The sequence below is a fragment of the Terrapene carolina genome, unplaced genomic scaffold, assembly GCF_002925995.2.
Source record: "Terrapene carolina triunguis isolate 2854851 unplaced genomic scaffold, T_m_triunguis-2.0 Scaffold84, whole genome shotgun sequence".
NCBI classification, from domain to species: Eukaryota; Metazoa; Chordata; order Testudines; family Emydidae; genus Terrapene; species Terrapene triunguis.
The window spans coordinates 41,955,641-42,098,919 of NW_020664435.1; the positions used below are offsets into that span (position 1 = coordinate 41,955,641).

At 41.4% G+C, this 143,279-nt stretch overlaps 1 protein-coding gene across 1 annotated transcript; it reads right to left on the minus strand.

Moving 5' to 3' along the window:
• Positions 1-19,899: 19,899 nt before the first annotated feature.
• On the minus strand, positions 19,900-116,705 carry LOC115271181 (rho GTPase-activating protein 21-like). Its single transcript, XM_029911010.1, has 4 exons — positions 116,201-116,705; positions 31,786-31,968; positions 24,694-24,718; positions 19,900-19,949 (listed from the first exon to the last, which is right to left on the minus strand). The coding sequence occupies exons 1-4, from the start codon at positions 116,273-116,275 to the stop codon at positions 19,900-19,902; spliced, it is 333 nt and encodes a 110-aa protein (XP_029766870.1). The 5' UTR covers positions 116,276-116,705.
• Between the last annotated feature and the right edge of the window lie 26,574 nt (positions 116,706-143,279).

A 143,279-nucleotide genomic window follows, 5' to 3' on the forward strand; every position in this document is an offset into this window, starting at 1 on the left:
TCAATCTGCAGGCACCCAGGTTGGAAGAAGGGACTATCACCACAGTCTGCCCCTGTAGATTTATGGTCCCAGATAAATTCCAGAGCATCTTCAATAAAATCTATATACAACTGAAGAGCCAAAGAGTGGAAGACCTAGTAAGATGCTACAGGCCTAATTCTTATTTGCACTAAAGCTGCTTTACACTGCTAGAGCAATGTAAAATGGATTTAATGTAAATAAGACTAGGTCACTTGGATCACTCATGAGCCATTGCCAGACAGACTGGCACCTTCAGACCCTTAGATCTCTTTAGTTCTCAGATACTGATGTCAGATGACGCAGGAAGGAAGGAAACAAGTGGCAATACTTGAAAACCTGATCAGAAGCTGGTAACTCCAAAACAAGGTTTTCTAAAATCCTAGGCTATGGCTATAGCTGAGACTAAAATCTCTTTTCTCTTCTGCCACTGCAGCAGGTAAATCCTGTACCGCAGAACTTTAAAATGGTCTGTGAATGACTGTCTCCGTTCAGATTGCATCCACATAAACTCAGAAGCCAGATCCACTCCATGTGAATAACTTTCAACAAGCTTCTCAGAGATCAAATAAATCCCAAATGCCCTCTCTCCAGACAGCAGCGGTCACATGCTCAGACAGCCTCTCCCCCCCCCCCCCCCCCCCCCCCCCCCCGCTCTTTACAGAATTCAGTATTTTCCCTGAGCCAGATATTAGAGTGCTGGAAGGAATCTGCATCACTACCTGTGATTCGCACTATAACAGGGTGGCACTTACCTCTTGTAAGTGCCCACTGGCAGAGTGCATGTGCCTCCACTCAGTCTCTGTAATTGTGCTAGGTCTTCTGTAACTCAGCCCTGCAGCCAAGTCACACGCAGTCTATATATGGAACACAAACAAAACAAACCCCTTCCGGGATAAAGAGTCCAGGCCTAGCTTGGTATCCCTCAGGTGGTACGGCTCTTCCTGTAGCCCTTCCTGGGCTCAGTCTTTAAACAGTCCTGGCCCTGGCATGGGTCCGTGCAGGGCCGTCCCTAGCTATTTTGTACACAGCTCTTCCCCCCGCCCCCCCGGCCTCTGCGGGAAGCGGGGGAGGGGATGGCCCCAGGCCTCCGTGGAGGAAGGGGGCTGGCCACTTCCTGCGGGAAGTGGAGTAAGCCGGCCCCAGCCCCAAATCTCCGGGTGCCCTACGCAGTTGTGTACTTTGCATATGGGTAAGGACGGCCCTCGGTCCGTGCCCCCAGGGCTCCCTCCCTGGAGACATCTTCGCCCTCTCTGGGCCCTTCTCTGACCCCAGTTCTCCAGCTGAGTCGCTAAACAGTGCAGGTCCCCTTCTGGGGGTGTACCAAAGTCCGCTAAAGTCCAATATCACTGACCCTCTTCAAGGTCTTCTTTGGGATCAGTTCAACTCCCTCCTCAAGAATTTAGCCCCTCCACTTGTGGCCGGTGGGGTCCCGGACCTGCCCACTACTCCTGGGTCCCAGCTGAGGGACCCTACAAATAGCAGCCACTCGCTGCATCCCTTTGACTACTCACGATACTGCTACAATTTCCTGGGCCACTTCCCCATGACCCCTTCACCCTCACCTTAGGGCTTCAGCTGCCAAGTTCCAGCAACCAGCCAGGAGCTCCTCCTTGATACCCCGGTCCCTGACAGCAACCAATCTGTTTGTGGTTCTGCAGTCCTTTCAGCCAGCCAGGAACACCATCCTCGCTCCTATGGCTCCAAGCAGAAACTGCCTCCCGTTCTGTATTGCAGCTCCTTTGTATGGGCCGCCTGGGCCTGGAAGGGCTGCTCCCCGCAGCCTCCCTCTGATTGGCTGCTTCCCATGCAGCCTCTCTAGGCCATTTGGAGGACAGGGTGTGGTAGCACCCTGAGGTCTGCAGCAGGGGACCTCTGAGCCTGGTACACCCCAGGCTCAGAAAGATGTGGCTGTGGAAAGATGCATCTGGAGCATCTGGCACCTTTATTGGTAAAAATCATCAAATGCCACCTTTGATGAGGCACCTTTGATTAGAGCATGTCTTAATGCCACATATTTTTAAACCTTCTCTTGACTCAGGCCTTGACAATTACCACCCCAGCAAACTCCCATTCTTGATCAAGATAATTGAGAAACTAGCTGAGTGGTAATCTCACTCTGTACCTACATTAATCAAGAAGTAACGAGGATAGCGGTCATCCTTAAGAGTGAAGGATGTAAGAAGAGAGGACAGGGGCTCCTAGCAAGAGGGCAAAAGCTTTGAAGCTTACTACCTAATGGTTAGAGTAATCAGAAACCCGATGGCTTTCAGAAAAGTGTAAAACTCTTCTTCATCTTAGCTTTTCTATATTCCCAACAGCAAAGAAGAGAGGATTTAGAATTAGAGAAAAAAGAAAAGAAGAAAAAAGAGAAAGGGGATAAGGAGAAGAAGGAGAGCAGAGAGAAGATAAAGCAATAAAATTAGGCCATGGAGCATTTGCGTGTTTGGTTTTTAACTCTTTGGGAGGTGATTGGAAACTACAGTGATTACTGCCTTTAGAAAACCTGGATAAATAGCAAGGGTAGATGACAATTCTCAAATAATAAAACAAACTCATTGTCTGCCTCTAGCGGACATTTAGAAACTAAAAGAAAAAAAAAATTAGTCAACTCCTTCCTCCAACTGAGATCATGGGAGGGTTTGTATGCTTCCACAATGCATGAACCAACTTTTTCCTGGAAAGAGGCATTAGCCAGCTTTTCCCCTAAGATGCCACAGAATTCAGCACTTCTGCCACAGAATCCACTATTTTTCAGCAGCCATGTGCCTAACATTTTGGTTTCTAGCTCCCTGCTGTGCTAGGACCTGCCTGCAGGTTTCCTTGGGGGGAGGGTGGGGAATGTATTGGGCTACTGTACATTCTATATGCATTATTCCATGGAGCTAGGCAGCAGGACACTAGGGAGTGGGAACTGAAGTTCAGCTTGTAATTAGGGAGTAGAAGACAAGTATATGCTGGCCACCTCAGCCACCTGGAGAAGAGTATAGCAGCCAAGGCCTGCATATAGAAGGTGCTGAAGCCACCTATAAGCTCCTCCCTTCCCTGGAATACATGAGGAGAAGGAGATTCTGGGCTGGACAGCCTCAGGAGTGGAACGGTGCTGCTTGAAGACCATAACAAAAAACATATCCTTTCGAACAGTCATGGTGAAAACACTGATCATGACATTTTATGTCAAAAAAAATATAGCTATATATTTTTGTAGACATGAAAATGAGGGATATTTTGCTGAAAAAGAATAAGTTAATATTGCCATTGAGAAAATTGGTCCCACTATGTCATGGAGTAGTCGGGGCTCTGGCTATGAAATGAGAATCTAATGACAATATTAAAACTGTAGGTTAAAATATAACAAGCAGATCAAATGTCAGAGACATTAGTGGCAGAAATTATGAAAAGAGCCGTGAAAATATATTCCATAAACTCAACCCTTGTAGGAGAGCTGCACTAAATAAACTGTATTCAACTGAAATTGTAAGGCAAACATAGACCAGGTTGTGTAAGCATAAACTTGATACCAAAAGGTACACTGGCTCCCAGTTTTCAAAAGCTACCACCAAATCTGCACCCGAGACAGAGGTCAGGATAAGGGTCCTCCGGCAATGAGACTCAAATGCAACAAGTTACTGGAACCTGTAAAATGTGCCCATATACTAAGTAGGAGACTCTCAATAGGTTATGCTGCAAAGAATAAAACTGTCCTGATGTTCTAAACTATCCACAATATGAAATCTTTTCCATAAAAACACAAAATAGTAGAGATTGTGATACTAAATCCAATGGCACAAGTAACTATTTCACAACTCATGCAGCTCTAACACAAGATTCAGTAAAAGACTACCCAAATCACAAGTCAAATAGGTTCTTTCAGACATTGAATTAAAGTAATAACAGACTGTGTTTGGGGGGCGTGAGGGGACATGAACATGGAAATATCAGTGGCTTTTTGTGTTTGGGGGAAAATAATTTAAATAAAGCCAATTACAAGGCACCACCAGAAAGTTCCCTTGAAGTGAAGACATGCTGAACAATGCATAACAAGACAGAGGATCACAGAACCTCAGAATCCAAACAAGACCAAAAGATCACACAGGGAAAAAAAAGTCTATATTCCACAAGAAACCCGAAGTTACTCTGTATTCTGCTTTAAGTAAGAATTTAGCAAGACTAAATATCAGGATACCACAGATGAACAAGGTATTTACAGCATTCTACAAGGCATGGAAGGGGAAAAAAGAGCCAATTGGCTAGGTAATGTTACCACTAAATAGCTCCTCTAAATGGGGTTCTCACAACCTCAGAGTGCGGCCACCACTCTTACTGGTGGCTGCTCTGACAATTTTTCCTAAAATGTTAATTTACTTTAGGAAAAACAAATAAATATGCACATATACATATCCCAATCATTGCAATTTATTTATGTGGAGTTTTTTTTTTTTTCCAGACTCCTCAACAAAAATAATGTACACTTGTCTCTATTCTTTACTGGACCTAAACAGAATAGAAACACAAATAAGATGCTTTGCACATTCTTGTCTTTTGTTCTAGTTTATTTTGCTTTTTGGGTTGCGTTTTATTTCATTTTATTTTTTTAAAACTTGCTGGCTAGTAAGTCTGCTGCTGTGAAAAGTGATGCTTGTATGTTAATATCACTTTTCACAGCCTCCCAGCTAACTACTAAGTCTGCTGTGAAAGTGATATTAAACACACAAATATCACTTTTCACAGCAGACTTGGGGTACAAATTAAACCCTGATGGGGAGGTGGATAGGGAGGCAGAGGGGCCAAGGATGATGGGGGGAATGGATGTGAGGCTAGGAAAGGCAACAGGGCCCATGAGGGTGGGAGGAGGTGGTGAACCCAGGGCTGGAGCCCACTACCATGCAGTCCCAGGGGCTGGAGCCTGCCGCTGAGTGGCTGAGCGACAGAGCCCAAAGCCCTGCGCCCAGGGGACGTGGTCCAGGGATGGAGCCTGAAGCTCCACAGCTGAAGCCTGCCACTCACCACCCCATGGCTGAAACCCAAACCCACCGCCCCTGGGAAGGTGGGGAACTCACTGGCTGCCTGCTCCTCCAGCATGTGTGTCTCCAGCGGGAGCAAGGCCCAAACCCTTGCTGGCGGCCACGGGGGAAGGGACACTGGTTCCCCCTCCCCGCATTCACCACCCAGAAGGCTGTGGCCTCAAGAAAAGCCCCTAGTGGCCTCATACAGCCATGGTGGCCACATTTGAGAAACACTGAGTACGGTTGCCAACCCTCCAGGATTGGCCTGGAGTCTCCAGGAATTAAAGATTAATCTTTCATTAAAGATTATGTCATGTGATGAAATCTCCAGGAATACATCCAACCAAAATTGGCAACCCTACTGAAAAGTTGATCATCATTTTTGTAAATATATTGCTATGTTTAATATACACAGTAGCTTCATACACAGGACACTTAGCAGGAATACACTGTTTTATTTATTGGAGACAGAAGAATGTTGTACATTTTCCAGGCTTACACTGGGAAATGCACACTTTTCAGTTCTCTTTAGTCTGCTATACTAAAACTGTTTGGACACAAACGAAAACTGCTTCCCATTAGTAACAAGCATGAGCTTTGCAGGAAGTGTATGCCTCAAAATACTGTATGTTTTCATTTTAAAACTACAATCCTAACAAAGCTAGAAATACAGAATTTCTTTTTTAAGAAATAGCTGGAGATACAATCCTAACTCACCATATCAAATGAAAGGGGATAAATGTTAAGTGTCTTTTTAAACTATAAAAATGTGAAAGGACTTAGAGTTATAAACCAAATTACAGGTTTGTATTTACACTGTCCATTTAGGCTGAACTAGGCAAGTAACTTCTTGCTAAGTAATTCAACTACAGGACTTGTGTTAAGTACTACTCACCCTTTCCAAGTGAACATTTTTAAGATATCAAAAGCACAAAAAAGAAAACCCTGAATTTCACAATTGACCCACTGCCTTGAAAGGTTTGCAAATATAATTCACGCCATGTAATGCAGCACACAGAATTTCTCAGTATATTAGATGCAAGGATTTTCTAGCATGGCCTCCATCTGCCCTCCCTAGCCCACAAATTAAGAACAATCTGTCCTGTAGCAAAGACTAACGCAAACTCTCTCACAATTTTTCAAACTGGCACGAGGTACCTGGAGTTGTCGGAGTGTACTGCCTCTACACATTCACACTTACACAACACCCCTCCCCAATTTTGTCAAGACCTCACATAAATAGTAAAAAGGAACAGAGGGCAGTTGGAGTCATTGTCCCTTACAAGTCTCCACAAAGAACACTCAAACCTGCAAGAGAGTGAGAGTATTTGTGAGTCACTGTTTTCTAGATGGTTCCAGCTACTCAGCATGAACCATATTTTTAATCATGTGGGTCATTTGAAAACTGTTCATTTGATACATTGAGGCTGAACAATTTATCATGGGTTATAAAAATACATAAGTAAAAAGGAACTGAGCTTGGCTGGACAAATGTGTGTACATTTTTCTTTTGAATATGACAATTATTTTTCCCCTACCACGTTTGCCTTTGCGTTGCTTTAATATGTAAAAATCCTCCAAACAATTCTATTTACTGTCCCAATGTTGAGTTTGGCCACAAATTATCACAAAAGCAGAGCAAGCAAACTTATTTGGTATAACAATACACTAGAAGGCTCCTGCCCCTTCGTGATTTGGGACAGTCAATTAAACCATGCAGAAATTGGCTTTTAAAGTTAGCCTTATTTAAATAGTTTGAATAAAATTGCTTGCAAGAGGTGAGTCAGCTGAGTGGAAAGTATTTTTCTGAACTTTTATAGAGCAGTAATTAAATCCAAAGATGAAAGCCTTGCACAGTGAAGACTGACAAACAATAGCTGCAATTTAAGATAACCTTAAAAGGCAATGTACAAACATACAGCAAGAGACCTTCATGGAAAGTACTGGTTACCAAATCCATTTTTTTTTTTAAACTGTTTGTCAAGGTTAATTTAGGTATCAGACATTTAAATTCCAGTTCCTTCACGTGCTGCCCTTCCTCATTTTTCATTAAAAAAGTGACATGCCTAACATAGGTAAATTGATACTGTTTCTCTTTCACACATACAATTATGCTATATCATCTAAAACAGACTTCCTGTATCACAGATCAAAGTTCTTTGCTCTTTTTGTTTGACGTTTAAAGTTTCTCAGTTATCCATAAACAAGATAATCAAAGTTTCAATACATCTTACATGTATGGCAATTGTTTTCCTTTATTTAACTCCTATTCCCAGAGTAAAAAAAAAATTACATATTTTTCAAAGTGTCACATGCACAGTTTTTGGACTCTGCATTTCACAGTAGTGAAACTGTAGTGCACATAAAAAGCTGGTAGTTTATAAAAAACATGCAGTCAAATAAAAAATCAGTTTCTTTAGAAAAATAATGCATTATGAGAAATAAAAATTAGCTTAAAGAGGGCAGTCACTGGTCTCAACCTTACTTACTCATAGTTAGATCTGCTCGTTGCACCATCATCATAATGGAGGTATCTTATACAACCCCTCATCTTCCCTGAGTTCAGACACCCTCTGCTGGAGTGTGGCAGCAGTGACACACCAGTTTAACCCTGGCTCCCGCTGAGCACACAACTTTTAGCTCTCTGCTCTCCATGGCAGAGCCTTAAAGTTAGATCGTCTTACAAACTACTGACAACTTAAAATGAATTGGATTTTCAGTCAGCATAATTGGATGGCCTCTCTTTTAGGGCGGTCTAAGGATCCTGTGTGCTGAATTTGCATTCCTTCTGGCTCAGTCAGGGCTCGCCTTCATGGCAGCATCAGCCCATGGATTAATTTGAGCATTTATCCAACCAAACTCTGGCCACACAAAAATCTCCAGCTCAAGTTAAATGGTGCTTTAAACTGGATCCAACTGGCCCATCTGGCCCATCGGATAGTTGATGCCTGAGTGCTGCTGACATTTGAGCAAATACGGCAGTGAGAACTCATGTGCCTTATGCTGCTAATACAAAACACTCTGCACTGCTCAAGTTTTGTTTTGCATTGTGACTACCCTCACTAAACTCCAGAGGAGTTAACTAAGTGTAGATAACAAGCTGACAGTGCATGAAGAGGAGCCCTTATGGAGGAAAAAAATCACTCAGTGATGCTCTCTCATTCTAATGACAGGGTTAAAATGCCACCAGCAATAAAATCCAAGAAAATGGATTGCTATTGCTCTCCCCCTCCCCCATAACATCAGGAGAGTTACTTTAAGATGCATTAAAAATGACCAGAGCTGGGAAAAGAAACCTAAGGAAACATAAGGAATAAAGTCTGTAACCAAGACTGGGACAGATATGAGAGAAAAACAGCTTATGTTGACAAGCTAGAGGATCCACTTAGTCGTTTCTAGGACAAGCTGTGAAGTTCTCTCGTAATTTTACACAAGTCTTGTAACAGACTAACTGGGAATCTTCAATCTCATAAGATTTGCTAGTGCCTTCCTTAATCACAGTGAGGCCACGGTTAAAGGAATAACCATGAGATTTCTGTATCTCCTGAATCAATCAGCCACCTTGGTTTGGATGAGGGCCAACTAAAATTAGGTTGGAAGTTTCTTTTGAACAATACTTCCTGAAACCCTACCTGGTCTAAGCACTTCATAGGATTATCTATGAGCTGATCAGCTGAGACTACCAGCAATCACTTCCTTCACCACCAGACAATGTCTCACATTGCTCAGTCACAACCCTGATAAAGATAATCTTTCTTGGTACACTGTTTGGGACAGGGCCATCTTTTGAGATGCCAGATGTAAGGCAGGAAGGCAATATCATCCGTACATTGTGCTATCGCAATCATCCGATTCACATAGTTGCCTTGTAATTAGTCTCTAAGAAGTTTATTTCTGGCCAAAGAAAAAGTATCACAGAGGTAAACTTCCTGCAAGAGAACAGAGGATTTTAAAGGTTTATAAGCAATATCTGGAATGACCTTCAATTGGGACCAGTTTGGCATAGGGCCAAATACATAGAGCCAACTTAAGTCCCACAGCTAAATCAGCCTTCCTGGGCTTTTATGCACAAAATCCTCTAACGGGGGGGGGGGGGGGGAGGGGGGAGGGAGAACACCTATGCAGTTTTACTTCCTCCCCAAGCATGCTGCCAAGCAGAACTGGGCTCTAAAAAAAAAAAATCTATGCAGCTTGCACCCCATATAATCTGGCATTGCAGAGAGCACTGGTTCCTGGGAAGCCTTTTATCCAATGAGTGGAGGGCTACAGAGTCCTCCAGTGATGCATGTTGTACAGTTATTGATCTCTTGATGTTTGCAATCATATACAAAATTGCTTACTTGGCAAATGAAGCGTAATCGTGAACTGTTTCAGTAAATGGAAAACCATGATTCCTATACTGCAGTCTGAGGACCAGCAGTGTCTATGGGAGCACTTGCTGGTGGTCTGCAGAGGGATATCGAGTGGGTATTCCTTATTTTTCAAGAACTAGATTACATTTAAAAAGCTAAAAATAGAAAAGTAATATTACAAAAGTCTTCAGTCTATCTAAGCAATTTCTGCAGTTGCCATAGGGATGTTATTTCATCATCAGTGGAAAAGGAAGATTATTCTTTATTTGCTCATTTATACATCAGTGATGTACTAGCACGCATGCCTATCACCACATCCAAGGACATTCATTTTAGTGCCTCATACCCAGCAATGTACACTTTTGGTAAGAACCTATTCCTCTTTTCAGTACGACAATCCAGATAGGTTGCAATCCAAGCATTTTGATCTGTGCGCACATTCTAATCCAGGCCACTGGAGGCTGGAAAAATGGGGAGAGCCCTGGACAGATACAAAAATTTGGATCTGACCTGCCATCTGCACTCCACCTCCGCACCCTCTAGAGCAGCAGTTCTCAACCAGGCATCTGTGAACCGATTTCAGGGGCCCCGTGGGGCAGAAGCCCATAGCCCCAAGCCCCAGCGCTACCTCTAAGGGATAGGTCCCTAAAATAGGAAAATAAGTGAGAAGACTTCATAGCTAAAAAAATATCATTTAAATGATTCTGAAGCAAAACATTTTATGCCAATTCTGTGACATACATTAAAGTGAATATATTCTAATACGAGTCAAGCCAGATTTGGAGTTTTGAATATTTTCCGTATGAAGTTTAAAAAATTAAGAACTTGATTTTGTTACATGTCTTCCCTCTGCTTCTGCTACTATTCTGCTAGATAGCATACCTAACAGACTCCCCGCCCCCGCCACTCCCTCCGAAAATCTTTTTCCCCATTAAAGTGGCAATTGGATGGCGTTGGTTTTGATTTTTCCACAAGAACTGCCTGTGTTCCACACTTTGAGCTCCTAAATACAGATATTCTCTCTAAACTGTAAATTTATTTTCCCTTGTTGGATAAAGTGTAAAAGTTACAATTATGAGAGAGGGTTTATCTACATAAACATTCAGTTTGTGGCAAGCACGGCGGGGTGGGAATCTACCCCACACTAGCCATTAGTGTGCATCAGCAGGGTCCACACGGAGTGTGCGACAGACCAGTGCAGGATAGATTTATACCCCAGTTTACCTCAAAAATGTTCTCATATCTTTGGTACTTGAAGCCCAAGGCCATCTCCTCTCAGAGTTTTAAATATAAACCCAATATTGAACATTCTATAATGTGCAGTTCAGTTTTGGGGCAAGAATAAAACTGGAAACCTACTTTTCTTTTTCTTCTATTCTAACAGAGCAGTTCTACAAAGGATGAGCGTGGGACCTAAAATCATTGTGGAGAAATAAATCATAAGGCTTTTAAACAAGACCTTTAATAAAAGCCAGACGATACAAAACTATGAATGACCACTGGTTGATGTTCCATAGCCCCTCACTTGACAAGTAGTGGCCACAGGATACAGAAGGCCCATCTCTGCTACAAACAATGATGACATTTTCTAAATGAATATCTTTAAAAAAAAACACAGAAGTATTAAGCACTGGAACCAGTGGAAGATGGCTTTGGCAATGTAGACTGAACACGCAGATAGGTAACCCTCTTCCAGAATTGCCAACCTAAAATGTTCAAGAATCACGAGTTAGATTAAAAAGCCAATCTCATGGTGTGTGGTCTTTTTAGACTGAAAATTAAATCTTAAATGCACACAAAAAAATCACTCAAAAATGCAGGCAACACATCTGGCTAATATTGTCTCAACTCCTGGGATAAGGTAGTGATCACTCTCTCTCCTTCCCCCTTTCCTAGACTCCAAGTTCCTTTCCATCCATCCAGAAGGGACACTCCCCCATTTACTAACTCCCACATAATGCATTCTTCCTCAGTGTTCTGTCCCCTACATTCACCACCATTGCCTTTTGTTCATGCACAGCATACAATGGGTTAACTTCTGAAAGCATTGTATCAATGCAAAACCACGAAGTGTGTGGGTGGAATTAAGTTCATTCAGAACAAGAGCTGTCACTGAAGTCAACTTTCTATATCTGCAGAAGAAAACAAAAGAAGTGATATAGAAGACTAATATTCTCAACAAGAAAGAACACTTGACTTTCTCTATCATACCAGAACCTACCCAAAGCCAAAACACAGGCTTAAAATACCAGCTCAGAATTTTTATAACTTAAATACTTTAAATGTAGACACCTAAATCAATAATTAGGTTCCTAAGTAAGTAGCTTGATTTTTAGGGTACTAAGCACCCACAGATCCCAAGGAAATCAAAGACATGAAGTCTTATAGTAGCTCGTCAGTTTGTGTTCCCTTACAAGAGAGGAAACTGAGCAGTTCACATATTACAGGTAGCATTCACTGTTCGGGAAAGATGAGAAATTGAAATGATGGTAGTTGCTATGGATACTGTTACACAAAAATAGGAGAGAAAATGGAATGAGCTAGAATATCATGAACTAGAATACCAAAATATCTTGTAGGAATTAGATTTCCAACCTCAATTTTTTGTGTGCCATAATATAGCACAATACATTGAAATAAGTTTGTTCAGTTCTCAGGCTAAAAGGGGAATTCAGTAGAAAGACCAATCACTATTTACTTATAATTTATTAACCAATCATCTCAAAATAGTTTCAAAATAGTATTATTTTAGATCAAAGAAAGAAAACCAAATACTGAATAGTTTTAGTGGAATACATCAAATGAAATATCTTAAGTATCCATGCATTAACACTTTACACTGTTCACTAGTCAACTACAGCTTATTAGCATTAGCCCAAGACAATACATCTGACCTTTTTTCCAAAATTAAAGTGAGAAAATCAAGATGCTCATTCTGTCCTCTTGGTAGAGATATCAGAACATGACCTGTTTTTCCCCAAACTTAATACATCCAGCAACTGCAACATAGTGGTATAGCTGACGTACATCTGTGTATGTGTGTATATGTGTATATATAAAAAAAATAATTCAAAAAGTGTTACAATCCTGTTTTAGAAACATTTGTGGATTAATGCAACCCAGGGGAGTAATTTTTGAGTACAATCAGACAATGAATATGCTGTAAACTGTCCAAGGAATTCTTGTGTGAATTAAACATGACATTTGTGCTCAAACACTTCTATTGTGAATGAACAAGGATAATATAAATATTTGCTAGTCATTCCTGTACACACAGCAGTTACTACACTAAATTATTTCAGTCTCAGTGTGAATTCAGGATAGAATCATTTTCATCATTTTCTAATGAACAGCATATGAAAAAAGGTAGTAAGAAACACTGAATATACAACTCCCAGACACTAGCAGAGCTGCCACTAAGAATATTAAATTGTATTTCTACTTCATACATACACACCCACACAACCCTACCATCACATAAAGTTGTGACTATTTGTGGACAGAAAATTAAATATCAAAACAAGTTTCTGAAATATATTCCCTCCCCCCCCCCCCGAGTGTAGACATACCCCAGCACTCCAGGGATATCAACAGAGTAGTGTTCCACTTGCTAAACTCCTTGTTTTACTGATTTTAACTATATCCATGGTAAACCCACAATAAAATTACTTAAGAGTGGATGGAACCATGGCTAATCAACATGGGATGGTAAACGCCAAATAATCAGCAAATCTCTCTTAAAGATATAAAAAGATGACAATGCTTATCTGAGGTTCTTATATTATGGATTAGCATTGTGATTTCCAAACTTTTGAAAGGTGACTCCATCCCACACTATTCAGGAAAATGAAAACTAATGCCTATTACTATCCAATCCCATGGCATGTTAAAGTCTTACACATCTTGATTCACAGTGTATCTTCCACCTTTTCCCTGCCCCATGCAACAGCGAACTCTTTTAGAGGGGTGCAGTCCAAAATGTGATGCTAACAGGCCAGATGCCAGCACATGCCAGAGTTTCAGGACAATTCACTTTTATGTGAATATCAAAGAAGTGTTAGTATACATTCAAACTAATTCACTCGTATGTGGATAAAGATCAAAGATGATGTTGATTGCATTGTTTTCATCTGTAGTTCGCTATTACAATAGTTCTACATTATGTGTACCCTGTAATTAATTAACCCTAGATCAAAAGTGTTTATTAGTACTAAAATGAGAATGTACTTGATGTGTAAACTTCATGAAGACTAATGAAGGATTGTTGTGTGCTATTACATTAAAATTTGTATCGTGTATATCTCTGTAATTACATTTACCCATCAAATGTGACTGGAGCCTTGGAAATGTAAATGAAGGTGGTGAATAACCTCAAAGCAAGGTTCAACAATATGAAATCACAGACTCAGTCTGCATTTCCTGTTTATCAAAACCCATGTGGGAGAAGACACTGCTCAGATTATTTTCTGGAGAAGCTATAAAATGGATTTCAAGGAATGATCCTGTACCTCTGAACTATTTGGACACTCAGACAGATCCACAAAGTTATTTTGCTTAATCCTGAGAGATTTATGGAGTATATTACTACATCTCTGCTATCATTTTGGACTTACACACTTAGACTCACCTATTAATGTATTTTACCTGCTTTAACCTCTTAATAACTCTCCCTTATTCTTAGCCAATAGATCTTTAGTTAGTTTACTAGAGAAATTGGCTGCCAGCATTGTCTTTGGTGTGTGATCGAGGGCATCCGTTGACCTGGGGTAAGTGACTGACCCTTTGGGGTTAGGAGTAACCCAGGGGTTCTCAAACTTCATTGCATCACGATCCCCTTATGACACAAAAATTACTACACGACCCCAGCAGAATTTCCCTATAATAATTCCTAGAGCATATCCTTTATACAAACATCCAATCTTCATTTAAAATTTGTCAGTGATGGAGCATCCACCTGATCCCTGACAAGTTATTACAATGGTTAATTACTCTCACTGTTAAAGACATGCACCTTATTTCCACTCTGAATTTCCCAGCCATTTGATTGTGTTATACCTTCCTCTGCTACACTGAAGAGTCCACTATCAAATATTTGTTCCCCATGTAGGTGCTTAGAGACTGATGCTTAAGTCACCCCTTAACCTCCTCTTTATTTATTAAACAGATTGAGCTCCCTGAAACTGTCACTATAAGGCATGTTTTCTAATCCTTTATTTATGCCCATTACTCTTCTCTGAACCCTCTCCAATTTATCAACATCCTTCGTGAACTACAGACACCAGAACTGGACACAATTTTCCAGCAGCAGTCACCCTGGTGCCAAATATAGAGGTAAAATAATCTTTCTACTCCTACTTGAGGTTCCCCTGTTTATGCATTCAAGGATTGCACTAGCCCTTCTAACCACAGCATCACACTGGGAGCTCATGATTAACTGATTATCCACCACGACCCCCAAATCTTTTTCAGTCACTGCTTCCCAAGATAGATTCCTGTGATCTCCTGGTGCCAAATGGCAGAGGGCACAGGGTGAGTATTGAGTTTTACAAGAATCTTCTGGGTCAGACATATGCATAATAGTTCACCAAAGGGTGGCATGTGAGGTCTCTCCAAGAGTCAGTAGTCAACTGGTTGTCAAAATCACTGAAATATATGTATGGCTAATATTTACGGAATTATATATCTATACTAAAAGTTATGTTCTTAAGCAAGAACATTTCTGGAGCAAGGCTGGTCACCAGGTGGTGACATACCACTCTCTGAAAGGAACATTTCCGAGGTGACAGACACCTATCTCCCTGTCTGGCCATTTATTTATTGTATCCTTCATAACGTAGGCCTGTTTGCATACGGAGCCACAGACAAGAGAAGAGAGTGCAAAATCTACAAGAGTGGTGAAACACAGCAGGGGCTGTCCTGTTTGTGACCAAAGAAAGGATTGTTAGGGTATATCTGGAGGATACAAAGAAACAAAGGATCCTTCACCTGGGAGGCAAGTGGACAGCATACTTGTCTCATGAAAAGACATCACAGCCAAACCTGAGTGAAAATCGTTGCAAGCTTGCAGAGGAGCTTGTTGGACCATTAATGTTGATTTTCAAAAAGTCTTGGAACACTGGGGAAGTTCCAGAAGACAAAGAAAGCTAATGTTGTGCCAGTATTTAAAAAGGGCAAATCAGGTGACCCGGGTAATTGTAGGCCTGTTAGTCTGACATCGATCCTGGGTAAGAAAATGGAACTTCTGATAAGGGACTTGAAGCAGGCGTCAACCGCTACATTTTGTTTAAAAAAATAAACCCCAAAACACACACATTGTATCTGCCCCAAATTTTCAGCACGATCTCTGAGCAAAGTTTGAATTTTCTGAGGATTTTCAAGGAAATCAGTTATTTCTGTTCTGTATTTGGAAAGAAGCAGGATGGAGTACTCATAATGAGGATGATGAATGAGGATGATGAACCACTGTGCACTCCATTACTGACTAAAGAGGACATTAAAACTACATTAATTATGGATACAAATTTTTATGTCAGCAGCCCTGCATAGCTTGCACTCAAGACTCCTTAGAATTGGCTCAGGAGATCTCTGATCCAGTGATAACTTTTTAAAAAAAAAGTTGGAATACCAGAATATTGGAAAAGTATTAATGTTGTGCCAATATTCAGAGAGAGAGAGAGAGAGAGAGAGAGGAGGATGACCTGAGTAATTATAAACATTAGTCTGACATCAATATGGTTTTATTGAAAGTCAGTCTTGTCCAACACACTTAATTTCACTTTTTGATGTGATTAGAGGTTTGGTTGATTAAAGGAACTACATAAATGTAATATACTTAATTTTGTAAGGCATTTGGCTTAATATCACACAATGTTCCGATTTAAAAAATTGGCGCTATAGAATATCATAGAAAACACATTAAATGGATTAAGAATGAATGTGGAATGAATAATTTTAAAAGAATAAAAGCTACCACAAAACAAATCTGTTGTCCTCCAGACAGCTCTATTAAGAAATAGATACTGGATAGATGTGAAAAAGCAATTGTCAATGGGGAAATCATCGTAGAATGAGGCTTTTGTAGTGGGGTTCCACAGGGATCAGTGTTAGCCCCAGCATTATTCAATGTTTTCATCAATGATCAAGAAGTAAATATAAAGTCACTGCTGACAAAATTTGCAGATGACACCAAATGAAGAGGACAGGTCGCTGATACAGCAATCTGGATCATTTGGTAAGCTGGGCCCATTCAAACAAAATGAATTTTAATACACCCAAATGCAAAGTTATAAATCTAGAAACAAAGTATGCAGGCCACACCTAGAAAATATGGGGGACGGGGGGGCATCCTGGAAAGCAGTGACCCTGAAAAGCATTAAGAAGTATACTGGACAAGCAACTAAGCATGAGGTCCCAGTGCAAAACTGTGGCAAAAACGGCTAATGCAATCCTTGGATGTATAAACAAAAGAGTAGAGAGGGCTGTAAACAAATGCCTTGCACTCTGAGATTTAAAGAGCTCAATCTGTCTAATTTATCAACAAGAAGACAGAGGTGATTTTATTACACTGTATAAATACCTTCACAGGAAGAAATACCAGGTACTTAACAGGCTCTAATCTAGTTGAGAAAGGCACAACAACTTTGACGCCAAGGCTGGAAATTAAAGTCCGACAAACTCATATTAGAAATAAGACACACATTTTTAGTAGTGAAGGCGATTAATGCTTGGAACAAACTTTTAAGGAAAGTGACAGTCTCCATCTCTTGATATCTTCAAATCAAGACTGGTTGCCTTTCTAGAAAACATGCTTTAGCCAAACATAAGTTACTGGGTGCTTTGGAGGGGGAAAATTCTATGTCCTGTGTTATACAGGTTCATATTAGATAATCTAATGGCCCTTTCTGTCTTTAAACATTCTTATGCACAATCATTAGCCAACAGACCGTATGGTTTATGTCGACCACTTCTGTTCTCTAGTGTGGTACATGGAAGGCTTTTTGAGATGAATACATCCACAGTAATGTTCCCTCCATTTGAAATAGAGGACTAATGTGGGGAATGGATTTGGCATTTCAGGGACATTTGTGTTGTAATCGGTAACATCTTTAAGAATGGAATGGTAATTTTGTGAAAGACCAAAGTTATCTGGAACCAAACAAAGAATTTCTTGAAGACCAGGGCCTGATCTCTGACACAGTAGCTGCCACTCTGTCTCATCCTATCTCTATCCTCAACAAAACATGTTGCTAACTAAACAATGACAATCACCAGATGTGTATTAGATCCCTAACCAAATTCTTTGACAGAATTACTGGCCTAATTGATGGGGGAAAGCAGAAGATGAGATGTACCTTGATTTTTAGTAAGGCTTCTGACACAGTCCCACATGACTTTCTCATAAGAAAATTAGGGAAATGTGGTCTAGTCTAGTTTAACTTATTAAAAGGTGGGTGCACAACTGGTTGAAAGATGGTACTTAAAGTCAGACTGAGAGGGCATATCTAGTGGGCAGTTCTGGGTCTGGTACAATTCAGTATTTTCATAAATGATTTTGATTTTGGAGAGGAGAATATGCTTATAATCTGCAGATGACACTAAAATGGGAGGGATTGCTAGCACGTTCGAGGACAGGATTAGAACTCAAAATTACCTTGACAAATTGGAGAATTGGTCTGAAATCAACAAGATGAAATTCAATAAACATAAGCACAAAATACTTCACTGAAGAGGATTTGGATCACAAATTGAATATGAGCAAACAACGTAAGTGTTTTGTGCAATTGCCTAATATTCTTGTGTGTATTAATAGAAATGTTGTATGTAAGACATAGGAAATAATTGTCCTGATCTATTAAGCACCGGTGAGGCCTCAGCTCTAGTATTATGTCCAATTCTGAGTGCCACACTTTAGGAAAGATGTGAACAAACTGGAGAATGTCCAAAGGAGAGCAACAAAAATGACAAACATCTTAGAAAACCTGACCTATGAGGAAAGATTTAAAAAATTGGACACATTTTGTGTTGAGAAAAGATGACGGGGAGGGCACACGATAAGTCTTCAAATATATGTTAAGGGGTGTTATAAAGAGGGCAGTTGTCCACTCAAGATAGGGCTAGAAGGAATGCAACCAGGGAGATTTGGCACATATTACAAAAAGCTATAGCAGTAGTTAAGCACAGCAGGAGGCTTCCAAGGGAGGTTGTGGAAGCCCCATCATTGGAGGTTTTTAAGAATCGGTTGGACAAACACCTCTCAGGGATGGTCGAGGTTTACTAGGTCCTGCTACAAAGCAGGGGGCTGGAGTTGACTTCCCAAAGTCCCTTCCAGCCCCAAATTTCTATTATTCTGAAGTTCCCAATACTTCATCTGTGTCAGGAAAGTGCTGTACAACCTCAACTCCTAGTAAAGTCAGTGGAAATTGAGGGTATTCACCTCCTCACTGAAGGTACTCAGCAACTCCTAGTCTTGCATGGTTAAATCCCTAAGTGCTAAACACCACCAAGACAAAATCTGAAGTTATTTTATTTACTTATAAAAAAAGATGATGGGACCTGACAATGGAGGAAAACTGAATAACTGGAGCACCTCCATTCAAAAAAAATATTCCAACAATCAATGTGGCAGTTTTTCACAGGCGCTGTGAAATAAGTGAAACAAAAGCTACTACAAGGGGTCCCTGGTATACATCTCCCCCTTATCTGTCGTTTCGCATATCCATCGCTCATCAATAGGGGAACGTGTTCCGATTTATGTCGGTCCTGATCTGCATATCCGTCGCCTCACTTTTTGCGTGACTTTTCTGTGGGTGCTTAGCACCCACCAGCAGCCAGCACCCCCTCTCCCCACCACAGAGCCTGTGGGCCATCAATCAACTCCTCCCACTCCCTCACAGTGCCTCCTGAACACTGGGGAACAGCTGTTTCATGGCATGCAAGAGGCGCTGGGCGGGGGGAAGAGGAGTTGATCCGTGGTCCACAGGGCCATCGGCAGACAGGAGGTGCTGGGGGTGTGCCGGCGGGTGCTAAGCACCCACAGAAAAGCCATGCAAAAGGTGAAGCTATGGATATGTAGATCTGGACCGACGTGACTCGGAACGTGTCCCCCTATTGATGAGCAATGGATAGGCGAAACAACAGATCAGGGGGAGACGTATACCAGGGACCCTTTGTATCCATTGCCCTTTTCAAGAACACAACCCCAACGTATACCAGGGACCCCCAATATAGGATTAGGTGAATCTTTGATCAAGTTAAGCTTCAAGTGAAAATGCTACCTGAATGCTTCAAAAAAGTTCATGGTTTATAATTAACCCTTTAAATTAAGAAAACTACGACTAAGTCAAATCTTCATGCAGAGAACATTTAACTCTAATCAATTTCAGTTTTAAAATCATTTCTCTCCAAATCAGTGCTAGAGTACAGTATCTACATAACCTCTGCTCTAAGTTTTTGTACTAACTTTTCCTATTCTCACCTCTCCCCCTCCCCCACCCCATCCCACCCACACCAAAAAAAAGTGTTCATTATGCTGCTCCCCTAATCCCTTTCAAGTCTTTGATGATATTCATAAAACCTAAAAACATCAATTCGGGAAAAAATATTTCATTTTATAAATTACTCTGCTAACTTATCTTGCCAAGCAATATAAACATGCTAAAGGAAAAATAAGCAAGCTGTTAAAGCAGTATCACTTATGAGACTGCAGTAATATATAAACAAAAAACCTTCCTTAAGCTTAAACCTATTTAATGAAGTTGCCACTAGATGGCTCCTTTGTATTACGTATTTCCCAATAACTCTGTTCCATAAAACAACAACAAATTTGAGTGATCCCCAGATGGGATACCCTACCACCACTCAAATATACATCAATTTGCATATACAAAAGCAACTTCTGGTAACTTCCCATGTTAAATTACCTGCTTTCTTCAGTAGGCCATTTATTAACGATTCCTTGTAAAGGACTATGTAAGCACACCTTAATTTTACTAAACTAACTGATTTCTACTTTAAGACATAACATGAAACTAATTCATTCATTCATTCAATTACAAATAGTATATGGGTATAGGCTTCCCGATTTGACCCCCTGCATGCTAGCTATTCTCCTATTTTGGGAACAGGTAACGTAAAATTGAAACAACTTCGGCACCACTGCAGAAGCCTTTTTCACTCTGGCAACTGCACCCACCTGCTTGTCTACACCCAGACTGCCTTGAGTTTTCCTGCAGCAAGACTTCAGAGCAGTGGGTGAAAGCAGGTCCAACATCTTAACCTCCTAGGACTATCTCATCCAAAAAAACAAATACAATAGAGGATGATCTCTACAATGTGCTATCCCTTTTGCTTTTCTTGAAGTCTAATATCATATACATATCAGTATAGAACATGCTGAAATAGTAATAACCCTTCTGCTGTTTGGACCAAGTATCCTGCCTTATACTGTTTAGGGTACTAAAAGATGTTCTAGCAACACTATGAACATGAACACTTGATCACATATTAAGATAAAAACAAGCAAGCCTGACTATTCACCTTAACTTTATCTTGAGTTAATACTGCCCCTCCTCTAATCTTTCCACATCTGCATTCTCTCCCCCTGACCACCACTTATATTTAAGGATATGATTTCATCAGAGGTCATGGATTCCATGACTTTAATGGGCCTCTGTAACTTCCTTGCCTTGAGCGGTCAGACCGCCCTGCAGTGGCAGGGCTCTAGGTTGTCAGCGTCCCTCCACCCTCACCCCAGGCAGCAAAGCTCTGCACTATCAGCGCATACACACACATCCCTACAAGCAGTGGGACTCAGGCTTCAGCCTCCCGCCCGGCAGTCAGTCCCACCATGGACAGGTGGTGGGCCTCCATGAATTTTTGTTTATTGCCTACAATCTGTCCGTGACTTTTGCCAAAAAATAACCGTGACCTCAAACTTAATCATATTTAATGCACCCACTCTGCCCCTACTGCTTCTGTGATCATCAAATCACCATTCATGACCTGCTATTATCACTTCCTTTCCTCACTTCTACTGACTAGTCAAATCCCTCCCCTTCAGTTTTGATTCCTTTGCCGCTCTCTCCCAAATGCCATCCCACCGATCTTGAACCTTCGTTTTGGTGCACCCCGAGTATTTGATTCCTCCTTTTCTGCACTGCTGAATGCTTCCTGAGAAGATTCCGTGAGTAAACAGGCTTCTTCCACTACACATCTTCTCTCTCCCTCTCCAGCTGTGTCATCTTTTCTCAAAAGCACAGTTTCCCTCCCACTCTTAATAAAAGCTATGCACATAATTTATGGATCTTCATCAACTCCTCCCCTTTGCCCCATACACCTAGACAGCCCAAATCTTGTCATTGCTTCCTCCACTAATTCTTTATACCAACCTTTTCTTTCAGTTCAAACAAACCTCTTGTCCATGCTTTTATTGTTCTCCTTCTTCATTACTGTATCCACCCACGCTGATTCCCACATCACCACCCTATAATCCACCCAAAGTGGATAGCTAAGAACATACACTTTTGCCAACTGATCTGATGTGAATAATGCCCCACAGTCCTTCGAATCTTGTCTTTCTTATTTCACTACTCTACCTCAACTACAATGCCAGCTCCGATATCCAATTCATCCAGTTGCCACACAAAACCATTTCCCTACTTTCTTCCACATTGTTCCTGGCTACACAGAACCTCGCTGAGCATCTCTATAAAGCCACTCCCCTATCCTAATTCAAGTCCCTTCTTAGGGGCCCATTTCATCCATGAAGTTGACAAGAAATTAGCCAATGAGACTTGTAGGTGTTTTTATTCCTCACACACACACACACACACACACACACACACAAATCTTCACTATGCAGTACACTGGTTCTTGTGAGCAGCCACGTTATCTTACTGATGCTACCCCTTTTCTTCTCTATCAACTCCATCTTACTACGCCCCTTGTTATACTCTCTCTAATATTGCATGTCATCTTCCCAGGGCAGGGTTCATGTCTGATGTGTATTGCAAGGCACCTAGTACATTTTAAGTTGCTGTAATAAATAATCTTATGACTTTAATGTAAACTGTTAACCAATTTATTATTTCAGAAAAGGAATCTTGTCCCACCTTGTACTCAGCCCATCGTATAATGTGGTACATTTTGGGACTGTTGCCTTCCCTCTGAACCATTAGGTATGGGCCATTGAGAAATATATCTCAGGGAGGCTATTCAAATGAACAAAATTTGAGGTAAATAAATATTGATCTAAGCCTCTCGCTGATTAGGTTATCCCTATGACCAAATGGGGGAGTGCTGCAGCACCTTGTCAGTTTAGGGTGGTGGTTCATTCGTTATTGTATATTCTGTACTTGTTCCATGCACAAGACTGACTCCTTTCAGCACCAAAGGCAAGGATGTTCCTTGCTGTGTGTGCCTGTGCCAAGGGAGTAATGGGGTGGTACTCTCCTCTGCAGGCTGCATGTCCAGTGTATCCTAGCACAGATGAGAACACAGTCTCCATATGGCTATTACTTCCTTTCTGGCACTGATTGGCAGGAAATAGGTGGTCAGAGACTGAGCACAGGCATGGCTCCACTCCATAACATGCTAGCCAATGCAGCTGAGCGGGGGCGGGGGGGGGGGGTGGAAAGAGGATGAAGGAAGTAATCTGCTCCACTAGTAGAGGAAAAAGAGAGCCAAGGAGATTCACAGTTCCTTCCCTAGTCTGCTCCTGAGGCACCACAGCAACACACCAAACACACAAAATACCAATTTGAGATAGTGTCCTTTTAACTCTCTTTAAACAAAGCGTGCTGTTCTCCAGAGATCTGTATTGGAATGTGCCAGTCTTCAGAGAGCTGCACATGTACAGTAAACTCAATGCTGACCCAAACTCTTGATGTTATGTTCAGTCACTTGCTTTGGGCCCAATCAAATCTTTTGCATTCCCAAAAATCCCTCTGTAATCAATGGGAGTTACAGGTGAGCAAGGAAAGCCGATTAGGCCCCCTTAATCTGCATGCCAAATTCTTCTCACAGATCAAAACCACTTATTTTAAGGAAGGAAAAAGAAAATATGAGAAATAAGGGGGAAGGGAATAGACAACAGTAAGTGCCAAAGGGAAAATTAAATTAAGCAGGAATGAGATGTTGCTCTGGTTTCTAAAATGTTAATATTTGCAATTAAATAAAGGGGGAGCAAAAAAATTACACACAGAAGGCTGGAAAAAATGGAAACCAGCAGGGGAAAAAAAAAAACAGAAAAAAGGTTTTTTCCTCTAATTTAAGTGCAGTGTAAAAATTTTTACATATACATTTATTTTCTTGAATCTCTCTAAACTATGTTCAACAGGTCTTATTTTAGAGGGAACGAAAAATGAGAATGGCAGAATACTGGAGCTGATGAGAAGACAAATTAATGCTGTTAAAATTCTGACGGGCATGTAGTTAGGTTCATAGGCAGCTATTTTTTCTAAAAGTTACATGCCACATTTGTGGGTAAGTTTTAGCTTATTTCAATCCCAGCCAATGTTATGCACTAGATTTATATCCTGACCTCTCCAAGTGCTGGCTTGCTTTCACCACAACAAACTGATCAGAAGCCAAAAAGAAGTTATTACTTGCCCACAATATATAGAGAAAATGGTTTGTATACAGAATCAGGCTCCAGTCCTGCATTGTGATTTGTGCAGGTGGACCACTGTACCTCTGTGGAGTGCTACTGAAGTCAACAGGACTGCACCTGTGTGGATCATAATGAAGGATCATGGCCTTAGCATTAAAAAACTAAGCCAGTTGGTTTCTCACAAAGTACTCATATGAGAGCTACAGTATTACAGTTATCCATGAAGTTTATACAGTACACTTCATAGCATAGCCACTATTACTTACATCAGGGGTTCTCAAACTGAGGGTCGTGACCCCTGAGGGGGTCGCGAGGTTATGTGGGGGGGGGGGTCATGAGGTCAGCCTCCACCCACAAACCCCACTTCTCCTCCAACATTTATAATAGAGGTAAATATAAAAATGTATAAGGAGGATCGCACTCAGAGGCTTGCTGTATGAAAGGGGTCACCAATGCAAAAGTTTGAGAACCACTGCCTTACATAATACACTGCTTTTCAAGTTAAAAAAAAGTTAGGGGTGATCGAATACATCGCCTCTTGTGCTTAATGGACTTCTGCTCCAATGCCGTGTGAAGACCAATAAAAACACTTGCACTGTCACACACTTAATTTTTAAGTCAGAGATCTTAAATAGCCATTACAACGCAGACCCATTATATTACTGATGAATGATAAATAAGGAATACTACAAAAAATGAAAATGCATACCTCCTCTATTTCCATTTTCTTCATCCTGTCAAACAAAAACAATACACAATTAAAATGTAAAATTTACCAAATGGAAGAAAACACGTACGGACAAGGTTTTCAAAAATGGGTGCCTCGTTAGGCTCGTAAACCCATACTTAGGCACCTAAATAAGTGGTCTGATGTTCATGGGAGAGGCTGGATGTTTAGTACTTTTTAAAATTAGGCATTAATTACTGAAAAGCTTGGCAAGGTGTATATTTAAACAAACAAATCTCATCTTGCTTCCTTGATATGTCACACAGCAGCAGTTCAATGGCATTATTTGATTCAAGAAAAATATAATAAAATGCAAAGCTGTACCGCATACGTGCAATTAATCTAAAATTGAACGGAGAGGTTCCACATTTTTTGTCTATCAATGACTCATAAAATTGGTTCACTTTATAAGTCTGAAGTATTTTCTAATGGCAAATCCTGCAAACTCCTCCTGAAATGTAAACATCAAGCTTTGTCTGTCTGTAATATGATCAGTAAGTTTCTACACTTAGAATAGCTTAGGTGACAAATTTGTTGATGATGCTCCTTCTCTGATAGTTGCATTGACTTTTCAATATTAACAACTAAAAACTGAGTTGTGTCAGTGAAGTATGCAGCTATAACTTGAAAATACTCAGGAAGGAGAAGCTGAATAAGCAGTTGCCGTTTTTACATAGTCAATTTTCTGTCCAGAACTCGTTATAAAGTCAATATGGAGATTCAGTAGCAACTCCACAGTTAAGGTCAACTTCCTATTCCATATTAAGGCTGATTTTATCTGCTCCCTGACTTCATCAAAATTCTACCAATTTGGAAACTGACATGGCCTTACAAAGTAGAACCTTTTCTGGAAAATGTAAGGCAAAAAGACATTAAGAAATACGAGGGGTCTCTTCCCAGCTGCCAAAAAAAAGAACCACCACCATTCCAACCCCTTCAAAAGTCTACTAAATTTTTTTTTTTTTTTTTTTTTTAAGCAGATTGGCTTAGGAATTTATTTGGCTTGGCTGACATGGCCTCATTCAGAATGAGGTGAACTAGTGAAGGCAAAGCTAAAAGTTATTTGGTATTCTTACCTGTGTAATCTGTTTAAGTGAAGCCCTAGTTCCAAATTTCCAGGCTGCTTCCATTAAAACCACAAAAAAAATCTACATCTTTCTCCTATTAATTTTGTTTTCCTGTAATGACAGCTTTTCATCCCAACCTTTAATCCAGGTTAATGATTTTTTTTGCCTAAAAGTTTATAATATGTGGTACAATATAAATCAGGGAAAGGTCCCTCTAACTACAACACGTCTCATTGTGATACAGCAATTCAGTATAGTCTGCATCACAATACATTGTCATTACAGCACAGAAGTTACCAATGAGTCTGCTGAAGCTTTAAAAACCTCAACACAAAAAATTAACTTTAAAAAGGATTGAGCTAGTAAGGATCACATGTCTCTCTCTAAAAAGCATATATACTGCACTATAACAATTGTATCAATCAGGTGAATTTTGAGGATAGCCAATTGTATACCTTTGCATTTTTGTACAATACTGACTGTTCAGTACTTCAGTAAAAACACTGTCCCAGAGAACAACAACTAGTGTTAAGAGTCATTATTACCGCACTTGCTTCCTGTAACAGTTCAACATGTTTTGAACTATGATCACCCAACAGGATTGCAGCATAGAATTACATAAATGGCAAACATCTGTATTTATCTAGTTTCTACCCAATTCATTGAACAAAAGGAAAAAAAATGTTTTCGACTTTAAAATATTTGGATTCTCATTTTCCAATGCTATAAAAGATATAAACTATAAAACTATGAGAGGGACCAGTTTAATATATGATATAGTAAACACAATACTGGAAGATTTCCAGTTCTTCACAAATTGATACCAATTTTACAATTGGTAATCTGTCATCTGGCATGCACAGCTCAGTCATAAAACAGATGCAAAAGAGTAATATTAAATGGATTTTGTATGATATCAAGGCAATGATCTCAATCCTTAAAAAAAATTTTTTTACATGGAGCGCTTGATAATGCAAGTGCTTCTGAATTTTAAAAGCATTTTTACATTCACCTCACATACATGCTGCAAAACTTTTTAGCATGTACTGTTTCAGTTGTATTACATCACTCATAACAATACAAACATGCAGAAAGTACTACACTTATAAAAGTAAGTTTCTGTTGCTACTTAGCACTAGTAACAATGAAACAGATAATGTTCACTATACTCTTCTCTGCTTCATCACGTTGCCCCTTGGCACCTTTACAATGATACCAGCCTTGCCTGCCCATTTGTCAGCTTCTTACATCTCCTCTCACATTGCCCCTTAGCACATGGAATGCCCTTGTTGAACTGATCCATAAGGCTATCATACACTTCAATATCCTTCCTCACGACCAGCCATTGTCATGATGCAAATAAGAAATCAGCCAATAAATAAAGGCTAGTTGGGAAGCAGATGAGGACAGTTGATGCCCAATCTCTCCAATAATATATTATGGAGAGAGAAGTATATAAAATTTTGTGTGGGATTGATCCCTCTCGCACTTGTTTTACAGGTCACCTGCCTTCTCAGATAAAAAGCTCTTTTGGAAAAGGACCATGTCTTTATGTGTATTTGTATAGCACTAATAAAATAGGACCCTGATCCTGACTGGGGCCTCTAGTATAACCTTTATTTTTATTTATATATATAAATAAAATGACAATACTACTTTATAAATACTACTGATCCATTACTGTTCAATAAAATGAAATGAAAATAGAGACAGTGTAGTGAATTGTAGTTAATAAATGTGGCTACTTATGACTGATAACAGTAGCCAAGATTGCTTCCCCACCTCCTCCTCCCCCACCACCACATTTTCAGCTAACTAGAAAGCTGTAACAGATCTTTGTGGGTGCAGACCTTTGCCAAAGCGACCTATGCGTTCATCACCTTTTCACTAAATTACCACTCTGTGTTCTCCTTGGAGCTACACTTCTCATTTATTGAAACCCAAACTAATATAGTTGCCAGCTTATTTCATATGTTCCACAGTCTGCAAGGGTTCACATTTGGTTTGCACATCTTTCTCCATTTATTGGCTATGTGCTAGGACAAAAGAGCCTTTGTCACAGTTATTACTAAGCAGTACTGTTTTTTTATACTGTAACTAAGAGACACTCTACTTGGTTGGCATTGACTATCAGCTTAATGCAGTGTTTCTCAACCTTGGAGCCATGACGCCCAGGGGGGCGCCTCGGTCAGCTTATGCCCCCTACCTTTTCAAGCCTTGGGGGAGCGGTCACGATTTTTTCTTCGTAAGTCCAGAGGAGGTCACCAGCACAAAAAGTTTGAGAAACACTGCCTTAATCTAACCACGGCCCTCTGTGCTCTCTGGCAAGCCCAACTCATATCTGGTGCCTAGTTTCCCCAATTCTGTTAAGACTTCACTTCAGTTTCTTCAGTGTTCAGATGTTTGAATTTGGTGCCCTGCAACTGCTGGATCGCAGCAGAGTGGGTCTAAACAAAATGGGCTTATCTGACTTGATGATAAACACCCAGCACACATTACTAGGTGCACTACTTAGGAAGTGCCTAACTCCCCAAATCTATTACCAATAGAAAATGTCACAATATCACCCTGCCTTTCAGTTCTCCTTACTGCACAACTTGGTTTTCCCCAACAGTTTATGAAAGCAGCTACTACAGAGTTGTCCAATCTTATCAGGCCATGCTGACTTGTTGGAAGGTTTGGGGATATCAGGACATGTCTAACTGCTTTGAGTTCTAGCAAGTCAATGTGAAACCCCTCCTCTCCCAGGAAACAGCAACTCCTGCACAAATCTAGAAGGGAAGTAGGTGCTCACCAGTTCAGGTTGCAACTAGTGATAATGGAAAGTTTGAGGAGCACCTACAGAAGGGAATAATTTAGGGAACTGGATCAGTGTAGCTACCAGGTTAGTGAAGTCTTTATTGCCAAGGGAACCCCAGTTTGCTTTCAGCACTCCCCCAAGGGTCTGAAGAAGGAATAAGGAACTGACAGGATTTAACAGAAACAGAGCAGGGAAACAGAGCGTGACAAGACATGCAGCCCCTAGTACCTCTCTATTTGCAGGTCAGGTAGGATCAAAATTTCCACTTCCAGCTTTTCAATCCTTTCTGTGGATGTTCGTGTTTTTGCCTCCTTCTTGTCTATGACTGCAATCAAAAGAATCAGCCTCTGGGACTGGGATTGTGAGCTCCTATGCAGGCTTAACACAAGTCCCAGGGTTTTGAACATGACCTGAGGCGATCTGGATACTGCTTGTTATTACTATTTATTTGTATTACGATGGCATCTAGGAGCTGCACTCATGGACAAGAACCCAACTGTGACAGACATAGTACAAACAGAACAAAGAAATGGTCCTGGCCCCGAGGGGCCTGGATGGTCTTTTGGAGGGACTGGGCTTGAATGACTCAGTTATCCAGGTATGGGATCATAAAGAAGCCTTCCAGTGTGAGAGCAGCTGAAATTACCACCTTGATCTCAGTGAGAGTTTAGGCAGGGGATGTTGATAAACTGGACTGGCAGAGGGATATTTTGGAAGTGAAAGTGACCCATTAAGAACCTTATAAATCTCTAGTGGGGTAGGGAGACACAGATGTCTATGAGAAGTCTTGGGTCTCCAGAAAAGACAAGATGTATGAGATTTTAAAGACTTATTCCTCTTCCTTCTGCCACTTCAACAAAACCAGAATAGAAGAGGAAACCATTATACTGTCTCCTACTCTGAGTCCTGAGCCATATCATTTAGGCTGTTGACAGCCAAAAGCCAGCATGAGAGATTCTTTCAGACCAATTTGTGGAGTTTGTCTGACTGAACTTCAGTCAACAACTGAATGGCCACCATGAATGAAGAAGATGAGCAGGCAGCCATAAGTATGTAAGTACCCCCTAATCCCATAATTTCCTGTTTAAAGCAAGTCATAATGGAATGGAGAAACCATTTCCATCATTTCAGAGACAGAAAAGGATTAACGAAGATGAGTGCCTAACAGCCCCCTTGCAGGAACATAGGGATCCTAGCATCTCAACTCAGGCCTCAAACTCCACTGAAATAATATTTAGAGTCTGAGATGTGAGATGCCAGAATGGCTCATTCCACTGGGGACACTCTCCTTTGACTCTCCGAAAAGCTGTCGGAAGCAAAGGCAGCAGGAGATGAAGACATACCACTATAGTGGGACAGATCTACTTTTATCCACTTCCCCTTCCTCTGGGATGTCCCTGGAAGCATATGTTTAAGAAGCCACAGAGAACCCAAAAGAGCCTCTGGAGAAGACTGGGGGGGCTGGATAAATGAAGAGAAGTGACCTGCTGAGGTTTCTTGTTGGAGCCTACAAGAAATGGTCTCTGTCAGGAGGAAACAACAAGGCTGCATAAACGTTGTTCAGCACGGCCAAAACTTCCTCACTCCCTTCTACCTCTGCTTCAAACTGGAATCCATCCAGAGAAATCTCTTGGCTGACCCCCTGCTGATCATTCTGTGCTGCAGAACAGGGAAACATGTTATGATCACCTGATTCCTGCTAGCTAGCAATTTCTGCTTCTGGCTGGCTTCAACAAGTCTGTCAGTGGAAGAGCTCAGGCACACAATGCAAGCCACAACAGACTGCTAAAGTGAGTTGGAGCAAGAGTGGCAAAGCTCTCCTGCCCAGTTTCTTCTACTCCATAAGGAGTCTGGTAGCCACCCAAGGCACGCTGATACAAAAGAAAGCTTCAGCCAGGAAAATCCAGCTACCTTTGTACAGGGAAGCAGGCAACAACTGGGGAGCAGAGCCAAACAGAGAACTGGGAGCCAAAACTTTTTTGTTCTTGACTGGCTCCTTGCGTGACAGACAGGGCCAGGAAGATCACCCAATGGTTGCATGCACTATGTGAAACCATATCCTTGGAAGATTACCAAAATTATTATTTTATGAATAAAGTAATGCTAACTAGATCACCAAAATTGTCTCACTGTTTTCTATCAACATAAACCATGCTCTTTTTTACCCATTGAATACAACTGAATACTTAGAACGTAGACAGTAATTCAGGTCATTTGAAACAGACCAACCTACTACATAGGTTCTTACTTCATAGTTGTCTTAAAGAAAGGAGGAAACTTATGATGAGCTTTTGTTTCTGTATACTGTAAAACTGACAGACTTTTTCCAGAATATGCAAATACATATCTTTTGTCTCTCCTGGCTAACTGGGAACAGAAAGGCTCTAGCCCTTTTCAGTAGATAACATATAAATACAAGAATCATGAAAACTGTCTTTGCAGCACACATTAACTTCAGATGTAAACAATGAAAGGTGGAGCAGATTTCCTACCTTGTATTGTTTACTTTTTTCCAGGTTGTTCTCTAAATGTGACATTGTGATACAGACACTTTTGATTAAACTGTATTTTTTTTTAAATCGGATCAGACAGATGTGTCAATAGTTTTAGGTCAAAAATTTGCCAAGCTTAGCAGCAATACATTCAAGTTTTACAGTAACAAAGTATTACTGCACTTATTCCTAGTTACCAAATAAAATGTTATTAAAACAGAAGCTTTTTTAAAATAAAAGTATATTTAAATTATCCTTTTCATATAATTATTTTCAGTTTCTGTCAAGTCAATTCAAAAAAAGTCTCAGGCCCACACTGATGGGCTGTAGTACTTTGCAAGGGAAAGAAGTAAAAACAGGAGGAAGACTTTCGTCTGTGACCTAAGCGAGAAGAGTAGTGCAACAATTTAATCTAAGGAGTATACACTTTGTGAGAATAAAGCAGATCAAGAAGTTTGTACTGAAGAAGACCGCAAATAAGCCTGACATTTATTAGTATGCATGAAGGTATTTCACCTCAGTGTAAGATTTACACTCACGGAAACAGGAAAGATTTCATTATCTTAAAAGGAGATTATTATTTTGACATGGATCATTTTTTCTAATTACTACACACTCCTAAGGAGTAAAAAAAAACCCATAAAGCATAATAATGCTGTGTTTCTGAAACATAGAGGTGTTTTGAAAAATATCCCTCATCATTCATTTCACTTACTTTAAAAGAAAAGTGAACAGCAGACTCGGGAGGGTAAACAATGAAGTGTCTTAAGGTAAAACCAAAACCCTGAGACGTCCTCCTTAACACAACTGTTTTTGGACCAGGCCAAGAGAATGTTTCTTCTTCCTCCGATGGCGATACAACTTCACTCTGCTCATTTCCATCTTTATGTTTTGACACCTAAAATAGATTAGAAAAAAGTGCTATATTAAAAAAATATAGAATTTGCAATTTTTTTTTAAGAGACAATCCATCTTCAAGAAAAAATGTACAAGTCAAAATACACACACAGGATCATTATATCATCAAGCTGTAAGTTTGCCTAATACACTAAGACTTGTTCCAGCAAAGATTAAATCTCAGGTTATATTCTGAATATAATTATTTTTAAATTGTAAGTGAAGCTGTATGTATCTCAGAAAGTCAACGTACAAAAATATATCAAGCGCTAGAGTTTAATAGTGTACTGAACTAATCTAGGGAGATCCATACAGATTGCAAATCTTGTCTGACTCAATTTACTCATGTACAAACACTAAGCTTCTTCCTGGGTGTCTGCTAGGATTCCATTTCAGATATTTACACAGCACAAACACATACCTATACTGTACATACACTATTCTGTCCTGGCCTGTAATTCACATAAGAATGGCCTAACTGGGTCAGACCAATGGTATCCTCTGAGAGTGGCCAGTGCCAGATGCTTCAGAGGCAATGAACTGAATAGGGCAATTTATTGAGTGATCCATCCCATCGTTCAGTCCCAGTTTCTAGCAATCAGAGGCTTAGGGAAACCCAAAGCATGCAGTTGTCCCCCTGACCATCTTGGTTAATAGTCTTTGAGGCACCTAACCTCCATGAACTTATCTAATTTTTTTTTTTTTTTTAAAACCAACCTATATTTTTGGCCTTCACAATGAGTTCCACAGGTTGGCTGTGCATTGTGTGAAGAAGTATTTCTTTTTATTTGTTTTAAACTACTGCCTATTAATTTCATTGGGTGACCCCTGGTTATTGGGTTATGTAAAGGAGTAAATAATACTTCCCTATTCACTCTCTCCACATCATTTGTGATTTTATAGACCCCTAATATCTCCCTCCCCCGGTCGTCTCTTTTCTAAGTTGACTAGTCCAAGTCTCTAATCTTTCCTTGTATGGAAGTTGTTCCATAACCCCAAATCATTTTTGGTGCCCTTCTCTGTACCTTTCCCAATTCTAATATATCTTTTTGAGATGGAGTGACTAGAACTGCATGCAGTATTCAAGGTGTGGCGTACCAAGGACTTATATAGCAGCAGCATATTTTCTGTCTTACTAACTATCCCTTTCCTAATGGTTCCTAACATTGTTAGCTTTGTGCACGTCCACTGCACATTGGGCATATGTTTTCCGAGAACCATCTGCAATAACTCCAAGATCTCTTCTTTGAGTGATAACAGCTAATTTAGACCCCACGATTTTATATGTATATTTGGAATTCTGTTTTCCAATGTGCATTATTCTGCATTTATCAATAATGAATTTCAACTGCCATTTTGTTCCTCGGTCACCCAATTTTGTGAGATCCCTTTGTCACTTTTCACAGTCAGCTTTGGGCTTAACTATGGCCTGGTCTACACTAACCCCCAATTCGAACTAAGGTACGCAACTTCAGCTACGTGAATAACGTAGCTGAAGTCGACGTACCTTAGTTCGAACTTACCGCGGTCCAGACGCGGCAGGCAGGCTCCCCCGTCGACTCCGCGTACTCCTCGCGCCGAGCAGGATTACCGGAGTCGACGGCGAGCACTTCTGGGTTCGATTTATCGCGTCCAGACAAGACGCAATAAATCAAACCCAGAAGTTCGATTGCCTGCCGCCGAACCAGCGTGTAAGTATAGACAAGCCCTATGTAATTTTATATTGTCTGCAAACTATGCCACCTCACTGATGCCTTTTTTCCAGACCATTTATGACTATGTTGAACAGCACTGGTTCCAGTACAGATCCTTGGGGAACCCCGCTATTTACCCCTCTGCACTGTGAAAACTGACCATTTATTCTTACCTTGTATCTCCCATCTTTTAACCAGTTACTGATTCATGAGAGGACCTACCCTCTTATCCCATGACTACTTGGCTTTGCTTAAAAACCTTTGATGAGGGACCTTGTCAAAGGCTTTCTGAAAGTCCAAGTGCAGTATATCCACTGGATCACCCTTGTCCACATGCTTGTTGATCCCCTCAAAGATTTCTAATAGATTGAGGCGGCATTATTTCCATTTACAAAAGCCATGTTGACTCTTACTCAGCATATTGTTTGCATCTTTCTGTCTGATAATTCTGTTCTTTACTATATAGTGTGCTCAGAACTGGTATTCTGAGAGCAGCAGCTGCTGAACCTGATCAATTTTTACTTTTTAACCTCTTTACTTCCCTCCAACAATCACCTTCCATCTGACAAAACTGACAAATGTAGTAAAGGCCCATCCATAACTGGTTCACGAGTTAAGTGTTCTGTCCTTCAAAAGGAACTATACAAGGTCTAGACAAAAAGCAAATCCAACTTCTACTTTACACAACGTTTAGAGCAATGTGACAACAGAAATGAGAAAGGCATTTCATTTGTTAGGCTTCTTGATATAGAGGTTTAATCCTTTGCTATTCAAGAAAATACTGACTCAACCTCTTTGTTTTTGAGTTCGTTCCTAGAGAGTGACTCACCCCCCAGATGTTTCAGTATGCCAATGTCACCCAAAATTATACAAGTAGCAAAGTCAAAATTCCATCTTGTTACACACCATTCCCCCAAGCATAAACAAAAGCATGTATTTAAGAATAACCCAAATATTTATGTAGATTTCATATAACTAGCACAAATTATAAAGTTTAAATAAATTGTATCTCTTATCCCTTCATCCAGCTGCGTATTCAGGCAGTGTGATTTTCCAAGCCAATGCCACTTCATGCTTATTTACCTCAAAGCTAAAGACAAAATAGGTTAAAAAAAAAAAAAAAAAGTAGTGTGTGAAAACCTGTGAGGCCCTCCAAATCGACTCCAGTGTTCTGTATCTGCTTTGGGTATTTGACCTGGTAATCACTCAGATGTTTTTTCAATTAGCATGAACAGTCCCACAGCTTTAGTTGAAAAAATGGTTACCTGCCTTTTGTAAAAAGATGTGTTGCTCATGTCCATTCCATTCTAGGTGTGCGCACACGTGCGGTCAGAGATTTTTGCCTTAGCGGTATCCATAGAATTAGCAGTGGTGCCCCCTCAAGTGCCGCACTCATGCGCCGATATATCAGGCACTGCCAACCCTACACCCTCTCAGTTCTTTCTTGCTGGCAACCCTGACAGAGGGGCATGAGGGCGAGTAATGGAATGGACATGAGCAACACATCTCAAAGAACAAGTTACGAAAGGTAGGTAACCGTTTTTTCTTCGAGTGCTTCCTCATGTCAATTCCATTCTAGGTGACTCACAAACAGTTTTCATGGATGTGGGCTCGGAGTTCATGGTCATGCAGCTTGCAATATTGCTCTACCAAAGCCAACATTGTCTCGGGCCTGCTGGGTAAGTGCATAATGCAATGTAAATGTGTGGACAGACGATGAGGTGGCCGCTCTACGGATCTCTTGGATTGGCATCTGAGCCAAGAAGGTTGCTGAGGACGCTTGCACTCTAGTCAAGTGCACTTTGACTATCGCCGGTGGGGTCACACTCACCTGCTCGTAACAGTATTGGATGCAGGCTGAGAGCCGGGACGAGATCCTCTGAGCAGACACTGGGCGACCTTTCATCCCGTCAGCCTCCGCAACAAGCAGCTACGTTGACTTACGGAAAGGCCGTGTCCTGTCAAGACAGAAGGCCAGCGCCCTCTGGATGTCCCGGGCGTGCAATCTGCGTGTCTCTTTGGAATTATGGGGCTTTGGAAAGAAGACCAGTAAGAAAATATCTTGGCCAGTATGAAACTGGGAGACTACCTTGGGCAGGAACACTGGGTGCAGCCACAACCAGACCTTGTCCTTGGTAGAACACCATATAGGGTGAGTCTAACATAAGTGCCCTGATCTCAGACACACTGTGGGTGGATGTAATTGCCACCAGGAACGCAACTTTCCAGGAGAGAAGGAGCCTTGATAGCACAAGATTTAAATCCCAAGGAGGGGCAGGATCCCGGACGTGAGGGTAAAGATGATCCAGACCTTTCAAGAATCAGGCCATCATGTCATGAGCGAAAACTGACCTGTCTTACAACAGAGGGTGGAAAGCCGAAATAGCAGCCAGGTAGACCCTGATTGACGACAGGGACAAGCCCTGAAGTTTGAGGTGCAGAAGATAGTCCAGGATCACTTGCAATGAGGCCTGCTCAGCCCTGACATGCCAATCCAAGGCCCAGCACATGAATCTTTTTCCACTTTGCCTGGTAGGTCGCTCTGGTGGAGGGTTTTCTACTACCCAGCAAGACCTGTTGCACCCCAGGTCAAACATTCTTGCTCTTCTGCATTTAGCCACGCAGCAACCACGCTGCCAAGTTCAATGCTTCCACGCTCGGGTGCAGGAGACTGCCGTGGTTCTGGGACAGCAGGTCCTGCCAGAGAGTGAGTCGCAGCAGCGCAACTACCAAAAGGTACCGAACCAGTGCAGGCGAGGCCACTCGGGCGCTATCAGGACAACCCTCACCCTGTCCTGTTTGATCTTCTCAAGGATTCTGTGGATCAACGGCACAGGCAGAAGGGCTCCCGACCACGGAAGCAGGAAAGCATCTGACAGGGAAGCCCTCTCCATCCCCCGGAGCAAACAGAACACTTGGCATTTCCTGTTCTGGCAGGACACGAACAAGTCCACCTGGGGAGTTCCCCACTTTCGGACGATCATACTGGCCCCCTCTGGATGGAGCGACCACTCGGGGCGAGATGAGAAGGTCCTGCTGAGGCAATCTGCTAGCACATTCTTGGTCCCAGGCAGGTGCGCGGCTATCACATGAATGGTATGCCACACAGACGTCCCAAAGGTGGAGAGCTTCTTGGCAAAGGGCTGACAACCTGGCTCCGCCGTTTCTGTTGATATAATACATCGCTGTGGTATTGTCCATGAGGACCTGCACCACCTTGCCCCTCAGGTGGGGCAAGAAAGCCTGGCATGCCAGATGAACCACTCTGAGCTCCCTGATGTTGATGTGGAGAGCCAGATCGTCCCGCAACCATCAGCCCCAGGTGCTTACATTACCCAAGTCCAGTGCCTTTTCCACCGCTCCCCAGCCCAGGCCCGAAGTGTCATAGACCAGGGTCAGCGACAGGGATGGGATCACGAAGGGGACTCCCGCCAACACCGACCCAGTGTCCAACCACCAATCCAGGGATGACAAGATGTGATCTGGCACTGTGATCGTGTCTGTTGCGGGTGTAAACCAATGCCAGTCACGCTTGCAGAGGCCGGAAGTGGAGCCTGACATGACTGACCACGTATGCATAGGCGGCCATATGGCCCAGCAACTGCAGGCAGGTGAGAGTCATAGCTAGCAAGTGGTTCTTCACAAGGGAGATCAGGTTCGATATGGCCTGAAAAACGCATCTCTGGGAGGAAGGCTCTGGCTAGCGTGGAGTCGAGAACCGCCCCATGAACTCTGCGTTGAACTGACCTTATGATGGATTTTTCTCTCGTTTATCAACAGACTTAAGTCGTGGCAAGTGGAATGCACCAGATTGAGGCTCCTCCGCACTTGGTCCTAAGACCTGTCCTTGATGAGCCAGTTGTCGAGATGAGGGAAGACCTGGACCCCTTGACATCAGAGGTAAGCGACCACTGACGCCATACATTTTGTGAAGACCCTTGGAGCCAATGAGAGGCCAAAGGGGAGTGCCATAAATTGGAAATGGCGTTCGCCCACTATAAAACTGAGGAAATGTCTGTGACCTTGGAATATGGAGACATGGAAATAGGCATCCTTCAAGTTGAGGGTGGCGTACCAGTCTCCCGGTCCAGGGAGTGGATGATGGAAGCCACGGAGACCATGCAAAACTTCAACTTTTTGAAAGACTTGTTGAGACGTCACAGGTCCAGAATGGGTCTGAGGCCCCCTTTTGCTTTTGGGATTAGGAAGTAGTGGGAATAGAACCCTTTTCCCTTCATGTCCCGAGGGACCTCCTCCACTGCTCCCAGGTGCAGGAGGTTCTCGACCTCTTGAACAAGAAGTTGCTCATGAGAAGGAGTTGCTCGTGAGAGGGACAAGAAGAGGAGGGAGTGGGAGGGGCGGCCAAAAACTGCATGGTGTAACTTTGAGACACTATGTCCAGCACCCAACGGTCTGAGGTGACTTGGGACCAGGTCGAATGGAAAAGATGAAGACGGGTGAGGAAAGACCAGGGTGGATCCTGGGAGGTGACTGGGAAAGTGTCACTCTCGACCACACCCTCAAAACGAGCGCTTCTGGCCCCCAGGATGTTTTGCCGGGGTGGACTGCGGGGATAAGCAGGAGGAGGAAGGGCGACGCCAGCTGAACTAGCATCGGTTCCTTTTTCTTGCAGATCCCGGACAAGACTGCCAAAGCTTAGGCAGCAGGGGCTGCTGGAACTGCTTTCTCATAGGCTGTATGCAGGCCCAGCAAATGAAGGGTGGCCCTGGTGTCCTTTAAGCCCATGCACCCTCGCATCCGTCTGGTCAGAAAAGAGACCGCTCCCATCGAATGGGAGGTTCTGGATCGAGGTCTGCATTTCTTGGGAGAGATCTGCAGTCTGAAGCCAGGAACTGTGCCTCATTACCACCGCTGACGCAACCACCCTGGCTGCCAAGTCTGCCGCATTCCATGTCATCTGGAGGGATCACCTGGCAGCCGCAGAGCCCTCCACCAGGCTGCCAAATTCCTGGGCCAAACTCTGTGGAAGGGACTCTTTGAACTTATGGAGGGAGTCCCATAAGTTGTGGTTTGCCACCTGGAACTGCAAACTGGCTGTCGAATAATTTTTTCTTCCAAACAGATCCAACCGCTTGGGGTTGAGCTGGTATGCCACTGTTTGTCTCTTTCATTAGCCTCAGAGACCACTAGCGAGCCCGGGGGAGGGTGGGGATAGAGGTATTCAAATCCCTTGGCCGGGACAAAGTATTTCTTTTTGGCCCTTTTTGAGGAGGGAGGAATGGAGGAAGGAGTTTGCTAGAGGCCCTTGGCAATCTTAAGGGCACTGTCATGCACCGGTAGTGCAACACAGGTTGGGGTAGAGGTCAACAGGACATTAAACAAGGTGTCTGCCTGCTCAGCCATTTCCTCCACCTCCAGGCCTAAGTTCTCAGCCACCCGATGCAGCAGGGCCTGGTGTTTTTTGAAATCGTCCAGCAGGCTGACCCTCGAGGGTCCCGCAACCGCCTCGTCTGGGGATGAAGATGAGGATTGCACAGCTGGGGGAGGCTCTGGGGTATCTTTCCCCACAGGGGAGGGAGGCTCAGGGGTGGGCGCAATTCCCGCTGACTCTACCATTGAGCGTGCCTCATGCACTGAGCCAGATTCCATGGGTGCCGCCAGCTGTCGCTACGAGGCGGCAGTCAATGAGCAATGTGAAGGAGGGATTGCCATAACCAACGTTCCCCATGCGCATCAATAAGGACACTGCGCTGGCCACTGGCCGTGCTACCAAGTCAGCGCCACAGACGTTGACACGGCCTCGGGTGTCCATTTGCACCAGTGCAGTCTAAGCGAGGGACTGAACTGAGTGTTCATGCTGGAGGAATCCCCTTCCGGTGACCACAGTGGGGCTGTGAACGGCTGGGTTTGTTTGCTGACCATCACTGTCGGAGACCGGTGCCCAGAGCGTGCTGGGGGGGGGGGGAGGGACGGGGACCAGAGATGCAACAGGGAGCACTTCCACGAGGCAGGCGAACGGGACCTGCTCTGAGATGACAACCAGCCAGAAGGTGAGCGGCGTTGGTAATACGGAGACCTGCATCTTGCTCTGGGCGATCTGTGTCAAGACCGTGGCGACTGAGGGCAAGCCCCAGAAGGTCTGGGCTGCAACTCCAGTGATCCGCAGCAGAGGTGGAGAGTGCTGCTTCGTCTCAGGGGATCGGCGGCGCTCCACTGTCCCTGAGGGGTTTTAGGGGCTGGCTTGCCCTCATGGGGAGCCTTTGCCGGTTCCTGAGGCACATGCTGCATTGGTGGTGAGGACAGAGGCCTGTGCTCTCTTGGCAAGGGAAGCCAGTGCCATCAGGTTTTTTGGTCCCATGCCACTCCCAGGAGTCAGTGGTGGACCTTTCACAGGGCTAAAGACCCGACTGGGAGATATGAGCGCACAGCTATGGAGTGGCCGGGCGGCCCAAAGGGGGTCCCTTGCCCAATGATCCATGGCCTGTTTTGCCCAGTGCCAGGGATCCATGCTTTTGGGTCTTCTTTTTGGGCACTGGCAACGGGGAATAGTGCTAGGCGGAGCCCAAGGCCAGGGGCACACTGCACAGCAAGGCCGAGATACTTGGTGAATCCTAGCAGGGCTGCACAGAGGGCGGATGCAGGGCGGACTCCATGAGGAAACCCGTAGTCGAATATCCCGCTCCCTTTGCGTGCAGAGCTGGAAGTTTTTACAAATTCAGCACTTGTCCCTAATGTGCGACTCCCCTAAGCACTTGAGGCAGTTGCTATGGAGGTCCCATATAGGCATAGGCCTATTGCAGTCTGCGCAGAACTTAAACCCAGGAGACCAGGGCATGCCCCGCCTGAGACAAAGTCCTCGCTGGGACCCTAGCTGCTAACTATTAACTACACTTAACACTAAATACAGTAACTCCTCACTTAAAGTCGTCCTGGCTTACGTTGTTTCGTTGCTGATCAATTAGAGAACATGCTCATTTAAAGTTGCGCAATGCTCCCTTATAACTTTGTTTGGCACGCGCCTGCTTTGTCCACTGCTTGCAGGAAGAGCAGCCCGTTGGAGCTAGCTGGTGGGGGCTTGGAACCAGGATGAACCAAACCCGTCCCCCGCCCCCCATATTAGCTCCCCGCTTCCCTAAGTTCCCTGTGTGGCAGCCGCCCATCAGGCTATCAGCTGCCGGCAGTTCAGCTGTCCCTCACCCCACTGCCATGTGCTGCTCCTGCCCTCTGCCTGGGCGCTGCTCCCAGGAGCCTCTTGCTTGCTGGGGGGGGGGGAGGGGGGAGACTAATGTCAGGGTGTCCCTCTCCCCCGTGCTCCCCGTGGAGATGGGGGGGGGGAGAATGACAGGGCTCAGGATAGAGGGAGCATGCTGGCAGCAGCTGCTGTCTCAACTTGCTGATCTACTTAAAAAGGCAATTACTTAGAGAGGGGTCAGCGTACTTAAAGGGGCAATGTGTATCTCTCTCTCACACACACAGTGTGTGTGTCTGTCTGCCATGCTGCCTCCATTTGTGCTGCTTTGTAGAGTGTGAGGCTACATTAACAACAATGTGTTAACCCTTGAGGGCTCAGCCGAGTGCTAGTTCATCATTTAGCAGTAAGGCATTCCCTGGGAAATATCCCACCCTCTGACTTCACCACCTCAACCAAGCTTCATCACAATCATCATTGCTATGTTCAGTATTAAATTGTTTGTTTAAAACTGTGTGTGTTATATATATATATATAAATATAAATAAAATAAAATATAGTCTTGTCCGGTGAAAAAAATTTCCCTGGAACCTAACCCCCCCTCCCCCACCCCATTTCCATTAATTCTTATCGGGATATTGGATTCACTTAACATCGTTTCGCTTAAAGTCGGATTTTTCAGGAACATTACTACAACGTTAAGCGAGAAGTTACTGTACTATACACAACTATTTACAAGGCTCTAAGTCAGTAGGCAAAAAACCACTAGCCCTTGCAATGCAAGGAAAGGCGCTCTGACTAACCACCATGGGCGATAAGAAGGAACTGAGAGGGTGTAGAGTCGGTGGCGCTGATATATCGGCGCATGGAGCGTGGCACTTGAGGGGCTGCCACTGCCGACCCTACAAATACTCTTAAGGCAAAATCTCCAATGACCGCACATGTGGGCGTGCACACACCTGGAATGGAATCTACATGAGCAAGCACTCGAAGAAAAATATTAAAGCTTTACCTTTTATTTTAAAAGTGGGCTAGGTCTCCAATATAATACTTTTCTCTACAATTTTTTTAATCTATAAGGATTAGAGAGATTAGAATTAATTTGAATCTGAGAGAAGAAAGGCAACTATCCAGGGAAAGAAGGTTTCTGCATGGGCTATTTCCCCAAGAGACGTGAATGAAAGCAGTACTCACATCACTCTTCATCTGTGGCTAAATCGATTGTGGAGAATGAAACAAAAATCTTGCATATGTGGGCCTAATCCAATGCCCACTGAAGTCAGGTGGAATTGGATTGATGTCAAAGGGAGAATCCCATAAAAGCCCGAAGCACAAGTTATTTGTATAGTATTTATTATTCTGACAGTAGCAGTACCTACAGACATCACAGAAAACATAGGTTTTAAGGAGAATTTAAGAGAGACTTAGGTGGTCATTTATGAACTTTAATGAGACGCTCTCTTCCCAAGCATAGAGAGAGTCATAGCAGAATGTGAGAGATGCTTGTTGGAAAAGTGGACAAGTGGTTGATCAAGGCCAATGTCACCAGCAGAGTGAAAGAGGGTGGTAAATGTCATGATAAGAAGTTATCCTGGCAACCTGAAGCCTAAATGATGGAGGACATTGAAAGTGAGGATAGGAAACCTGTGCTTGGTGTGGTGGAAATGGGCAATCCAGGAGAGGGAGGATGAGGTGATCAGACAGGCCAAGGAACTTATAGACTTAGGTTTAGTTAAGTTATTCAACCTTTTAACATAGCTATCAAGTTAGCTATTTAAGCGCTTCACATCACTACCTTATTATGTAGTTTCTGTATATGTGATTTTTTCCCCTCAGTTCAATAAATTGGATCTTGTCAACAATGTTGATAGATGCTTTAAATTGTAACCCTCAGACTGCCTTGTATGTAAAAGTGTATCCTCTCAAAAAGTCTCTGACATGCTCATGAGAAAACAGAGAACCAATCCACGAAGGACAGAGCTGGTCTGATCCCATTAACTGGGCAAACAGGACAGTACTTGAACCTCAGAACATAGAAAAACTCTTCCTTACTAAATTTTTCAAGCCAAAGGGCAGGGATTCCGTTATTTAATTCCCATGTAGTAGTGTAGAGATAAATGTTGAAAAGTTTTGGGCAAGACAAATGATAAAAATAAGAAAAAAAATCACATTAGATGTGAATGTTACACATTCAAGTGGAAGATAAATATTTAGATATGTTATGTATATTCCAATGTTTTTTAAAAGTTTAAAGTAATACTATTTATTACACGTGTTACACACACCGTTAATTTATGTAGATAGCAATGGCCTAGTTAATCAAATAGAAATTTTAGAATGAATTACTAGTGATCACTGAAGTTAAATTCTCCTGAACTGAAACTTGATCAATAAAAAAAACCTACAAGACCTGAAGTAGCGTCGTAACATAGCAATTTGAGTGACCTGAGATTAGAATGTCCCTGGAGTTAACAGACAAGGTGGGTGAGGTAGTATCTTTTATTGGATCAATTTCTGTTGGTGAGAGAGACAAGCTTTTGATCCACACTGAGTTAAAAGTTAAAACTGTAAGGGAATTAACTTAAATTTATGTCAAAATTTAGCACTGATGAGACTGCCTATAATGGCATGTGGCCCATTGGCGACTGCCAGTAACAAAAATCCCCAACTGCTGGAGACGAGACATTAGATGGGGAGGACTCTCAGTTACTACAGAGATTCTCTCCCAGTATCTGCCTGGTAGGTCTTGCCCACATGCTCAGGGTCTGATTGCTATATTTGGGGTCAGGAAGGAATTTTCCCCCAGGTCAAATTGGCAGAGACCCTGGGGATTTTTCAGCTTCCTCTGAGGCATGGATCACTTGCAGGTTTAAACTAGTGTAAATGGTGAATTCTGTGTAACTTAAGAAGTCTTTAAACCATGATCTGAGGACTTCAGTAACTCAGCCAGAGTTTAGGGGTCTATTTCAGGAGTGGGTGAGGTTCTGTGGCCTGCAATGTGCAGGAGGTCAGACTAGATGATCATGGTGGTCCCTTCTGACTTTAAAGTCTATAAAAGATGTTAGATTGACATTTATTCACAGAGCATGTACAGGGAAGTTAATTCTCCATCTTCAATCTTTAGCTCTCCGAGACTGCCAACAATGGGTCTGAAAGTATTAATTATAATGACTCATGTCACACATTTTATACAGATATATAAAATAATCACTCATGTCACAAAACACAATTTGTTTAATGTCACCCCCATGAATAGCCATCAGATGGCAGCAATTTTCAGCCACTGCTGTGACCAGAGAAGAATCTGAATTAGTTAGTTACAAGTTAAAAACGCCATGTCATGTTACCAGCCCCATGAACCATCCAGACAAACACCCTTTGTGTTCCCCCAAATCACACCCTAGCCAACAAAACCTCCCTCTTTAGAAAAAGCTTTTTGGAAGGAAAAGAAGAAGTTTTCCAATATAAAATGAAGCTGTATGATGTACAAGAAAAAAAAATATATGCCCAGGAAAGAGATGTTGATTTCTATAGACAAGAATGACTTACTGAGGGCAGAGCTCCTACACACTTTTACTTGTGAACTGAATGTGATAGTCAAGTAGAAGAATACACGTCATTTCCTAGAGGTGACTTCTCTCTAACGAGGCTTCACTTGCATTTCAACGGCATGAAAAAGGTAGTTACATAATGAATCATTTAAATTCATTAAACCTAAGTTCTGACAAACTAGACTATTTTGTAACATACATCTTAGTAAAGCTGTGTGTGTGTCTCGGTTTCATTTTAAACAGAAGATAAATCCCTGAATCTCTATGGATTATCAGATCACAGTCAGAAACTGAACCATCAAAATTAGACAAGAGCTGAACAACCCAAGTTTAAGTACCCTTTCCCTAAAAGGAGTTCAAGAGACATTTCTAGAAGTCCGGAGGGAAAGGAGGTTTTTTCCAAATCTGAAAACACCATTTCCTGTTCTGTGTAGTTACCATAATACACATGAGATGCTGAAGTTTACAGCAAATACTTTGGAATATGGAATTTAATAAACAGTTTTCTGAACGGTTAAGATATCCACAGACTGGAGACTAAACCCTTGAACTTAATGTAACAATATGTTAGCATCCTGAGAGCCTTCCAACAAGCTGTCCAACTAAACTAAATAAGATTAGTAGACATTCTTGATGTTTTTAAATAAAATATTTCACATAAGACAAAATATACAACTTTTCAGACCATCTTCATACAACATAAAGTGGACCAATAAAGTGCACAAAAGCAAGCCAATATTTTACAAAATCATTAGCAGGTTATCTTTAAGCTTGTGTGTGCTTCATATGGGTAGCCCTATGCAATAAAATAGTCCGGCCTGGAAGTGACAAAGGCACGGATAACTGCAACAAAAAATCCTAAATCCAGAGAAATCTTCTAGTTGGATTCCTTCCTGTACTCACAATTCACACCTCTCTCTCTCTTTATATAGAATGCTAACACTGTCTGATCAGCTGACCACCACTAAACAAACAGATATATCAACAGTTGCCTTAAAAATATCCAACATACTTTACATTCAAGGATGAACATTAACCAATTAATTCTCAGAACAACCCTGCAAGTCAAGTATACAGCTGCTGGTATAGAAGTTTAAATACCATGGATACATCTTCAGTCATTTGTGGTAAATTTTGTGACTCCCAGTGAGGTTTGAGGGAGTCACTTGGGTTGTGGGTCTACCTACAAAGTCAAGTCAACAAATTATAGCATATTGTGTGATGGGCAGGTCACAACCCTGACTGCATTTTGGTTTGTGTAATAAACAGTAAAATGTTACAGGGGACTACTTACAGTGTAAATTAATTCTCTGAATGAAGGTACAAGCAAATACCAGAAAATCCAAAGTTATATTCCCTATTCTTTATGTGCATGTCTGGTCTATTACATACATACACAGGAAGATTTTAAAAAGGCACAAACAGGAGTTAGGTGCCCAACTTCCATTTACTTTCTATGGGAGTTGAGCTCCAAGTGCCCTTTGTGCCTTTCAAAATCTCCCCCAAAAGTAAGTTGAAACATTTAATAGAGTTTATTACTGACAGCAATAGCCTTAACTATGTCTTCAATGCAGTCCATCTGGGTGGTCTGAGCATCTGGGTTAGACTAGCTTGGGTGGAAGAAGCAAAGCTATTCTTGAGTTACTGTCTCCTCACTGGTGCTTCACTCACTACAGGACAGGTCCAACAAAGAAAGTAACAGAACGCCACTGGCCATCACCTACAGCCCCCACCTAAAGCCTCTCCAGCACATCAATGATCTACAACCTATCCTGGAAGACGATCCCTTGGTCTCACAAACCTTGGGAGGCAGACCAGCCCTCACTTACAGACAGCCCCCCAACCTGAGGCAAACACTCACCAGCAACCACACACCACACAACAGAAACACCAATCCAGGAACCATCCCCTGCAACAAATCACAATGCCAACTCTGTCCACATATCTACTCAAGTGACACCATCACAGGGCCTAACCACACCATAAGGGCTCGTTCACTTGCACATCCACTACTGTGATATATGCCATCATTTGCCAGCAATGCCCCTCTGCCATGTACATTGGCCGAACCGGACAGTCTCTAAGCAAAAGAATAAATGGACACAAAGCAGATGTCAAGAATTATGACATTCAAAAACCAGTGGGAGAGCATTTTAACCTCCCTGGACACTCAATTTCAGACTTAAAAGTGGCCATTCTTCAACAAAAAACTTCAAAAACAGACTTCAAGGAGAAACAGCAGAGCTGGAATTCATTTGCAAACTTGACACCATCAAATTAGGCCTGAATAAAGACTGGGAATGGCTGGGTCACTACAAGAAGTAATTTCCCATCAACTGTTAAGTATGGGCCATCCACCCTGATGGAATTGGCCTCATTAGCACTACAAAAAATAATTTTGTACTCTGTTGACATTCACACCTTGTTAACTGTTGGAAATGGGACACATCCACCCTGATTGAATCATTGACCTCCCACTTGGTAAGGCAACTCCCACCTTTTCTTGTGCTGTATATTTATGCCTGCCTACTGTAATTTTCACTCCATACATGTGAAGAAGTGGGTCATAGCCCACAAAAGTTTATGCTCTAATAAATTTGTTAGCCTTTAAGGTGCCACAAGACTCCTTATTGTTTTCACCCAAGTGTGTTGCTAGGATTTCTAAAGGCACATCAAATGGTTCTTAGCCCTGCAGAAATTTGAGCCACTCTGATTCTTTCCCAGTAACTTGTGGGAGAACTTGTCTGTCCTTCTGGGCACACTGGGGAAAGAGTGGGCAAGCATTGAAGGACTAAGCATTTAAATTGTTTTGCTTATGCCCCCACTGCAAAGTGGGTGGGTTACCAGCACAAGTGAAAGCAGCACTCAGGTTTTAGCTAATCCCAAAACAGCTAGCTAGATTGGATTGAAATTGCCACCAAAACTCAAATGAGATGTTTTGGCTGTGGACAGAAGCCAAATTAGGGACAACATCCAAATACTAATCTTGGTTAACTCTGCAATAAAGACATACCTAACATAGTAGTTTACTGAGGGTGTTTTCCTAAATCTCTCCCCTCTAAGCACATTGTTACTGCTTATTTGTATTAAAGGTAAAGATTATAAATAGGCTTGGAAAGATTAGCTTTTTAATCAGCAAATGTCAAGTTCACTACACACCCACAAACCAATGAAAAAAATATTTCCATCGATAATAATCAAAATATACAGATGGCAAAGAAAAACGATGCTTGAGAACTTAGTTTGATTTAAGGATATTTACTCTGTATATTTTAATATGTGATGTTGACAATTTAACTGTTATAAAGCTTTAACTTTTTGAATCTCAACGTCTGTCATTAGTTACTGTCTCACCCGTTATCTGATCTTTTCATAAATTCCCACAACTGAAAATTAAAAAAAAAAGATGGTGAGAATTCTAAAAAAATAAAGCTTACAAACATCAATATCTATCAAAGTTATAAAAAAAACCTGAATTTTGGTGAGCCTAATTATAAACGTTTAAAGAGTACTCAGGAGTCAGGTGCGTTTACAGAGAAGGCAGTATTTTTATCAGCTGTAGGAGCATGCTCCCTAGTCTGTCTCCATTCAGGCCTCTGGAAACATCTAGCTCACACTGACCATGCTCAAAAGCATAAAACCTGCAGACTAACATCACCTTATTTACATTGTTGTTCCTGCATAAGCAGGTCAATACCTAACCTCATTAGCAGGATATTTTAAATGACAGAAGAATTGGAAAGATTTGCCCTCTTCCTTGTTCTGGATCCAAAATCAGATGTGTAACTAAGACCAGAGGTTGCAACTAGCCACTTCTACCTGGGCTATACTGCTCGGCTCTAATATATCCAGAGCACAGAAACTCATTCCCTGTTGCACTGTAACAAGCAGCCACCCAGAAATGTTGATGTTGGAATAGCAAAATGAGTCAAAGACAGCCTCCCACTATTACAAAGGTTTGGTCATTAACTTGCCAACTCATTGACTGCCAGTGTACAAAAAAAATTAACAAGTCACGAAAAGAAACAATGCAATAAGATCCAAACCATGAACACTCCCTCTGTTTCCAGTTTCATCCATGAAATTTCAGAAGGAGAACACTATGGTAGTGCTTAGGCAAAAAGAGTCACTTGCATGCTAGTAAGTTTTCCACTGTGAATGGGGATGATTTAATTAGTATATTATTCCTGCCTTCACCATCTTCACCAAACTCTTAGGCCATATCTACACTAGCACTTATGTCAGCAAAACTTTTGTCGCACAGGGGTGTGAAAAACAGCGCTGAAACTTGCAGTGCATGATGGGGGCAGATTCACACCCCTGAGCGAGAAAGTTGCAGCGCTGTAATGTGGCAGTCTAGACAAGCCCTTACAGTGACTTCTGACAACTTGCAGGATTTTGTCCAATGACTGCAGAGGTCTTAACAGGCCATTCCACTTCGCATGGTCCCTTAGCATAGGTAGTTAGCACATAAACCGCTACCCCTATATAACGCGACCTGATATAACACGAATTCGGATATAACACGGTAAAGCAGTGCTCCGGGGGGGGAGGGGAGAGCTGCGCACTCCGGTGGAGCAAAGCAAGTTCAATATAACACGGTTTCACCTATAACGCAGTAAGATTTGTTGGCTCCCGAGGACAGCGTTATATCGAGGTAGAGGTGTATTCTAACAACAAGGAGTCCGGTGGCACCTTAAAGACTACAGATTTATTTGGGCATCTGAAGAAGTGAGATTTTTTTACCCACAAAAGCTTATGCCCAAATAAATCTGTTAGTCTTTAAGGTGCCACCGGACTCCTTGTTGTTTTTGTGGATACAGACTAACACGGCTACCCCCTGATACTTGATACCTATGCTAAATAATCTGTTCCACCTTGTATTTAGCTTGCAGGTTCAGAGTACCTTTCCCAGATCTGAACAAGAGCTCTGTGTAGCTCGAAAGCTTGTCTCTCACACCAACAGAAGTTTGTCCAATAAAAGATATTACCTCACCCATCTCGTCTTTCTAATCTGTAGGGGGGTAATTTCAGGAAACGTCAGGAGTTTTGTTTCATCTCTAAACTGAATGTTTCTTAATATCAGAAAAAGATATTGACATATCACTTTCCATTTGAGGATCTATTTCTCCACAGGAGATAAAGAAAAAAGTTTTTATTATTTTTTAAATAGCAGATTAGGCCAGGTTGACACACAGAAGTTTAAACTGATTTTAGTTAAATTGATTCAACTACTATTTAAACTAACTTTATTTAAATCAGTGCAACTTTGATCAGGCCCTATACTTTACATAACAGAAGATTTCAGGGAACACTGCTTAAAAAAAAACAAAAAAAAAAACAAAAAAAACCCCCACAGAGGAAAGCATGGGAGAACAGGATATCCCAACACATGAGAACATAAGAATGGCCATACTGAATCAGGCCAATGATCCATCTAGCCCAGTATACCGCCATCAGACAGTGGCCAGTGCCAGATGCTTCAAAGGGAATGAACAGAACAGGGCAATTTATCAAGTGATCCATCCCCTGTAGTCCAGTCCCAGCTTCTGGCAGTTAGAAATTTAGAGACACCCAGAGCATGGAGTTGCACCCCTGACCACCTTGGCAATTGCCATTGATATCCTCCACAACAAAATATCTTTTGCAGTTCTGTTTATGTCTTGTCATTAATGTGTCCCTTTACAGACCAATGCCAGACCACAGTACTAAAAATATTAAAATTCCATCTAATTCTAGTCAGAAAAAATTCAAAACAAAAAGAAATTAAGGGCTTCCTTGTTTTATTATAGCTTAATTAACAGAGGCCTCCATTCTTTAACAGCTACATCCTCTTCAAATTGGAAAGAAAGGAAACATCTGCAGGACTGGTAGCATATCAACAGCAAAATTTGTCAGATGTGAGCTTAAGCTGGTTAAATTCCTTCTTCAGTAGTGAAGGCTGAGCTTGTTACCAACAGGTAACATCACTGCATGATGGGGATTCTCAGTGCCAAAAAAGGTTTCCAGCAACAAGACTTGGAAGGGGAGAAGGAAAAGCGATCAAACCCCCAGAGGAGGAGCTAAAAAAAAAGCTTTCCCAGTGGCTCGACAGAAATAACAACAAATGATTTGCCTAGAGGGGCTACCAGTCACTGCCTTGCCAGCTCTCTCTTCCAGTGCCAGAGGGACAGCTAGAGGATCCACACTCCCACACAGCTCTTTCATGCCCCACTCCACTTCCTATAAGTGCTGAAAAAGACTTATTAATGCTCCTAGGTGAAATGGCTGCTGAGAAGGTATGAAGGAGAGACAGGCTCTCTGCTTCCCTACTTGAAATGACCAGGTCTTTGAGAGATGGGGCCACGCTATCCATTACGTTCCGTCTCCCACTATACTCTCATCAGAGCCCATTACAGTACACACTTTGTTACACACCTGAGACAGGTTTGCACAAGCACTAATCAGACGTAATGTACAGCACAACCCCTGGCCTTCAGAGAGTAACTCTGCTTCATTAACCACAGGCAGAACCACCTTCAGACTAAATAGCAAGTGATGCCAGCAGTACAAGCACTGTTTCTGTGCATGCCAATCTCATCATCATAGTTTGAGGCTATGTCTTGCCACAATGATTTACACTGTGCCAGCAGTAGAGCCCAGATGTCTCCCAACTAGCTGCATTGCCAGTAAAGACTGTGCCTCACTGCAACTCCTTACCCAAAAGAGGAAAACAAGGCAGCATCCTTGACCTAGGACTTTATTTTTAATGTAATTCATTGCACAGTTAGAACACTGAGCAGAAGTTCTACTCTGTTTTCAGCAGAAGCACAGAATTGGACTCTGCATCTGGTTTCCACTACAAAACATTAAGTAGTTGTGGACATTTTTCTACCTACCTATAGTAGATACTCGTGTTGGCCCCCATTTCTGTAGCACTGAGCATCTCACAATCTTTAATGTATTTATCCACACACCAACTGTGAGGTAAGTAGTATTTTTATTCCCATTTTACAAATAGGAAATTGACACACCACACAGACATTAAGGGTTTGTATACACAAATAAATTGTACTTGTTAAATTAAACATGCAAAGTTGCAACAATTTAGTTAAACCAACATATAGACCAGGCCTTAGTGACTTGAATGAGGTCACAAAGTCTGTGATGGAGCAGGGAACAGAACCTGTCTCTGAAGTCCAAGCTAACACCCTAACCATGAGGCCATCTTTGATTGCTATTCTTAGAGCCATTCTTTCAGCTTTTTAGATTCCACCTTCAAAAGATTTACCTGGCCCCTAAAGAGACAGCTTTCAGAATAACAAACTACATAACAGATTTTATAGAAAGGTTTTCCATTTCAAACCTAAACATTCCACAAAAAGGTAATTCATTAGCCAAAAGTTGAGAACATAGTCTTATTCCCTTAGTTTCATAATGTCTGAGACAACAAGAAAGCTAACACCTAGACCCACCACTGCCCCCACACAAATCCAGCCTATTAAAGCTTGTTTTTAATCAACACTGTAAACCTAATTACTTTAAATCAAGACTGGATGTTTTCCTAAAAGATATGCTCTAGGAATTATTTTGTGTCCTAGATTAACACAATGGTCCCTTCTGGCCTTGGAATCTATGAATTGTACTGTACTCAACACTGAGGTGTAACATTATAGGCATAAAATATAGTTGTTAAAAACACTCTAAGAGAGACAAGGTTACATTTCTAAGACAATTTTTTCTACCATCAATGTACAATGCAATAGGAAAGTTTCCAGATTACACATTAAGAGTTTAAAGAACTCCATACATACAAAAGACCAAATTATGGTACATCCCACATTTTGTGCTCCCTATGTTGGCTCTCCGTTACAAGCTGATGTGGTACACAAAGACTAAATTAAAACCACACATTATGCTAAATCACAGCCATCCTAACTTCTCTTCATAGAGGATAGAGAAAGAGAAACTTTTGCCGGTTTTTGTCCTTACAGAATATTGCAAACAAAAACAGAGGCCACAAAAACATAAAAGTCTATTACCTAAGGGCATCCTTATTAAAATGTGTTTGTGGCAACATGTAGTAAACCCAAATTCTGAATCCACCTGGGAATTCCAACTCTTCATGCCAGAGGTCAGACATGTCATGTAAGTAAATAGCTGGATAAAAAGAGAGACGAAAAGGAGAAAGGAAGTTGCCTGCACCAGTCTGTGGCAGGCTGTAAAACCAGAAGCTTTTTCAATGACCTGTGATGTGGTCAAAAGTAAGTTCCGTGCTTCCAAATAGTTTGTGCTGAAGGTGCTTCTCTAATAGCAGCCAATGCAGAGACCGATAAACGTACACTTGGGACGCCAGCCAGGAAAGACTGTCTATTTTAAACAGGAAACTGTATTAATAAAATATATTTAACATATATAAATTAAATCTACTTGTATTTGCATGGCTATCACTGTTTTTTGAACTGCTTACTGCTGCCAAGTTATTTTCCAATATTTACAAACATCAAATAATACTTTTGTAACAGGTACATCCATCAACAGGGAATTCAACCATCAACGGTTTCCTTTAATGAATAATTTTATACCTTTTTAAAAAAATTCTAAAACAAATATAATACAAAAAAATCACTGCACAACTAATGAAAGATGAAAATGCATTATGCATAGATTTCCTGGGGAAGAGAAGGGAGGTAGAATGCAAAAATATGAGTACTGTATGAAAATATCCAATGCAAAATGTAAAAATTGCCGAATAGCCATCAACCTGCAGTCATTCCCAAAAGGAATTTAGCCATCCTTGTTATTTTGTTATCTTTTAGATTAACTGAGAAATGATTAATTTGGTAAAGCTTTTTTAATGTTAACGCTCTCCTAAAGAAGAATATCCCTGCAGTGCAGCAATCTCTGCAGCACTTCTACATTCTGAAGCTTGTATGCAATGTGATAGTTAGGCTACGGCACTGTTTTCATTCTCTTTCCCCAAAATTATTTTACAAGATTTGGAAGCAGAGGGAACTGCACTACTTTATATGAAAAGAAAACCCAGGACAATGAACAGAACTATTATATTGTCACTAAAAAGCCATAACACTCTATGCATTAGTCCAACATATAATATAAGCATAACAAGCCTCCTTTATATACCTACTTCTGCATATAGAGTACTAGAAAGACCTCTAACTCCACCCATTCAAATAGTCAGGCCTATTCTTTACAATGAAACCATGTGATTAGCTACAATGAAGAATTCCATTCTTGATGGAAACAACATTCAGAAGCTCTGCTCCCCAATAAATTAATAAAAGCTGTTATATCAGGAGACTCATGGCCTAGTGGGGCCTGTCTTCTTCATGGCTATGGGATTCAATTCATGGTCTCTTGAATGTTTGTGAAGGGAGCGAGGAAAATGAGAGCCTTACTTTATTCAAAAACAACCCCCATGATCAATTATAGAAAAGGAATTGATCAATTCACAAATACTTGATCTGTGCAGTTCACCTTTGCCAGAAAGTGGATAGAATCACCTTCAAGGGTATGTATGCATCTTAAAGGCTCAGGAAATTATGTATCCTCAAAGCTCCATAAATGAATGAATGAATGAATGAATGAATGAACGAACGAACGAACGAACGAACGAACATGGAGAAACTATTCCTCCACCTCCATGTTAAAGAAAGAACCAAGTTAGGTTGCTGAATAAAGGTACAGTTTGTGCTGTTATTTTCCATACATTTGCCAAAAGAGAAAGCTTCTTTAGGTTACACTTCACTCTACTGATTTTTGTTTCTGATACTTCAAGTCTATGTACACCGATTCCTTGTAACACTCACAGTTCATTGTGAATTTTTAAATAATTTTCAAAAGATAAAGCTAAGTCCTCAAAAAACAAATTGAGAATTATTAGTCCTGTCAGAAAGACTGGAATCTGTTAACATTGGGATTAATAATCTATTATACTGATGGAACAATTTGGAGATGCATACAACACAAACAGGCTTGCATGTAAATCTGTTTCTAGAAGACAAATCTCCCACATGATATAAGCTTGCCATCTGCTACCCCCCCCTTAACTAATCCTTAAATTTTGCAATCATGTGGAAGTTTTAAGCAGTCTGTGCATCTCCCACTGTTGAAACTACCCATCTCCCTGGAGATAGATGTAGTCAGACATGATGCAAGAAAGGAGCAGCAGGAGATCTCAGCACACAGTGAGAAATGAGGTGATTTTAAGAAAGGGTGGGGGAGAAACCAAAATGTGGCCCGATGAAGAAAAAAAGTGAAAGAAAAAATGCTTAATTTGTTTTGGCATAATCTTACGTTAAATTAAAAATGAGATGTGACAGCTTTCAAGTGAAGATATAGGTGGCACCCTGTGAAACACACTGTTGTCATCATCCCACAGGGCTTGCAGTGAAAACCCTAACCCACTGAAGTCAGAGGAACACCATGGATTTATATCAGCGAAGGATTTGTCCCTATAGGTTTACATCTTAGTGTCAAACATTACATAAATTAAAATATAACTTTTTAATACACACATACAAGATGTAGTCAGAATACAAAACCTAACAAAAATAAAAACAATTACAGCTCCACATAAGCCCCAGTAGTTCCCAGTTACGCTAACTTTCATTTTTGATAAGACCATAATGCTTGTTCTTAAAATCTTAGACACCCAGTACTGAGCAGAAAATATCCTTTCCCTTTCTCATATTAGTGTATTTTCCTGCCTTGGAAAAAAAAAAACAACCTCTAGGTGTTGTAATAGAAAAAGGGGCCTCCAGGGGTAAGATGTCTCTTCCATTACATTAATGAGTAATTGCATATACTTATTACTAACCTAGCAAGCTTCTTTTTCTCTCAAAATATATTAAGTGGCTATTCAGAACAAAAATATTTTTCCCCAGAGGGTGCAAACCTACAGCCAACACACAGCTCATGTAATTAGGAACGGCTCTGGAGTTCTACTGGGGTCAAGGGGAATGGAATCACACTAAGCTGCAGAACTGTTCATGGAGGCTACAGGAGCTCAAACTAGTGCTGTGCTCCCCATTCACAGGGTGTGGGAGGAATAGCTGGTAGATACATGCAGCCACAGCTGCAGCAGACTAAACCTGCCCCCATACATCTCCTTTCCCACCTGCACCCTCCTTAAACACTATGAAGTAGGGAGCTTGAGAGAGGTTGGCTCCACAATGTACAGGGGGTGTAGGTCCCTGTCGGGGGGGAAGGGGTAGGTCCCTGTTCAAGCATCTGCCACACATACTGTATAGCGTTAGCTGTAGTTGGGGCCATCCAAATCCATAGGAAAAGACTATTTACCCATAAACAAACATGAAGGCCCAGAGAAAAGCGATTAAACAAGTACACCACTGACAAAGGGATTTTAATTTTACTTATGGGAAAAGCTATGCAGCATTCCTCCATTTTTTTTTTTAAAGTTAGCAAGACAAGGCATTTCAGCAGTATTTCTCAACTAAAAATTAATACATTCGTTATGCTTAATTACTAAAAGCATCTTACTTCAAATTTCAAAAGAGGCCTAATTTGCTTTAGAAAAATATTGTAAGATAGGGTAATAAATTAAAATTAATCTGATTCTAGCTTTTTGTCAGCTACGTGAATCCCTGCTTGCTTTATTCTGTTTACTTTTCTCTATTGTGCAGTCATAAAAACTCATCCCCACACAGTTTGTACATGTTAATATCAACCTATGATTTAGTCAGAATGTTTAAATAAACCATGGGACACAATCCCACCCCTTTTCTTTAGTCTTCTTGATTTCTGGAATACAGGTAGCAGTTGTCAGCCTTGATTTGTGTTTTATACTGAACTCTAAGTAGGTAATTTCTTGACACCTCTGAGCAAACTAGATTAGAAATCAAAACAGATTCAGAAATGTAATGAGACACTGTAGGGAATATAATGAGAACTAAAGAGAAAAGAGGCCCATTTATGTGTATATTTTAACTTAATAGAAACATTTGTCATTTCTTGTCACTTTGAGCACCTAGAGTCCATTACTCCATAATGTAAACAGTTTTTTGCTCGAGTCTCTTTGAAACCATAAGGCTTGAAGTTTCCCCTTCCTTGAAATTCCCCACAATATGAAGGACAATCTCCTGAGAAAACTCAGTGTCCTGGCAAAAAGCCCAGCTATGATGCAGCTTCTTAAATAAATAAATAAATTAAAGAAAGAAAACAACTAGTAAAAAAGGTGGAGAGGTAGAAGAGCAAGCAACAAAGTTACATTTTCAACTGCAAATTACTAGATAATCAGATGTGCAACTAATCAAGCTAATTGCAAATATTAAAAGTTTTCAATAGATCTGACTTTAAAAATACATTAGCACAGAGACAGAGATGTTGACAATTATTGCCCAAATCTGTATCAGTTAAAAAAAGTAAGTGATTTAATTAACATGCAACAATATATTTGCTTAGTTAAAAAGTATCAGTATAAATAAGATGTTGAAGACTTCTTTATAGTTTAAAAAAAGGAGTTGAAAGGGACTAGTGAAGCCTGGGAGTTATTTTTGAACCAGCAAGGTATCTAGAAAGTTAAGTTATAGGTTTATACAAACAAATAGCAATTTTCCCTACATTATATAGGAATGATCGTGAAATACGTGCATTACCTAGAGTCCTATTTTCAGTGGTTTGCATGAAGTTTGTTAGGCATAATCAAAGTAAAATATAGACTGCTCTGAAAATATTATGACAGCTGGATAGCAGTATTTTAAATAATGAAAAATTGCACTCTTTATAAACAAACATCTTCTAAAACTCAATCTATGGCTTCTCTTCAGTTCTGCCATAAAGAACACTGTCTAGATTTTAATAGGGACAGCATGGAGCCTAATAGTCTCCTGGGGGAGTTCATTTATTTTAGCTTATGTGCTTTTAAAACATAGTTCTGTGTATCTGAACTTCATCTTGTAATGACAAGCACTTCTATCCCAAACAAACAGAAGAGCAGCGTTACCCTTTATCAAAATAGTCGAGGAAGTTTAGAATCATATTAGAACAGTAAATTAAAGAGAGAGATTGATTTTAAAAATGTTTTTTGATGGGGGGGGGGTTGTTTTGTATTTCCCCTCTTTCTTGAGCTAGCCATTGCATGCTGTATTCTTTCCTGCAATTTACAAAGTTAAACCTTCAAAATTGAAGACTCTGCAGGGACAGTTTACAGTCAGTACTTTAATCATTAAAATATATATCTCTATCTCTATATATCAAGCAGTTATAGTGAAAGCATATGCAATACACAACAATTTACCATTTACAAAGGATTACTCTATGGTTAAAGGTAAGCCTTGCTTTATAGATGTTTCTAACAGGATTCTTGGGGAATGGGGAGGGGAAGGTTGTTGGAGCTTTTTCTTTTTGACAAAATAATTATAAAATCCTCTCTTCATAAACAGTTAAATATAGTGAATAGACAAACCTGACCGCTCCAAGCACAATACAGGTTACATATCAAACTCCAGTTGTGGTTGATCATGCAGTCTAAAATCCTGAACTGGGCCATGCCTGCCTATAGCGCAGATTGCTTCTCTGCTCTGACTCAGCTTTTGTCGTATGGTACAACAGTGTCAGAGCTATGCAGTGATGAGATTCAGGAACAAGGACTTTCCCCTTCCTCCCCCATCTGTCAAGTCAGCAAGATAGCAAATTGGCAGAACTGTTTAGTATACTTAAAATATATTCTGGTACATCTAAATTATGCATTCTTAGGAAAAAAGGCATGGGAGAGGCAAAAACAAGATAATTTTGAGAAATCTCACTAGAATAAATCCTGAGAGGTTCTCTCATTTGTTCTTTTTGTCTATTAAAGAAAAGAATCTGAATGTATCAGCCTTCTGGCTATGACAAATCCTATCAAATTTAACACGTATGTATCCGAACATTTTTTTAAATTCAAACAATAGTGACAAGGCTTTTTTGAGCTCATGGAACCTTAAATTCCAATACTGATCTTTTAAACATAGCAGAATAGTCACCAACCTTAGAGACTCAAAATATACTCAGTTTTAATACAATCCTTTTACTTATCCCAAATTTCTCCTTCATACTGTTGAATAGCAGCCTCCTTAGTAAATTATCGAGTGGTACTGACTGGCTCCAAAGGGTGTCCAGTTCTCCATAGCCAGAAGGATGGTGGCCACCATGTTGCCAGAGAATGAGAAAAATCTCAGTTTTGATAAATTGAAAAATATGGAAAAGGGAAATTGTTAAATGCAGCTGTAGCAGTCAAGCAGACTGATAACACTCACAATTGTTCAGCAACTACCACAGGCAGCCATGCATCTTACTTTTCCCTTTTATGCTTTTAAAGAAAGTCTACCCTGCATTTATCCTCCTCCCTTCAGGTTTGAAAATGGAAAAAAGAGAACACATCCAATTAGTTCTCTACAGAAACTTTAGCTTTTGAAAGATGATTATCTGAATAGGTTGAAACAGTTTTGAAACAACCAAAATATTTTCTCAGATTTAAACAGCACCAGTAAAGACCAATAGGTTTTAAGTAAAGAACTAGGAGGAAATGAAAAGACAGAGATTATTAAACTCAATCAACAGTGGCTCAAGAAACCTTAAAACCAAAAGCTCTATCTGCTGAATGTGCATTTCAGTTTCCCAACATGCCTACAAAGAGGGCATCTAAGAAACCTTTTTGAAGCTGGTAAGCCAAGAAAACATGAAGAGTCAGTCTTGTAGAAACAGCATCCTCTGTTCAGGCCACATTTAGCTGTCTCCAAGCCTAGTTCTTCCCTCATTAGGAAAGGATATGGAAGAGATTGGGGTCAACATTCTCTTATATCTCCCTTGCATTGCCTTAGGGAAGAATCCCTGTGCCTGGCTGAGGACTGCTTTATCTAAATATTAAACATGAAAAGCTGCGGGGACAGATTCACCCTGTGGTTTAGCAGAAGCCATAGCTACGAGAAAGAGAACCAATGGGATCAAAGCAGGGACCATGAAAATATGTCAAGAGGTTTATGATTCAGAGCCAAGAAAAAAAGCTTAGCTGAATAGTAGCTGTAACTTTGTACACAAGATTATAGATATGGCTTTACTTAGTACACTAAAATACCCCATTCTGATTTCTAAACTTGAGAGCATTGGTAGTCAACACCTGAGTTCAGGCAAGCACCCATTCATCACTTTTTCAGAAGCACCAAGATTATCATGGCTGAGGTCTTTCGGACAGAAGCCTGTCCAGATATATGGCAGGAAGCATACATGTCATAGATTCTACAGCACCCTGAAAAATGCTGGGTACGAAATGTTTTTAGTACTAAAAACCCAGCCATGTATACTAGACTGAAGGATAGCATGGCACTGCAAGAATTACAGCCCCTTACTGCTATCTTTTTGGGTTTTGGTGTATGCATGTGTTTTTGTCAAAGCCATCATAAGTGCTTCTGGGAAAAGTTTAGAAGAGGAGGAAAAAGCTAAAGGTTTGGGTGCATAAGTTCTTTAGAAACCTTCTGTATCTATTTAACAGTCTATGCAGTCAGGAGGCTAGAAACCATGTCCCACTTAGCAACTATTGCTAGGTGGGACAAGTTTACATTTCCAGATCACAGACATCATAGCCAGTCCAAGTTCTGAGAAAACCTGGAGGAAGATTTTGGAAAAGTCTTTGTAGAAGTGAAGTTACTGCAAAAAGACGCCAAGAGCGGAGGAGGCAGGCCAGTTAGGTAATAAATGCTGCAGTGAGAAAGAATTAGCATTTTTCCTCCATGTTCATCACATGCAATAGGCCATATTTCAGCAAAGATTTTTAGCAGCTGCAGTAAGTTTTCCCTCTGCTAGCATCCCTCTTTGCCAGTATCAGTTTAGATTTTCTGGGGGCCAGGAGGACTTGATGTTTTCTTTTTTCCTCCCCCCAGATTACTTTGTACAATAATTTATTTTTTTTGCTGTTGTCAGTCTCATCATTATTGCTTTATGCTTTCCTCTTTTAAACTGCACCTTTTATTTTAAATTTCATAAGCTACTTATCATCTAGGCCCTTCGGTTTTCCTTCAAGTCCTCTACATTCCTCCCCACTTTCTCCTTGTATGGATCAGTCCTCCTACTTTCATGTCAACTGAAAAATTGCAAATCTTGTTGAATACTCAAGTCTTCTAGCGCACTGTATAACATGAAAAAGTTTAGTTCAAGGGTTAGACTCGTCCCAACTGCATTGGTGAACTCCCAAAACTAGATGAGTAACTCTCCTTAACTTATCACTCTTTGGCCCCTGTTTTGAAATCGGTTTTCAAAACCAATTGAAAATTGAACTATCAGATTCCTATGCAGCATTGATACCTAGACACTTCAGTTATTTGTCCAAGAGGTTCTTAAATAAAGTGGACTTAACTCAATGTCAATATACAGCTGTAGGAACTGGCCTATTTAAGCTCCCATTGAAGTCAATGCTAAAACTCCGATTTACTTCAACAGGAGAGGAGTTAGGACAACACAGCTTTTGTGAGTCCCACCCATAATGTGTTGAAGTCCAGGTGGGAGCTCAAACTACAGTGATAGACATATCTAAACAGACAGTAAGTTATACCAACTGCTTCAAAACTAAACACTTTCCCACTGCCATGTCCCCAACAACAACAAAAAAGAAGAAAAAAAAAAAAAAAAAAAATCAGTCAAGTTTGTATGGCCTGCCTTTTGTAAGCCCTTCCTGGCCATCTTTAACTAGTCTATACTTGTTTTCTTTTTGTCCCCAACAGATTGAGAATCATTCACAATATAGAGGTGAACTGAAATTAACCAGTCTGTAGTTCCCCGATTCTTATCTAGGTCTCTTTTCAAATATCCATGTCATGTCTCACCAACTCTTGTACCTCTAGAAAGATTTTTTTAATTTGTTCTATCTATAGTTCCTATTGGCATGGCAACTACTCACACAGAATAAATTTACAAAGCCACCCTTAAATGATTGACTCTCCAGTATGAGAGCTCTCTCGCTTTAACAGACCAAGTGTTAATCCTGCCCTGAAAAAGTTATCAATACAAAAAACAAATCAAACCTGAGTGAGCCTCATTGTGAAGTAATTTTAATTTTAAAAATGTGCAGAATTTTTGATTGGGTGGATATAGAAACATGCTGCCATGTGGAGAGTCAATTTTGGGTATAAAGTCCTAGGTCAACATGATTTCGGAAGAATTCACATGGCTATAGATTGATCCATTCAGATGACACAAGGATCAACATTGTTAGGCCCCAGAGGGCAGAATACCCAACACTCCTTGTCCAAAGGGAGGGAAGATGACATTCAAGGGCCCAGGCCTCCAGCAGGCGCTTTAAAGATGGCTTCTCTGCTGAGCAGAAGGGTGTGAACTTAAAAGAAGTTGGCTAATAGTAGGTCGCTTATGACACAAAGAAGAAACCATTGTTTGATTATGTTCTTAGGTCCCAATCCTGCAGTTTACAAAAAGTGTGGGTAAACACTTGCACAGGTGCAGAGCCCCACTGACTTATAGGGGCTCTCCATGCAGATTCAGAGATGTATTATAAATTGCAGGCTTGAGGCCTAATTGTTCTGAGGTGAGTAAATGTGAATACAGAAAATAAATAAAATCAATCAAGGTAAATTCTGTTTCCTGAAACTTAGGATTCAAGGACTTCAGCAATGTTGGTCTATTCCAGATCAAAAAACACAAGCTATCAACAATATCTAAAAACTGACAAAGGATGGTATCAGCCTTATGTCCAGACTCCAGGAGGTTAAAAAGAACAGCAGAAATTAGGCAGGATTTTCCTAAGAGAACCTTCCACAGTATGCCTATCACTTATCTAACCTTTCACCTGAACATCTAGAAAATGGTAATACTAGTCTTATATTTACAGAAAGAGGGTCTTGTGACACTTCTTGGGGCTGAAGGCTGAAAGTTACCATCTGTCTCCCCCATGAGGGAGTCTTGCCTGTGCTAGCTGGATGTTAGCTCCCCACCACCACAACCTTGCTACCCACTCAAGTAAGCTCTTCTGGTTTACACCAGTCCTGTCTTTGGCCTGGTCTACACTGCTGCTTAAGTCAATGTAAGTTATGTCACTTAGGGGTGTGAAAAAAATCACCTCGGAGCAATGTAGCTTACATCGACTTAACATGGTGTCTATACCATGCTATATCGTCTGGAGAAGGAGGTGGAGTACTGAAGTCGATGGAAGAGTGCTCGCCCATCGACTCATCGCATCTTCACCAGACCTGCTAAGTTGACATGGCTGCATTGATCACAGCAGCGCCAACTTAGTGTGCAGTATAGACAAGCCCTTTGTCTCACAGGTCGACAACAGATGCACTCCTGCCCCAAGTCCCTTTAAAAAGAGTCCCCCTGTGGTATCCAGCCCCTCATCACTGACTGCCCACAGAAATCCCAGATCCTCTGTTCCCAAAGGAAGTGTACAAACACTTTACCAAATTTTATCTTAGGCCACCGTTCCTGTATTACACACTGCACCCAAGTTCAATTATAAAACAAAAGAAAATTTAAGAAAACAGATTCAAATAAAAACCAGTGGGAGATGGGAACAAATGGTTGCGTATAAAACAAAATAAAAATACACTTTCTTGAGAATAAACTTAACTACAGTAGAACCTAAAAGATACAAACACCAGAGTTACGGACTTACCCGTCAACCAGACACCATGTGGAACCGGAAGTAATTAATCAGGCAGCAGCAGAGCCAAAAAAAAAGAAGAATAAAAAAGAACCCACCACACACACACAGCCCGCAAGGACTGTACTGCCTCAGGGCTTCAGCCATGGGGAGGTTGGAGCTTCAGCCGTGGAAGAGGTCAGGATTCCGGGCTGGGGGTGTGGGGGTGTTATACGGGGCTTCTCACCCTCGGGAGCACCAGGACTCAGGGTTTTACACGCAGGGGGAGTGCTGTGGCTCAGGGCTTCAGCCCTGTGATTCTGTTGGGGTGCCGGGGCTCGTGGCTTTAGCTACAAGGGGAGTGCTGGTTTCAACACAAGCGCTTCCCTCCGTAGCTAAAGCCCTGAGCCCCGGTGACCCTTCCCCCCACTGAAACCTGGCGCAGAGCCATGGGGAGCCCTGAGCCCCCCCACGGGGTAGAAGCCAGGAACAGAGCTGCAGGGCTGAAGCCCCAGCACTCCCCCCAGGCCTAAAGCCCTGAGCCCCACACCCAGAGCCTTGGTGCCCCGAGAATCAGAACCCCCACCCACCCACACACACCCCCACCCACACACCCCCACCCACACACTGTGGCTGAATTCTAACGTCTTGTTCAGAATTACAGAACATTTCAGAGTTACAAACAACCTCCATTCCTGAGTGTCCATAACTCGGAGGTTCTGTTGTAACAAGTTATATACTTCTTTAGCAGGGCTGGCCTTACCATGAGGCAAACTGAGGCGACTGCCTCAGGTGCCAGACCGAGGGGGCGGGGTGCACTAGGACCCAGAGTGTAGGAAATGGTGTCTGCTGCTGGTGCATATGTATTCCCTCTGCTCTTGATGCACAGAGATGGTGGAGTGCTGTGCTGGAGGAAGGAGGGCACAAGAGACATAACAGGCAGGCAGGCGAAAAAGGTGAGAGGGAATAGCAGAAAGCAGCAGGAGCTGCAGGGAGAGAGAGGAAGAGGAGCAGCCTCTTATGTACCTCTCTAGCACCCCCAGGAGCCTGGACTGATTAACACCAGCTTCTCAGGGAGCTTCCTGTTTCCTGCTGCTTCCCAGAACCCACATGAGAACAGGCAGTCAACTGAAGTAGTAGGAACCAGTTAGGCCTTTAAGACGCTGATATCTTCCCTCACTCAGGTCCTGCTACCAGCCTGCTTATTTGTCCCCTTCAATTGAGTGTTGAGAGCCACTATAGCTGGCACAGAACAGCAGTCATGAGTGAAAGAAGAAAACATCCCTTTGGGGCAGCATTCAGAAAAAAGAAAGCAAGCAAAGGAAGCTTTTCTATCTAAGCAGGAAGGAGCTCTCCTGAGATACACAGACACAAATGTTCACGGTGAGCCTTCACTCTCACTGAGAGTGTGAGTGGTGAGGAGATGCCTGATCTTCCAGTTAGTCAGAGTGCAGGTGACCTGGCAGTACTGCAGCATCCATATCTGCATCTCAAATGGATGTAACCATGCATATTCCTGAAGAAAAGTGTAAATCAGAGAAGAGTGTGGTGGAGGCGCAAGAAACAGCTGCTGCTGAGTTTAGTTCCTTAAGTCTAGATGATCCAGGACTGTGGACTCACTTGAGCAGTAGCCTGCGGGACTTCCTTGTACTGCATGGGCCACAGCAAGTGAAAAACTTCATGTTTCCCAAAGACAATGAAAACAGAAGTTTCCATCAAACACAATACTGGCCTGAAACCCCCAATGGTGACAAAGTGGAGAGGCCATAGCTTATGTACTCAAAACCCCAGAATGCTGAATGCTGTTTTTGTTGCAAGCTATTCCAGCCTAATGTTCCAGCCACATTGGGTTCTACAGGAACAAAGGACTGGAAAAATCTGGCTAGAAATCTGGCATGCCATGAGAAGGCAGCAAATCACCAGAGAGCATTCCATAGGTGGAAAGAGCTTGAGATGAGACTAAGCTTAAAGGCCACCATAGATGAACAGCATCAAGAGAAGATTGCATCAGAGTCTCTTTACTGGTAAAATGTTCTGAGAAGGCTGATTGGCATTGTGAGAATGCTTGCTACCCACCCAAAACCTAGCACTGCGTGGCACTTCAGATCAGCTGTATGTGCCAAACAATGGAAACTTCCTTAAAACTGTGGAGCTGATGGCTGAGTTTGATGCTGTACTCCAGGAGCATCTAAGAAGAGTCACCACCCAAGAAGTGTACACACCCCACTACCTTGGAAAAACAATTCAAAATGAGATCATACAGTTATTGGCAACAAAAGTCAAACAGAAGATTGTGGCACATCTGAAGTCAGCAAGATATTACTCTGTTATTCTGGACTGCACACCTGACATCAGCCATGAGGAACAAATGACTTTAATGGTGCGTTTTGTAACAACAACAGAACCTAGTGAAAATGTCCCTGGAATGGTGACTGTCAGAGAGCATTTTCTAGAATTTATTGACATTGATGATACTACAGGAGCTGGTATGACAAACGTGCTTCTTAAAAAGCTCGAAGATACGGGAATTGCGATAGCTGACATGAGAGGTCAGGGCTACGATAATGGTGCCAACATGAGAGGAAAGAACAGAGGAGTGCAGACACGGATCCGAGAGTTAAACCCTCGAGCTTTTTTTGTCCCATGCAGTTCTCATTCATTGAACTTGGTGGTCAGGGATGCAGCATCAGCTTCTAGTGAAGCTGCTGAATTTTTTAATATAATTCAAAAGCATCTATGTATTTTTCTCTGCATCAACTCATTGATGGCAAATTTTGAAGCAACATCTGGGAACATCCTCTCTGACACAAACCACGGAGTGTCACACGATGGGACAGTTGAGTGGAGGCGATAAAGCCTATCAAACACCAAATTGGGAAGATAGATGATGCCATAGTTGTCATTATGGAGGATAATGCTATGACAGGAACTGTTCGTGGGAGAACAGTGGCAGAGGGAAATGGAATCACCAGAAACGTACATAACTTCACATTTCTGTGTGGCTTAGTGTTGTGGCATGACATACTGTTTGACATAAATGTTGTAAGCAAGAGACTCCAAGGTGTTGACCTGGATATATCTGGAGCAATGGAACAACTGGACAAAGCAAAGTCATACCTACAGTCTTACTGGTCAGATGAGGGATTTCAAAACGTTCTGAAGAGTGCACAGAAGTTGGCAGAGGAACTTCACACTGAAGCTATTTTCCCACCCATTCAAAAATACAAGAGTCACCGAAGAAGACAACATTTTGATTACGAGGCACGAGGTAGTCCCATAAGAGACCCCAAACAACAATTCCAAGTTGAACTCTTTAACCAGGTGCTAGATTATGCAATACAGTCAGTTGAACGTTTCACACAGCTCAAGGAACACAGCAGTATATTTGGGATGTTGTATGATATTCCAAAACTCCTCATTATACCTGAAGAAGGCCTACACCACCAATGCAGGGCACTAGAGACAGTATTGACACATGATGACATGCATGATATTGATGTGAGTGATTTAGGTGATGAACTGAAAGCCCTTTCAAGATACATTTCATCAGGATCAACTCCAAAGGCTGTTCTGGAATATATGTGCACAAATAAGATGATCACCCTTTTTCCAAATGCTTTTGTTGCTCTGCGCATACTTCTAACACTTCCTGTAACAGTTGCCAGTGGAGAACGCAGCTTCTCCAACCTGAAGTTAATAAAAAATACATTTACGCTCCACAATGACACAGGAGAGGCTGGTCGGCCTTGCAACCATCTCAACAGAGCATGCATGAGCTGGCCCAGACTGTGGACCTTCAGCAGGAAGCAGTTCAAATCTTTGCAACCAAGAGAAGGCACGGTAAGTACCACTTTGATTATTCAAACGGATAAAAATGCTAGTGTTTACTATGCAGACAAAAAAGTTACATTTGCTGTTCAGGCATTTGAAAAAGTTAAGTGTTACTTAAAATTTTTGAACAAGGCATTTTAAGTTGTTAGTTCTCCTTTATTGGGGTAGGTAGCAGAGCAGTACCATGAGAGGAGAAGAACAGGAAGAAGGCAGAATTGAGACCTTTCAAAGTTTTGGCCCAAGTGAGGGGGTATGGGGGTGTCATTTGAGCTCCCCACCTCAGGTGCCAAAATGTTGTGGGCCGGCCCTGTTCTTTAGATAGGAGGATCTCTCACTCAAAAGTTCTTCCCCACATTTTCAACCAAGTCTGGCTGAGATCCCTTTTTCATGACGCAAACCCACTAGACAAAGGTTATAGTTATACCTCCTAAAGTTCATTATCCTTACTTGTAAGCAAGGCTCTCACTTACTGGTTAACTTCTTCCTGTAAATTTCCTCTGAAGATTTCACAATCCTTCATTAGCATTCAGCTCAGACTGTAAAGGGATGCCCACTGTGAACTATACAATACTTAGCTGACATATAAACAGACAGACATTTCTTGCCTGAAGAAAACCAGCTTTTTACCTTTCTAGTGACCAGTCCCAATCACAGACCTTAAGAACGCAGTTTTCTCTCTGTGTGTGTGTGTGTGTGTGTGTGTGTGTATACACACACACACACACACACACACACACACACACACACACACACACTCCTTACACAACATCCATATCTGGCTTGCAATGTTCTGATGACCCGTGTGACACAGGCTTTTTCATTAGAGACCTTATACAACATCCTTTGGGTGAACCCAGTGGATCCCTGTAACCCCATCTTCCCCGTGCCCTCTGCCAGTTGGCATCCAGAGGTCTGTGTGTCACAGATCTTCATCCTAAAGGATTCCAAACAGATGTACAAATTATACACAGGGATCAATTCAGCCAGCCACATGGAGTGAAATGTGGCAATTGTGGAGTGAATAATACAGTTTCCAAATGGAAATTGCTGGGGAAGGCTAGGTAGGAAAAATGTAATTCAAGTTGGAACTATCCATATCATCAGTGTTAACCAGCCCTACTTCTACAAAACATGTCACTGGATCACTAATTGACCAAATTGTCAGGACCAGCAGTAACTCAGAGACAAGACCTATTAAATAATAATACATAGCCTTCATAGAATACTTCCACTCAGAGACCTCTGCTACAGCTAAACCTGGCAGCACACACCTATCACCTTAGATGTATCTTATTTATGGAGTGACTGGTTAACTGGCAACGATTGGTTGCCCAGATCTGACCATTCAGTTATCTCCTCTACCCCTTTTAGCTCATACATGGGAGGGTTTGAGAAATATTCAACTAATACTGCTGATTTAAACCAGAATCTGTACTGCTGTCCTGCTGAATCTTTGGAGATTCACTCTTGTTCTGGTTTGAAGACCTCCTAGTCAAAGTTGCAGTGTATATGCAATTTTGAAGTGAGGCTGAATGAGCCACTCTGGTAGCACACTGGGGAAAGGGAAGGCCTGGCTTTTCATGGTAAAGCATGCCAGGGAAGGGGAGAAATAGGAGGCCTTTATAATACAGGCTCCTCTTTCTCAGGCAATTGTAGGGAAAACAGCCCCAAGTGAGGAAGTGGTGTCTGCTTGCGTGTATGTGCCCTAAAAGGCAAAACCTCTAGACAGGCTCATCTATTTTTACAGCTTTGGGACTCTGACTTTACTTCTATATTGGGAATGTTTTTGGGATATCACTTTGAGGAACTGGTCTCTATGTTAGTCATGATTTCATCTTATGGTGTAATCAACATATTGATTTTAAGAAAAACATCTGCATGATTCTGTGGTTGGCAGGGGCATCCCAAAACTCAGCTGCCACTCAATGAAACTTTTGCCATTGAAGTGGAATTGCAGAATATTGAGGAGTTTGATCCCGTAAGTGGGTTTTCTATGCCATCGTCTTAATTAATACATAGTAAACAGAAACAACAACAAAAAGTAGCCATAATAATACTTTAGTCCCTATTCTAGACCTTCAACATTAGCTTCAAATGAGGAGCAGTCTGTTAAACCATAAACTTCATAAAAGCTGACTTTTTTTTAAACCACAATTTCAGCATTGTTCTATAAGCAGAGCTATCATCAATAGCTATTTGAAAGGTAAAATTTGTGCAAAATGACGCTACCCATCTACTTGCCACCGTTAGCCCTTAGTGATCACGTTACACCCATTCTCAGACTGCTTCAATAGCATATTATTTGCTTCCAGGACGATTTTAGGATATTGAAATTGATCTGTAAAGGCTTACGGCTTGGACCCTGGCTAAGGGAATACCTCTCCCAATGTACTGTCAAAACATGAGGTCAGCTGAAGTATTGCTAACCATATCTAGATTTTAACCTCAGAGGGCTGGTTGGTTGCAGTCTATTCACAGTGAAAGGTTCTTGAATTTCCTTCTCCATTAGTCAGACATTTCTGAGTCTACTGACTTCAGGTATTATGTAAGACACTCCTCTTTTCTCAGGCTATCTGAGGTGTGGTTGGGTGATGGGTTCATATAGTTTATTTCATGGAACAAAGGGACAGGAAAAGAGAAGAGTCAGCTTTTTGCTGACTATCATGGAAAAGCATGATATGGATGCATTTTATAAAATAAAAAATTAACAATACATGTTAGTGCAAGGAGGTCTCAAAAACATGGGATTCTGCAACGTGTAAGCCCTTATAAAAGTGAAGTTGTAAGCCTTTGAAATTCAGTTTTCGACCATGTTTCAGCCTCAACAGTACAGGTCCTAATTAAGTAGACAAATTATATGTTATTTGGCTGTCAAAAGATGCTCCTCCCTGGTGTATGTCCTTCTATTAAGTACCTTTGCAATGTTTACAGTGCTAACTAGTCCAAGCTCATAGGAATGCAAATGTTGTCCCAACACATCATCACTGTTATCTATAGTTCAGCACCTTACACTGTCATCACCACAACAGAGCAATTGCTTTTTAACTTGAGATCTCCATGCTAGAAGGAACACCGCCATACTGGAGCAGACCAAGGGTGTGTCTAATCCAGCGTCCAAGAAACAAAATAAATGTCTTCGCATTTATCGATCTGTTTTGATTTTTTTTAAATACCCATAGGTGAGGGGAAGTAGGAGTACAATAAACAATCAAGTTAATAAAGACACTTAAAAAAAGTGATTGGGAAAAATTTCATTAGTATTTTTCCACTGAAGTAACTGTATAAAACCTACACACCTGCTCCGATGTGACACGTCCTGGCCTATAATTTGCCTATTAGTTCCATTTGTTGAAACTCAGTCCTATAAGTACTACACAGTCTCATACAGGTTCCCTTTGCAACAGTAACATATTAAGTAGTGCTAATTCTTCTTAGCTGCACTAAATTTGCTACTGTTGCAAAGACACTTTCGAAATCTGCACTACCAATGGTGTACGTAGAAAAATTACTACCCATACTGCAGCAGCAGCCAGAAAAGACACCGCTATAGCAGTGCTAAGGCACTCTGAGCAGGTTTTCGTAACAGTGCCAGAAACACGTTAGCTTTTACACCATAGCTACCAACAGTGCAGCTGCATCATTAGAACACAGAAAACAAACTTAAGGTTTTCTAGTTTAGATATACCCAAACAAAAATCTTACTGGCACCTTTTTTCAGTAGCACGCAGTTTGTTAACATCTGCCTCTACTGGAGCAGTGTAATAATGTTGAATTCAGTGCTGAAACTCAACAGCCTGCCCACATACATTAAAGTCTCAGAGGTCTGTTTGAACACATATGTAGGTTCCAGGTTGCCTTTCAGCCTACATTTTGGCTGCAGTAGCTCTATTATACAGGAAAGAGGTACCTTTCTCAACTATTTGAGTTCTGAATTACTTCCTTTCTATTTACTTGTTTCCTTTTCTCTCTCTCGAATAAAATCAGGGCTCCATTAATTGAGGCTGAAAAATACATTTGTAGCCCTTATGGTTGCAGAAAACCTTGAAAAGGTACAGAGTGTAAATCAATGCTGTTGTATTCCCAAATCCAGCTGCCAGCCTGAAACAACTCAGATGTGAGCAGTCATTCTTTTCAATAGGTTGGCAAGTTGAAACCTAAAAATTAATGATTTCAGATGTCAAAAATCATCATCTCACCGCGGATAGTGTTAGATGAAACATCTAACTAGTGTACTTATACCATAATTCCAAACTACTTCTGACATCTCTGTAGCCTATAAAATAGTTTAGGTTAAAAAAAAAGTAAAAGTTAAGTTGTAGGCCTAAGAGAGGCTAAATGTAGAAAAGTATAAAATAACTTAAATTACAAGTGTAAAAAAAAGGTTAAAATAAGTTAAAAACAAAATGTTATAAAAAAGTAAGTTAGCAGAGACATAACCCAGGATTATATAACTAGTTTGAGCAAAGTGTTTTTAAAATTGTAAGTGTTTTATTAAAATATTTATATTAATAGTATGGGAAAACCATTAGTGCAGATGATCATTTAAATGATGTGAAATGAAAACAGCCATTAAGGAAGTAGCAAAAATAAACTACTTTTTACAATAATTCTAATTATTATAATAAAGTATAAAAAATAGCCTTGCTAAATTGTGAGGAAGCTCCAATTAATATGAAAAGGGTACTGTTACGTTCCAGAATGAGGCTCTATTTCACTCTGGCAGTAAACTAATCACCCATTAATATGCTATTTCATCTTTAAATGCAAGTACAACTATAGTAATAATTTAGGCCTGTTTGCTTAACTAATCATTTTTCTTTTGAATAAAATTTAGTTGTATCATTCAGAGTGTCATCTAGTAGTCTTTTTCATATTGAATTCATTTTTCAATATAAATTAAGTTGCTGCAGAATTTCCCATCTGTTGCACCAAAAAGGTCTCACAAATTAGGAATCTTGCTGCAGAATTTAGTTTCCCCCCAGTCAAAATGAAAACTTTCATTTTGATTTAAGGTGTGTAATAAACAGCAGAACTTGATCTTACTTTCATGAAAGCATCTCGTTTAAAAAAAAAAAAAAAAAAGAAGAATGAACAAACTAGAGAAATATGACACTATAGCCAGAGTAGTTCTTAAAGATAATGGTATTATGAAGTTTTCCATGAGGCATCAGCAGCTCTTTAAATGCACACGATGTCACATGCAAGGATTCAATCTGTCATATACAAGAGAATTCAGGTTGGTACAGGGGAGTAACAATAAACTCTTAATTTATCTAAATACAGAGACTAGGACATATATACATATGATTTGCATCACTGGAGTGAGACAACTAGGATATTCACCAAATAAAGGCACTGGAATTCTATGTCTGGAGGTTCAATCTGACATCTAAAGCTAAACCAGTTCATAATCTACCTCCTTTCATTTGGTACAACTAGCACTCTGTTTTGGAGATATTCTCCATGGTAGCTATGTACAGGGTAAATTACCACTCACTCTTGAGACTGTCGTCTCTCAGGAACACAGTCAAACAGCAGCAAGGTAACTACCACAGTATCATCTTCAAAAGAAAAATATTTCACATAGCTGCTAATCAATTCACAAACATGCACTAGATGTAAAATCTTCCAGCACATTTCAACAGTAATACCATTTTATATTAAGAAAATATTTTATTGCAAACCTAGATAGCTGAGATTTTTAAAATACCCAAATAAAAATTCAGTGTTATGGTTCCTACAGCCACCCTATTTCAGACAATCCACATATGTGATAATTTGTATTACTATATAGGATTGAATTTTAATGCCTTAATGCTTGTGCGAAATAGCATTATGTTTGCTATGAAAACCCCACCTAAATTTCCTAACCAACTTGTGCTTAAATACATTAAAATATTAATTATTGCATTTTCCCTCAATTTCCTTGCTTTTTAAAGCAATAGGAATAAGCAAAACTCAAAATGCTTGTTGCCAGCATACATAGGTCTAACTGTACTACAGTATTTCAATTTAAAATAAATCATTAAAACTAGTAAGTGGGTTACCTTGTGTGTTTATTAGATCTCACACTCAGAAGATTTCATAAACTCTAGGGGGTTTTGTGACCTGCCATACTACAACACTGAAAATTTTGAATGGGGACCACCCTTGAAAAGCAGCTAAACCTATTGAGCTCCTCCTAATGTCAGCTGGAGGAAAGAAAAGGTGAGTTTTTAAAAATAAATTAAGGTATTGGAGCACAAAAGTAATTCAGGTTTTTTAAACTAGTGAAAAGTGCCCTTTCCTTTCTCCCCACCCCACAAATGTTGGGCAGCCTACTGAGTAGCAGGAAGATGATACAATGAATGAAGAGCACACTGTTAAGCCTTACAAGTACACCTCTACCCCAATATAACGCGACCCGATATAACACAAATTTGGATATAACACGGTAAAGCAGTGCTCCGGCATGGCGGGGTTGCGCACTCCGGCAGATCAAAGCAAGTTCGATATAACGCAGTTTCACCTATAATGCGGTAAGATTTTTTTGATCCCGAGGACAGCGTTATATCGGGGTAGAGGTGTAAACTGAAAAAACAGGTGGTAGTCTAGTCTTAAACTAGAAAAAACATTTTTCTCTTTTTATTTGCATGCCTGGTGAGACCCTATTTACCTTCTCCCCCCATGTCACACTTTGCTTCACCACTAACATCTACTGAAGTATTCTGAGCACAACTCCCTACTCTGCTTTAGGCATTAACAGCAAAGACCTGAACTTGGGTCCTGGCAGTTTTAAAAAAGCTATTCAGTCAACTTTTTAATCTTTCAATTTCAGAAAAGCAGGTTTTTTCCAAAGTGTGTGGGGGGTTGTTTTTAAAGAAAAAACATGGATCATTATAAAAACACATGTTAAAATGAAACTGACCATCTGGAGGGTAAATTCATGTCTGTAATTTTATGAAATCTAAAATGGTGCCATCTGCACTATCGTTTTAACTATATATTTTAATATATATTTTAACTACATGTTTCAAAATGTGTTAATGTCAAAAATAACCTCAAGAGTGCCAAAGACATCAGTCACAAATTCAGAGCACAATTATATAAGAATATGGGATGCTTTAAGAAATGTACATGTACAAAACAGCAAACACTAGACCAGATTTGGAGATGTAACTATTATTCATTCAATATGCTGAAAAACAGAATACACTGTAAGGCCAGTTAATTCCCCTCTCTCTTGCTCACTCAGCTTCAGTCACAGTTTTCTGTCTGTGCCAAAATCTGCCCTGCAGCGTGTATACCTATGTACCGGGACTGAACCATGTTCTAAACTGCAGTCACTTTCATCTATAAACCATTTTTTAAAACGACAATCAATTGTAATTTCATTTTCTTTTAAAATAGCATTTTAAATATAATTAATAAGAAAACCAGAATAAAAAATTGTTTAAGTTGAAAAATGCAAATCAGCTATTGCTCATCAGTAAAAGGGTTACAACGAGGTCATTTTCCAATTTGAACAGAACTGAAGAGGATAATGTCTAGAAGTAAGGCAATTTGGATATCAGGCTTTTTTAAATGATTTTTACTTTTCTGCTCATAAACCAATGACACTAGTGCTATTTTCCATTGATGCCTATGCTATAAATGACCCCTACAAAATATTACTTTAACACAGAGCTCTCATTTTGACTCCTGCAGTTCCTCCAACAATAAGCAGCAAGAAAGAATTAAAGAAAGAGGCTGAATGACTGCATTCCACTGCTGTAATCCTGACTCCAATTTTCATTTCAAGGAAAACAAAAAAGGTATTCATAATTTTCCCTGCTATGTCCATTCCTATACTGATGCGCACATGCACACCCACCCACCCCAGAGTCAGGAAGAAAAATAAGCAGTACACAAAATACTTAAAATACTACACTCTAGCTCTTCAGAATTTTTCTAATAAGCTTTAAGAATCAAAGTGTGAATTTCCTTTAAGTTTGCTTTTTGAATTGTAAAATACCAAAGTCATCAGGTGTATATCATAAAAGTTCTTGCATAAAGAAATTAAATGGTACATTATCTAGAGCCCATAAGCATTCTACCTAAATCATGCACACCACTGTAAGCTTTTTTTTTTTTTTTTTTTTAAGTGATAGTTATGAGCGATCTCACAGCTAACTGTGTTTTTGAATGCAGTCACATTCCATCATGAGACTCCCAGGAATGCTGAACATTCTCTTTGAACCATTTGACCAATGCTGCAAGAGATCTCAAAGCACAGCTTCACTTAAGTCTTTGGAACTGCATTCTACATTCCCTATCTGTAATCTCATAAATTAAAGGCATGAACAGCACTTCAGCATTTTTGATGTTATTTAACTCCTGCAGAGAGAGCATTATTAGCATTGCATTACTCATTACAGTTTGAACACTTCAGTTAAAAAAATTAATTTGCACCAATGTTCATGTTTCAAGCAAAATAAAATAGTTTTAAAAGTTACATTTGGAAATCACTATGAACAAATCAAAAAAGGTCATTGTTCAAGAACCTTGTGCATTTTTAAAGTTACCCAAGTAGGGAACCCAAATGCCAGAGCATTATTTTTGTTCTGTACAGAATTTCTTGTTCACAAACAAATGTACAAAACCAGACCTTAAGCTACTCCTTAACAATGAAATCTTGTGATATAGTTCACTTCCACATTGTAATTTCTACGGGGGGGGGAGGGGGCAGTTGAAAACACTAGCTTCCACATCCCTATCCCCAAAGTTAGAATGGGTTAAAGCTCCACAATTTCTCAAACATCTAACTAGCCAGAGACTAGACAAAACACAGTGCCCCCAAAGAGGACACAGCCACAGCACCCAGCAGAAGCATCATCCTGCCCGAGTGACAGGTGGGCTGGGTTTCTCAACAGGGTGCAGAAAAGGTAAGTAAAACTCAAGAACACAGTCTGGTAACTAGTTAGGCCTACCATTGCTTTGTACTGGTCCTTTTTGACAAAATTTACCAACTCACTTGTTTTCTTGACAACTAGCCTAGTGGAGTTTTGACCAAACCAATCAAAATGTACTAACCCCCTGCTTAAAAAATAATAATAATAATAATAATACATTGCCTTCTTCACAAATACAGATCTAGAATAGAAATCTGTATCTTTAATCTTCACTGGTAGAAGAAGAGAAATTGAGGATTGCATTCTCCCAGCCTCTCCCTTCTGTTCTGGGATCAGCTGATGCCCTATCGGGATATAGTCAGTTGATTAAGCAATGGAAAGATTCCACAATTTCCCTCAATCGCTTTTTCTATTTTTGTCCTTCTGTGATTTCAGTTCTCTGTTCTAAATTAGCTCAAGCCAGATTTCCAATGAGATTGCACAGTAGTGTCAGCCTGTAGTCCTTTCCCTCCATAACCTCCCTCATTCAGTTCTCACTGTAAATGTAGTGCTGCTCTGTTGCACAGAATATGCGCTGGTTTAGTCAAAGCCCTTTTCCTCTGAGCAAGTTTCTGCTCTTCCACTAAATATTCATTCAGTGGCACAGCAAATAAAAAAATAAAAAAACCACACACCAAAGAAAGCAAGCAGTTTTCTGCACTTTTGAGAGAAGCATGAATCCTTGTGTAAGGTAAATTCATAGATGTTTGATAATCACTAAATACTAATTACCTGTTTATCAGCAACTTTATATTTACTCCAGTTAGCACAAGACCGCCTAGTATATTCAATATTGTGAAGGTATAAGGCAAGCTAGCCAACATTATATAGAACCACACAAGATGTGGTTCCCACCTTGCAGAAACCACAAGATTCCAACAACCCAACCCCTCCCCCTCAATGTTCACACCAACTGCCCTTTCTTCAATACTCAATAACAGTTATTCCAGCTAGACACACCCTTCTTTCCAAGCATTAACTTCACCCACTCCCCTTCCTCTCTAGGCTTCTACACAATTCTGTAGCTATTGTTTCCAAATATACATAAGAACCTTGAGGCTTTCCTTTAACTTTTCAAAATAGTTTAAACTGAAATTAGTGCCTAGTGTTTCTAGTAGTAGTAAAAAAAAAAAAAATAAAAAAAAAATCTTTTGAGCATGATATGGTCATGTAAATCTGTCAGAGTGACACAGAATTTCAAGCAGGGGGAGAGGGAATTCCCATGGCAATTTTGAAAAGAGGAGAGACTAAGACCCTAATCTTAAAAATAAAATTATTGGGGAAGGTGTCTACCCATATAGTTCTATTTGAAGAACTCCAGGTTTTCTGATCAACGCTTTCACAACACAGTAAATTCTAATATCTAAGCTGTTGCTGCTTACTCTATGGTCTGCAGAGAGGAGATTTTCAAAGTCACAAATGGCAGTTAGGTGCTTAACTTTCAATGGGAGCTGAGCATAAAACTGCTATTTGAGCCTTTGAAAGTGCACCCTAGAGCTATTGCATTGCTACCAGTATTTCATTCATTACAGAGCATTTTGAGAGAGAGAGAGAGAGAGAGAGAGAGAGAGAGAGAGAATGAAAAACACTCTGTAAAACAAAATTCTACTCTAATCTGGCTCTGAATGATCAAAAACCTAGAAACTGCTATACATATCATTCCAGGTGGCTAAATTTATCATTATATAATAGGTAATTATCTGAAGCATGAAAGAGACTCCACATGATACTGAATGCTTGTATTGTACCAGAATTTTAAAAAGTCTCTTGTATTTTCTCACCATGGGATGACAGACAAGCATTTTGTGAGAGCAAAAAAACCCATGCAAGATACAAACAAAGCTATGGGTAAACTAAAGACAGGCCTTTTCATCTACTAGAAGCACTGCCACATTACAGTTCCAGGCTTCATCATCGGCCTTAAGAAAAAAATATCTTCCTCAAGACTTATATTACACTCTGAAGCCAAGATAACGTTCAGTGGTTTGTGCTAAGAAGAAATATCGTCTTGGCTCCAATTGCAAAAAGCCAACAGAAGTCAACAGACTGTACCTCAGGGGCAGTGTGTAAATAGCTCAAAATATTTTTTATGAAGCTCAGAATTACATTTTTTAATTCTCAAGTTAACTGTTAACGTAATATTAAATAGCGTCTATTTAACACTACTGGATTTAAACAAAAATATCAGCAACTCTTCAGAAGTAATCAAAATAGAATCGGGTTTACATTTCAGATACAACAATATAAGGCTACATTTTGAGACACTATACAAGGGATTCTGCTACCAGTAAGATACTTACAAACAGACTGCTTTACATGCACTTAAAAAAAAAAAAAAAAAAAAAAATTTTTTTCAGCAGAAGCCTAAATAACTCATAATTGACAAAACAATGTAAAAGAACAGACTTTTCCTTTTTGTCAGATGACTACTTAAGTCTACAATAAAAACCCAAACTGAAGGGCATATTACATCAGTGGCTCTCAACCTTTCCAGACTACTGAAACCCCTTTTCAGGAGTCTGATTTGTGTTGCATACCCCAAGTTTCACCTCACTTACAAATTACTTGTTTACAAAATCAGACATAAAAATACAAAAAAGTGTCACAACACACTATTATTGAATAATTGCTTATTTTATAATTATATGGTAAAAGAAAGTAAATCAACTAGAATATAAATATTGTACTTACATTTAATGTATAGTACATAGAGCAGTATAAACAAGTCATTGTCTGTATGAAATTTTAGTTTGCATTGACTTTGCTAGTGCTTTTTATATAGTCTGTTGTAAAACTAGGCAAAATATCTAGATGAGTTGACATACCCCGCAAGTCCTTTGCATATCTCCAGGGGTACACGTACCCCTGGCTGAGAACCACTGTCTTGCATCATAGACAGAACTCATTCATAAATCTTAGGAGTACTCCCACCGCACCACCATACATAAAAGTGCTATTTAAGGCCTTGATCTCGCAAATACTTATGCAGATGTGTAACTTTACTGCCCCAAATAGTGCCATTGATTTCAACCAAACTACTCAGGCTCCACCCCCACAAACACTTCCGCAGATGCTTAACTTTACCACCTTAAGTCAAAGTCAGATACCAAAGCAGACAGATTCATCTTTTTAATAATTATGAAAGATCTGAGAAAACACAGTTTATATTTTCATCTTACCTTCCCTCTCTTCATATTTTTTGTACTCTTGAGAGAAACAAAAGAATGACGACTGGCCTCCAAGTTTATACACAATAAAATGTTACAATGTAGGATTGTGGTATTCACTATCTGGAGCCTCCCAAAAGCTGATCTGAAGTACAGCTTCCACAAACTCGCAACACTAATGGAGAAGCCAAGTCAAGAGAACATGTTATACTTTTGTTTTGTTTTTTTAAATCTACAGCCATACCGGATTATGGTTTCTACAGCTATGGTTTTGGCAAAAACCATGATGGAGAAGCTCAATGACAACTATTTTCTACCAATGCGCCTCACCATATTTCAGTGGTAGTCCTTTAAAGCTGGGGGGGGGGGCAACAACATGACCGAATCTTTTCCCAGAATACCAAAACTAAAACTCAGACTGGACCAGGACCACCACCAGGAAAATGTACCTCCCCTTCTCTGCAACCCTTGCACTTGACTAAGATATTAAAATGGGGGTCAGAGTATCCATTCCACACAGACGTTTTCTAGACAGGAACTATAACTTAAATATACTTTATCCGTGAAGGGCCCTCAGCCTTTATCAGGCTTTCCCCACACTGGTCCAAAATAGCCCAAGGCTATCAACCTTCAGAGCACACTGCACAACTTATATTTACACAGGCCGCTGTGGAGATGGGCCTTTGAGAAAAATCAAATGTATGAGGGAGAGGACAGTCTCGTGTTCTGCAGATCTAGTTTTGTTTTCATAATTTATGGAAAGGGCTCCCAGAGCTTGCATAGGTGCCCTTTTTGGTATAAACCTAATGAAATAAATACATACTTCTTGGTATAATAGGTACACCAATAAAATGAAAAAACTATGCCTTAAAAGAAAAGATTACTGAGAGAAAAAAGAGTAACAGCACAGACTATAATTGTAGTCAACTGCTGCATCTTGCATAATTAGCTACACATAATACTACAGCAAAATAACCCTGATATGGCAAGGGAGAGGAAAAACTTAAAGTGGCACTATGAACAAGGAATCTTAGTCAACAGCAAAAGAGAAGCTAGAATTAGTTTCAGGTACTACACCTACCCCCGAAAACCCAGCCAACTGTTGTAGTTTTACAATCATATGTTCCTATGTTTAGGAATGTTACTCTCCCTTGTTGACAGTGAAAGACCCACACAGTGTATCTGATTGACTTACTTACTACATTATATGGGGTAACAAGGAAAATGACGACGAAAGTATTGTCCAATACACCACATATACAAATATTTTTTCTGTAACATTTTGTTCCAATACAATAATGATAGGTGTACTTGTAACTGTAGGAATTCAGAAAGCAGCAATATTTTTAAGGTGTCCTTTTAAAAATGAAGGTTTCCTATTTAGGGTTAGGACACAGACACAATGGCCCTTGATTTACCCAAAGTAGCGTGCATTCTGCCTCAAGTCCTATTCAGTCAAGACAAGTAAAATCATCATAGACTACTAATCCAAGCATCAATTTTTGATGTATGACTATGGTTTTGTTTTTTTATTGGGTTTTTTTGGGGGGGAGGGAGAGAAGAGAAGAGGAGGAAGGGAAGGAAAGCACACAAAGGAAGGAGGAGTTATGAGGAGGCAACAAAACAGAAAAGCAGCTAAATACAGACACACACTGACCCACCAACCATAGCTAAGGCATCTGTTAGGGTGGAACAACTGATAGCAAATTTAGAAAAAGTGCACAACAGCCATAGGTTCTCCCGTTTTAGCCATATTAGTTGCATTGTTTGTCACAATTAGTTGCTTACAATCAAAAGATGTGGGATAGAATGAATTTTTTTTTTTAATATACACACAAAATTTTAGTCAAATATTTAAATGAATGTGGACATCCAAAAGGCATCATGCTTGTCACACAAGTCAACAGGCTCCACCTTGCAGAACATATAATAGGTTTGTTGTGAACATTATGGCACCCTTCTATACTTGCACACAAGACAGTTTCTAAAAGAACATTTAGTCTTTTTTTAATCCACTTAATTGAGGAAAGGTCCAGCCACTGTAAACCCCAACAGAGTAGGGTAATCTGTCAAGAAAGCTGAAATTCTTTGACTTGCGAAAGTTCAGTGTATCAGAAGGCAGTCTCGTAAATACAGCATGAGCTACTTACTTCGGAGCTTTGTGTTTCTGACTTTGTTGTTCTCACAACAGGACACTGGAGTTCCTGGGACTTGTCTTTTTGGTGTCAAACATTAAGTGTAGAACTTGTAGAAAAAAATATATATATAAAATCTGAAGTTCTTCTAACAAGTAGAAAACTAAATTATAAAACATCCTTGTTAGCAACATGGCTACAAAATGAGAAGCATCTAAACTAGCAACTAAAAAAAAAAACCAAAACAAAATTTTTTTAAGTCACAAAATTTTATCCACCCTAGTTACAAAGACCCAGCACGCGGTTCTGCGGCAAGCATGCAACTACTTAGTACCAATGGTGAGAGACTTGAATGAGTCACCAGAACCAACTGCAAGCAAACCACGTTTTGCGGGTGCATCTGTCTATTATGCAAAAGGTACTACCTTTTAAATTCACCCCATAACAACAAACATGCTATTTCAATGAAGAAATCTGCAGAGCAAATGGACTTGAAATCATCAGATGGCCAAACAAAGAGCAAGACAGGACTTCATATTTGTGAATTGCAGATGGAAATTCAGTGCATTGTTGTGCAGATCATTTGTCACTGATGTCAGCACTGACTTCTATGAAGTTTGGGATGAGCGCAACCAAAAAGACTGCCAAGAACTAAGATCTAGGACATGGATAAACTGAATGAGCCAGACACTAGGAAAGAATACAAAAGTTGGGGAGAGGAGGGGAAAATTATGTCTCTGGTGAAAGATGCGAACACTGAAGAGACATGGAACAGTGGGAAAAAAATAGAATTATGAGAGAGTGGCTGAACAAGCGTTGTGCTACAAGGCCAAAAAGAAGAAGCCAAGGTGGCTAACAGATAAAGTCCTGCAAGTGAGTGACAGAGGAAACTTAAAGAAAATAAAATGGAAAAAGCAAGTCTAAGAGTGGAGTATAACAGGTTAACCAGAGAGATAAAACAGAAAGCCAATAGAGACAAACTACATAAGTGAACAATGTAAAGAAACAGGAAAAAATACCCAAAGAGAAAGGTGACAGGGATTTACTGCAAAATAAGAGAATGAAGTGGGACACATGAGTTGATATCAGTGGTGAGACAAGCAAGGGCAAAAAATTAAGGGCATACAAGTAAAGAGTAAGTAATGGAAAAAATATTTTGAAGAGAACAAAACAGATTAAATGATTCTGAAGAAGTTCCCCTGTACATACAAAAGAGCAGATAACAGAATTCTTAGAAAACTAGTAAAGATCTTGACAGAAAGTTTGGGAGAGAGAAAGATAGTGGGAAATTATAACATACCCACTGAGATGCTGCAAACAAGTGAGGAACACACAGTAAAGGCAATGCACAAGCTATTTGACAAGATTTACCAACAAGAGCAAGCACCAAGTGAACAGAGGAAAACCAATAATAGTGCCAATCTTAAAGAAAGAAAGAAAGAAAGAAAGAAAGAAAGAAGACGGAAGAGCAAGTACTACAGAAAAATCAGCTTCGTGAGTGTGCCAGGAAGAATATTCACCAAGACATTGCAGAGGATAATTAAGAGGTAGGCGGAAGCTGTGCTTGCAAAGAAAGAAGCCAGGTTTACACCCAGACAAAATTACAACAGATCAGCTATTTGTAGTAAGAGATATCAAAGTAGTACATAGAACACAACCAAACCCATTACAACAGCTTTATAGACTTCAGACATTTGATAGCAGTTGGCAGAAAGGGTTATGGCAAGTCTTGAGAATCTATGACATCCAAGAAATTGATCAAACTGATAGAAAACATCTACAGCAAGTCAATGAACGTAGTGAGAGTAGACAAGAAGCCAACAGAATGGTTTAGAACAACCGTAGGAGTGAGACAAGTATATATATTATTGCCAGATTTGTTCCACTTGTTACTGGAGGTAGTAATGGCTGTAACAGATTAAATGAGAGGAGTCATGTTATGTGAGAAGACAAACAATATTGACCTCACAGCATTGACCAAGGAGGACTTGGAGAATAACTGACAAGATATACTTAGAAAGCAGGAAATTCGAACTGAAAAATCAGCACGGAAAAGACAAAAGTTACGGCAATTGGAAGACAAGCGGAAGAAATAAAGAGTAACTTCAGAGACAAAGAACTAGAAGTAGCGGGAAAAAAATGTGTACCTTGGAGGCCTACTAAAGAACTTGAATTGTGAAGATGACAAAAAGAAGAATCAGACTAGCAGCTATTACAGTTTTCCGAATGCAAGATCTGGAAGGCTAAAGACATTGATAAAAATGAAAATCAGAATATATGAAAACTGCTATGACTGTAATACTGTACCAGTCAGAATCCTGAAGTATAAGGAAAGCTGATAAATGAAAGATATTGATTACAGAAATGAACTGAGGGGAATACTGACCGTTTCAAAAACTACAGAAAATAAAAAAATGAAGTAACAAGAAAACACTGTTAAAGAAGATCCAAGAAAGGTGACTGCATTAGTTTGGACATGTGCCAAGAATGGACCAGGAAAGGATATCGCACTTAGCAATACATACCAGACTGCAAAGAACTAGAAATAGAGGAAGACTGAGGATGCGTTGGACAGACAAGTGAAGAGTGACATAGAACAAAAAGGTTTAAAGATGAACAAAGCCATGAACCTCGTACAAAACAGAAAGTGTTGGAAAGAATTCATTCGACTTTATTGTCACTGCTGAGCTGACAGATGGGAATCAAAGTCAACAACGATGACTAGACAGTGAGATCAGCCAGCAAGAAAAAATGCCTAGATACTACTATGATTGATATGCTATAAATATAAGTCAAAGCAGAACCCAAGGTGCATGAGCACTATATATATATATATATATATATATAAATATATATCTATATATATATATATATATATATATATATATATATATATATATATATTATATATATATATATATATATATTATATATATATACACACACACACACAGTTCTGTTGTAGGAGCAGCAGTGATCTGTATGCTCTGTATAACTATGCTATGTATAACCTGTATACTCAAAAGGTCTGTTATACTCCCCCACCCCCTTTTTTTTTGTCTCCTCTCCCTCTCTGAATACCTGTGAAGTGGCTTTCCCCCGCCCCCTCCCTCCTGGAATGCTTGTGGGATGAACGGGCTGGTTGAACAGCTGAAAGATCAGAAGAGCTTCCAGGTAGACAAGGTGTCTGAGACTCTAATTAGGCAGCACTCACACACCCAATGCCTGGATGCTACCTGGACACTGCCCGAGGTGGAGAGTGACCAACCAGACGCGGCCAAGTCATCTCTAGTCGCAGGCCATGAGGAGCAGGTCCTTAAAAGGGGAAGGGGCCATGTGCTCAGGAGTGCACTCACAAGCTTGTACCTCCCGTGAAGGCCCTTCGCCTGGACCGCCTGGCCAGTGGTTCGCCATGTTGCATTCCATCGTGCCTCGGGAAGACTTACCTTCATACATTTACCTTGAAGAATCCTGATATCTCCAGTGCTGTGCCTCTCCTGGGAGCGTGAGTATGTGAGTGAGAGTGTGACCCCCACTCCCTCTTCTTTTGAGCTTAGCTATCAATATAATAAACGTGCTGCTTTCTGCTAAACTCTGGTGGGGCATTAGTCCTCCCTAAGCTTACTAGCTGGCCCAATTTCGGGTAACATGTTCCAGATAACATTTTATTTGGAGGAGGAAAAATATGCCCCACACCCCAACTGATTTCCTGAATTTGTAAGTAGTCCCAATAAGCGCAAACCATATCAAACCATACAAATAACTATTCCAAAAAGAAACTATTTCAAATAGACTCTATATGCCTGAAGATTCAAATTAATGCTTCTGTGAAGGTTTGATGAGATTTACCATTCTAACACATCTCTGTTTTAACCAGCAAGTCCAAAAGCAAACATGTCAAATTCATGACATAAGCTGTGGGTTCAGTCAACATGTAATGATGACTGAGAGAAGGAATCTTTGCTAATCTGTTTTAACCAGATTTTAAATTAAATAAAATATATGATGCAATATGTTCACAAACACAAAGTAAACCAGCAACATTCTTATTAAAAATGGTTTTTGCAGAGTCTTATAATCGTTTTCCAAAGCTTCTCTCTAACATTCTGAGAAATGTTATTTTATGGATTCATTTTTAAATGAAGCTGGACAGCCTATTCTGGATACATTTCCTGTGGAGAATTCCATTTCTTTACTCAACTATGTTTTTTCCATATTTCTTCATTTTCCCATACCCTCAAGTGCACAGGGCATCCACCAGTTCCTGCCATTTATTTCGGTCTTGTGCTGGTCTGTATGGGCTTCTGAGAGTCATGTTCATGGAGTGGCTACTTTCTCTCCTGTTCTGCATAATGTTTCTCTAGGTCACCCCTTCTCTTCCAAAGTGGGGTCCATGTTCTCACTGGACATGGAGGTCGTGTTGGTGGAAGCATGTCCAAAATATTTTCTTCATCAGCATCCTCTTACTATATTTGAGATTGGAAAGAGTTCCTTGCAATATGCGAGATTCTGAGGAGAGCAAACCAATGAATTCTGAAGATCTTTCACATAGGGATTTACTTTGGAACAAGTTGACCATCTTACCAATTTCTCTTGTAGATTTCCATGACTCTGCTCCATAGAGGTGAACAGACATGACACCAGTATTAAAAATTCATATTTGAATCAGTGCCAAACATGTTACTTCCCCAAATCTTTTCAAGTTTATGAACTTTTTTTTGCTGCTTTTGATATTTGTTGCCTGATATTTAGCATGGTGTCACCATTTCCCCTCCTATTACATAGGATTATCTAGCCCCCCCCCCCCTTATAATCAAACTCCTCCTCTCTGAAATTCAGTTATTTACTCGGTCTCAAAATTACTTATTCAATAGGAGGAATAGCCATAGCAGACTAGACATGTAAGTCCGGTATGCTGTCTCTGAAAGTAGACCAAATGGTTCAGAGGAAAGTACAAGAATTGCCACAATAGACGATTATTGAACAAACTATGATAGACATTTCTTTCTAATCCTAGTCCTTTTCTATAATAGGAACATATCTACCTGTTTTCTCAGCACTACTTCAGCTACACCAATGTCACCAATAGTATAAACCCTCGATAGGCCAGATCCAGACATTTTTACCACTGTATTATAATCCTGCTTAAGACCCTGACATGAGCGATCAGATGTCTTATCTGCTTTGGCAGTTCTCATGTTCCTATTGGATAAATTATTTAAGGAACGGGAGATAAATGTTATTCAGACAAGAGAGCACTTTGGATTTATAATGGCATGACAACCAAGTCTCATGGGATTCATGTGTGCTTTGTGGATAGTTTATGACCTACAATACCAGGGTCCATACCCTTTCTTCTACCACCCCCATCTAATTCAACTGTGAAATGTTTTTCATACAAGCATTGCACCCTTTTCTGAAGCTTCTGACTTAAATAACTGCCCACTGGACCCACTGAGAAGCCATAACTTGTGTAAATAATATCTTCTATTCAGCTTTACAATTGTTGCCTTTAATTCTCACCACACCCAACAAGTGTTTTGTGGAATTAAAATGTCACTTGCTGCCATCACATTGTTCACTCTGCTTGTGGTATATCCCCACTCACCTTCCACCACCCGGTATCTGTCTTGCCTATTTAATTGTAAGCTCTCTGGGGCAGGGACTGTTTGCTACCATTCATTTGCACATTATAGCACAAACAATCAGAAGGAGCCACTGTCTCTGAAGTCAAGGCTGAAGTGGTTCACAACCATCTAAATAGCATATCCTAGAAAGCAAGCATTCCAGGTTTAGCTATAAGAAACAAGCTCTCACTGCTGGTAGATACACAAACTCTTGTCAATGGCAAGTAGGAAATTGTAGCAACAGCTTGGGAATAGGGGGCTAAATCATCAGTTTCTGCATAAATTAAGCTTTCCTTTTAACAACAAAAAGTTGTAACTTTTACAGTGAAGAAAACTTTCAACATCTAATACTAACATAATGCTGTACCTCTCAAGTTTATAAGACATACAATGCTGTAACACCTACAAATTTCCATGTTTTGCTGTGGATCTTTTTATGAATAGCCCCACTACCTGCTCTCTGATAATGTCGACAGCTTTGTCTAAAATCAAGAACTGAGTGAAGTTAACACCAGTCTGGTCAGTTTCATCACTGCTATTCCTGGCCTGCAGATGCGAAACCGACAAGAATCATGTCCATTTCAGACAGCAGCTACTTCAGAAAAGGAGAAGACAGCAGAGGCAGTTACTAGGGTTATTCAGCAAGAAGGCTCCCAACACATATAAAAATGGAAACTAGGGGAAGAGTAGTGTAAAAAACCACCTCCCCCTCAACAGCTGGGGGAAATTAATCCCTCTCGCATACCCTCCCATCCAAAAGGTAATGGGGTAGGTAAAGAAGAAACATCTGCCTTACAGCAACTAAAAGCACTGAAGTGGGAGCTTTAAGTTTATCAGCCCAAAGCCAATATGAAAATGGAGTTCTTTCAGTAGACACACAAGATCCTAGGAGGAATCCTTGTACTCTCACACTTCTCAGCAACAGGGAGGGGTAGTCTAGGTTTCGCAACAAATCATTAGCTTTATCTTACTATCTTCCCACTCATCACCATGTTTTTCCATTGGCCTTAGGGTAATACATTTAGCATTCTGCCTAGCAGGTATCAAGTAAATTTCCCAAGTCATTCATACACTAAGGTACATCTACACTACATGAGACAATGGTGCAGCTGTGACGCTGCAGCTATGCCACTGTAGTACAGACATTTGCTACAGCAACCGAAGGGGTTTTTCCTGTCCCTGTAGTAAATCCACGCCGGTGAGCAATGGAATAATTCTTCTGTCGACCTAACACTGTCTATACCAGGGCTTAGGTTGGCTTAGCTACATCTCTCAGAAGTATGAATTTTTCATACCCCTAAGCAACATAGCTAGGTCAATCTATGTTTTAGGTGTAGTTTCTAACTTGCTTTTCAGAAAATTCCAGAAATGCAGGAGTCTGTCAAGATAGCTCTTCAAAATGTTAATGTTAAACTTCATTTAAAAAAAAAAAAAAGACACTAGATGAATATTGGTGGACTTCCATTTATCTGTCACTCTCAGACACTCAAGGCTTTATTTAATATCCTTAACATACAAAAATTACAGTTGCCAGTTAAGTAAGTGACTGTATATTGGAAACCTAGCTGTTAATATGTGCGCATATTTCCAAAGCATCAAGCAAATCAAAAACTGCCTGCTACTCTTTCGCACAGAGCTTCCACCTTTGATTTTGTAAAGGAAGTGATGTTCTAGAGAGGATCAGATATTCAGTGAATGGGGGAGGGGGGAAAGGAGGGAGAGAGGATGCTTTCTGGAAAAAGTTTCAAACACTGCTTCAGACATGTATAGCTCAAGAAAATTAGTGTTTAAGTACTACCATTTTACAATGCTTTGCCTTTGTTTTTGTTTTTTTACACACACACACACACACACACACACACACACACACAGCCTCAATAACACATTAGTTATAAAGAAACCTTTTAGGTACTATACATGGCATAATTAGAAATAGGTATGTACACCGATTATTAATATGCAAAAGAACATTTTACAATAAAAAGGCTGGAAATATAGAGAACAGACGTTTTACAAAGTGGCTATACTTCGGAGAGGTTTTTGGAACAAATTGACAGGACTTTAGAAAGCAATACAAAATTTTCATCCAATACTGAGATTCACATAATGTTCAAGACGGTCCCTCCCCGGTCGCAATTAAAAGATATACTCTTATTTCTCATAAAAAGCAACAAAGAGTCCTGTGGCACCTTATAGACTAACAAATGTATTGGAGCATAAGCTTTCGTGGGTGAATACCCACTTCGTCAGACGCATGTAATGGAAATTTCCAGAGGCAGGTATAAATATTACATGCGTCTGACGAAGTGGGTATTCACCCACGAAAGCTTATGCTCCAATACATTTGTTAGTCTATAAGGTGCCACAGGACTTTTACAGATCCAGACTAATATGGCTACCCCTCTGATTCTTATTCACGTAGGCCATCTTGGAATAGAATATTTCTACATATTTATGTTCTCAGCAATGTCTGAAAGCTTCCATACTAAAGTCATTCCACTCCAACAGGAGCCAAGAATTTTGAGCATCATAGACCACAGCTGTTTTAATACATATAAAGAGATTTAATGTAACTGAATGCCAAAGTACAAATAGTGCAACAGTACAATACAGTCCCTCCACAAATATGATAGTGGTATGAAAAAAAATACACTAACTAAAAATCAAGGCTAAATTAAAGAGAAATAAGTAATCTAGATTTTAAAAGAAACTACACTTGATCTTTTAAAAGAATAGTGTAGTATACAATAACTCTAAAATGGAAAGAATTTTCTGTTTAAGCAGAGCATTTGTGGCATAAAACGTAAGAGGGCAGGGCCTATGTTGCTGCTCAGTGACACTGCATTCTTCTCAAGTAGAGATCTGTGATAGCAGGGGAAAGAAAGAAGGTATAAATGGATATACAGCACTTAGTCAAGCGTGGCAACACTACTGATGGTGCATGGCGGTATAAATTTCTGCCACATCACAGAAGGAAATCCAAGCTCGCAGGTGTCCTGCGTTTCTCAGTACATTCTGCATTGCAGTGGATTCATGTTCTGATGTTCCACTACCCCACCAACTAAAGTGGTGTTCTGCAGAAAAGGAGCAGCTACCTGGCAACAGTGAAAGAAAGGATAGACCATCCTCCAGCAGCTCTAGAGAGCCTCTGCTCCTCTCTACCCTGCAATCTGAGGGAAGGAGCCACGCTGCTCAGGAGCCAATGGTTGTTTCTAGGCACTGGAGGAAAGAGTAGGCCCTGAGATGCTGTGTTCTAACACAGGTTGTAGGGTATTCTCACCCCTTCATGCTCCCCCACACACACATATCCCATCACCATCACCAGGAAGTGGAAAAGAGGAGTAGAAGGCCTACTCCTAAGAAGCAGAAAATGAAGGACTTCTGGGCCCCAAGTGGGTAAAATGGGTAGAGGGCAGCAGCAGTAAGGGAGCCCAGGTAAAGTAGGGGCAAGCTAAATTAGTCAAAGAGGGAGCAGGCAGCAGTGTTAATGAAAAGGAAGTCAACCTTGGGCTGGGATAGACCTCACTCCTCCCAAGCCCGCATTCTTAGTCCCCACACAAGATACTCATGCTTACCCCCACTCCCAAGCAATCTGATCTCTCCCTCTGTCTGTAACAGCCTGCAAAAATGGTTGTGGGACACACTGACCCAATTGTTTTTAAGTTAAAAAACTATTATAATCCATCAATTATTGCACCACCCACAAAAAGAACACAAGCGTTCCACATTTCTGGGATTTTTACACTGTTACAGCTTGTACCACCCAGTGGCAGCTTTTAAGGCTGACAGATATGGACAGCGTTCAGTTTCCAACATTCAGGTTCCAAGCTGAGAGGTGCCAAGAAGGCTGCGGATACAACACTGTCCACCAAGGGAACATTTTATATTGATCAAGGAGCCCTCTGACAGACAATCCAACTGGTATTTGATAGCTCCCAAAGGGAGCTATGGTCGCACTCTCCTGGTCCAGGAGATTCACAGATTCTAGGACTGGAAGGGACCTCGAGAGGTCATCGAGTCCAGACCCCTCATCGAGTCCAGTCCCCCGTGACTGGCCTGTGTCAGCTGAGATGGAGGAAGAGGTTGATATGCCTAGAGGGGTCCTGGAGGATGGGAGTGTAAAAAAAACAACAAACAAAACCAAAACCCCACCAATAAACCCACATCAGATAACACAGGGTCTCAAAATACTGGCAGCTAGATCATGAGAGGCTTTAAAATATCAAACATTAAAGTAAGCCCACAATAATTTATCAGGAGGCACCTTAAAATTTGTAATAGAGGAATGAACAAATGCACTACTCTATCAGTACCAGAAGAATGAGATATATTCTAAGCAATACATCTGCCTAGTGGGAATTATTTGTTTCTATTGTACACACCTTGTGTAATCTTACACTGCCTCTCCTTCCCTGCCCTACAAAACTTAGTATTGTCCCCATCAAGTCATGTGTCATTCAGAGCAGTGACTGTGTCTTTATGTTCCTGTGTGGCACCTAATATTTTTGGATACTAGTTTTTAAAAAATGGCCAGCCAAAGAGTAGTGTAAAGTATCAGTTCTTAACCTTTTTGAACCCACCACCTGCATAAGACAGCAAAAAATCATTTTGCAACCTCCACAATTATTTGAGTAATGGGATTATTTACAGGCATTTTGTGAGCTGCAGACCCAAGTAGTAGCAGGGGCATGTTGCCCTCCCTCCAGCTTTGGGGTCCCAGAGCTCAGGCTCCAGCCCAAGCCCAAATGTCTGAGACAGCTGACACAGGCCAGTCACAGTGTTTAACTGCAGTATACATAAACTCTTAAAGTGCTGCTTCCCCCCTTTGTGACGAATCAGGGGTTCTGTCTGTACCACTTCTGAACTTTGCATGATTTTATGAAATTGTATCATGAAAGTACTATATCACAGAAAGCCTATGTGTACATGGATCCCCATGAGGAAGACAGGTGGTATCCTGTGTCTGCCAGGCCAGAGCCAATAGTGAATGATCAACACTCAAAGATAGTCTGTTCAAAATAAAATACCTTTGGACAATTGGTTCGCTCTACCTTGAGAAGACACTTACTCGTGTCTGAAGAGAGCTTGGGAGTAATGAAAGATTACCAAAAGGCAGAACAAAAGCAGCAGGTGGCCCCAGCAGGAGTCTATAAAGGGATTGGAAGGCGGGGTGTCACTGAGGGAACTGTGGAAGAGAGAGACATTTTGAACCAGATTAAGATGGGGATGGCTGCTGCAAGGACAGGGTAGGCAAGGGGGCAGAGGACCATGCCTGCCTGCCTGACAGAACAGACAGATGCCCCCCCAAAAGAACTCCCAAGGGAGAGTGAGCTAGTGAGGGACATTGTGTTTAGGATGTGTTATTGTTTTTGCAGGATCTGTACTTTACCTGTTAAGTAAAGAGCATAACATTAGATTGAACAAGGTGTGTGGGGGTGCTGATTGCTTCACAACTACTGTGTGGCCCTGAGGGAGTTAAACTATATCCAGAAGTTTCACACTTTTTAAGGTGGATCTCTGGGAGAGGGGTGTGTTTAAGTACAGGGGAGTCTGAAGGGTCAGCCTAGCGCCCAGAGGGGCCAGGTGGCTGGACAGCGAGTTCCAACACTCAGCAGGGGGGGTGCCAGAGAGAAGGTCTGTGCCATAAGTGTGCCTAGGGACCCCCAAAACTGGGACAGTGGCAGAACTCCAGTCAGGCTCCAAAAGCTTAAACACACCCCAGGAGATCCAGAGCAAAGAGGCTTGGATTCCTCTCACAAATGGGTGGCCAAGACAGGGCACTCATTAGGATCTGTGACATTCTTCCCCTGGAGTTCAGTCCTCTGGTAGGGTGGGGTGGGGTAGAGGTACTAGAATAGAAGCTAAGGAGCTGTTCTAGAGTGACTGTGAGGAGGAGTCAGAAGCAGCAACCACAGCAGCAGCAGGATGAGCTGTTCTCACTAGGTCTTGATGTCTAGTGATTGTGTTGCTCTTATTAAGTGTGTGCTACCCAACAGCTGCAACCTTTGTAAAACTTGAAAATGAGGATAAGAACTTTAAGCAGTGGAGGGATATATGGGTTCAACAGGCCTGTAAAAGCAGAAGAGAATTACAATAAACAAAACAGCTACACCAACGTTTCCAAAGGTTTGGCATATGCTACTGTTCTGACTTCTGCAAATGGGGGAACAAAGTGTATTTAATCAGTGATAGGAGACAATTAACCAAAAAGAATATAGTATTAAGTGTGGATCTTGGTGGCATGAACTTACGAAAAGCTAGATAAGCTTTTTTTCCTAAACTGACAACTGGTGTTTACTACTGCTGCTTGTAAGCATCACTCTCTGCATGTTAGTGTGCTTATTACAGGATCTCTACTTGATAGGTCTGAAACCATCTGGAATTCTGCATGGCTACCTTCATTGACAGTAAAGGGGTCAATGCCCTAGTACCCATGGCTCAGTGAGGTATAAAGATTTCAACTAAAATGGTGGCGGGGGGTAAAATGGGGAATAACCAAAGATTTGATAAATATTTGTCTCCCCAGAGGGGCCAGGAAATTTAACGTTAGAATTCCCATAGTGTAACGATGCTATAACTCAGCTGCAGAATACTGGCAATGTATGTTTTCTATCAGTGATTATACATATTTAACTCACATTTATAAGGCTCGCACCACAACAGTATCAGTGCACATTTTACATGACTTAAGTTGGGTCATTAATATTTCCAAATACAAGGAGCAGAACACTGTGGCTTACAACTTTAACCTAATCCTTTCTTCTGGCTTAATCAGCTAAGCATCCAGAATTCTGTAACCCACAGTCAACAATCTGGGTGAAAATGGCTCTTGTAACTCTAATCATGAACTTAGCCACATGTAAACATCATTCCAGAAGAATGCTTTGCCTACAGCTCCTGCAAACTTCACCTTTAGGAAGGGTTAGTACCAATGTTTTAGATGAGCCACAGCTCTCAGAAAGGGTCAAAAGCAACAGAACAAATTGTCGATGACTTGTCACCAATGCTTTTTGGCCTTTGAAGAAAGTGAACAGCACCATCATTTTCACCAGTAAGATTACAAGAGCCAGTGCAGAGATAACAAAACAGATATGACATGCTCTTGACAGAGCCTGTTTCACTCTGAAGGAGAGTGTATGTGGAGCTTTTGAAGGGATTTCATAGAGTTTCCCCTAGATCAGTTGTTCTCAACCTAGTTACCATTGTGGGCCGCATATGTGGCTCTCTCTGTGTTAACATGGGCTGTATCCACACTATATATTATACATACACACACACACACACACACACACACACACACACACACACACACACACACTCTAACTACCTGTATGGCCTGAAGGATGTCACATGGGCCGCAGCTGTGTACCAATTGGGCCGCGAGTTGAGAACCACTCCCCTAGGCAGAGCTTACAATAGTCAAACTCAGACATAATGAAGGCGCTGATGGCCGAGAGGGGATCTCCATCTGAAAACAATAGGTGACTGCACATTGAAGAAAATACACTACGCATGTAACGATTAATAAATGCCAATGTATTTCTTGCACCATACTGAGATTTAGATATACAAGCTATGTAACTAGTGAATTCAAGACTTAAAATCCACCTTTGTGGTCAGAGTGATAATTCAAAAGCAGTCAAGCAGACTTTCAGAATCTGGGAAACGTATTTAGGATGAGAATAAACTTAAGATGCAACCAAAAGGGTTATTTTTCTAGAGAAATCACAAGTGCCAGAAAAGAGAATCTGAGAATTAGAGTGCCTCTCCACAACTAAACATGAACATTGCTACGGGGATAGTATCACACTTAGCAATTCAGTAGCATAAGCAGGGTAGATAAAAATCAATGATTTAAAAAAAAAAAAAAAAATTGGTAAAATGCTTGTTGAGAAAAAAAATCGATCTAAAGATAATGTATCTTAAAACTATAGCTTAAAGATATCTCATCATGGAATAGGGATTATAAATTCTAATTCTATAGTAGGAGACAATATATTCATAATGTTTAAGAAAAGTTTTGTAAATGAGTTCCAGTAGTTCATGGATTAGGGACCCAATTTTATGGGGTTCCAGGGGCTTCTGTATAGATTATTTAGGTTAATCTTTCTACCTACCCAATGGGACTCAGTGTAGAAGATACCATCAGAGATGCTTAGTTTTGCAGTTCTCAAACTGTGGATGTGTCTCCCCAGAGATAATATGCTTGTTAATAGCAAGTATGTTTTTAAATAAATAATATATAGAGGTGAGAAACAACAGACCTCAACCCTATTGTCCCTCTGCAAATTTGTGTACACAGAGTCAATCCCTTACCTCTCTCTAAAAGTGCAAAGTTTCAAAAAGTTCGATGAATAGAAAATTGTTGGGGGCGGAACAGATCTGGACAAGGAGAAGTCTGGAGATAAATGTGAGAAGGGAGGGACAGGCAGTAGAAACAAAAGTGTAACTGTTTGAGCAGCATATTCCAGAAGTCTTGAGGTCTTTCTGAGTGTAGCCTTCGTTGATTTGAGATCTACCATACCATTCTCTCACTAGAAGGGAAAACCTATAATGGCAGCAGGCCATAAAAGAGACCCAGTGTGGGAATATTTTAATGAAGTTCCTCTACCTGTGGGTAAGCAGGCATGTGTGCAAAATGCAAACAGTGCAACAAAGAAATGCAAGGCCTGGTTGCCCAAATGAAACATCATGAAGTGTTCTTTCTCCGGAGGAAGCTGCATTGAAGATGATGAAAGGAACATGTCCGAATATGCAGGATCTTCATATTGGTACTTTTTTATTTCATAATTCTTTAAGGACTTCCTGTCTTCCTGTCTTCCTTCTGGACTATTCTTGAATTTTCATGTTTAAGCAAAAAATATAGTTGTTACTCTATGGTTCTATCATTTTAGATGCAGTTGTGTTAAAAAATAAATAGCTGAAATAGGCAGATCTTCCTTTTACAATTTCACCTTTACAGTAGTACCGAGTCTCAGTGAATGCAATGAGTAATACTAAATGAGCAGTATGGTAATAATTAAATAACTGCATTGACTTATTTTGTTTAGGAGAATCCATCCTCAACATACAGGATTCTGAAGACTATCCACCTTCAAGATCACCATCATTTTCTATAGTTTCAGAGTTATCTGCCAATGATAGTGTTTCAGTCACATTATGTATGTCACATAGCTACAGTATATCAACTGTAGCAAAAAGAAAAAGAAAAAATTCCATCATCCAGAAATGGTTTGATGGGATAACGTGATTTTAGTCAATTAGGCAATAACGTGCCATCGCTGGTAAAATGTGGGTCCGGCTGGAGAATCTTGCCTGTATGCTCGGGGTTCTACTGATCGCCATATTTGGGGTCGGGAAGGAATTTTCCTCCAGGGTAAATTGGCAGAGGCCCTGGAGGTTTTTTGCCTTCCTCCGCAGCATAGGGCAGGGGTCTCAAGCTGGAGGATACTCTGCGACTTGAAGTCTTCAAATCATGATCTGGAGACTTCAACAACTGAGATAAGGGAAATTGGGTGGGCCAGCTTTTGTGGCCTGCATCATGCGGGAGGTCAGACTAGATGACCATAATGGTCCCTTCTGACCTTAAAGTCTATGAGTCTATGAGAAACAATAGATAAATTTGTGATAAGAACCAGCAGATTACAAAAAGAGGTAATGGATTAAAAAAACTGCCTGGTTTGTTTATGCAACAAACTCTCCTTTCCCCATGATTGAGAATCCACACTTCATTAACATGGTTCAGTCATTAAGACCAGGATACAGTCCACCCAACAGAGCAGATGTCGCAGGCAAACTGCTGGATAAAGTGTATGAAAAAGAAACTGAGCAGTGTGCAAAAGCTCTAGAGGGTGAAACTGTTAATCTGAGTCTTGATGAGTGGAGCAATGTCCACAACGATCCTGTTGTATGTGCTTGTGTGACAACAGAAGAAGAGAATGTCTTCCTTACAGAAACAATTGATACATCAGGAAATGCACACACAGCAGAATACTTACAAGTAGCAGTAAAAGCTCTAACAAACTGGGGGGGGTGGGGGGGAAGATTCAAATGTCTAGTATGCAGCTTGGTCATAGACAATGTGGCAAATGTATCCAAGATAAGAAATTTAGAAAAGAGTCCCAAGCTAACATACAGTTGCAGTGCTCATTTGATGCACCTACTAGCCAAAGACTTCAGTGTTCCAGAAATGTTGTTGAAATTGCAAAATACTTCCGTAACAACCACTTTGCAGCAACTGCTCTGAAAAATGCTAACTCTTCCCACAAGAGGTGTGATAGAACTCAGTAGTGGACTGTTTTGAGCACTATATCAAGAACTGACCTAACCGGATGACAGTCTGTGAATAGTGAAAAAACAGATGGCACTGTCACAGCCAAAGTTCTCAACATTGGGATTAAGAGAAATGTTGAACACATGATGAGTACCCTGAAGCCTATTTCTGTAGTCTTGAACAAAATGCAGAGAAATAGCTGTTTTATTGCTGATGCTGTTGAAATTTGGAAGGAACTGAGTGAGATCTTAAAAAGAGAAATATGCATTGACAGAGTTAAATTACAAGCATTAAAAAACTGAATGGGACAAGCACTATCTCCAGCTCATTTTCTTGCAAATATTCTCAATACTTGGTACCAGGGTCAAACCTTAACTGTTGAAGAGGAGTTGGCTAGGACATGAACATCCAGCAATCACCCCTCCATAATGCCAACTATAATAAACTTCAGAGCTAAGGGTGAACCATTCAAGAAATATGTTTGCTGATGATGTTTTAAAGATAGGCACACCAGTGAACTGGTGGGAGTCACTTAAGCACTTGGATTCAGAGACTGTTGAAGTGATAATCTCACTTTTAACAGCAGTAGCTTCTTCTGCCGGTGTAGAGAGAATATTTTCTTCCTTTGGACTAATTCATTCCAAATTGAGAAATCGTTTGGGACCCGAAAAAGCAGGAAAGCTTGTTTTTCTTTTCCAGATTATGAACAGGAAAATGAAGGTGAAGATGACTGAGTTAGCTGCAGAAGCCAATAATTTAAGATTCTCATGTTGACCTGGCTGGCATAGTCGAGTTAATTTCAAAAAACAAATTTCATTTAACTATTTTAGTTCAAAACAATTTTAACAAAAACAAACCTGATTTTAAAAAACTTGAATGTTTAACTAAATTTTGTTAAAATATTGTGTTTGCTGTTGAAGAATATAATCCAGAATACATTAATGTTGTTGTTTTAGTTAAATAAAACAATTTAAATGTCTGTCTAGTGATGTTCTCCTCCTAATACAGCATGGCAAAAAAAATCCTCCAAATAGTAATGATTAACCTCTTGAATTGGAGATATTTATGAAGTCATTGGGAGGTGAACTACCTGCTTCAGTTACCTTTGGTAAATGAAATAACCAAACAATCATTCATTTTCTGATATAGCTGTAAAACTAATCAGAAAAGTTTTCAAAATAAATCCGTTTAAAAATGTATAATGTTTACCTTCTAAAAATGAAACCTAGATCTGAGTTGTTGGTGGTTGTTCTTCACAAGAATGCACTTTTATGTAGAAACCCATGATTAAATCATGTTTTCCTGACTAGTGATCTAAATCGTGATTTAAATCAAATCCACCCCGAGCATATATCTCACTTTCAATTAAAAACATTGCCATTGAAAGTTTAACAGGCCTCCATTTTAATAAAATTAATTACATCAATTTGGTAGGAGAAAGAAGTGTTTACAATTACTGTAGAGTTGTCCCGGAATTAAACCAGCTATATTCAATGACATCTATGCATTTTCTTATCAGCATTTGTTCTGCCCGTAGTTTGCTCTGCATACTGCTCAGTAAATATTTTGAACAAAGGTCTTGTAAGTAGTTCCTTGCTTCACAGAACAAGGAGAATATAGTTTTCCCAATCGTAAAAATTAAATATAGCACAGTTTAAGCACACTACAAACCCTAATTAAAATAAAGTGTTGTAGCAAAGGCAGGAGTTTAACTAAGGAATTATCGAAGCACTCTAACAAAAAAAAGTCTTCGCTCACCAAGTGTATTCTAACATTCAGCCACATAAAAGATGCTGGCCTCAGCTGCTGATGTTTCTTACAAGCTGAATAATTAAATCAATGAAAGTATACATTACTCTGGGAAAGTTTAAAAATCAAGAAGAGTTAAAAAAAAAAAAAAAAGTACAAAATTCCAGGAATATCAGCCCTTCTGGAATCCAGAAACCAAGGCAGCTGCTCCTGATTCCCAAGTTACTATTTCTACTCCTGTAACAGGGAGTACATAATACTTGTTCTGACACTATATTGGAAAAAGGACAGTGATAGACAACAATGGTAACATATGTTACTCTGCCCAGACTAATAGTAGATTACAAACAATCTCATGGTAATGTTTTGTGCAGAAAATCTTAATCGCCGCTATCAATAAGTCCTTATCTGCTCTCCCAAACAGACGGTTCTTTTCCATTTGACTCTCCATTAATCCAATATCCATCATTCAACTGAAATTGAAGTTCATTCACACAACTTTTTCAAAAAGGCAAATGACTACATATTATGAATCACCACAACTGTAGAAAATGGAGTTGCTGGTTTACTAAGGCCATGTCAACACTACAAAGTTAAGTCAGCTTAGTTACATTGACGATCATCCTCCGCTGTAATTAAACCTCTTTTGCGCATCCACACAATGCTCCTTGTGATGGAGGAGTACATCCACAGTTGGTGATCTTGCACTGACAGAATTGTCATTGGTGGTGAACCCCTGGAAAAGGATGAGTATTTCTCACCTCTCCCAGACAGCCAATCTTGATGTGGAGACTGAACATAGGACCAATTGTGCCAGCGTATCCTTTGGAAAGTTGCTCCATCATGTCTTTATCAACAGAGATCTGCAGATGGAAATTAAGAACCTGGTCTACGATGCAGTAGTTACTCCCACTCTTCTTTATGGTGGTGGGACATGGATGACATACTAAAGCCATCTTAAGCGTCTGGAGTGGTACCAACAGCGCTGCCTTAGGAAGATTCTCCATATCAGATAGGAAGACCATTGCGCCAATACCAGTGTTCTCTCTGCAGCTAACATCACCAGTGTTGAGGCAAAGATTACAAAACATCAACTTTGCTGGGTGGTCATTGTGCGCAGATGGCTGATACTCATCTTCCAAAGCAAGTCCTCTTTTCTCAACTTAGTCATGGTAAAAGGACCTGCAGGGGACAGAGGAAACACTACAAGGACACCCTGAAAGTACATCTTAAGAAGGGAGACATTGACCCCATGAATTGGAAGAGCTGGCTGGCAAGAGACTGCAATGGTATCACATCATACATCAAGCCTCAGCCTGTTTTGAAGAGAATCGCCTTGTTCAAGAGGCTGAGAAGCGGCAGAGGAAGGAAGGAAAGGGTACAGCATCCTGCTCTTTCCAAGCAAGCACCTGTCACATGTGGAAAAACCCATAGAGCACAAATTGATGAGACTTAAGATGGCTGAGGAGTCCAATGACTTTCCCCCAGCAGACAGCCTCATATCAAGGGATAGCCAATGATGGCATTGACAGAGAAAGCAGTGCACCATGGGTACCTATCCCACTGTGCAACTCACCACCATCTGCCACTGGGTGTTCTAGAAAGGGTTTGCAGTTTCTCAAGGGGGCAGGCTCACTGCCCCATAATGCAGTTTTCTCTGTCCCATCATACCATGGGCTTCTAATTACGTTTCATGCTGCTTTTCAACAGCCCCTGTAAACTGCATACCCACCATCTCTATCTCAAAGCATAGATCCTGCAGTGCTCTCTAGTCTTGTGATGAGCGTTATGAACACAACATGGCTGATCCTGTAGTATTTCATGAGCTACAAACTGAATGACACTGTGGTGTGTCTGCCCTGCTGTGTGCCAGGGAAAGAAACAATTCAAGATTGTTTTTGGCATTCATGGAGCAGCTGCTTTGTCGGCTCTGGAAGCAAGAAACAAGCACTGAGTGGTGGGATTGCATCGTTATGCGGGTATGGGAAGACAAGGAGTGACTGCAGAACGTTCGGCTGTGTAAAGCCACCTTCTTAGAACAGTGTGCGGAGCTTGCCCCAGTACTGTGGCACAAAGACACCAGCTTCTGTGGAATCTGTCAACTCCAGACTGTTACCATTCGGTGGCAAAACAGTTTGGAGTCAGGAAGTACACTGTGGGGGTTATAGTGATGTAAGTGTGCAGGGCCATTAATCACCTCCTGCTATGAAGGACCGACACTCTGGGGAACGGGAGAGAAATAGTAGATGGCTTTGCAGGAATGAGATTCCCAAACTGCAGCAGATCAATAGATGGCGCACACATCCCCATTTTGGCCCCAGAGTACCTTGCAGAGGAGTACATCAACAGAAAGGGCTACTTGTCTATGGTATTGCAAGCTCTGGTAGATCACTGGGGTCATTTCACTGATATCAACGTGCAGTGGTCATGGAAGGTGCATGACACATGCATCTTCAAGAACACGGACCTGGAAACCTGCAACCAGGGACTCTTTCCAGATCAAAGATTCCAGTCAGAGATGTGGAGATGCCAATAGTGATCCTCGGAGACCCAGTTTACCCTTTGCCCCTGTGGCTCATAAAGCCTTACACCAGAACCCTTGACATCAGCAAGGAGTGCTTCAATAACAGGCTCAGCAGATGCAGAATGACTTTGGCTGATTAAAGGGTCATTGACGCTGCCTTTTTGGCAGGTTAGACCTCAATGAGAAAAATATCCCCATGGTCATAGCAGCCTGCTGTGCTCTGCATAACATTTGTGAAGCTAAGGGGGAGAAGTTTTTGCAGGGGTGGATCAGCTGGATGCTGATTTTGAGCAGCCAGACACAAGGCTGGTATGGGGCTCAACAGGGGGCTATTTGAATCAGTGAGGCTTTGAAAGAGCATTTTGACAATGAGCCCCAGTAACATGTCTGTCTGTAATGCATTTACCTATGCATTGTAGTATGAACCTTGTAATTTTTATTTATATAAATATAAATAAAGAGAGAGAGATTGATTTACAATGAAAATGCTCTGATTGCCCCTGTATATGAATTTCAGCAGCAATCACCATTTGTTGAAGACCCATAAAGATTCCTTAGCTTTCTAGAAGTACATTTTTATTCAACAGTGATACAAACAATTACATTCTGAAAGGGACATAAAAATGAAGAGCACATTTCCCTATGAGGCTCTCACAGTTGGGTATATGCCCAGCTTTCACTGTGACATGTCCCTCAGAGTGAAGTGCATGGATTATCGAGATGGCCCAGGAACATGTGAGGAATGTGAGGTGGGCATGGAAGGCAGTTCTGTACGAGCTGCAGGGGGAGGCAAGCAAAGATGTGTTCCATCTGCAGTTCAGGAACCTCAGGATGTCTGTCTGGTCCTGAAGCAGCTGTATCCTGCCCATTTCCTCTCCTGGCTATCCATATGCAGTTTCTCCTTGATAGCCTCTCTCCATGCTCTCTCTCACAATTAGAAGATTGCAGAACCTCCTGGAACAGGTCTTCCTTAATCCTCCTGTTTCTTCTCCTTATCTGACAGAGGCACTCAGTCCATGTGCAGGAGACAACCATCAAGGGCACATCTGCAGAAGCTAAAGAAACAATAGACAGAGGCACTATTGAGAGTGCACTCACAGACTTGAGTCAAACGAGTTAGAGAAACACCACTTTCTCACTTCCCCGTGGCAGGCACAAAGCATGGTGCAAGGCCCAGCCACGGTGAGCTCAGCCCAGGGGGAAGGGGCAAGATAAAACTAAGGGTGGAAGGGTTTCAGAGGGATATCACTACAAGTGCCTAGGGCCACTTCTGAATACTGGCACTGTTTTCCCCAGGTGAGGGTGATAGCAGCTGATATCTCGCTCCTGTGGGTAACCAAGGATGCAGTTCCTGCTTGTGCACAGCTGCAGACCAGGTCCATATGCTGCTCACTGTGTGCTGCTTTGTTAATGGCAGAAATAACTGCCAATTGTTGTGGCAAAGTTTCCTACAGAGAGGGAAGAAACAAGGCTGCTCTCCCAAGAAACCGGTGCAGAGGATTGGAGAGTAGCTCCAGGAAAGATTCCTAGAGATTTCTATGGAGAACTCCCAGGCATCAACAAACTTTTCCACAGGGCCTCCTCTACCCAGCTGCTTAGGGGAATGAGAAGCAGATACAAACAGTGCCTGTGTTAGTTATTTCAATCCCTCTTCTACCCATAGATCTAGCTCATGTCTCCCTGCAATATCAAAGCTCAATGAGTACTTACCAGAGCTCCCCTCTTCTGCATCAGGTGTGCCACAGCACAACTGGCTAGACCCTTCAGGACTTAAGTAGAGCTCCTGGCTTGCCATGCCACCGCACATCCCTGTCACCTGTCCCCATCCTTCTCCAACTCCACTTCCTCGTCCACCACGGTGTCCTCGGAATTCACTCCACCAGCCACTGTCTCCAGCCCTACTGAGGTATCCACAGGCTCTTGGCGGTGGAGAAGGGGTCACCGCCGAGGATGGCATGCAGCTCCTTGTAGCAGCAGCATGTTTTTGGCAACACACCAGACTGACGATTGGCCTCCTTTGCCTTCTGGTACACCTGCTTCAGCTCCTTGATCTTGGCATGGCACTGCTCTTTCGCCTCCATGTCACGAGCAATCAGTCCTTGCAGCTGAAGCAGAGTTGTGCCTGCATAGCCTCCTCCCCCCACAGACCCAACAACTCCGGTGTACTCCAGGCAAGAGTGCATTTGCTGTGGGGAGCCAGCATAATTAGCTGGACAGATGCAACATGAGCTCTCCACAATGAGCAAACTGGAAGAGGAATTTCAAAAATTCCCAGGGCTTCAAGGGGGAGGGACGCATGCCTGTGTACCTGGCTGCAGGGCAGTGGAGCTCAAACTGGTGACCAGAGCCGTCATGATGGGCATTGGGGACACCTCCTGGAGGCCACTTAGGGAGACATAAGCAACGCAGCGTCAATGCCGACACTGCATCACTAACTACATCGCCATAAACACTACGCCTCTTGTTGGAGGTGGTTTTACTATGTCAAAGTAGCAGGTGAGTTAAATCGGTGGGAGAGGCATTGCAGTGTGTATACCTCCACAGTTAAGTCGACATAAGGCAGTTTGTGTCAGCCTAATGTATAGTGTAGACAAGGCCTAATTCACTGAACTATGCTGTATAGTGGGATGCAAGTTCATATTCTGTATAATGTGTAATTTGAGCTTTTAATCACAATATAACCGACAAAAATTGAGTGTAGTTGATATTAAAAAAAAAAAAAAAAAAAAAAAACCACCACACACACAAAAACCACCTACAAGTCAGTTGCTATGGCCCACTACTTCACCAGTTGACCTATATCATACATCCTCTCCCTTCAGCAGCCTCTGAAAGACCACCTGAACACACATAGTAAATGCCCAGATCCTATTCAGAGGAGATCAGTAAGGGAAAGTCTTGAATATGTGGAATGGAGTGAAAGGCTAGGAAATTTGCCATAAAAATTGACCAACCCAGGTATGACAGTTGCAGTCTATATGGTTTTATAAAAATTTGATGATGAGTGAATATAATGTAACTGGAATATGCTTCAGGCAAAAGGTCTCTAGTAAGGTATCATAACAAAGCTTATAATCTACTGAGTGTGATCATCCTATTTGTATAGATGTACCACTCTTGTATCTAAAACTAGAAATATGAAATATAATTGAGGGCCTATTGTAATTATGCAAAGTGTGGGCCATTAATAGTGGTTTGGAATCTTGACTCCCATTAACAAGGACCATTATCTGCAGATGGCTGTGTTTTACCGGTAAGTCTTCCTGTATACCTGTGTGCTGGAAAGTGGGTAATGAAGTCTTGCAGTGACATGTGATCATGTCACCTGAACTGGAATCCATCTTTAACCTGGTGTCTTTCCATTGAGAAGGAGGGGGTGGGAACTCAGAGAGGGACAAAAGGATTCCTGCCTTATGCAAAAGATATATAAAGGGGTGGAAGAGAACAAAGGGGAGAGAGGAGCCATCATGAAGAATCCCCTAGCTACCACCTGAGCTGGAACAAGAGCTGTACCAGGGAAAAGAATTGTGCCCAAGCCTGGAAGGTGTCCAGTCTGAGGAAAAGACTTACTGAAGCATCTCTGAGGGTGAGATTATCTGTATTCAGTTTGATTAGACATAGATTTGTGCATTTTATTTTATTTTGCTTGGTGACTTACTTTGTTCTGTCTGTTACTACTTGGAACCACGTAAATCCTACTTTCTGTATTTAATAAAAATCACTTTTTACTCATTAATTAACTCAGAGTATGTATTAATACCTGGGGGAGCAAACAACTGTGCATCTCTCTCTATCAGTGTTAGAGGGCGAACAATTTATGAGTTTACCTTGCATAAGCTTTATACAGGGTAAAACGGATTTGTTTGGGTTTAGACCCCATTGGGAGTTGGGCATCTGAGTGCTAAAGACAAGCACACTTCTGTGAGCTGTTTTCTGGTAAACCTGCAGCTTTGGGGCAAGTAATTCAGACCCTGGGTCTGTGTTGGAGCAGACGGGAGTGTCTGGCTCAGCAAGACAGGGTGCTGGAGTCCTGAGCTGGCAGGGAAAACAGGAGCAGAGGTAGTCTTGGCACATCAGGTGGCAGCTCCCAGTGGGTTTCTGTGATCCAACCTGCCACACCAGGCACAAAGTTTACTTATCTGCCCTCTACCATGGTGAGTGATGATGAAACAACAACAAAAATAAATGGCTGCAAGAGTGAGCAAGCAGAATTTTGCAAGACTCGGTTGAGGGATGAAAAGCCTGTGTCGCTGCACAATGGAAGTACTTGTCACTGGAATCATAATAGGTCCCTATTTATCAGGAAAGGGATTAAAAGGGAGATGGAATGAACAGTAGCCACAGGGAAAGAGAAAGGAAGTAATGTAACAAGACTGCTTTTCACCAGGAGATCCCTATCAAAAGGTGAATTCCTCCAAATGAGCCTTAACCAGCGCCAAAAAGACAAGGGTAAAAAAAAGCAAGTGAATATCTCCAGATCTGATCTTCCCTTCCTCACCCCAAATTCTGAAAAGATTTTACAACTTTTTTTTTGTGCAAAGGGGAAGTCCCTGGTGGCCACAGTGTTGCACCCCCTTTAGGCACACAATGAACTCTAGCCCTTTGAATCATAGAAAGATTAAGGCACACCCAGGTTCAAAACAGGTCAATCTACATTGGACTGCAAGTTGAATTAAGGAACCGTGTTTAAACATTGTTTCAGACAAACTTATCTAAGGTCCTAATTAAGTTACCAACCAGTCATGTCTTAGAGTCCCAAGACAAAGTTAAAACAAGATAAATGGGGCTTAACTACACGAAAGCCTTGAACATCAGCAGAGTTCAGGCACGTTGTTACAGCATAGTTTAGACCCATCTGCTATGCAAGAGAACCACACTTCAACAAGTTGGAGGTTTCCATGTATTAATACAAATGAATTATTATTGTAGATGGAATCTAACAGTTTGGCCAAACAGCGTGGGTGTGTACAAATCTCATTAGAAATAGTTTTAAAATATTTAGCCTAAGCCTTTATCTAGGCTACCACGTTGTTTTTAAACCATGTTCTAAGAAGGTTTGAACCAATCCATGCTGATCAGCCAGACTAGATCAGAAACCAGTTTAGCTGCAAGAATGTTTACTGTGAATTTAAACGTTCTTCAACTCAGTTCCCAGATCTACGTAGGTGGCACCAAAGAGGCCTGCTCCAATATAAAGAAAGGTTCTGCCATGTTGCCAAATGTTGGTCCTCATAATAGGAAATAAGTTCACTACATGTATTTGACTATGTTCCTTTAAACAGGGAAAATTTCAAAAGTTAGTTAATTTTTTTAATATAGATATAGATACACACACACACACACACACACACTATTTACTCTCTTTCTTCAGTAAGGCTCACGGACCATTTAAGCTATTTGGATATACACAACTTCTATGCCCCAACTATTCCCAAGCAGCCCTCCCAAGGTGGCAACCTAACAAACACCACACACACACACACACACACACACACACACACCCCATTCTCTCACATCCTTCCCTGATTCTTAATATAAAAAAGCAGCACCCACTTTTTATTTTGTCTAAATAAGGTTTCACAGAATTAAAAATTTAAATACTATTCCTTGACTTTAGCAAAGCTTTTGATACGGTCTCCCACAGTATTCTTGCCAGCAAGTTAAAGAAGTATGGGCTGGATGAATGGACTGTAAGGTGGATAGAAAGCTGGCTAGATCGTCGGGCTCAACGGGTAGTGATCAATGGCTCCATGTCTAGTTGGCAGCCAGTTTCAAGCGGAGTGCCCCAAGGGTCGGTCCTGGGGCCAGTTTTGTTTAATATCTTTATTAATGATCTGGAGGATGGTGTGGACTGCACTCTCAGCAAGTTTGCCGATGACACTAAACTAGGAGGCGTGGTAGATACACTAGAGGGTAGGGATAGGATACAGAGGGACCTAGACAAATTAGAGGATTGGGCCAAAAGAAACCTGATGAGGTTCAACAAGGACAAGTGCAGAGTCCTGCACTTAGGACGGAAGAATCCCATGCACAGCTACAGACTAGGGACCGAATGGCTAGGTAGCAGTTCTGCAGAAAAGGACCTAGAGGTCACAGTGGACGAGAAGCTGGATATGAGTCAACAGTGTGCTCTTGTTGCCAAGAAGGCTAACGGCATTTTGGGCTGTATAAGTACGGGCATTGCCAGCAGATCGAGGGATGTGATCATTCCCCTTTATTCGACATTGGTGAGGCCTCATCTGGAGTACTGTGTCCAGTTTTGGGCCCCACACTACAAGAAGGATGTGGAAAAATTGGAAAGAGTCCAGCGGAGGGCAACAAAAATGATTAGGGGTCTGGAGCGCATGACTTATGTGGAGAGGCTGAGGGAACTGGGATTGTTTAGTCTGCAGAAGAGAAGAATGAGGGGGGATTTGATAGCAGCCTTCAGCTACCTGAAGGGGGGTTCCAAAGAGGATGGAACTCGGCTGTTCTCAATGGTGGCAGATGACAGAACAAGGAGCAATGATCTCAAGTTGCAGTGGGGGAGGTCTAGGTTGGATATTAGGAAACACTATTTCACTAGGAGGGTGGTGAAGCACTGGAATGCGTTACCTAGGGAGGTGGTGGAGTCTCCTTCCTTGGAGGTTTTTAAGGCCCGGCTTGACAAAGCCCTGGCTGGGATGATTTAGTTGGGAATTGGTCCTGCTTTGAGCAGGGGGTTGGACTAGATGACCTCCTGAGGTCCCTTCCAGCCCTGATATTCTATGATTCTATGATACAACCAGTAGTCAAGAAACAGAAAAGCGTGCATCCGTAAAAAAAAAAAAAAAAAAAAAATCCAAGATTTAGATTTGATTGGTTTGATTTGAGAAACCCAGCAACTAGAGAAAGGGCAACATAACACATGACATTCCTATAGATGGACATACTTTAAGAAAAATAGGTTTCTCTTTTATTCACCATGTGCATTTATTATATAATAAACTAACCCAGATCCTCTGCTGTGGCCAAGAAGCAATCTGCATAACATTGGGTGTGTTAAGAGACCACAAGGGTGGCTTAAATTACTTTGCACTCCCCCAATCACAATTCAACAAAATAAGAATATTAATGGTTTAGTCCATTAAAGTGTGACTGAATATATTATGCAAGTTTTTCTTCCAGTATCACTGGGTTATATTACCATTTCATTCAATGAATACAAGTGAGGAAAGTACAAATGTAATACTAATTTAGAAGCAGGATCAAGGCTCTCCTTTCCTTTCATTTGGGCAGATTGCAACTGTTTAACAGAAACAATTAAGAGTCTCCCTCTGATAGGATTTAATGAGTTCTACTTGGTTTTTAAGAGCAAGATCTCACAGATATCAAAAACAAATGAGAAAGATTAGACCATATAGTCCACCCCCAGGTGCTAGTGCAAGATTATTCCCTACAGTACATTTTCTAGTGCTTTGTGCAAACCATACAGTATCCCCCAACACATTATGCAAATGACACATATATAAAAGCAAATAGACTATCCATAATTAGTGCTGGCCTCAGAGGAGACACCTCATTCACCCTCAGTGAAGCAGTAGCAGCTGGCAAAAGAGAATAAAGAAATTGGAAACAAAAATAGGTCCACTACCTATCCTCCCAAGGGTGTAAACTCATGACTGCAAGCAACATTCAAAACCTAAACAGCTGTTCGTATTTTTCAGAATTAAAGAAGGGTGCCGATGTTGAACCGCATGTCTAGCACAAAGTATTTACGAACAGCGTGATCCATACCAGGCTCCCCAAACTACAATGCCCATTCAGTCTAGTGACAGCCCACAATGCTTTGGGTAATGTAGTTTGTATAAGAGAGCTCACAGTACACAAGCTGTTATAACTGAAGACAGACAATATAAGGCAAAAACAGTTTGCTTTCAGCTGAAAGCAATTCATTTATATCCCACTGACTAACCCAGAAAGAAGCAGTGGCACTATTTGTACAGTTCCTCTACCAAAAACTAAGGAGCTAAAGGGGAAGCTTTTTTCTTTTTTGGAGGGGGGGGGCACGCGCAAAGAAGAGGACATGAATCTAAAAGGAAAAAAGGAAAGCTTAGCAACATATATGCAGCACTGCTACTAAGAAAATATAGAAGCAACTTTCTAAACATCTTACTTTTGGAGAGAGCATTAATGTTGCATCTTACAATGCAAAAACAAAACTAATAATTTTCTGATCTTAAGAACAAAGATGAAGTCACAATGCAAAGCATATTTCATTGACATAATGGCTAGAATCCTCACAGAGCTAATGTAACCAAAATGCACCTCATCTCTGGCAAAAAGGATGCATTTTGACGAGGTTTTATGGGTTTTGTACACATTTATTAAATATTTATATCAGCATGGAATTGGGAGTGAAGAAGGGATTGTCTGTTTAGACATATTCATGTACAAATGATACACTGGCTATGTTCACATTAAAAGCCAAGTCTTGTTAATGCTTACTTTGCTGTAACACCCATTGGCCCCAACCGGGATCACAGCCCATTGTACCCATGTACTGGGTGCTGAACTCACTCACACAAAGACATTATGTTCTTTGGAAAAGGACCTTACATTTTAAGAAGTGACCTGGGAAAAGGGCATGGAGGAGGGAAGTATGTAAATATATATTTTTGTTTTTATAAACAGATGGACTAAGACAATTATCCCCATGTACTCTTCAGTCTAGCACAGGGGTTCTCAAACTGGGGGTCTGGACCTCTCAGGGGGTCACGAGGTTGTTACGGGGGGGGGGGGGTCGTGAGCTTTCAGCCTCCACCCCAAACCCTGCTTTACCTCCAGCATTTATAATGGTGTTAAATATACAAAAAATGTTTAATTTATAAGGGGGGGGAGAAAAATCACACTCAGAGGCTTGCTATGTGAAAGGGATCACCAATACAAAAGTTTGAGAAACACTGATCTAGCCAAATAAATGATGGTCGCTACCTGTACAAGGTGAATAGCACACTGCCACCAAAGCAAGAACTAAGCTCAAAATATGGACTTAAAACCCCTCCATGGAAGTATATTGCATAGCTAGTAGCTCACATTAATAAGTCCTGCTATTGCTCTATTCAAAACAAGGACACCTTATTAACAGCTTAAATCCATTTTTATTCAACAGTTTCCTAAAAATTAATTCTATTTCTATCCTATATAAGATAGGTATAAAAACTGTAGGGGAAAAAAAGTCACTGAACAGTATCTATTAAACAAGCTTATCTTTTCTGCCCCCTTCCAGCTCTTATTGGGAAAAAGAACACCAGCAGCAGAGAACGGGGTTGTGTTGTCCAAATGGTTAGTCAGAGAGCTGAACTACAGACATACTAAAGAAAAAGTGTTTAAAACCTTTTGCCTGAAAAGTCTAAACATTACATGCATTTCTATTGAATGGCACCAGCACCACAGCACTACTTGTTTGTGATCATTTGACAGTTCCTAGAAAATGTGGGACAGCTTTTACTTTTTCAAAGCCATTTCTGTTACCATTAAATTACAAGCGTCTAACCACTGAGGATGTTTTACAGAGTATGCCAAGTTCAAAAAAGCATAATCCTGAAATATATAAAGCATGTCAGCAGAACAAGTTTTCCCCATAATCACCTCAATCATCTTTCAGAAAGAAAGGTAACTGGAACAAAAAGTTATGGGGCAGAGATGGCAGTGAAATGTCATTTTAACATAAATTGGTACATTTTAGATTAAATAATAGATTTACAAAAGTGAACACAAGCCCTGTCCAGACTGGGCCTCAAACTTTGTTTGCACCAAACCAGTTTAAAACAAAACAAAACGCAGTAACTATTTAGACAGTGCCTGCTGCAGTGTGTACAGGTGTTATTTTGCATTCAGAGATGTTAGGATCCATTCTGCAAGGTCACTAAGTGCCTCCTACGAAAGTGCTAAGTACTTTGCAGGACTTGGTCCCTTGCATGGCACAGGGTTCAAAATCCTTAAGGATAGACATCAACTAGGCTTGGTGGAGGTGGGGATTGCTTAACCTGTTATCCATAGCTGCATTAGAAGTCTCTGCCTATACCTCATCTATATTAGCCCAAGATAGTACCAAAATAGAAATTGTTTAGATTTCCAAACAGATAATGTTTTCTGCCATACAAAGAGCGTTCCAACTTCTGCTCTATTTTCCCCCAGTGTAGATCAAAAATAACTCCTTTGAAATTAGCGTCATTCTAGCATGACAGAGCAAAACTTGACCCAGCCATTTTGAAAGCTGGCCACCACCCTTTTTGGTGATCTTGGAATTTATATTATACATACTTATTCTCTGATTGAAACATGTGCATAACTCCATATCACCACAAATTACACATGCTTACTGAAAGGAGCACTAATCCTAAGAGAAAGTTCTGTCCATGCATTCATAAACTTGTTATGAATTTTATTATTTATTTTTTTTAAACACACTACACACCAGCTAAGCTTTACAGTCCCAGATTCACTGATGTCCTGAAAAAGTGGTGGCTTTCAAAGTAATAAGTTCAAAAAGAGTTTAAAGGGTTGAACACAAATACATCCATAAAGTTTTAAATATAATGCAAAACACAGTCCTTAGCTTACTAAACCTATACAGTATTTTGTGACTTGACACTTAGATTAGCTGTCAATTTACCACTGTACTTCAAACTTCACGGACAAAAACCCTCCAGATACCTAGCTCTATTCGAGCATTTATTCCCCACTTAGAAAACTTAGGAATAGCTATCTTAGAAAACTTTCAAACAATTTAGCTGGTAGTTAAACTGAACAGAAACTTATCTTTTTGAGACCTCTTATCTTTAGATTTTAGTGCAAACATTATTTCTATATAACATTATAACTAAGTAACACATTACTTGCTCTATATCTCCAGCATATCAAATCTTTAGCTATCGTAAGAGGAAAGGTAGTGGATTAAAAATAAATAAATAAATAAGGTAGGCCTGTGATAATATCCTTTGGAGTTCAGAGCTGTGCTTAATAGCTTTTACTTAAGCAATAATGCTAATGGAATACAAGTTTGTTCTCCAAAAGTGAGCTTGTGGTGCATCAAATAGCATCTTTGCCTTTTATTTTCTATACAGTAAACAAATTATTACAGCACACACCTGTATTACATTTGATATATAAGCAGTAATGTTATTTAAAATAAAAATGAGGCTTTTAAAGCTATGCAAGTGGTGGTCTGGATGCTTTCTTCTCAGAGGAAATCCAAGATGGTAACCCCAATGTGGATTATTAGTCAACTGTTCAGCAAGCTGAACATTTTATAATACAGTAGAACCTCAGTGTTACGAACATACTAGTCAAACACACACCTCATTTGGAACCAGAAGTACGCAATGAGACAGCAGAGACAAAAAAAGCAAATACTGTATACTGTGTTAAACTACTAAAAAATAAAGGGAAAGTTTAAAAGATTTGACAAGATAAGGAAACTGTTTCTGTGCGTGTTTCATTTAAATTAAGATAGTTAAAAGCAGCATTTTTCTTCTGCATAGTAAAGTTTCAAAGCTGTATTAAGTCAATGTTCAATTGTAAACTTTTGGAAGAACCATAACATCTTGTACAGACTTACGAACATTTCAAAGATATGAACAACCTCCATTCCCAAGATGTTCATAACGCTGAGGTTCTAGTGTACCATACCAGTTCCATTTTTTAACATGCTGGGTTCCGCTACATGCGGGGGGGGGAGGGGTGGAGGATCAGTGGTGATAGAGAAAGCTCAGTGATCATTGCCCCAGTTTGCAATTCTGTTTCTACAATTTCAAGAAGAGTGGCAGGCTGCCCTTTCACTGAAAGCTGCTTCCCTTCTCTGCCAGCTCCCAGTACTGCTCTCCATAGGCGCAGCTCCCTTGAATTCAGGCAGAAGTCTACAAGCCAAAGTTTCTGATCTCTGCTCTCACAACAATCATTTCAGCAAGGGGGGAGCAAAAGCAAACAGGAAAAAGCCACCACACAATTAGAAACCAAGACAAGAAGAAAAACTGTTAGAGAACTGGAGAAAAATATGGATAATTAAAAATTAATAATAGGAATTGTGGCAGGACATAGCAGAACAAGTGGTACACCCCACTACCAACAAAGCAGGAGACTATGATACAGTATGTACCTGCTGAAACAGCCAAGATCCGTGTCCTCACTCTCCCACTTTTGTGTGCATGGACACAGACACACACCCCTTCTCATCAGATATTTCTTCTCTTGCCATAACAATCAAATCTTATTACCGTGCTTACAGAGGGTGAGGCCGAAGACTTGAAAGCAAGACTTGACGGTCACAGAGGGTTTGGAACTGTATTAACAACTAGCTAGAAATTACATCCTTGCAATTTTTATTGCAACTCAAGCTCAACTCCTCTCCCTATAGTAAGTTCAGGTCATGATGTTAAGTCCTCAAGCATAGCAGCATCACCTGCATTTAAATCAATCTGCAGTCAACTATTATATGTACATGTGTAATACTGAGCTGTGAAGAGAAATTGCACATAGATAATGGTGTCCCAAGCTGACACAGTATTTGTCACCATCTAGTCCAGGGGTCGGAAACCTTTCAGAAGTGGTGTGCCGAGTCCTCATTTATTCACTCTAATTTAAGGTTTCGCGTACCAGTGATACATTTTAACGTTTTTAGAAGGTCTCTTTCTATAAGTCTATAATATATAACTAAACTATTGTTGTATGTAAAGTAAATAAGGTTTTTAAAATGTTTAAGAAGCTTCATTTAAAATTAAATTAAAATGCAGAGCCCCCCGGACCGGTGGCCAGAACCTGGGCAGTGTGAGTGCCACTGAAAATCAGCTTGCGTGCCACCTTCAGCACGTGTACCATAGGTTGCCTACCCCTGATCTAGTCCATGTAACTGTCATGTTGTCTTGTGTCAAGATGACCACACTGTGAATAAGATCCACTATTAGTTGCAATCTATAATATTGCTGCAAACTTAAAATATATTTTATTACAGGCATTAAGATGTTTCATTAAATTGTTTTCTTAATATCCCAATGCAAATTATCAGCCTTGCAAATCAAATGGTAATTCACACTTTAAAGACCTTAATTCCATTTATACTTAATAAATGCTGTACACATAACCCTAATTCAACCAACCATATAATGGAGGAGGTCCCAAACTAGAAACACTAATCACTTGTGGCAGCCTTCTAGGTCAAAATTATATTTTGTAAAGTTAGAGCCCAGCAAAAAACTCCTACTTCTAGAATATCTAGCAGCATGTAAATGGCATTAACGGAAAATTTGAAAAGCCTTGATGGATCTGTTCAGCCATCACATATGCTATCCACAGTCATACTACTGATGTATTGACTGCTGTAGCTGGGAATCTCCACTATAAATGCTTATTTTCAACAGATAATTTGCCTCTAAAATGTGGCTATTACGACTATCATGTCTATAATCAGAGGATTAAATAGCTTCACATATAATTTAATTCAAACCATAACCAATTAGTTCATTTGGTAATAGTGTACATATTAAACAGTCACCAAGAGTCCTTAACATGGACTAAACTCCCAAGGACTCATTATGGTTTTCCATGCTAATGTGGGTGGATTATATGTAAACCTCAGTGCCAAAGATCCAATAGATTCAGTATGAGCTGAATTACTAAGCAGTTTCATTTGCGCATTAAAAAGTGCAGTTTCTTCTCTCCCAATAATGTTCAAATAAAGTTAAGTGATGCATTTTCCAAGAATTCTCAAGCTTTCAGTTATGCAGATAACGTTTTTTTTAAATCATCAATGGAATTAACACTGTCACCCCCCAGCACAACAGTCACAGTTTATCGGCTAAGGTTTTAACGAATAAAACAAAAGTAAACATATTCTGAATTAAGACTAACACTTTGTCCCGACCTCAACTTGTTGTACTAAGATATTACAGGGGTCTCAACACTGGGATGATCTTACAATACCATGTGTGCTGCCGTTACATCAAGGCACTGGAATGAGTCAAGGCCAGTGGCAGACTAGAGACAGTTGCAATGTAAAGTTTAAAAAAAAAAAAAAAAAAACCCACACACACAACACCTAAGTTGACCTCAATGAAGCAATGCATTCTTGTTATTGATGAAATTCAAAAGTATGAGTGGTTCCCTCCTTAATATCAAAGACAGTCATGGAAAAGAGGATAGAATTTGTGCAGGCTGCAGGCTCTATATAATAGATATACAGTATGTAGATTTTCTTATTGAACTCTGAATTAAGAGGGTTCAACTGAAGCCACATACAAGAAAATCTAAATAAAGTCACTCTTGATGTCCAGCCCTGATTAATTATGAAGCACTGGGGACATTGAATACTATAATACAGAGTGTAGAATTAAGGGTTTGAGGTGGGGGCCCTTCAAGCCAGGATTACCACTCTGAACAGGCAGTGCTACCACAAGGCATTTAATACACACAGGAACTCTCCACCACCAATACTGGACATACAAATACTCCCACACAGACATTTAAACCAGAGCCTAGGGCAGCAGCTTCGTGGGGCTTCAGGGACCTGGCTACCAGCATATCCAGGAGTTAAAGGCTGTGCCCACAGACATTTCTCACTGGAAGGTGCTGGAGTTTGCCTGCAAAAGGAGAGGCAGATCCATACACCAATGGCACTCCGAAGAAGCTGGCAGGCCAGGCTGCCCCAGCCACTGACATCCCGGGGGAGGGTGGGAGTAATGGGGGCCAGGCAGGCCAGGCTCCCCCTCACACCGACAACACCCGAAAGCTGGGGGAGAGGCCCGGCTGCCCCCACCCCATGAGTGGGTGTTTGGGGCGGAAGGAGCCGCTTAAACTTTGCGGCGATCCCCCTAGAGGAGCAGCGGCGCCTCCCGCTTCTGGGGACGGCAGATCCTGGCTCCCAGCGTCCCACTCTGAGGCGGGCGGGCAGGAAGGAGGGAGGGGGCGGCCATTAAACCAGCTCCAGCTAAGCCATTCCCGGTGCTCAGCGCCAGCCGGCCTAGCGCGGCGTACCCAGCCCCCCCGCCTGACGGGACAGCCCCCCCTTGCACCCCGCTTCTCCTACCTGGCTGCTGCTGCCTGCGGGCGGCTCGGTGCCTCCGTCTGCCCCGGGCGGCCCCGCTGCCCATCGGGTCGCCATTATTTCATTCCCGGTTACAAAGGAGGAGCAAATCCTCTGGAGCCCTCATTGGAAAACACACGCTCGCCCGCCCAACGCCCAGCAGCAACCCGAGCCGGCCCCGCGCCGGGGCTGGGGGGAGGCTTCACGGAGCTGCCATGGGGCAGGGCAGGACGATCCCCCTGGACTTCAGCTGAACTCCCCGGCTTCCACCTTCATGGCTAACGAGGGAGAGAGGGGAGATGTGTCAGTGCGGGGGTAAAGCCGCCGCTGCCGCCACCCGTCCCTTGTTAGGCTAATTGCGCTGGCTCGTCATCTTCCTCTTCCTCCTCCGCCTCCTCTCCGGAGCCCCAGACACGGGGGGAGCGGGAAGCGCCCACCGCCTCCGCTACACACAATCGTCCGTGCCCCTGGAGAGGGTGGGTACGTGACCCAGGGGTGTGGAAAGAAATCCCGCTGGCCACCGACCCCTCCTCCCAGGCACAGCAGCCCGCCCGGCGCAGCGCTCTTGGTGACTTTACTACCTCGCCTCGGCCAACTTTGAGCAACTTCGGCGAGAAGGAAAGACGTCTTGGCAAAGGCAGCCGCAGGGAGCTTCCCGTTCCTGCAGCCAGGGTGGGGACGGGGGCCGCCGGGCCAGCTGCAGGCTGTCTGCAGAATTACAGGGTCCCACACACAACCCCTCTGCTGCCCCAAAGGGGGGGACCCCGCGTATTACAGCAGGAGAAGCCTGGCAAAGTCGGGGTTGTGATGTGGTGGGAGTTTGTATCAAACGCCCCCACGTTCCTCTGCATTAGCTAGAGCTATTCCTGATCAAAGCCACACGCAGACACCTCTCCGCCTCCAACCCGACAGCTCCTGCCCCGGGCTGCCCGCGCATGCGGTGAAATTTAACGCACACGCACAGTCCCTAGCAGGAGCTGGAGCCGCCTGAGCGACTCCCTCCGGGGAGACTGGTCTGTGCCGCCTGGCAAATGAAAGCCAAGCTCGCACTCAAGCCCCCAGCGCCGTGCCTGGGGCAATCGCGCCGGTGGTGCCAGCTGCACCCAAGTCGGCGCCAGCTGGGCGCTGCGTTCGGGGGAGGAGGGTGTTTTTACTACAGCGGCTTCTTGAAATTTACAAGCGCCGCCTCGGGGGTCAGGGGGCTCCCCTGCGACCACCGACACACCCCACAGAATCCCCCTCCAGAGCGGCACGGTGTGACCCCACCCCCAATATACCCGCGCTTGCCCGGCGCGGACAAGAAGTCACAGAACACGAAGTGGGCATTCACCCAGGAAAGCTTATGCTCCAATACATCTGTTAGTCTTAAAGGTGCCACAGGACCCTCTGTTGCTTTTTACAGGACACGTTGTGACCCCCACAACTCCAGCTCTTCAATGGCTAACGAGAGCGCGGGACCTGCCCCAGGGCCAAAACCCGACACCCGCTGCTCGCAGCAGGGTTCCCGCACCCGGGCTGAAGCAGAAGGGGCCAGTCTCCTGCTCCCGCGTAAAATCGCCACACCCCGGTCCCCGGCTCTACCCGCAGACTCGGAGAGCGGGCCCTGAGCTCCAAGCTCAGCCCGAGAGAACAACACACGGGGCCCTGATAGCGTCAGAAAATGCCTCCCTGACCCCCTCCACCCTCAGATCCACTCCTGGCTTGGCTGAGCCAACAGCGGGAGCCGTGGAAAACTCTTCACGCCCAGGGCTGGTAACAGAAACCACCGTAGCCCCATACTCCTGTCCCCTTCCTGCCGCACCAACTCCCTGTTATCCTTGGCCCAGTCCTACTGCTTGGGCTGGCAAAACACAGGCACCCTTCTCCCCCAGATTTCCAGCTCTTTCTCCGAGATCTGCCTGCTCTGGGCTAACATTAAAAACACAGTGACTTGGCCCTTGGCCGCCTACCCTGGGTTCATAACAAAGGAAACCAGCTCCCCGAAAATTCACAAGTTCCCTCCAGGCACCAGCTTGGCAAGCAGGTGCTTGGGGCAGCAGGTCCAGCTATTCGGCGGCAATTCGGCGGACGGTCCCTCACTCCCGCTCCAAGCGAAGGACCTTCTGCCGAATTGCCACTGCAGATCACGATCACGGCTTTTTTTTTTTTTTTTTTTTTTTTGGCTGCTTGGGGCCAAAACCCTGGAGCCGGCCCTGGTTCCCTCTAAAGCAGTGGTTCCCAAACTGGGGTTCGTGAACCCCTGGGGGTTCACAAAATGTTACAGGGGGTTCTCAGGGAAAAATTCCCTAATGGCGGACAGAGCTGTCCCTAGGGATGTGGACTTCTAAGAACTAAGCAGATCAAAGCAAGCACATCTATTACACTGACGAGATTTAAGCTTCAAGACTCCTTATAAGAAATGGAAAGGGAGGTGGATATTTTCTGCTGTTTTTAAAATTAAATAGGCAGCTAGTATTGTTTTTAAAATTATTATGAAGAACAAGTTTAAGCTTTGTTGTAACGTGCGTTGGTTGCCTGGACTGCTCAAGACCTGAATGCTTGTATAGGAGGAACTCTTTGAGTTGGCTTCTTAAATATCTTCATGCTCTTTCACATCTGATACTCCTTGATGAAACATAGGAGCCTTGTCTTATAACAGGCTTATTCAAAGTGATACAAGCTATGAAAGTGAGATCTTGGAAGAATGTTGCCATTTTCATAATGTAATAAAAATACTGTAATGATAAATAATAATTAATAATAGTGTGTAATAAGCATGTCATAAAAACAAATTTTATATTTCCAAGATCACGGCTTTTATAATTTATACTCAGGTAAAGGAGAAAATACCTGGACATTTCATTTTTAGGAGGGGGTTCGCAAGACTTGACATTTTAGTTAAAGGGGTTCACGGGTTGTTAAAGTTTGGGAACCACTGCTCTAAAGCCACTATCTGCCTACTGAGCTGTAGGGCCAGGGTCCTTTTAAATCCTCTTTCACACCTTGCTACCTACAAATTCCCACCATAGTACCAATAAACCTAACACTCCCCTCCCTCCCATCTGGAGAGTTTCCAAAACCTCCTGTCCAGCATTCAAGAGCAGGTGAATTAATCCGGAAACAGTAACTACCCCCAATTCCATTTCCCTACCAGTTACTCATCGCTCCTGGAAACAAACCTCCTGCCCCCCAGCTGCACCATATTTGTGTAATAATCTCTGGTGGGTAGATGTTACTCAGGTCCTATGCCGTGGGGTTCTTTGTGATAGTGGGTTAATAGGACTCATAATTCTCCTAATGAAAGGCTTGAGGCCTTTGGTTTTACTTTTGTTTAAAGGTGAGAACATAAACTCTATCCACTTCCACAATCATTCAGTGTTGATTTGTTCTCTTTCTCTAGATCCACCTTTTCCCCACCTTCCTAAGCAAAGAAGGGTCTCCTTAGTTGTGTGTTTTTGCCCTACATAACCTTCTTCCTGCTCTGATCTGTGGGGCCCCACAGAAGAGATAATTGTCCCTTCCAACCACACAATATCTGCTCCTTCTGCTAATATATCTAGAATGCCAAGAAAGGTGTCTATATTATTCAGTCCAAACCCAGAGGGAAAGATTTCTAACTAACTATCCAAATACTGACTCCTTTTGCATCTATGCAAATATCCGCAAGCGGATTTTCCCCACTAATTAAGCAGAAGCCCCTTTCAGATGGGTTGGTGGTGAGAACCACCACTGAAATGCAGCCATCACCACCAACTAAACATGTTACACAACTGTAAGGAAATGGAAAATTCTGAAAAAGAGAACATGGATCAAACCTCCTCACCTACAAAAAGTGGGATAGGATCTTTCATGTCCATATAGACCAGGCTTTGTTTAATTCAAAACTCAATTATTATAAGGGATGGTTGCACTCCTTGCAATTAGGATTAGATTACAACATTGGGCTCTGATTATGCAACAACTCATCCAGGTGCTTAACTTTATGCACTTCCATTGACTTCAGTTGGACTACTGATGTGCATATAGTTAAGCATTTGACTTTTTCCAAGGGTGGGGAAAAAAATACTTTTCCTGTTAATATGCTGTTATCCTAAAACAAAATAAAAAAACAACTCTTTTATTTTAAGGTTACAAACTAATCACTTTGCTAATTTGCCAAACTATTGTGTTTAAAAACCTCTCCGATTTGTGCATACGCACTATAGTAACTACTTCTACAGCAGCTACAATACTAACTGCAAATCTAAATTATCATAGTATCTACATAGAAAGTTTTCAAACTATTTTAATAGGGAGATTTCAACACAAATGAACTTCAGGCCTGATTGCTAGTGCCTTGAAAGTCTCTTTTACATCAGTGAGCAACATCCACCAGTGGAGCAATATCAGTGTAGCTACACGGGTGCAGAAAAACACAGCATAGAAAAGACCTCAGTTTTTATTTTCTTTGTATAGGAAAGTGTGATTGTAAACACATGCACTCCAGCCTTAAGTTCTTTGTTCACAGAACATGTGTGGAATGAGCAATAGTATTGCAAGTTTCCCCACACTACCCCAGGCCCAAATTCTGTAGGAATCACTTCTAGAAGTGAGAGGATAGTTCATTCTCCACACCATTTCTATTTTTGTCAATTTACCAAAACTACCAACTATGGTGCTAGCTACAGACCTGATTCTGCAACGATTATTCACAGGGAGAACTACTCAATTCTACTGAAGTTCTTATACCACACCCTCTCCATGGTATCTGAATAATCTCTTACTCACACAAGTAGTCCTATGAATTACTCATAAGAGTGGCAGGATCATGTACTATGACAATGATTTTTGTGTGCTGTATTGATTTTGAATTGGACTGAGACAACCAACTTATTTAACTTAAGCCACTGGTGTGGATGCAGACAGGCAGCTTGGAGCCAAAAGGCTCTGTGTCTCTTTACCAATTCCCTGACCAATCCATCTAGTCCCCAGCGGCTTGAAATATTTAACAATGTGTGTGTGTGAACCTGTACCAATACAAACTTTCTAAGGTGTACTCACACTTATTCCATTTTGAGCAATGGAATGGAACTTTCCTCATGCCTAAAGACTTTCTAATTAAAAATATCATCAGATACATTAGAATAACCCAAGAAATCAAAAATAGATCACCTTTAAATTATTTATTCAAACAAGAGAAATATATATTGAGTCACCATCCCTAGAGTTACTCCACTGATTTCAATGAAGTCATTCACTAGATGAATTTGACCCATCATATTTGGTTGTATAATGAGATATATTTGCATTTAAAATGTTTCCAGGACCTTTTTTCTGTACATAAGGTTTGCTTCTATGTAGTTACAATAACTACATAACAGTTCAAGGAGTTGTATTTTGGCAATCTGTTTGTTACAAGAAACCCTCTTTAAACAGGGGCTGTTAAGATTTTATACTAAAATCAATCAGAACTTTTTTTTAAAACTACAGACTACAGCAGGTAATTTGGGCAAATGTTTGAATCACCAGTGAAGCTGGTGTAACTTTGAACCTTAAAAATAACCCTGAGCAAAAATTACTCTAGTTTTACATAAAACAAACAGGTGTGGTTAGGCAGTAATTACAGTTTTATCAAAAGTAGGGTTGGTTTTACGATAACTATAGAAAGGAGTTTGTCCTCACCAGCCTTTTTTCCCCACATGGTCTAGCCAGAACAAATCCTCTACAGCTAGTTTGGTTTTTTTTAGTTTAATTGCAACAATTATTTGTTTGAATATTGCAGGGAACACAATGGAGTGCACTACCGCAAGACTTCAAACCTCATTATGTGAACATGTAGTTTGGCTTTCTAATCTTTCCCAGGATGCACAGTGTATATGCCCAGTTAATGTGCACTTTTTCTGAAGTGTATGAAGCATGATGAACTATTAACAGGACTTACTCAGCCTCTGCAGTACAGAAGGAACTGAGTGGGCGTTGGTCGCATAGCGTCAGTTAACTGCCTGAATCAGCACAAGACGGGGACCACGTATGTGCGACCCAATCAGGCACTGCTATCAAAAGTCTTCGAGTAAAAGTGCAGGGACGCACGAACACCTAAAATGGAGCACCCACAGAGACAGCACTCAAAGAAGAAGTAACTGTTCTACACATAAAGTTATACTGCTGCCCCTTACTTCAGGGCTTTTTGCTACTTCATTTTCTGACCCCAAATGATGTCCTTTTGAAACAGACAGACACCTTTCTCTCAAATGAGTGAAAAGCATTCTGGTGCCTCCAATGGCAGTTTGAGAGGGATCCTCAGGGCCCAATTTGTCACCGTCACTCACACTGAATGGTACCTTATTCTTCACATAATCCCCCCAGAAGTGTCCGGGTGAGACTACCCATCTGAGTAAAATTACATCAATACACACCTTTTACAAGAATGAGCCCCTACTGTTCATCCTAACTAAGATCATCCCTTCCATTCATGGTCTGGGCCTTTGTACAGAAGAGACTGCTGGCTGTGCGAGCTTACATGGGTTTTACGATATTAGTATTTGAGCCCCAACAGCAAGCTTGGTGCTCTACAAACAAATATGTCATGATCCATATCCAAAGGAGTTCACCATATAGACCAACCACAGACAAAAACACATATTACATGGTGTGCTGGGATGAGTTGGTTGCAGTATAACGTTCTAGCTAGCAATAGTATGCACAAACTGGGACTAGAAAGTGCCAATCAGAACTCATTTTAATTTTGACTTGCATTTCTAGAGAGGAAAAGGAAAATGTACTGCACCACTCTGTCCCCATAAACAAAACTCTTACTCTTCATATTTTGTTGAAAGAAAATACAGTAAGATAAACAGGACATCATCAACATGAAAATAATACTTGTTTCTGAAAGTGTCATAGTATTGTTAAAATAACTTCCTCGATTGCTAAAACTGAAAGAACTTAGCAAGCAAAATTCAATTTCTCTATTTTTTTGAGTCTGTTGTTTACTCTGTGCTTTTGACAGAATTTTATAGGGAAACAATGCAATTGAGTGTATACAAAGACATCCATCAAGGAAGAAACTGATAAAAGGCCCAAATCATACATGTTGAAGCATGTTGGCAGATCTCCATGTGTGTACACCACTCCATTCAATCAGTGAGGCTCCATATGCATGCACGGGTCTGTCCATGCTTTGTGACTTGCAGGCCTGGGGATCCACGGGATGATCTTTAAAACAGGGGAACAAAAATACTCTTCTTAGAGTGCTGTTTAAGGTTTTTTTTTAAAAAAAAATCTTCAGAATATTCTATTTAAAGAATACTGACAAAAAAAATGAAAAAAAACCTAGGTTGACAGTATACTTTTAAGTCTAAATGATAAAGCATTTTTCCATGGACCTAGATGTTTGTACAAACTTGGGAATGCACATTATTTGATTTTTATAGCCTTCATATCCATCTTTTTGTAGTAAGTATATTTCACTGTAATTCTCTTGGCTTCTAGTGCATTCATGTAACAATAAGGAGCCCTCCACTTGCCAGTATAATATCATCTGTAAATTCCCTTCATTTTTAATTAAAGAGGCTGTAGCCTAACAAATAAGTGAACAGCTTCAGTCCTGCTGAGGGCCTATTAACTTTTTTCAGTTAAATGATATGATATTCAGTTAAATGATGATGAGTTTACTTTAGAAAACTAGTGAGAATTATCTGATGTAAAGCATTTTACATTTATTTACTTTTCAGAACTGTTTTTTTGTTTTGTTTTTATCTCTTTAAAATCAGTCATGTTAGAAAAGGTTTAGGTGCCCAGATAGTTAAACAGGACAAATTGGGTTACCTTACATCTCCCTCCTGAAGTAACAGCTCCCATGTGTGGATCTGTGACCTCTAGTGGGAATTAGCCTTGATGGTAAATTGTTTAATTTGATTATTTAAACAGCTAGCCCATTACTAGCATAATTTATCAAGGTCCTATCTACATAAATGATTGCACTCTTCTTTTCCAGTTTCAGATTTATTTTACATGCTTAAGTATCTATGGCCCTGACCCTACAATCAGATCCCTGAGAGAACACGCATGTGACCAAATGCAGACCTATTTACTTCAGTAGAGTTTTGGATGGGCACATGGGGCAACCCTTTTGAATCAGTCTGTAGAATCGGGGGGTTAAGTTTTATAATGTACTCATCACCATAGCATAAGTAGTGTTTCTACCTAACTCACTACAGCCTTAGCCAGAATTTCCAGGACAAGTAGAAGTAGGGGGCCCCAGACGTGGCAAGCCCATATAAGCTCTGTTCCCCTAAGTCCCTGCCTCAAAATCTTGTTTACCTCCAGTCCCCTCCTTGTCTCACTCATCTAGAAATTTTAATTTCTTTTTTGTTCTCTTCATACCTATTTTTCTTTCATCCAGATATAAGGTGCTAGGCAGAGCAGAATCAGGGCCATTATTTTTAGTGATGCTGTTTGGGATAATCCTCTTTTTTCTAATACATTTGGAGACTAATTTTGGGGAGCTCATATAATTAATAACCTAACAGGAATAGAATGTCTGGCATTAGGGATTGACAGAGGCAACAGCAGGAATTAGGAGTACCAATATTTGGCAAGTTCTAAGTGGCTCATCTGCCTGTAAGAAAAAAGCGTGTGTGGAAATCCAGCTGTGCAGATCAGTGCATTTAATGAACAGAAATGTGGTTTTATTTTCATCTCTGAAAACTAGCTACACTGATTGCCAATGCAGATTGCAATATATAAAGATGAAATGTGCTTTTGAACTGACAGAGATTAAAGCATTGGGCATAATGTGCTTATAATGTGACTAAATTAATGATTACCACTCTGCACCAGTTTGTGTCAATATGCTATAGACTTTGAAATGCATCTTGATTAAAAAAAAAAAAAAAACAACAGACCAACCCAGAAGTATGATCAGCAATCACATAACACTGACTGAGAAAAGGAAATGAAGATAGCGAACTGAGAAACAAAGCCACATCAACAAAACGTTTTCAGCGTCTTCTGCTAAATGAGACAACTTTGGATGTTCTTTTCAACACTGTTTGTTCTCTGAAGAAAGCAGCAGCCAAAATGTTTTAACTCATTAAATACATTGAATTATTTTTAGTACAATATCATAACGTCTCAACTCCTAACTTAGATCCGTTTGGAGGAGTAGGACCTATGTCAGTGCAGGGGTCTGTCCACCCCAAGAGTTTATTGCAGGATTAAGGCCTTATAGTCAGCAGACCAAAGTATTAAAAGGGAGGCAGGAGAAACAGCTGAAGTTAACTTAACACTCAAGGCAGCCACTGATTGCCAGCCTAAAAACTGTACAAAACTCTAAGCACGGATGGGCCCAAAGCATTTTTCTTCATAAGTTAAAAATAAGAATAAAATGTCAGTTTCTTGATATAGAAAGCATGGTCTTTGCTTTTAATGAGGTGTAGACGGACTGTTAGACTCCAGGCGGAAGAAGCTGTCGGAATGGAGGCCAGAAATACTGTACACATTGTATAAAATTAAATTAATCCACATAATTAATATAAAACAGAAATCTGGAGGGAGTACCATACTCCTCACTGCATTCTCATCTGTATTCCTGTTCTGCTTGTTAAGGCGCCAACCTCCTCATATTGCTCTCTGCCATCTGCAGGAGTTTATTCCCCTTCCCACACCCCCAGAGTTCTCTAAAGTCAAGGCTCCTCTTTTGCAGAAGATCATTAACATTTAGAAATATCTTGATAAAAGCCAGAGAACACGTGACTCAAGATTTGTGTTAATCATCATTTGTCAACTTTTTTTGTTCACCCAGACTGTTTTACTGTGTTGACAGCCTCTACGTTTATTTAATCTTCTTTCCTTTATTTATTGCCTTTCTTTTAAGAGGAAGCAGTGGCTAAAACATTGCCAACACTACAATAAGAAACAGTTTGTTAATGTTTAGTGATGTTGCCTTTTGAACTGTCACATGCCTCAGGAAAGCAAAAAGAATGAAAGAAAAGAAACACAGATTACAGCAATATCTTCACAGTCTAAATACGTTTGAAAACAGAGGTAAAACCAGATGTATGAGATTCTAGTGTTTTCAGCTCTTTTAGTGCCAGAGGGCCATTTCAATTGCTAGCTTTTGGGGGGACCCTGTATTGAACTGAGTGAAGCTCCACAGCATACAACTATTCACTGGAAGATCCAGTGCTGCAAGATGCTCTGTGCCTTCAGCTCCAAGCACCTTGCAGGATCGTGCCCTTCTTGTCCATGGGTGATGCTACTTCACATGATAGACAGAATATGTCAAATAATTAATCCATTTGAGAAGTTCACAAAACAAAAAAGAAACAAACACACACCTTTCATAGAAAACCAGTGTCCCCAAACCAGTGACAAAACTAGACCATAAAGGACCAGGTTCTCCAGACCCTTTGTCTTGCTCTGGTGGCAAAAGGGGCTATAAAGACAGCTTACCCAGCCTCCTAAGGATTCTCCCAGTATAAGGGAATCTCTCTGTGGCAATAGTGCTGGTTATGCTGGCTCTCTGGTTAGCCTACCCACCCCTTGCAGTACCTGGCATAGGAGGTATGTAGAGTGCATGGCCAGGCAAACAGGGCATGGCTGGAGCACCCCCCTTGGGGCTATAGGATGCTGGGTGCAATTTAGAGCATCACTAAAATTGCTCTAAACTGTATCAGGCCCTTACCAGCCCATGGACTGGGGCAAAGCATAGATGGGGTTTCCACTCCCCCCCCCCCCACTCCACACACTCACATTAAGTTGGCCAGAGCCTGCTATCTCTTCTTTCTGCAGTTCATGTGTAAAAAGTGTCTTATGCACATTTTTTTGTTACTTAGGATTAGCTGCTGCAGCATGTATGCACAAATGTACTAGAATATGTAGGAAAAGATGCTTACACTATTGTCCTGTATAAACAATCACAGTGGTCTGTGGACAAGTGAACCTAAAAGGAATCCAGCAGTGGCTTTGATGCGCATCTGTATTGTCTAGCAGTCAGAGCACAACACAGAGTCAGGATTTTGGGGTTTTACTCTTGGCTCTGACATTGACTCCTCTGTGGCCTCAAGCAGGGCACATAGGCCCAAATTTTCAAAAGTGGCTTCTCATTTTTGGCATCTCAGTTTTGAATTCAAAATTAAGGAAATCAATAGTAGAGGCCACTTTTGAAAATTCAAGACTCAATTTTCCCTTATGTAAAATGTAGGCCAGGATAGTTATCCACCACCCAGGAGCATAATGAGGCTAAATTCATTAACATCTGTTAAGTGTTTTGAGATCATCAGTTAAAAGGGGCAATCTATTAGAAGCATTGTCCCTGTCCTGGCACAGTCAAGGAACTATGATATGATTGGAATAACAAAGACTTGATGAGGTAACTCACATGAGTGGAGCACTGTCATGGATGGGTATAAACCAGAGGTGGGCAAACTTCGGCCCGTGGGCTGGATCCGGCCTCTCAGGGCTTTGGATCTGGCCCATGGGATTGCCCCTGTGACAGTACCTCCCATAAGGCTCTATGGAGATATGCTTAGAATGTGTTTTATGCTACATATGCCATGTAACATATCTCCGTAAAGGTTATGATCTACTGAATGTATTAATCCTTTTTGTATGCATGTATCATTTTTGTATTCGATGTTACGAATGTTGGCTGTGTACTGGCTTGATTTCTAAATAACCTTAGTAGAGCATTTGGTCAGTTCCTGGAGAAAGGAATGTTGAAATTAAGTACCTAATCAAGAAACACTTAAAGGACAATGGATCTTGGAATGCTCCAATCCACATAAAAAGTCTACTTGAGGAAGTTCAAGGTAGCATGTAAACAATGGATGCTACCTGTAAAAACTGTGAGTCATGCATGGAGATGTGACTTGCCAAGGTGACTCCTAAACTCCATCTTGGAGCTGGACTTTGCATTGGAGTGAGGAGGGGGTCTCCACCCACAAGAGAAAGTCTATTTAAACCACTGGGCGACCCCTCCATTTTGTCTTCAGCTGGCTAAAGAGAGAGCATCTCCACCCCCCAGGATACTTGGAAGAAACCGGAACAAAGGGCAGTGACTGCAAGGGGTGTGAGTGATTGCTGGACCCAGGCTAAAAGAAGATTAGTCTGTAAAAGGGAGCATTCTGGAACTGGTGAGGATCTTATCTGTATTCAGTTTGATTAGACATAGATTTGCGCATTTTATTTTATTTTGCTTGGTGACTTACTTTGTTTTGTCTGTTACTACTTGGAACCACTTAAATCCTACTTTCTGTATTTAATAAAATCACTTTTTACTTATTAACTCAGAATATGTATTAATACCTGGGGGAGCAAACAACTGTGCATCTCTCTCTATCAGTGTTATAGAGGGCGAACAATTTATGAGTTTACCCTGTATAAACTTTATACAGGGTAAAACGGATTTATTTGGGTTTAGACCCCATTGGGAGTTGGGCATCTAAGTGTTAAAGACAGGAACACTTCTGTTAGCTGCTTTCAGGTAAACCTGCAGCTTTGGGGCAAGTAATTCAGACCCTGAGTCTGTGTTGGAGCAGACGGGAGTGTCTGGCTCAGCAAGACAGGGTGCTGGGGCCCCGAGCTGGCAGGAAAGGCAGGGGTAGAAGTAGTTTTGGCACATCTGGTGGCAGCTCCCAAGAGGGTTTCTGTGATCCAATCTGTCACAGCCCCCCGTGGCGCTGTGGGCACCGCACTGCTCTGAAGAAGTGGCCGGCACCACTTCCCTGCGGCCGGACGGGGGGGCAGAGGGCTCCGTGCTTTGCCCTTGCCTCCAGGCACCGCCCCCCACAGCTCCTGTTGGCTGGGAACGGGGAACCGCGGCCAATGGGAGCTTCAGGGGAGGTACCTGGAGGCGTGGCAAGGGCAGCACACATGGAGCCCTCTGCCCACCCTCTCCCAGGGGCCGCAGCTCTTCCTGGAGCGGTGCGGGACCGGGGACAGGGCCGGTATGCAGGGAGCCTGCCATGGCCCCGGTGCGTGCCGCTGCCAGCCTGGAGCCTGAAGTCCTCCTGCACCCTGCCACCCAACTCCCTGCCCTAAGCCCCCTGCCTGCACCTCGCACCCCTCCTGCACCCCAGCTCCCTGCCCTCAGCCCCCTCGTACAGCCCTCCTGCACCCCAACCCCCTGCCCTGAGCCCCCTGCTGCACCCTGCACCCCAGATCCCTGCCCTGAGCCCCCTCGTACACTCCGCACCCCTCCTGCACCCCAACCCCCGCCCTGAGCTCCCTGCACCCCTGTGCACCCCAACCCCCTGCCCTGAGCCCCCTCCCGCAGTCCGCACCCCTCCTGCATCCCAACCCCCTTCCCTGAGCCCCCTCATACATCCTGCACCCCGCCTCTGCCCCAATCCCTTGCCCTGCGCCCCTTCCTGCACACCGCACCCCCTCCCACACACCACACTCCCTCTTGCATCCCTACCCCCTGCCTTTGGCCCTGCATACAATTTCCCCACCCAGATGTGGCCCTCGGCCCAAAAAGTTTGCCCACCCCTGGTATAAACTGTTCAGGAAGGACAGGTGGGGGAGAAAAGGTGGAGGAGTTGCACTGTATGTAAGAGAGCAGTATGCTCAGAGCTCCAGTAAGAAACTGTAGAAAAGCCTGTTGAGAGTCTTTGGGTTAAGTTTAGAGGCGAGATCAACAAGGGTGATGTCCTGGTGGGCGTCTGCTATAGACCACCAGGATGAGATAGACGAGGCTTTCTTCGGACAACTAACAGAAGTTTCCAGATCACAGATCACACTGCAATTTTATAGCCCTGCAGCCTGAACCCTGCAAACCAGAGTCAGATGACACAGGCCAGCCGTAGGTGTTTTATTGCAATGTAGACATTCCCAACATGGCTTAACATTCATTGAGTGCTTCAGCACTTACAGTTATGCACAGAAATCTAAGCACTTCAGCACTAATCTGTCTGAATTTTAAATTAGTTTACCTCTACAAGCTGCTATAAACTTTAGAAGTTTGGCTGGAGTAAGAATCTCCTCCTGCGGGTGTCAGGGTGGGGAGCTCAGCAACACAAACTCCTGGAAGTCTGGGGACACACAAAAAATTCTGACATAGAAAGCGGTGTGTGCCTGGTGCTTTATTGTTTACAAAACACCTAGTGTAGGACCCTGATGGCATAGAAAGCCATGTGTGCTCAGCACAGAACTTTACTTTACACCAGGTCATATCCATTTTAGATCCATTTTAGTTAGATTAATTTTTAACATAAGTCCCATACAAACAACTTTCTTTTCTTAGATTTCAGGTTGCTAGAGTAAATATAAACCTTATATAAAACATGGAATGTGCCAAGAAAGTTATAATTCAGAAATGTAAGCCTTAAAAGGTATGGAATAGCCAGGGTAGTTTAAAGACGTATGGCTTATAATTCACAAATGTGAAAATTCATTTTACACATCCAACTATCAACCTTATCTCTAACTCATAAGACAAACTTACAAACTCTTTCAATATATATGCCATTATGTCCCTGATCCTGCAAAGATTTATGCACATGCTTAACCTTACACACCGGAAGTAGTTATATTGACTTCAGGGGACCACTCACAGTGCGTAAAGTTAAGCACATGGGAGCCTTTGCAGGAGGGAGGCCTATACAGTTTACATCAGCTTTGCAAAATTGTAATGAAAATGTACTGGCCTACTTACAAAATCTATTTGTCTGCCCTTTACCATGAAGACTACAATTAAAATAATACTTTAGTCCACGCCAAGATATTACACACCCAGGGCGAGTGGAGGAGTATAATTTTGCAATGCTGCTTGACATAATTGAACATCTATATATACACATACTAAAACAGTGTGAACTGTATTGGCTATTTAAATGACTGTAATGAGTTATTTCCATGCTTTAGAGCTTCAGACTTTTAAAAACTGTAATGTTCTTTTTGAGTGTTTTATATAAGGATTCTATTTGCTGCAGCATTTGTAACTGTCAGTTAAGTTTTTTGCTTGGGGTAATACTTGTAATGATCAAGATCCTCATAATGAATACTTCTCCAGTGCTTTAGAAAAAGAAAATATTGATTTTCAATATAGTCCCATTCATCACAGTACAGAACTGCTTATGTGTTGCAGCTTTTGATTGCTACCAATCTGCCTGGTACGTATGATTTTTATTGATTTCAGTGTACTGTCTATTCAATTGTAGTACAGAATTGGGCAGAGTTGTCCATCAGCTCTAAAGGTAATTAGAAAAACTTTTGTAGAGAACATATTAGTCGTCTGTGCACAAATAGAGATAAAATGAAATTATTGGAACATGTATATAAACTGACCTCCACTGAGGTGAATAGTAAGGGGTTATTATCCAGTATATCATATATGCCAAATGTATTGAAACCAAATTTATGTCTCATCTATAGGTTGTATAATAAGTTGTTTTGTGCATATTTCACTTGGCAATGGTAATCTGTTCTATATCCTTTAAATTGTAGATGGGTTCCTAATACTCTTTATTGAAGGTTACTTTTGCCCCATAGGCAGATAATTAAGCAATACAGCTGCTCTCCAAACTACTCTACATTAAGAAATTAGCAGGGCTGTTGTTTTCCATGATTCTTTAGATAAAGAATCTATCCCTGTCATAAGATTGTGCTCTGGAATCTATGCCTTCATTAAAAAGATAACTCTCTAGCCCTTAAGACTGCAAAGGAAACCTAGTTCAGAATGTGACTTGAATTAAAATTAATGCAGTTGTTTTCCTGAGACTGCAAATAAACAGCATGAAACAATAGCTCTGTGATGTGTGAACCACCCCATTCATCTCAGCTGGGATGTTAACTCTGAAGTCTAATGTAAATTGTTGATCATTTTAACAGAACATCTATCAAATATATGTATCCACCACTGTTGAATTCAATGGTGGGGCACACATGAGGGCCAAAGGGGCTTCTGGTTGCTGTCATAGGTTAAGGGGTGATTAACAGATTTTTAAATCTCAAGTTCACTCTCCATTTGTGGGTAGGGGTGGAGGTAAGATACATCCTCCTCTCCATTGGCAAAAGCCTCAAATTAGCCTGGGTTCCAGGAAGCTAAACAGCCTCTGACCCATTATTGAGTGCCCACTATGTCGTTATTAAAGCTCCAAGCTTGTCCATGACTACCTTGACAATTATTCATTGTCAATACAAAATCCTGCAGCACACTAGAAATTGAAAATTTATGGAAAGCGTTAATTAAAAGACATTCTAAATGGAGATTTAGCATAAAAATTAATCAAATAAGGAATAATGTACTGATTATAATTAATTCTACAAAAATCCTTCTGTTTAACTTACCTAAAGCTGTCACTGAAATTCCACTCTGCCACACAATTCAGCAATGCAATGCTGATCATAACAGGGGGTCTTCCTATAGAATTTAGGTCCAATGCACTGCAGAGTATAGAGGCCCTGAGTATGACTTTCCTTCAAACCAGGTCAGATGGAGGCACACCTTCCAACACCAAGTATATATATTGCTTGCAGCTTATCTACACACAAAGGTGGTATCGCTTTCATTACACCATTATTGTTAAAGCTGTACAATTCCCCTAGTGTGGATGCATGTACAGTAACTCCTCACTTAACATTGTAGTTATGTTCCTGAAAAATGCGACTTTAAGCAAAACGATGTTAAGCGAATCCAATTTCCCCATAAGAATTAATATAAATGAGGGGGGTTAGGTTCCAGGGAAATTTTTTTCACCACACAGTATAAGTTTTAAACAAACAATTTAATACTGGTACACAGCAATGATGATTGTGAAGCTTGCTTGAGGTGGAGGAGTCAGAGGGTGGGATATTTCCCTTACTGCTAAATGATGAACTAGCAATTGGCTGAGCCCTCAAGGGTTAACTCTCTCTCTCTCTCTCTCTCGACACAAGGCAGCAGGAATGGAAGGAGATAGGCGCATTTCCCTTAAGTACACTGCCTTGTTAATTAGATCAGCTTGCTGAGAGGCAGCTGCTGCAAGCTCCCTCAGTCCTGGTCTGTCCCCCTTGCCCTATGGAAGATGGGGTAAGCAGGGTGCAGGAGCAGGGGAGAGGGGGACACCCTGACATTAGCCCCCCTCTTCCCCCCCCCCCGCCCCCCGCACAGCAAGCTGGAGTCTCTGGGAGCAGCTCCAAGGCAGAGGGCAGGAGCAGCACATGGCAGTGGGGAGAGGGACACAGCTGAACTTCAGGCAGCTGCTGCACAGGGAACTTAGGGGAGCTGATAGGGGGCTGCCGGTCCACCCAGGTTCCAAGCCCCCACCAGCTAGCTGCAATGGGCTGCTCTTCCTGCAAGCGGTGGACAAAGCAGGCAGCTGCCAAACGACTTAGAAGGGAGCATTACACAACTTTAAACGAGCATGTTCTCTAATTGATCAGCAACGAAACAATGAAACAACATTAACCAGTACGACTAAGTGACGAGTTACTGTATATATATGCACTGATATAAAGGTGCTTTATGACAGTGTAGCTATTTTTGTACAGGGAGGGCAATAAGCTATACTAGTATAAGGCACCTTTATACCAGTATAATTGCATCCAGACTAGGAATCCAAACTGTTCCTATCAATTTTATTTCTGTCTCTGTAGAAAATCCACACAATGGGAAGTAGGAGCTGAGTTATTCCTGTTCCACTTGTTCTGATCATATACATAACCCTTAAAAATCACATAATTTGGTTTATTGACCATTCTTTCCAGTTATATGGATCCAAATTTACTTTACACACCTTGTAAGGAGAAGGGAGCATATGCCTCAGATATTTCAAACTAAAGACTTATAGTTGTTTAGCACTGAACCAGAAGAATATATTTTCCTGATATCTCCAAAGTAGTTCAATCATAAAGATCTATTCCTAAAACTAGCTCATAGATATCACTTAGAGACCGTTTGTAATGGGAAACATATGCCTTCTAGTTAGATTAATAAATTTAAATAGATCAGTGATGAGATGCAGCTGTAGGGTGGAGATCTTTTAAAAGCTGCCCTTCTTATTGCCAAATATAATGATATAAGGATGATTTTCAGCTCACTTATTGTTGATCTTTATGTGAGGGAAATTTTGCAAAGTGAATATTTCATACTCAGACTGTGCTGTGGAAAATCAAGAGGAATACAGAAGTTATGAAAACAAGATACGAGATAAGAGACAACAAAGTGATGAAGTGAAATACAATTAACAAAATGTAAATTGAAGAAAAATTTTACAAAAAGACCACCTGTGGAAATTAGAAAACTAAGGCAAATGTTAAAGCTATTAAAAGGAATAGAAGAGAGAAAATGGAAGTAACAGGTAAAACAAGTGTTGCCAGAAGTTAATGTGACTATTCTTTGTTGGGGAAAAAAAATAAATGGGGCTCTTGATATAACAGAATTAATTCTTCAACAAATAAACTGTGTAAAATTATACAGTTTCAGAGGAAAGAAAGTTCATGGGACAGTTTTCTACCTGAAATGGAGACCAGTAGGTAACATGGGTAAAATAATTGACTTTCTGGCCACTCTCTACACCCTCCTGTGTTTTGGGTAGTAACACTCACTCATCTACACTTACATCCACAGGTGTGTAAGAGGAGCAAGCTCTCTGAATCACTCAAAGCCATTCTATTGCTTCTGGAGCCATTTGCTTTCCTCCTTTATGACAACCACAGCAGCTTATTTATTATGCCTCTGGCTGCAAGACAGACAACATTCAGTCCATGTGTCTGGCCAGTACAATAATACCTCGTGAAAACTGCATGGTGTCAGTGCTGATTGTCACCACACAAAGAGCCACTGTCCCTTCTTCCTCTTCTACAAACTGTGAAAGACCAAGAACTGTTCTAGAGATAACGAAGGTCAAATAACTTGTAGCAGTCACTAAGGGTTGCAGGAAATTTACCTGTATAATTCCAGAGAAAACAGCTCCACAAAATGTGCTGCATAAGATTAGTATTCTATTTAATTTTCTGGCACTGCACAAATTTCCTCAGGACCTCAGCCTAGAAGAACGAAATGTATTACTGTTAATTTCAGTTAATAGGGAATATTTCTGTGCACAGGAAATAAAACTGTATGGACCAAACATTCCTAATAAGAAGAGTTGAGTTTTTCACATAGCAAGAGCCTCAGAAAGTACAAACAGGCAAGAAAATCACATGGAATTGTTCACAGATTTCTAAACATTTGTCTCTATGTGCTCTAGTTGCGCTGTTATTGCCCTTTCGTTTGGTGTATTTGCACATACCAACTACAGAGCTGAAAAAACCCCATGCATAGTTGAACCATAGTGATTGCTAGAGAATGACAGTGCAGGCAGGCATGCCCTGCTTCCTCAGCAGGCCCACACTGACAGCTTTCAACTTCAATCAGAGTCATTTTTGTGAAACAACAAACCTGTGGGTCCCAACCCTGGCTGCACTGACTGCACTGAGAGTAGGATTAGTCCCCAAATGACTAAAAGACAGATGCTGTTTGGAGTAAATCATCACAGTCAAAGCTGGTTCCAGCAAATGCAGGGCCTTCAGAGAAACCATTCAGCTGCCCACCCCAGTCCCTACCACGCTGTGAGGTCCAAGACTTGGCGCATCTCACACCTTCCCCAAATTTCTCAACTATGCCACGTGTGGGGCTCTGGCCAACGGGGTCAGTGGAGCGGGGAAAACAATAGGGAATGTGTCCGGAATTGGTGAGCTTGTTGGTGAAAGGAAGGAACGAATGAATATGTGCTCCATCCCAACCAAGGCTGCAATAAAGGGGGAGCTTTCCCCATTCCCTAACAGGCTCAAGTTATCACCACAGAGCTCTAAATCAGCACGAAACAACTCATACTCCATGCTACACAGCACTGGAGAATGATCAGTGAACATTATATTAGCATTTCAACCTGTCCCTACGTGGGGAAAATCCTCTGCAGCTGCCAATTTGCCAGTCTTGTCTGAACTGGCCCTGAATAAGGCATAATATTTTATTGTGGAATAAAATAAATTGAGATTGAAAAATTATTTTAAGCCATCTAGTTTATCCCATTCCAACTGCAGCAGGGCTGTTCCCTACACTATATTCTTCAGTGCTTTGTCTTGTCTAGCTTTAAATGACTTAAGAGATAGAGCTTCCACCACTTCCCTCGGGAAATTAGTCCACAGTCTAATAAACTTCACTGTCAGGATATATTTCCTGATGTTCCGCCTCCTGTAGTTTTCTTTTGTTCTGTTCCATCTCATTACTCCCAGTTATTTCCTGTTGGACAATCCTAAATAATCCCTATCTCTCCTTCACAGACAAAACTGTCTTTAATAAAATCTGATAAATTTTGCTATATATTATAGTATTCACCTTTTTATATGCAACAGTGAAATGAGAATGTGAATGTGATCTTGCCTTACAACAGGGATTTCCTAGTGTAATTCACTGATGCTCTTCTCCCCTAGTACTCTTGGGATCCAATCAATAGTGACTCCATACAAACCACTATCTTCCTCCTACTTAGGGCCAGCTAGAACAGTGAGTAGGGGGCAGCAAGGAAGGGGAACAGCAGAGATCCAAAATTGGACAATACAGAAGCTGGGGAGCTGCAAATGGAGGTGGCTGAAGGAACTAGCATTAAAGCCAGTGACAACAACCACAGGGGAGCATCAAGACAAGGAGAAGCTGTAAAGCATGCAGCTATAGAACCTAATGGCTTCCTATTAAGGATTCACCCTCAAGTCTAATATATGTCTTTACTAGTGATGGCACAAAGGAAATACCATATATCCAAGATGTTGGTTGCACTAAAATATCCTAAATAAATTCACAGGGTGGCAGGCGAACAAGTAGGTATAAGGGCAATCTTAAGCCCAATGGTTTCCTAGGCCTAGCCTGGGTTGCCCTTTGAAAGCCATTCCTCTCTGGGAGGGCAATAGAGTTTTTGGGTTAGATTTTACAGGCTAGGGTCTAATAGTCTTATTGCTGGGCCCTCATTAGCAGTGTTCCACAGCAATTAGCATTATTGGTTAGCCCATGTCTTCTTCTTGCTGGTTCCTACCAGTCTGCGACAGTTAGAAAAGTTTCCTCTCCCCAGTTACCCACTCAGACATATCACACCAAAGTGCTGCATCAGCCTTGCATGACAGCTCCTAGGATGATTGATTCTTCCCAGCAATCAAATCCACTAGTTGGCTACTTGTATTTAACATCCATCTGCGCTGGAGGCTCTTCAGAGCCAACCTGGGCCTAAATCAAAGGCCTGAGCTCTAGATAATTTAAAGTTCCTACACAACTTGCCTCACTAGTGCACTTCTAAGCATCTGGAAGGGTTTGCAAATCAGAACACCCACGGTGATTTCATTGCTGGCGCCATTCTCCCCACTTCAAGTATTTTCTGAAATACTTAAAGTAACTTTCATATCCACGTAAGATGTGAAACTTGCTAATATTACTTGTAGAGTAAAAGCCCAGTTTGTTTCTTACTTTTCAATTAGTCAATACCGAGAGATTTCGTTTTCCATTTCCCAGACCCTACCCTCTCCTGTAAAGACAGGAGTAGTGGCTGAATCATTTTTTCCTGTTTTCTCATGCATACATACCACTGGAAGAAGAGCTGGTAAGGGCAGCTTGCTGCTGTTGTCAAAGCCAAGGACAAGTGACAGGGCGAGGAGCTAGCTCAGGGATCAGTCTCCCTCCTTGGTGCACCACATAAGACTCTCAGATAGCAGCCAGTAGCCTAACGTGTACTGTACATCTATCCATCTGCTCACGGCTGCTGTTCTATATGCCTCCAAACTACACCCTTTATAAAGTGTAAGCTGCAAAGGTGAAATGCAAAGTTGAGTAAGTCAGAGTCAAGGACATACAAAGCATGTATGTAAAATATCCAGCAAAGAAGCAATAAAGGGCATCACGAGAAAAGACATAGACAGTATGATCCAGCAAGAGGTAGTGAAGGATTAAAAAGACTGATTCCAAATACAGTAACTCCTCACTTAAACTCATCCCGGTTAATGTTGTTTCATTGCTGATCAATTAGGGAAAATGCTTGTTTAAAGTTGTGCAATGCTCCGTTCTAACGTCATTTGGCAGCCACCTGCTTTGTCCACTGCTTGCAGGAAGAGTGGCCCGTTGGAGCTAGCTGGTGGGGGCTTGTAGCCAGGGTGGACTGGCAGCCCCCCTATCAGCTCCCCGCTCCCCTAAGTTCCCTGTGCTGCAGCCGCCCAGCAGGCTATCATTTGGCAGTTCAGCTGTCCCTCCCCCCACTGCCATGTGCTGCTCCTGCCCTCTGCCTTGGAGCTGCTCCCAGAGACTCCTGCTTGCTCTGCAGGGGGAGAAGGGGAGGGGCTAATGTCAGGGTGGCCCCCTCCCCCCTGCTTGCCCCTTCTCCATATAGAGCAGGGAGGGGACATGGATGGAGAGAGACAGAGAGAGCTTGGGGCAGCAGCTGCTGTCTCAACTTCCTGATCCACTTAAAAAGACAATGCACTTAAGAGTGGGTCAGCTTACTTAAAGGGGCAGTGTGCATCTCTCTCTCTCTCCCACACACAAGGTGTGTGTCTGTCTCTGTCTGCTATGCTGTCTCCCCTCCCTCATGTTCGAGCTGCCTTGTGTGAGAGGCAACATTAACAACGTGTTAACCCTTAAGGGCTCAGCCGCGTGCTAGTTCATCATTTAGCAGCAAGGCATTCCCTGGGAAATATCCCTCCCTCTTCCACCCACTAACTTCACCACCTCAACCAAGCTTCACAATCATCATAGCTGTGAACAGTATTAAATTGTTTATTTAAAATGTATACTGTGTGTATATCTATATAATATATAGTTTTTTGTCTGGTGAAACAAATTTCCCTGGAACCTAACCGCCCCCCATTTACATTAATTCTTATGGGGAAATTGGATTCGCTTAACGTTTCGCTTAAAGTCACATTTTTCAGAAACATAACTACAACGATAAGCGAGGAGTTACTGTAAGGGTAGAAAAGATGTACCGGTAACTCTTGATGACTACCTGCAGTGGAACGCACTGGGCAGCAAGGCAGTGATGTTAAAAGAAGTTAACTCAGAAGTATTGATTATGGTGATGTTTTTTTATTTGTAATCAGTTTTCAATGAAAAGTTCCACCCTACATCCATACAGTTTTAAGCTGGAGCTCATCAGATCTAAAGTTCTGCATGGTTGGGCCTGGACAATACTTAGAAGAGAGAACCCAGGAAACTACAGGAAGTGACACTGCCATCCACTAGGACACCAATCTTCTCTCTGAGCTAAGGAACTAGTTTCTAAGTGCTAAATGAGTGAGCATTGTGCTGCTGGGTGGGCTCTGCTTTAACTCATAGGTAAAACTGAGACAATGTCATTCCCCCCCCCCCCCCAAAAGGGTGATAATGCAGTGTCCTGATCCCATTTTTAATTGAATTACATTATTCCTGTATGCTTGTATAGTACCTAGCACATTTTAGACACTTTCACAATGTATAATTTATACTAATAAATGACAACTTAACATTCTTTAGTATTTTAGCTGAAGAAGTTATTCCCTTCTCCTAGTAGGCTAGTGTGGCTGGTGCAAAATGGCTGCCATGTTCTACCATAGAAGTGGCTGCTTTTAGTGATTGGTGAAATCCTAGGCCCACCGAAGTTTGCCATTGCTTTCAGCAAGATCATGGTTTGGTACCCAGTCTGTGAAGCTCTGTGGAACCTTGTGAATGAAAGGTGCTGTATTAATTATGGTGAACTAAAAAACGTATTATGTCCTCTACCGTTCTTTTATGCTTTATAATGATGGTTTTATTATATACATTCTGCTAGTTTTTAAAAGTAGGAATAAGTTGGTTTTCAAAAGGAGGGTGGACAGCCATCTGTCTTGGATGGTTTAGATTAGACACAACAAATCCTGCATCTTGGCAGGGGGTTAGACTAGATGACCCTTGCGGTCCCTCCTAACCCTGTGATTCCAAGTTCTGACGTCCTTTTTTTGTTAGCAGATTCTGGAAAGCCTGGAAGAATTGTACTGTGCCTGGATCAAGTCCTAGGCTACAGAAATTCCCAAGAATGGTTATAATACCTTGTATTTTTCTGTCCAAACAGGCAAGCCATTTTATAACAAGGAAGCCCCTAAAAGTAGCGGAGATACATGCTGGTGCACGGTAATTCTTGTACTGAGTCTTAGCCACAAACGCTGTGGCATGGTCATATGTACTATAGAAAACAGTCTTAGCAACTCAGTCAATGCCATACAAAGATTTAAGCTCTCAGGCTTCACATAAAACAGTACAGTATAAGCTTTTTCTTTGTTTGTGCGGGTGCTGCAGTATCAAGAGGCTAAAAGATTGTTTGGTACCACAATAGTCACATTGAACAGTACAATTATTGCTACAAATACTACCTTAGTTACTAATAACTATGGCCTGAATCCTGCAAAGACTTAAGCATGTGCTTAACTTTAAACATATAAATCGTCCCATTGACAAATAGTATGTGCTTTTTTGAAGGATCAGCACTGATGTTGCTATGATGTTATTTCCACGGCCACACAGAGAATGCACATTCCTTATTTTCCTTTGTTTTTACATTTTCAGATATTTTTAATGTTCAAAATATTATTGTCTTCGTGCCTGCATACTTTTAAATAACAAAAGAGGTCATCATGTTCCCCTAAATGGTGCCAAAACCTAAATATTATAAACACAGTTTGATGTATAACAACATCAGTTACTGTCCTCTATGCCTGTCTGAATAGTCAGTAAAAATAATCCTGAAATCCTGAAGCATTACCATGACGTACCTAAACTTCCTTCTTCCTTTCTGTTCAGGAAATGTATTCTTATATTAGACTTCTTTTCCATAAATAAATGTAACACAGTCAGGAAAATACTTACTAGTTTTTGACTTTGGTTTGTGACCTTTGGGAGAAAATATCAAAATATTTGATACATATGTTGGCTAGACTGCTGCATGTTGATGACTCCTAATGGAATGCCAGGCATCTCTAGTTTCATACCTGACCTGCATAAACTCCACTCCATTTTAAAAGCTACTTGTCAGAATAGTGGAGCTAGGAATGTTGCAGCAAGGAGGGATGTTTGGTGTGCTCATTTGCGTGTCAATAGCCAGAATACTCTTCCAGCTCACAGCTATTTCATAGCAGGGCTGTTGTCTCTGCTGTGGGAACAAACCAAGATGTTTGGGCATGTTAGTGGGTACACAGAGTTCCTTTCTGTATGCCTTGCAAGCCAGTTAGCCTCTCTGTGATATTTTTGGAAACAAACCAGAGGGTTTTTCAAATTAAATTAAGTATTCACTTTCTATTTTTAAAATCAGCTAGCAATACTATTCCAGGGCTGCCAACTAACCCACAAAATCATAAAAACAGAATCACAGAAATGTAGGGCAGGAAGGGACTTCACGAGATCATATAGTCCAGCGTTCTGCACTCAAGGAGGGCCAAATATACCTCCTAGACTATCTCTGGCATGTGTTTGTCTAACCTGTTCTTAAAAGCCTCCAATGACCGGGATACTGCAATTTCCCTTGGAAGCCTATTCTAGTATTTAACTATCCTTTTAGTTAGAAAACTTTTCCTAATATCAAACCTAAATCTCCCTTGCTGCAGATTAAGCCAATTACTTCTTGCCCTACCTTTGGTGGACACGGAGAACAATCTGTCACCATACTCTTAATTATAGCTGTTAACAGTCTTCAAATATATTATCAGGTCCCCAAGCAGTCTTTTTTTCAAGACTAAAACATGCCCAGTTTTTTCAACCTTTCTTCATGGATCTGTTTTGCTAAACCTTTTATAATTTTTGTTGCTCTCTTCTGGGCTCTCTCCAATTTGTCCACATCTTTCTGGACAAATCTTTCCTGGGTCCGGACCGATTAGCTCCACTCAGGCCTGATGCCCCCTTCCTCGCACTGTGGCCCTTCTCGCTCCAGGGTGCTCCTTCTTTGTGACTCAGACCTCCGGCCAGGTCACTATAGTCCTCCCCTTCTGGGGTCACAAAGTCTCTCTGGGTAAAGTCTCTTTGGACCATTTTGTGTTTTGTCATATTTTTCCATTAAACCCCCATTACTACTAGGTCTTGTGTTTTGGATATTTCTGGTATTTGTTCTAGAAATGTCTCATCTACCTCCTTATTCTGATTTGGTGGTTTAGAGGAGACTGCTACCATGACATTACCCCTGTTTGTTTCCCTCTTTTACCTTCACCTAGAGACTTTCAACTGGTCTGCCTCTCACCTCCTTCTGGACCTCAGAACAAATGTATATATTCTTCATGTATAATGCAACACCTGTTTCCTTTCATCCCTCCCTGTCCTTCCTGAATGAACTATACCTCTCTATACCAATATTCCAGTCATGAGACTTATCCCACCAAGTCTCTGTAATGCCAATTAAGCGATAATTTAGCTTATGTACTAATACTTCCAAGGCTTCCTGTTTATTCCCCATACTCCTTGCACCGAATTCAGTCCCCGCAATGAACTTAGCATCTGCATTTCTAGGGTGACTAGCACCCCTGATCCGACCTCCATCCAAAGAAGACCAAGAGAGAGTGGGGAGAAATGGAAGTAAAAGAGGATCTAAGGATCAGAGTGAAAAATCAAGGGGGAGGGAGCAAAAGGTACAGAAAAGAAGAGGGAGAGTGGATCATTTCCTTTCTGCTAGCAGCATCTCCCACAATTCTTTTACATCTGGGCCATTCCCCTCCACTCTGCAGTTTCCAGAGGCAGTTGAAAGTGCGGCACCGTGTGTGCTGGCCACGCTTCTTCTCCTGTTTATGGCCAAAATGAGTCATTCCAAAGCTGTGTAAAACTTGTAGAAAAATATTATTAACAACAAATGATAACTCATTAACTATGTACAGCAGGCAACTGTCTGCATAATAACTGTCCAAATAAAAAGCTGACCCCTTGGCTAATGAGTCATCCAGGGTGAGGAGAATTGTGGGACATGCTGCTAGCAGATTGGAAATTATCGAGTAAGAAATTTTCCATTCTGTAGCCCAGTTCTCCCATAATTCTGTTACATCTGGGAAGTAGTGTACAGTGAAACAGTAGTAGAGAGTATCAGAGGAGTAGCCGTGTTAGTCTAGATCTGTAAAAAGCAACAGAGGGTCCTGTGGCACCTTTAAGACTAACAGATGTATTGGAGCATAAGCTTTCGTGGGTGAATGCCCACTT

Bases quoted from the DNA above. Each gene is read 5' to 3' on its own strand.
- LOC115271181 (XM_029911010.1), bottom strand. From the start codon at position 116,275: ATGGCGACCCGATGGGCAGCGGGGCCGCCCGGGGCAGACGGAGGCACC. The intron at 24,719-31,785 runs GTAAGTGAAATG...TTTGTTTGACAG, and splicing joins CTGTTCACTTTTCTTTTAAA to GATGAAGAAAATGGAAATAG. The intron at 19,950-24,693 runs GTATGCATTTTC...TGATGTTTTTAG, and splicing joins AGAAAATGGAAATAGAGGAG to GTTTTATGAATATCATCAAA.